Here is a 115,257-nt window from a genome sequence, read left to right as displayed (position 1 = left end):
AAGTACTTGTTATGCAGAATGGCCCCCTTCAGAGTGTTTTATTATTATAGATTTTATATAACTGGTACATTGTGTCTGATGTATGAGTGTGCAATGAGCTGTTGTAGCTTATTTGATTCGGATTAATCTACAGTGCAGAATATTCTATGAGATAATCATGTTTTGTGATGAGTGTAAGACCATCGATGTGAAAAGGTAACCAGTGAATAGCCAGTTCAATAAATGATAAATAAATAAATAAACAGTGGAGTAAAAAGTTTGCCCTCAGTAATGTGGCAGAGCAGAAAGTGTAGCAGATCATTAAGTGACTTACTTATGTTCAGTCCTTGAGTAAATGTAGCCTACAGGTTGTCACAAATAAAACGCACTGTGATGCCTGTGCGCCATGTCAGCAGTTACATGCGGGCAAATCGAAATCTCAGCTCAAAAAGTGCATTTGAAAACATTCATAAGAATAAAGCCCTGACAGACTTTTTACCCCCTCCTCTCCCCTCTCTCCTCAAACCTTGCATGAAACCACACAACGAGCTTATCCCCCCCACACACACAAAAAAAGGGAGGCGCGGCCAAAGAGGACAGGAGGAAAAATATGAATTATGACCCGCCCTCCAGACACAGCTCGGGACAGACTGACAGAGGAATCCTGGAGGAGAAAGAAAGGAATAACAGTGAAACCAGGGGGGACAACTGGTGGACACGGACATGCGCTGGAAAAGTGAAGTCAAAGTTGAGTGCTGCATCGTGAGCGAGGACGAGAACGGATCTGTGTTGTCCAACGATGAGGTGAGTCTAACAATTACAAAGGACGGACGCGTGTTTCTTACGCAGCGGCTCGGGGTGAGAGTCAGTGCGCGCAGACCGTGTTGGAGATTAAATATTAGCCGAAATTGCTTCGCCAATTAAATCAAAGTGGGCTCCAGCCTGTCATTAAAGCCCGGTCGACCGCACACTGACAGCTCAGTATTTTCACAATTTGAAGAAATGTCGAAGAAAATTACCCCTCCCTGAATTCTGCAATTAAAACTCAAGTAGTTAATGAGACCTCTTCACCTTTTGGTTGCCCGGTTAGACGTTTGTGGCGAACTTAGTCCCCTTTTTTTTTTTTTTTTTAATTGCTGTTATTAAAAAAATCAATCCCCCCCACCTTGAGGCCTTGCACTGTTTTTTTTTTTTTTTATTGATTGACAGGAGAAATTGGCGTGTTGTGTGGGGTCTGAGCGCGCACGCGTTGCAGCTCGCGGCTTGCTGAATCACAAATGCAGATCTCAAGAACATAATGCACATAGGATAAGTGTGAGCTCAAGTGTTGTCTGTTTTTGTAAGTAATGACTATCCCTTCTCTTTTAAATGTCATTTTGGTAATCGCCGGGCGTTGTCATGGTGAAAAGTGAAAGGCATGATATTTATGGGAAGGAGCAGGGGGGCATTTAAGGCAGCTGCTGCCACAGTCTGACAGACCGACAACTATCTCTTCCCGCCGTAGCTTCTCGTCATGTGTGAGGATTGCAAAGGAGACGAAGAGCTGCTAGGGAAATGCACTGAGGACAGGAGAGACATAATGGTAGGAATGAAGCTAAAACTTTATTTATTCTTTTTTTTTTTTTTTTTAAAGGGGGGATTGAGAGACAGCCACAGGCCGTTTGTGGACGGATAAAGTTTTAAATTTGGAGGTTAAAAAAAAAGGAGGCAGATTTTAAAATCAAACTAAACTTTAAGATATTTTTTGTAACAAGTGAGAATATTCTAACTTTCCAAAATATATTTTCTTTTTGAAAATACTTTTTCAGTTAGAAACAATGGCTGCTCCTACATGTTTTAAGACACACATCTTTTAACAAACTCAGCCGAGCAGGAAAAACTAGAATCTGAACGATGTCTTCTGGTGTTTTATTGTCACGCTGGTGGCACTAACAGGTGGAGTTCAAACACATTATGTAACCCACACTGCACTGTAGCTGCGGGGTGGATGCGTTCCTGTGCGTAATTTTCTAACCGCAGGTCTGATCCCTTCAGGGCGCGCCGGTGGAAGTTTTGGATGAAGACGCGTCGTCGCTGCAGGCGATGGCATCTGCGCCTCTGTTAGGAAGAGCTGTGTGTGCGAGCTGCAACGAGGAAATTGTGGATAAATATTTATTAAAGGTAAAAAAAAACCCGACATCTTTTTTTGTGTGTGCAAGTTTTTTTCTTTTTTCTTCCTTTTTTTTGTTGTTGCGAGATTAAATTTTTGGATGATGGATTATTTTTTCGTTCGGGGTTGTGTGGTTTTTTTTTAAGGCCGGCAGTGATGCGTGGTGTAATGCGTGAGGCCTGCAGTGTACCTTCGAACTGATTGACTTTTACTAATTTATCCTGTCTTTGCTTTAGGTCAACGACTTGTGCTGGCATGTGCGCTGTCTCTCCTGCAGTGTGTGCCAGACTTCACTTGGCAGCCACACGAGCTGTTACATCAAAGAAAAAGAAGTTTTCTGTAAACTGGATTATTTTCGGTATGTGCATCGATTTTTATTCGTGCTGGTCAAACGACAATCGAAGCAACGGAAACGGAATAGTTGAAGGAAATTAAACCAAGATCCGTTTAATAATTATAAATTATATTGCAAACTGAGGCATTATTATGACAGTAATAATAATAACTGTTGTGGGGGCTTGATATTTTCTTCCCTGCTTTGGTTGGAGATGTATTTAATTTATTTTAATTATTTACATTCAGTTAATTTGTTAATAGAGGCATCATTAATCAATCCAAAATAAAGCAGTTTATAAAAAAAATGACCGCACTTTAACTACCCAAAAAGAGAACCCATAGAAAGATAGATAGATAGATAGATAGATAGATAGATAGATAGATAAATAGATATACTTTAATAATAACTATTTAGAATTTAATTCAGAGCCTATCTTATCTTAAAATTCCCCAGAGCTGCAGCAGTGTGTCAGAGTTTCCCTGCAGTGCTCCAGGCTACACTTTTAGCCTAAAAAAAGTTGGCATCATCCTTTAAAATGCCGATAAGTCCCAACTTCTGCGCGCTGCAGCCTTTAAATGCCCTCAGACAGCTGTGTGCGAGTGTCTGATCTGCTCACCATGACCTCCGTCCTGCAGAAGGTACGGCACCTGGTGCGCCTGCTGCGGCCGGAACATCCACTCCACAGACTGGGTCCGCCGGGCGAAGGGCAACGTGTACCACTTGGCCTGCTTCGCCTGCTTCTCCTGCAAGAGGCAGCTGTCCACCGGGGAGGAGTTCGCTCTGGTGGAGGAGAAGGTGCTCTGCAGGGTCCACTATGACTGCATGCTGGACAACCTCAAGCGGGCCGTGGAGAAAGGTGAGCCGGCCGGCCCGGGGTCCGCTGAAGGGACCCGGTTCTTACTCCAAAATACCGGGAGCGTTGTTTTTACTTTAAGCACGTATAGAACACTTCATGGAGAACATAAGCTTCACTTAAAAATCACCAAAAGCTACTAACAGAGGAGCTGTTTGCCCTTTGTTTTGTTTTATTTAAAATATTTAAAATGAAAGTGAACATGTCCCATTTTTTTAATGGCTTAAATATGTTTATTGCATGCTGCTCCATTTATCTAACAGGTTTTAAATACTGTATTTCAAAGTAATACAGATGTGTAACTGTGTGCTAAATATTTAAAGATGTTTCAATATGAGGATCTGCTCTTGGGTTGCAGGGAACAGTGTTAACATGGAGGGGGCTGTGCCCACTGAACAAGAGATTAACCAGCCAAAACCCTCCAAGAGAGCCCGGACCAGCTTCACTGCCGACCAGCTGCAGGTTAACCTCCATCACCACACATTACAGACAGATTAATAATAGATATTCACTCAATTCTTTCATTTTTGGCCTGACAAACAGAGCCTAAATACATGGCCTAATGCTAATGTTGTTAGTAATTAGACATTTGTGTAATGAAATTTTAGAATATGTTTTCTTTAATTACAGACAGAAAAAGGATCCAAACCATGTGACCTACACCTTGTTATTATGTAGGTCATATCAGTCTGATTTCAGTGTCTCCAGTGGGAGTTTCAGCCTTGATACATTAGTTATTGTTGAAAGAAACATGATACAAGCTCAAAATAATAAATAAAATAAGGTGTTGTCTATAGCGAACTAGATAAATGTAGCATATATTATTTTTTATATAATTCTGATATATTTATCACAACTGATGCAGGCAGAATGAAACAAACAAGGATGCCGTTTTTTAAATTATATTTTCATGCTGTTTTTTCTTCTCTTAATAATAACAATAATAATTCTGTGCATTGTTTAGGGTTCTATAATTAAAATCTTGAGCTATCCAGTTAAAGTAATAATAGATGGTTGTCCAAAATTACCCAAAATGTTTATATTACCTGCCCTTAAAGTCATTTTTATAATCACATAATTTATTCTTATTGACAGTATTACTCAAAAAACATGATTTTGTTAACAGCAGTACTTTTGATAACGATAAACCAAAGGCAGCATGCATTTTCTCACACAGCAAAACCTGTCTGTTATTTAACTTGCTTTTCTTTTAACATGCAGGTGATGCAGGCCCAGTTTGCTCAGGACAACAATCCAGATGCTCAAACTCTGCAGAAACTGGCAGAGCAGACGGGCCTCAGTCGGAGAGTCATACAGGTCAGTGAGGGACCGGTGCACGAAGGGAAGATGGATGATAATATATATAATAAAATATATAGTACGATACCTGCATGATACACATCTGCTGCTAACACATGTACCAAAACCTAAAGAAAAACATAAATTCTACCACTACATAATACGTATTTATGTGTACAATTTCAAATAAATTGCAGACTGAATGGTAGAAGAAAGAAAAGAAATGCTACAAACCTGATTAAAGGATTCTCCATCAGCTTTCTTCTTACCATATATATATATATATTACTGGTTCCCAATTACTGATGCATTAATAGGCATTTTAATGGTGAAGCAGGCCGAGGTAAAGTAGTTTTAAATCCTTTATACTCTGCTGCATAGTTACAGCAGTCCATAACAGTGCGTTATAATTTATAAGCTAATCATATGTTTTTAATTGTATGTAAAATATGAATTGACAGGATCCAGTAAGTATCCAGTAACTAGCTGAGAGGTGCATGTAATGGAGTACAAAGTGCAATCAGTGGCAGATCTAGACAAATGTTCATGGGGCGGCAAGAGGGCGACATGGGGACTTTAAGGGTGCCAGAAATATATGCTGATTTAATCACATATATCATTATTTGCTTGAAAAAGCCCCCAAATGAAGATATCTAAACTCAAAAACATTACTGTACATTATTGTGGCACATTAGTAAAGCATTGGATACACAATGTGGTCATAAGAGATCATTCAATTAATCAAAATTAAAAAATTAATCTAAATTAATGTGTTCAGTTCGACTGCATTTGACACCAAACTGAGGTTGGCAAGGCGTTATTTTGGCCACCCCTCTAGATCGGCCCCTGAGTACAGTAACTTCCTAGGAAATGTAGTGGTGTAGAAGTAGTGTAGAATGTAGCATACAAGGAAGTACAAATACCTCAAAAGAATACATAACTAACAAATAATAGTTATGCAAAGTTAATTATTGCTGTGGTTCCACTCACACACAGCTTTAAATTGATGCTCGTGAGACTTTAAACAGTTTCCACTGGCAACAAAGGTTCTTCCAACAGAACCAAAGTTTGATAGTGACACATCAGATTTGTTAGTTGCTACTTGAGCCTAACTACTGTCTCTGGTAAGGATGTATGCCACACTGAAGTTACCCTGTACAAGCTAACCTAACTCCCTATAGTATTCGTCTTTGTCACGTTCGAATGCAGCCCTACAAAAGGTGTTTGTCCTGTTAACTCAGGTCTGGTTCCAGAACTGCAGAGCACGTCATAAGAAGCATGTGAGTCCCAACCACACCTCCAGCACACCCATGACCTCCCTGCAGCCCAGCCGCCTGTCCCAGCCCACCCCGACCCCTGAGGAGCTGCAGTACACAGCCTACGGAGGCCCGGAGGGATCAATGCTCTCTGCACTACACTCTTTCATAGACAGTGAGCACTGGCCTTTTCATGATCATTTTGGACAATGCACATTAATGAACACTACGTATATGTGCCAGATTTAGCCATACAGGCTTATTTTCATCTGCAGTCCCTCGTTCAGTTTGTTTAGAAAGTTTACTGCTTAAAAACTAAAAACTAAAGGTCAAATTGATGTCTTAACACATTATTATTATTATGTCTAATTTTTAACTGTACAAACTCTTCTTACATGTCACATGTGAATTATCTGAAAAACTAATTAACATGTGAAATGTGTTTCCTACAAAAATGATTCACAGACTGGTTTATTTAAATTAATATTTAAAATAAAATATTATTTAATTTTTATTTAAATTTAACTTTATCTTCTCAGTAATGTAATGCATGTTTATTTGGTAATGATTTGATGTTATATTTAAGTAACATTTAGTTAGTAGCAAGAGTTTCTCTTTGATTAATGAAAATGTAATGAATGAATAAATAGTCAGACTTGCCCATGAACTTAAGTGGGAGGATAATTATTTAAAATGATACAATCTTAATAAGGAAACATTCAAATAATCAGGATTTTTATATTGCTGTAAATAATCTGTAACAATCTTTAACACATTAGGACAAAATAAACCTAAATATGATACTAAAGCTTTTAAAAATGTCTTAATTAAAATAAAATGATATATAGATTGTTATATATTTTAATATCATTTATGGAAACTGTAATGACACCATTGCTCTCTGTGTGTGCCCACAGTACACTCTCCTCAATCTATGTTTCAACCGCTGCTGCCAGCCCACGCCATGACCTCGCTGCCTGTGTCGCACGCCTGAGCTGCTCACACACACACGCACACACACACACACACAGCCTCAGATTCCACGAGCGATGGTCCATCATTAGCTGCCACAGTATTCAGATATTCATGGTAAATATCATTTCATTTTAAGTGAACCATAAAACCTTTCCTTTTACAAGTCAATATTCTTTGAAAACACTTAATTCACTGTTGATCATATTATGAATGACTATAATTTACAGTCCTAAATGTACTGTATAATGTGGAAATGGAAAGGTTTCAGTGTTCCTTATAGGATTGTGACATATGACATTATACATTTATATTTGTTTGTGTAGTTGGTGACACAGTTTGACCGTGGTACTATAAGTGGAAGCCACCAGACCCAAAATGTCAACTCATTATGAAGGTGAACTTGAAATTGTTTGTGTTTGAATATTGCAATTTAATTTATTTATTGTATGTGAAGTCTGTTTTGAAAATAAATGTCTACTTTCACAAAACCCCGGGAGATGAATGAATGAAAAGAGATATTTTACACAACCGGTGGCATGGTGCAGTGTTAAGACCTCAGTATGCATATTTAGAATTCAGGTAGAAAGTAAGTACATAAAGATTTTATTGATAAAAATAGAAGTAAAAAAACACATATATATTTGAATGATGAACAAACACACTATACACAATATATTCCCTTATAAAACATGCACTTTTACTGTATAAATAAATACATGACAAGAGGGATTTATATTGTCAGCTTTCTGCACAAATGAGCAACAATAAATAAAACAGTTTGAAGTATCAACAGGTTAAAGCATTTCATCTTCAGCTCAGAGTTTGACTTTTAAGAGTTTGCGGTAAGAAATCTGACGCACAAGTTTTACTTGTGTCTACTTGTTGACTGTGGTTGACCAAAAGAATCTAATTTCCAGACATAGGAGGGAGGGGAAGGCATATAAAAACAGTTTTTACTTCACTTATCAGATCGCAGGTATTCACCCTCATGGGAAAGAAACTGAACCTGAGCTACATGCACATAAAGATACAAAATACAACTATGAGTATAGCAGTTATAAAAAACGAATAACGACATGCTACATGTGTAATATGCCACACTGAGCACTACATGCATCATTTATCTCCTTTCAGATACACAAGCGGCGTTGTTTTGCTTTTATTGAATGCTTACGGTGTACGTGTCCTGGCGTGTTCAGCTCAAACGGGGGCAGAAGGTGTGTAAGTCTGGCAGTGCTGTCACTCTGAGGCACCATGAGGGCAGGTTCTCAGGTTTGACAAACACAGTACAAAGATTCACAAGCATGAGTCACATCTCAAAGATCTAACCGTGAGCATCATTCCAAGTGATGCATGAATACATTTAGGAAAGAGAAGACCTCACCAGACGTTTGAAGACTTTAAAATACAAGGACACACACTGTGTTAACTGCCAACAGCTGCGTCACCTTACAAACAACCTGTTGATACCTAAACTTGGGAATAACTCATTACATTAAATGGACTACACAATCTACACAACTGTTTCAGCAGTAATGTAAAAAATCAGGCAAACTGACCTGAGGTCAGTTGCTTTGTCTGAGATGTGCTTAAACTCAAAGAAGCAACCAATGCATAACATCATCAATCGTTCTCTATAATAAACAATGTTCTATTTGACTAATACCCTAATAATGCAATAATACTATGCAGGACCAGCCCCGCTTTGGATTAACAAGAGGACGCACGTAGTGAGAAAAAGATTTAATACTGTTTCAACCTTTACTAATAAGATACATCGGGGAACATTTTAAGAGCAGCCATTTACCACATTAAAGACATTGTAATGGTTCTAATTACTGGGATCTGTTTCATTGCATTGCCCTGGGAATCACACATACATGTGCCCATATCAGCAGCAGGTTCAAAAGCTAAGAAACAGCACATGTGTATAACAGGTAGAGGGGTCTGTGTCACACTGGTTGCTGCCGAGAGTAAACCTTTGATTTTATGTGACATTCTTCTAAATAACCAAACACAGAGCAGCCTTCTACTTCACCTTTCATTCCTACCACTAACATTTGGAAAAAGACAAGAACTTCCATCACTGGCTCCTCATTATCCCTTTAAAAAGATCAAAATCAGTAAAGCATCTTCAAATGTAGACTATGTAGCTGCAAGAGGCAATTAGACACTTGAAGTGGCAATTCTAAGAAAAAGGCACTTAAAAAGTAAAACACTTTGAACTGCGATGTGATTATATCTTGACAGTTAAATATGAAAACAGTGGACAATAAGTGGCAAATATGTTTCTCAATGTGAGACAATTTGAGGTTAAAGACTGTGATAACACAATACACAGATGAGCCAACGTTTCACCATTTCATGGCAGGACGAGTTCAATCAGCAGTGCATTCACACCTCCACAACAGTACATTGAGACATCTGGTGATGTCTGTCACCACCAAGTGGTGAAAACTGGTAACTACAAGAGATTAAGAGCAAAACAGCTAATGTTTACCACAATCTCAATCAAGAAATACATCACTTGTTCCAGGAGGAACTTAATGGGTAGTATGACTGTGGCTATAAAACATATACAACAAACCATATTTCAGTTATAACTATAAGATAAAAAAATATATTTACAAGAACTGTGTGTGACTAATTTTCTTGTCTTTTTTTAACCTGACTTCTGCAGGTAGCAAATAAATACGAACTATCAAGGCCATAAATTATGAGCCTGTAGGTGAATCTAATAATTAGAGTTACTTATCTTTTGTCTATTATAGTACACTTACTATATTTGGCTTTTGCTTATTGCCACACGGGCTTATACCAGGCTTTAGTAAATTATCTTCAGTCTTTCTCCTTCCCCCACCTTTCGTCTTTTTTCTATGTCGTCGTCTTGACGTTCTTCTTGTTGAGGATTCTCCGTAAGGCTTTTGTCATGTAGAAGGGCCGGTTAGGAGAGCCGTCGTTCATCTCCAGATCCCACACTAGGAGGCAGCAGCAGCAGCAATATGTTAAAAGCTGACATTTATGATCTTGTATTTCTGGTCTCTTTAAAACCAGAGACATGGTACTTTGAAAATGCACTGGACAATACTTAAACCATTTATGTTTATTCAAAAAAATGATTCACATTTTCATTGGATTTCATTGATAAAAAAAATTCCCCTATACAAAAAGAACACTGAATAACCTCCATACAGATGTGTGTATTATACTTAGTATTAAAACAGCTCTACATCTGAACCATCCAATAAAAAATTTACCAAAAATGGCTTTGACATCCTTTTATAAACTGTATCGCAAAAAGGTTCCTGGTGTTAGGTCTAAAACCACAGAATAAGAGGAACAATTTTCATTTTTTTCACAACTAGGCACATAAACTAGTGGCTGCATTCAGAAGTTTCCTGAAAACGGTTAACTTCTGTTCAAATTTTAAACAAAAAACCATAAAATGTCTCTTTAAGTCTTGACCTCCCACAAAGTCTCTGTCTGGTTTACAGTACATCTATGACCATAATGGAAACTTTTAAATGATTGTGACCTTTTTTTAAATGATGTAAAATAAGAGAAACCTGTTTCGCTAAGTGCAGAATTACACACCATTTTTTGGATCTGTGTGTTTGTGTTAGTATAAATATGATGGATCAAAGCAACCTATAAAACCAATGGTAAACATCAACAGCCAGCAAAATAATCATGCTAGACAGTAGAAATAAATCACATGGTTCTTTTCCCATATGTGAAAGTGCATACACTTTTACACTAGAAGACCAAAGTGCGACAGGAGGGTGCCCCATAAGTCCATCACTTTTTCACGGTGATGCCTTATGCCATAGTCCATCAGTGGCATCTGTACATGTTTAAGCTCCTCATGTTTTGTTTGGGTAAAAATGCTCTTATCATATTCAGCCTGTGCGTCTGTCCTGCGAGTTGACACGTACCCTCTCAGTAAGGCAGAGGTCAGCAGAGAATACAGAGAAGAATAAAGAAAAAGAACATAAGCGTGGCAGAAAAAAAGGCAAGTATCTGTTGGCTCAAGAGAGGAAGTAAACAGAGGTCTTTTTCTAGTCCCCCCATGCCTTTTCTGTGAGGAACTGAAGTAAAAGCATGTCCTTTCATGTCCAGGCCATCCCTGAACAGGTTGGGATGCATCCAGTTTTGATGTTTAGCCCTACAGTACTCGCTCTTGAACGTCCAGACCCCCCCACACATACAGTAGATATGGAGAAGTGAGTGAGAGAGTCAACAGTTCAGCAAAAATGGCCGCACATCGCTCAGGAGGCAGCGCATAATTTGGCACCCTCCTCTCCTTTGCGCAGGATCTTGTGCAAGCCAGGAGACATGTAGTAGGGCCTGGAAGAAGAACCGTCATTCCTCTCCAGGTCTTCACCTGAGACCGGGTCCCAAAACAGGAGAAGGAGGAACAGGAATAGCAGACAGCGCACAGAGTGACAGCCAGAAAGACAAAGGAAAGCAAAGACTTAGTAGAGATATATTTTTAAATAGGTCATGCAAGAATTAAGGAGCTGAATGAGCAGGAAACAGTTTCAGTTTACTGTTTAGAGACAGTTTCAAAGAGGGAAGGAGTTAGATTCAACTGCTGACAGGCTATTTGATATTTCATCCATATCAGTATTCAGTACGAGTAGTTATATTTTCACACTGTCATGTAATGAAAGAAACGGCATACTTACAAAAGCACAGGAACAATGTGTCCACGCACATCGAATAGACGTTGAAAAAGCCATCTGCAATCATGTAGGATCCAAATATCACCGTCTGAAAGTATCAACAGGTTGCGGTCAGATTGCTATGTTGTCAACATTTACACTGCAATGTGTCTTTCATGTCTGTTTCATTATGCATCCAATGATCTGTATTTCTAACAAGCACAAAAACATCAAATATAATATGAACCACTGAGTCATAAATTATTCAACAAATCTAATTAGCTTGTGCAAAACTTTAATCTGATTTGAATATCTTGCATCTGGAATAACTGACATGGTGTGAAATGCAGTTTCCACAACTAAGAAAAAAGTTGACACCAGGAAGTGTGTGTTCTGTTCTGGAGGCAGGTGAGGTGTTAGACATGGTGTTATGGAGGATGAGGGAATAAATTAGATACCACTGCTGGGCCTGGCTCATGGTAATGAGCAGAGTCATCGAAAACAGGCTTCACTATAAATCGGTTCTAAATTATTAAATGTCATTAGCAAAATCCTTTGCAAAAATGTGACAAATAAAATGAGCTATTTAACACATTTGTTCTGTGAGGAAAGTGAAGTGAAGTGAATTTTCATTTAATATATTTAATGCTCCAGCTGCCTTTTACATTACAGTTACTTTAACAAAATATGATTACAGGATTGCTCCTCTAAAAGGTTCTTACTGAGCCAGAGGCATAAAACGGAGAAGAAGAAATTCATTGAATGATTTTGCACTGTACCAATGGAAAGGAATTTGAATAAAACTAAGCACCTCGTGTGTGTAGTTTGAATACAAACATATCTCAACTTCCTCAAGAAACTTCATTCAACTGTTACTGCTGGTACAATTACTCATTAAAAAGCCCACATTTTAAATCCTTACCAGAAGGGGGACCCAGTAGTAATTTAGAGATGGCACCTCCTCTTGAATGACAGGTATTTTACGTGTGAAGAAGAAAAATGCAAGAACACCTGGAAAAAAAGATTAAAATAATAATTCAGCAAGATTTAACAACAATAAAATAAAAAGCAGAAGCAATAAGAAGAAAATGTGGGATACATCACTGGAAGCAAATGGTTTGTGTGATAAACAGCAGCACAACACCACACCACAAATAATTTACAGAAGTTATGGGGCTCCACAAAAGCTATAATTGGTTCAAAGGAGAAGAATAAAGGGCTTACAAAATACATACTTGTTTTAGTACATACAGATAGATAGATCTTGTGAAACCTAAGGACAAATAGCACAATATTTTGTACAGGGATTTGTGCGGGTAACTACTACGGTTACTGTGGATTTATGTTTAAATTAAGATCTCACAAACTGAACCGAAGGTAAGGCCTTACAAAATGTAATGTAAGAGATTTTGTTATTCTCAAAGACCGGCAGACAGCCTGAGCAACAGTAAATTTCAACTTGCAATGAGTCAAACGGAGTGAAACAGAGCATGTTCGTTGCAAAAATAACTGGGGGTGAGACGATTTATCACCCTCGTAATATTCAGGAGGATATCTCATCCTGTCTCTACTGCAAGTTTTCATCTATGCCACTGTGTGTGTCACTTTACAGACTTCGGGTGACATGAAACTCACCGACACTTCCTGAAATAAGCAGTTTTCCCAAGAAGAGCAGAAAGTCTGTCACCTTGTCCAGGACAGCCACCCTGCAGAGGGAGCAGAGAAAAGCCAGAGTGGAGGAGAAATGGAGAAGGCAATGTCACACACTGAGATACAGACTCAGGAGAGATCTATGAGTGCACACACCATTGAATACATAATGGTGAGTAGGCTAATAAGGACAAATGTCCAACTGCTTGAAACAGTAATTTATTAATTATTTCACTGGCACAGTATGTGTGTCAGTTATTTCACATCTTTTATTTTTATTAAATGGAGAAATGTAACTATATGGTATAATAAGCAGCCCTGAGAGTGTGTCTAATCTCTACTCTGACCCTTTTTAGATGCATGGATCTGACACACACCTATAAGGAAGTTCTTACCGAATAACATTCCTCATCAAGAGGAAGAAAGCATCCTTGGAGGAGGTGCAGAAGTTCTTCCCATATATTGCTATCTGTTGGGGGAAAAAAAGACAGTGCTTAATAGAGAGTATTTAAGCATGGAGGTACAAGCCAGGGCAACTTCCAGCTGACCTGGCAATAGGTTGGCATAAATCAGTCGAAACCACAGGCAAAGCCCGTGTTTCTTAACTTACCATAATGTATGCATTTCTGTTTATAAACTTGATGAAATGTTCCAGGCACCAGAAGCAGCATTTGAGGCAGCAGAGCAGGAATCGAGCAATTGCCTTTTGGGAACCTGGGAAAACATATTCAATCATCAACATCCCATTTGAAGTTATCCTTAAATTGTGCGACAAAGTGTAGGACAATTGGTGGGTTACAACTTACCTTTCAGTTTGTGATCCAGGTACTCAAGAACAATTCGGATCATCTGCACCACAGCGAGGATCAGAGAACCAAAGGCGAGAGAACCTGTGTGGTAACTGTGACACGAGACACCAAATGGAATAACAGACATTTAAACATTTGATTCAATAGATGCTTGTATTGGGAAATATCTCACTTTGATTCTGTTATTTATGAGACAAGCAGGTCCCAAATTTGACTTTTATTCATACCTGAGTTTTTAAGTGTCAAGTAAATATTCGTACACTGGACAGCTCAGTACAGCTCCCTACCGTATGGCTCTGCTAAAAGATGAGTAGAGCGGGCAGGCAGGGATGTCATTTGGCTTCTTCAGGGCCCAGTAATAGGACGCGAACGCTCCAGCCAGCGTGCACTGGCCCAGCGCAATGGTAAAGTTGACCAGCCAGAGGAACACGAACAGGTTAAACAGATGGAGGACTAAGATATAGCGGTGGTAGACGCTCTCCCCACCGTAGAAGGCAAACATGCATTGTGATCCGGGGCACACTTTGGTAAAATTGGTCTGACTGAAGGTCTGAAAGAAAGGAAACAGATTAGATCTTAATGTGTGGACTGATGTGCCATAATGTTTGCTTAAATATTTCTGGTACACATAAATGACATAAGTCAAATAAGAGTTCATAGCTGTCAGTACACTAATGTGAACTCTATCTACATTAGAGCACTAGAGATGGATTCTTATGGTTCTCACACAGAACTCACTGCCAGCTACCAGATTTGCCTTGTAGCCAATAAGAAGAAGCTATTTGCTTTGATTGATTACAGTTGGGAGTATGATGAAAACTGACAAAGATATATTTCACAGAACAAGAAGAGGCAAAGAATTTGTAACACTTTCTAAACTAAACAAAACATAACAAAATAAACTCCAGGCAGATACAGCATTTCTCAGCAAATACACTTCATTGTGAGAGATTCACTGAAAAGAGTGGGGGACTAACCTTTGGATTGCATGTGTGGTTGGCATACATGCATTTATCGTCAGTAGGTGTGACCTTGTAGACTGCATTACCAGATGATGCTAAGAAGCTGAGGACAAACTAGTTAAGGACAGCACAAAGGAAAATGTCTTCCACACAACAATCACTGCAACTGATAAAATATAGTCCAGTTTGTTTTAATACATTGATTAAAATGCTACTTACAGAAAGTCATCTCATTCAACCAGACATTATAATACTACTGTAGATCTGTAGAGCACCAGCTTGTTTCCATTGTATATATGACCTTGTGAATAATAAAAATGAACTTGATGTGGTGTTTACACTTTATCAGTGCACCGGCAGTTAGAAGGATACACTGCAGTGACGGCCCAGTATGCGATGCAGATGGCCAGAAGGAAAAAGGTGATGATAGGGTAGAAGAGAGTGGACATGATGTAGCTGATGGCCCTTAAAACAAGAAAAATCAAGCATCTTTTTTAACTGTGTGTCATATGTATTAAAAGATTCAAACACACCATTTCATTTTCAAGGAGTCAACAGAGCTTTTATCTATACTTACTTGCTTCCCTCCTTCAGTAAGGCAATAGCAATGCGCAGCCTCATCCTCAGAAATATCAGCATAATCACAACGATGGCCTCAATCACAGAAAGCGAGATCACTACAAAACAAATGATATGTTTCAGTTATTAGTCGATGCATATATGTTTCACTATGTCACTTAAGCATTTAAGTTTGAAGTTAAGGTATGGCAGTGGATGACAACATACTGAAGATGAGCCACGTTTGGCTGAGCTCAAGGTAAATGCTGAAGTCTGTGTGGAAACCAATATCAGAGATGGTGACATTAGCACCTGGCTTCCCGCTCAGAGTACTGTACTCCCAGTAGCAGTGCCAGATACCTGACAGACAGAATGAAAGCCAGGAAAGGATGCAACAAGGTAAGACAAATCTAAATCTGCAACAGTTTGCCATGACAACAGAACTGCTAACAGCAAGGTAAGTGAGAAAGTCAAATCTCCAAGAAGTATACAGTAGCCACTGGCAATGTGGGTTACTGTCTATAGCACATACTCACCGTAGCCGACCACAGCGATGACACCGAAGATAATGAGCCACAGGAGCACACCAGCAGTGTAGCGCAGCAGCAAGATAAAGACCAGACTGACCACCATGGTTATTATGAGACCACTGCAACAACACAAACACATACAAACTTGTAATAGAGAAAGAAAGAAATTCACTTAAACTTTAATGATTTAGTGTAATGTTCTGTACTCATCAAATGCTATCAGAATTATCTACGGTTGTAAATTTCTTCAAGCTGGTAAAATGGGAGGAATTATTTGCATGTAAAAGTTACTGTGTGACAGTCTTCATCAGTTTCATCATTAATGTCACTGATGGGTCTGGCAATTTTCTCTATCCACAGACGAGAAAATCGAAATACGAACTTCACCAAAAGCCACAGTCATTCTTACATGAGGATCCAGTCCCAGGAATTTGCATAATCCTCAAAGATCTTCATGCCAACTTCTTTGGCATTCAGCAGATTGGCAATACCTCTGTGACGGAGCGAAGAGATGACATGGGAAAGAGTGGGAAAGAAAAGAGGTGACAAGAAAAGGGATTTAATGAGGACACGGATATGGGGCTGTGGCAGGTTTGGTACTGCTTCTAATAGCTTAATTACTAGGGTTGCTCAAGAACATTTTGACACTTAATCTTTAATGTTGTCACCATGAAACAAAGATGAATGCAGTTTCAAAATGTTTTTGATATTTTCAGCAACAATACCTACTTATCAGGTTAGGAGGGTCTGGAAAAAATATAGTAAGTTTTAAATCAAAGAGCCACAAAACAGCATTAGTGTTACTGAAGCGCTATTGAGCAATAGTTCCATCAATATGGTGGCAAATGGTATAGCAGCGTGTTACTGAATGTAATACAGAGGAACACCTAGTGGAATAGCACATATTAATGGATGTGTTAGGTCAAGAACCAATTTATTTCAGTTCAAGGTAAAGAAGAGTCACCGATGAAAATGGAATAATTGCTTCAAATACTCAACATAATGGACTCAATACAAGTTTTTTGATTTGTTTTACTTTGTCACCTGAACTCATCTTGAAAAAGGTGTTTAAGCCTCAAAATGACGATCAATCTATCTACAGATCTAAACTTAACCTTTCCCTGATACCCTTTCAGACACACTGCTCTATGACTACGATACATCTGTAAAGTACAGACACAGGAGGAAAAGAGGACAAGCTAACATTGCTATGGGACAAACAGAACACTGAAAGCAGTTCTGAAAACAACATTATAATGAAGTGCTCTAATTCAGCTCCCTAAAGGTCACTGAATCCCTGTCCAAAGACAAGAGTTTGGATCATATCCAGCACTGTTGTGCAAGCTTGCATTAATATGTATCTACAGTATATACTGTATCAAGGTAGCAAACCTAACTACCACCAGGGGGCACTACACCACTTTCTATAGTATTCTACACACACCACACAGCCACTCACATAGTAGTAGATGACTTGTTTTGAGGTTTGAGGTTATGCTGCAAACAGTTGTATTAATACGTCCTAACTCCTGTTGCAGGTGGAGGGACGCAGAAACAGATTCTTTACGATGAAGAGCACGAGTGGGATTGTTAGTCTACACAAGCTACTGACTACAAGTGGAGGCAAAGTTAAAAAGCTGAAATAAATCATTTTTTAAGACCTTTCCACTCCTTGCTGCATGGCGGTTACTTGGCTACAAAGAGAAAAGCATTAAAGCACATTATATTTTCTGGGTTGATCACAGCAAACAATCATGTATGTTTCTAACATCAGCTCACAAGTGTAAATACATGATTTCTCTGCTTATCCAAAGTTTGCTATCTCAGCCCATGTTGATAGCGTAGTTTTACGAAGCAGCTGTTGTAAGCTTGTAGGTACCCTTGAAGTTCTACTCATGAACTTGTGGGTAAGTTGCATTTCCATGCAATAAACATGCACAATGACTTTGAATGTGGTTGGACACATTCCTGGGCATCAATAAAATGCCCACTTGTCCTACCCTGAAATATCTGTCCAGAGCTCTCTGGGTGCAGAGTTGGCAGCCCTATTGACAGTATTAACAGTATTAACAGTATTAACAGTTTTAAAACACTTTATTTTACAGGGTGGTTTATTTATGCACATTATTTTACTACAGAAAGAATGCCAATCAATTTAATGACTTATCTACTTACAACTAACAACAAGTATAAAGATTAATGTTGCAGGGAAGTAGATCTTACTTGGCAGCATCTTTGAGGTCGCTGACACTTCTCTGGTTATTGTCACCGTCTTTGAAGATGGTCTGATTGGCTACAGTTAAAATTCCATTTCTTGTAATGAAATCAGGGAAGCACCGCTGAAGGACTGAAACACATTTTTGTCTTTAGAGGCTTGGCAAACAAATAATGACCTATTGTGGGTTACTGTGTTTACAGTTATTCATATTCACTTACAAGGTCTGCTTGGCACAATCATAGACGGGCAGTCTTCATCTCGTATGACTTCTGCAACTGACTGAAAGGGCAATAAAGGAGATGATTCAAATAATTGAAACGAGAGAGTTATCACTAACTATTCATTCAACACAGTATTTGTCATAGTTAGTGATTAAGTGAAAGGCCTTTTTCCATTTAATTAACCAATCTGTTTCTGTCATGTTGGTTTCTGTATTTAAGTAATACCGTGTGTGCCTTGCTGCTGTTTATAATTTGTGTTAGGTAAAACAATTATTTTGATTCAAATGTAACTTTAAGTCAGTTTATTGAACTTGTTGCTTATGAAACAGTAAATTACATTGAAAAAATACCATAAATTCACTATGTATTCTTCTGAACCAAGTAATTATCACCATCACATGTATAACATCAGAATGTTTTACACACATAAAAATAGTTATTTATTATTTTTGGAATACATCAATCTCATAGACAGATCTGTCAGCACTGTTTAATCTTCACTGATTATAGCATTGGTATAATATCATTATTCGTAAACACCAAGAAGGCAGATATGACAGAGCTGGACTAAATCCTGTCTGATGTAACAGTGTCATACTTGATGATGTGGGAAGGGGAATCAATGATTCAGTTCAAACAGTATGACTGAGCTGTTAGGTGCTCCCACACACCACCTCACTCTCTGGTTCTTACACACCATCATGCCAACGTCACCGTAACTGAACTGCTGCCAGACGACGGAAAAGGGCTGTGATGTGCATCAGTGCGCTGCTAGCTCACTTCCGACTGTCTCTCAAAGCACATTCAAATGAGCTCTTTATTAAAGTGACTTGTGGAATCTGAGGATGGGTGTTTAAAAGCTATACAAGGCATGAGTTTTATGAGTTTCTTGTCAAAGATATATCTGATGAAAAAGTGCTTCTACAACAGAGGAGGAAGGTCTAAACTCTCATAATTAAGATATGAGGTTCAATAAATATACTTTCATCTAGTATGTAAAAAGACACAAAGGACCTCTACCCAGTATCTCTCACCTTGCTGCCAATCTCGAAGCCCGGCTTGCAGAATTGCTTGTAATAGTCCCAGTTTTTGGTATTCCATGCATCCAGGAGAGTTGCAAATCTGTCAGGGCACTTGGAGACACAGAGCTGTAGGAGGCAACACGTCCTCTTAATGAGAAAGCCCATCAATCTTGCATAATCAAGCGTGGCGGAAAGGTTGGAGAGGAACATAAAGCAGTGTAAAAATGTGCTGCTAGAAGGGGCAACACTTCTCTTACCTGGGTGGTAGGGCACTGGAGGTTAATTAAAACTGCAGGATTGGCACATTTCAACATGTTGAAGTAGAATAATATGGCTTTGTTTCTGTGGAGACAAACAATGAAGACAACGACATGAGGTCCAATTAGGAGGACTCAAAAGATTGAGAAATCAGTGCATTGCTGTGCAATGTTTTATCAGCAAGCATTTCAGCACAAACACACTCGGAGTGAGGGAGAGAGTGTACCGTGCCTGCCATAATTAATCACAAACCATCTCCTTCTATTGTGGTCAAAGCCTTTTGTGAGTGTAAAGATAACAATGGAAAGCTGACAGACAAATTGGGGAACATAATTATTCTAGTGTACGACAATTTAAGAACAGATATTATTCCACTCACGCATTGGGGGTGTTCTGGTGGCCACAGAACTGGCCGTGGCTGTCGGTTGGATAGACGACCTTCCTGGGGTCGCCATGGATCCAGGCTGAAAAGATAACGCAACATTTTTTGGTTTAAACTGCATAGACTTTAACATGTATAGCCATACTAGAATAAACTCCTGAAACTACTGAGGTTCACAAGGCCATTGGTCAACATTTTACTCTCCTTTTCAGACTCTCTGTGGTCCTAAATGACACCTCGGATAGTTCGTCTAGTTTTCTTATATAACAGAGAAAATGATCAACTACCTACAAGCATTACATTATTATTCCTTTCTAAATCAATAGGATTCTTCAGTTTTATGAGTGCATCAGGCCATGGCCACATGTGTCTCTCTGTGTATTACCAACACAAAAAATTATCAAAACAACAATATAAATTTATTTGGAGGACTGCATGTATGCATATCAATTAAGAAGACACACTCTACACACATAAAACAACAACAAAATCAATCCAGTTTAATTTGTTCTGTTCTGTTTCTCTAGATAGGAGTAGCAGTAACCCTGAAATTCAATTTACTAAGCAATTGCTGTGTTTCATTTATTTGCCCAACCTGAACAACACAGTTTTAAGGCCTTTCACCTTGCCAGTCAATGAAGGATTGTGCAGAATGTGAGACAGCACAATAAAGATAGTCTACAAGTCTTTGACACAACATGGATGATGAAACTGAGAAATTATGCAGAAAGAACACCAAGTTCTTCAGCTGATTGCAGACATGTCAGTGTCTATTTCAAGTCGCATTCATTGTCATGGCTTCTGCCCTTTATAAATTATTGGGAAACAGTAAGTCCTTCCCATGTCCCATGCCCAGATTGAGACGTGACTCCACTGATAACGAGCTGGCAAGGGACGACACTTTGGGGACAGCAACGGGACTTCATTTTCCCCTAATGTGTGATGCATAGCATACATGTGTGAAAGAGGCTGAAAGGAAATGTGCTGGTCAGGTGTGCTGGATAAAACAGGACATGCATTTGTATGGGAAAGGATTAAACAAAAGTTGCAGAGTGTAAAAAGGACTAAAAGCAGGAAGAGAGAAAAGAAGAAAAACTGGAAAGGAAAAAAAGAAGAAGAAAGAGAGAAAAGTGTAAAGAGCAAAACAGAGTGAAAAGGGGAACTGATGGGGGAGATTCACAAGACTGCATGGTCTCAGTCAGTTGCAGACAAAGTGGACTCTCTGTCACACTCGAGTGAACTAAATGGCTTCAAGAAAATTTGAATGAAATGAGGGCCACAGGGAATCACCAGCCATCCAGTCAAAAACTCGACAGGGACATCAAAACAGCTTTAATAACACAATCACCTCAACCAGATAGAGCCATACAAACTGCATGTTGTGGTCAAACTCCCACTTATAAAAAAGAATAGTCCATTCTCTTGGGGGGGGCTGCATTTCTTAACTCCCCCGCACTTTTTAACAATCAGACATTTAGTTGAATAACCCACTGTGTAATTATAAATAAGTCAAACAAAGACCCAAAAAAAACCCAGATGGTTTTCTCCTTAAGTGTCGGCGCATCCTGCAGGGAGCAGTTTGTGGTGGATTCAGATATTGTTAAATTATTGTCACTTTTCACCTTTCTGCTCATTCCACCAGCTCGAGATTTTGCTTTGTACAACCTGGCAGGACAGGATAAGTGAGCAATTCACACTTTCATACCACGGACCAGACCAGAACATATCACCACCGTTGTGCGTGCGGTTGGTCGTCATTATGAAGCTTTGTGTGATGTAATCAGCAGCAATGTGTCGAACTCACCCACGGTACCCAGAGCGATGTAGCCGAGGATGACGATGATGAAGATAACACAGCAAACCACATCAGTGCAGCTCCTGGGAAAAAAGAAAAAATGTGTGAGAACAAATGAGAGGTGTGTGACATGGGAAGCCAGGATTGCAGGAGAAAAATAAAGTTATTTCTTAATGGTTGGTTGTTTAGCAAATTTATGTACTAATGCGACCTGGGGGGGAATTGGGAACTAGCCTCATCTTAAGGTAAAAAAATATGCATCGTGTGTTTAACAATTTCATTGTTGGTAATCATGACATAGCTGCTGTGTGGCAAGTGAGTTTGAGCTCTATATCTAGGTGCAGTGCTTGCTACCAGGCATGACAAGGTGTCATCTGTATACTGTGTTTTCAGAGAAACTATAGTAGAGCTCTACTGACTTTCTAATGAGACCCTGAATCCCCCCCTAGAGGTAACTGTCCCACAGGCACTATTTGAAGATTGCCTCTCTCTCCACAGTAGCCTCAGTCTGCTAGTTTAGAGCAGAGTCTCGCTCTCTCTCAGTCTTCACTGTCTCACTTGTCTGTCTCTCATAACAAGCTTTCTTTCCACTCTGAGAGAAGCTGTCAGTCCAGTCCGTTCACAGCCCTCTTTCAAAACTGTTCAGACTATGAGTACTGAGCCCAGTCTCCACTAAATCCAGGTTAAATCCACTGTGCCAAGTAGTACCATACAAGGATATACAAAGCCTCCCCCTAGCACCATATGCTACACAAATTGACTTGAGACCCTCATTTCATCCAGCTTTCAATCCTTCTCCTTTTTCATCCAGACAAGCAAGGCCAATGTCAAAAGGAGGCCTGAGCTCAGAGATGTGACAATGTTTCCTCTGTGTAGTTCCTTGAAGAGTGGATTGTCCTTATTTTGTATGCAGCATGGTTACGTGGTCCTATACAGGCACCACATATGCACGCTGCTCTTCAGCCTCCAAATACCATTTCATTAAGAACTAGCAGACAGTCAAGAGAGACAAGAGCATTCATGCACACAGAGGATCAGACTAGTGCATTTACATTAAGATACAAACATGACTATTTTAACTGTATCATAGATTCAGAGTCAGCTGTGTAATTTAAACATGGTTTGCAAATTATCCTGGACTGTTTATAAGTGCAGCTGCAATTAACAACTGTTTGTATGGTCCTGTATTACTAACTGCAGTAAACCTTGCAATCTTCGCTAACAGGCTGCTCTGATAGATTGGTTTGCTGAACTCAGCAAATACTCCTAATAATGCTAATACTCCTTGTTTCTCATTTCAGAATAAGATGACCCTATTATCACCACTCTTGAATGTGCTGTAGTTATTTACAGTTTTAATGTAATTCAGACTGTAGATAACTACAGCACATTCAAAATGAGCTATCTCCAGTTATAACCTGGGCTGTGTATTTAGAGCTAACAATAATTGACCCAGAGACCAACTGCTATGTGTCTTGAGGCAAACAAGCCAACATCAGCCAAAACCTCCAACAGATGACATTGGATGACAAAACACTAAAAGAGCAGTTGGTTGCCATACAAAACAAGTCTTAGGGACTTGTGAAACATATTAGGTATAAACCATTTTTTTCAGAAATTATTTTTCAGAGATAATTGAGAAACAAAGGCAGCTGAAGTGGGCACAGCTCTGCCTGGTGAAGACAGCCACAGTTTCATACTGACAGCGAATATGAGGAGCATAAAGACAAGCTGCCACACTACCTGCAAAGCTGTTGCTGATATTGTGCATATTATTAACAAAGGCAGACAAGGGAGTACCATTTCATTTCATTCAAAAAGGAACAAAGGGAAGAGCTGCCTGGGTTGCCATGGTGATGGTTGCATTCCTTGTCTTTGAATCCCTCCCCATCCTTTAGCTGGTAGATAAGTTTTCTATCACTCAGTGTCACACACATCATAGGTGATTAAAGGGGGAGATGTGATGGGTGGGAGTCTAAAGCCGACCTTGCCTCTCCTCCACCACAATGTGACTGTTGCTGTACATCTGTCTTGTTTCCCAACTCCCTTATATAGACACGACTGCAATATTAAGACAAAGTGCAAACACAGCACCACAGTACTAATACAGTACAAAGTCACCTTTGAAGCATAGGTGAGTGTTGAAAGGAAGCTGACAAAGTGAGGAGAGTGAAAACAATTCTGCTTTGTTCTCTTATCTCAGGAAAGCAGGCCACATGGACTGCAAGTCAGGTCCAAAATATATTCAAACGGCAAATCTATTTGGACCCCAACCTGGCCTCACTCCCAAACTTCAGATCTTCTCAGATGTCACTTCTACACAATTTCACAGGGACCAAAGCATGGCCCTGATTGTGTTCTGTACTCAGAGGCAGTGCTTCTTTGAAAGAAAGAAAAAACAGTACTGGAAGCTCTGTCAGTGCAATAAGAAACTTTGGTGTCAGTGTTATATTTACAGGGCTTCAGCAGGAGCCAAGGTGACACAGATGGCACTGGTGCCACAGAATAGCATGGATGCCATTGTGGTGTGAATCTGCCAGCCTGTCCCAGCTTTGTAACAGACATTAAACAGGAAGGTATATTTGGAGGGCCAGATTTGCACACCAAAGGGATATTTCTCACGGTCAAGAGAGCAAAGAGGGGCTACTTTAGGTAAGTTGTCTCAAATGCTGTGATGGCAGAAGGCACCTGATTTGTGCACACTGATAATGAACCACATTCTGAGAGGACACAATTAAAGGCATTATAACATTACGGTTGTGCAGTTGTGGTTCTTCAGTGTGTATTTCTGACACTGATTATATTGTGTATTATAATGTTATATCTGGAGCCAGTTTGAATTAACACTATGCCATATCCACTTCTGTCTGGCCTTTAGAGGACTGCTCAATAATCACAGATATGGTTACTTCTTTTAGGCATTGGGCTTGCATGAAAACAAGACGACCACAGAGTCGGTTCTCTCCCAGTTCTCATTAAGAAAAGCCTCTGAGCCACAGACACATCAAAGTATCCTTGGTGCCTTCACCCAGCTGTAGCAGTGAAATGGGCTGAAGAGGGTGGGATAAAGAGACGCAGGAGGACTGAAACATGCCTTCACAGCAGCTTGCCAAACTGACATTGAACATAAAAGAGATAAGAGCCTGCATTACCTCAGCAAATGGCTAAATCATCAAGAAAAGCCTGTGGTGACACCCTAGAGGGGTTTTGCTTTATTGCAAAATTCTGTTCTTCATTGTGCTGAAGAAATCAGGTAGTCTCACAATGTAGACTTCATTTTAAATCCCATATACACATTTTTCTTAACCAAAGGTTTATAGTTCTGTGTTTCTAAATGTAAAAGATTACATGTTTTAAACCCTATCGTTTTCTTTTTACATGTTTTACATCAGGGTTTTCCAATTTTTTGGTAATGAAACAATTTCATGTAAAGTTGCATACGACATCCTTTTGTGTTCTTTTTTCAATATATTACATAGGAATGATGGCATATTATATGAAACTAATATCAATGTTTGACTAGGTTTAAGGTACTTTTATGTGGTTTAGTTTGGTTTCATAAATCACATGAACATGCTGCTTTTAAACACCATTTTGGAACACACATTTCAGATTAAATCAATGGAGACAACAACTAACGATGACGTGTATATAATTGTTCCTCATGCAGCAGGTAGTGGACTGCAGTCCATCAGGAGAAGTGCTAGTGTGCTCCTGGTTGAAAAACAGGAGACATTTCAATATCTCCCAGCAGTAGCCCAGGTGATGTGTGGACTACATCTGTTTTGGGTGTATCTGGCTGGTTAATAGTGTGTGTCATTGGCCACCAGCTTGACTTATGGCCATTGATCTGCGTGGTGGAGTGGAAAGAGCTGCCAGCACTCGGCCTCAATCTTTATTAACGTAGCAGGACAAATGATCAATCTATCAGCACCCGTACAGGCGTATGTGCCAAAAAGATTACACAATGGGCAAAATCAATGCACATGTTGGAAGATAGTGACTAGCGCTTAAAGGGTCAGTTCACCCAAACAAAATCCTAGCGGTATTTAGTTGAAGTGTACATACAGTTTGAATTTATTTAAGTTTTGAGATATCCATCTCTGAGATTTCTGCCTCCATTCTAATACAAAGCAGGTGAATAGATTTTGGTTTCCTGTTATTGTCTTCAACAATGACAAAATGTTTCAAATTTTGTTACCTTTGTAATGCAGTCACTTTATTGTGCACTGCAAGTAAACACATTTTTGGTTTAGTCTTGTTTTGTTTTCTTCACTGCTAAATCATTTGATGCAAATACTATGAAACAAGAGGTGGTGGTGTTGAGTAAATGTAGTACCTGTTATGAACAGGCCCTCTGAAGCTAGGGTCAAACTTGCGTGGCTCACCTATAAGACAAGCAGAGAATAGGGAAATTAGTTAAGTCATAGAACAATAATAAAATTCACTGACAGAATGCATAAAGAACACACAGCAAAAACCAACTAATATCTAGTTCACCAACAAAATAAGATGAAAGACTGTTTTTATGGTGCTTCTGCTTCCTTGGAGAATGTAATTGAGAGCGAAACGAAACATAGAAAAGATAGAGACAATAACACTGTAACGGTTATGAGCAACATTTCACCAACACTGACACCACATACTATACTAGTAAAGTATCACAAGTTAACCTGCTGTGCTACTGGCCAGGACAAACTAGGCCATTTCACAGTGCAGGTCCCCTACAGTAGCAGCGCTGGGATGAAGAAGGATGATCATACTAAGCTAAAGCAGTAAAAGCCATTACAATGTAGCTAACACAGAATACCATAAATCATTTTAACAACTCTTAAACAAACAGCTTATCTGGGTCACAGTGAGGATTCCCCATTTGACCCAGCGGAGTACATACTGAACCATGGTTGCAAGCACTATCAGTCATCCAAGGGGCTAAAACTGACTGCGTGCGCTTGTAGGTGTGAGGGAGCATATTTGCATTCATCACTGGATGCCTCTTTGGTGCCCAAGTAGTCTCTACCCCAGCTGAAACAAATAGTATGACGTGTTCCTGAGGACCTATTAATCATCACACATGGAGTGTAATATCTCCAACCAGCTGGGGCAGACTTAGGGGCAGCATGAGTGGGCCTATCTCCCATCTGCCCATTCCCCAAACTGGTCCAGCCGAGAGATGTATGAGCCAGCCTTGCTTCTAAAAGTGTGAGGAATTAGTACACTGTACTACGTACATGCAAATCTGGTGGGCCTGTTCTGAATGTACTATAAAAAGACCCGATTTTATAACGCTTTAAAAGTTTTATTTTGATCACAAATCCAATTAAAAGGGCAAAACCAACAGCAAATGGATCCTAATAACAGTGTCGGTGCTTGATTTAGCTTATGCCTCGACCCCACAGAGGACCACAGTCATCCAAAAACGATGAAAAACACATTAAGAGCCATACTTTTGCATCGCGGGATACAATCAGTCATCACAATTAACATGACTAGTTTAGTTTATTCTGGAACATTTCCACAACTGCATTTTGATCTCTGGAGAGTAGCGCTCTCAGTTGTGAAGACATCAGTGAACTTGTTCATTAACGCAGTTCTGTGTGTAGTGGCTGTAAAACAGTGGATACATTTTTTGGAGCGTCACAAATGCTCTAAAATTAATCTTTTAATTATCAGAATTTGATCCATTCAGTCCCATAACATTTAGAAAGTCTAGAAGAGAAAGAGAAAGTCTGCCAGGGCGCATGCTCTCAACTGGCTCGGTAGAGGACTGTAGTGCTCTATGGATCCCAAAACACAGGAACACCTCAGTGAGCAACTTTCATAAGATCCATGGTGTACACTGAATGATACACTCGCTGAAATGTTCAAGTTCATTGATTAGCAATACCTAGGCTATTGTCGAATTGTCTCTCTTCCTCTCACTGTCTCTCACAGACAAAACCAGTACTGACAATAGTCACATGACATAGTTGACCTTCCATTTTATTGGATAAAGTGTACATGATGGTTTGTTAAACATTGCTTTAAGAAAATTAAAAATATATTCTTATGAGATAAACAACAAAATGCAAAATGCTCCAGTTAACTGTAACACCTGTGCTGGCAATGTTATCTGTCATTATTTTACCATTATAATGGCACCATACATTGTGAACTCATTGTGGTGTAGATACCAGTCATACTTCCACTAAATGTCTTGGTTGTCTGCAGTACAAGTTTTTTTTTCCTTTATTTGTCATATGCACAACAAACAGTGAAGCAATCGTTTGCAATGAAAATCTTGTTCTCAGGCTCCCTTCAACAATGCTCATACAATATTTATAAAAAGAAAATCACGCAAATAAATTGAAAAAAAAGAATCTAAGACATACAACTCTCAAGACTGTACTGGCTTTCCTGCATAAAGGTCAGTAAATATCCAAATACAGTAAATGCAAAAATCAAGGCAATACTAACAGTAAGTCTATATTATTTTGCATCCTCAACAAATGTATCACACATATTGAAGTGTAGTGAAAGAACTGTAGCTGAGCATGTTCTAATTGTTGAGCATTGTTTACACATATATGCTAGCTTGGTGATCATAAGTCTGTAGTGCCTGGATTGGACACAACTGCAACAACACACAGATGCAATATGATAAACCCTGTAATACAACACATATATGGGGGAAAAAAAAAAACTCTCCTCTCTAGCTGGAAAAACAACTGATTGAGCACAGCACAGACCCCGTTGCTGAATGAGCAAGTGAGTTGACAATTGTCTGGCCATGGTCGAATTCCTGCTGTAGAAAAGGTTTCTAAAGCTGCATGAAGATAAGGTATTAAAAAGCCAGGATGTTATACACATTTCCATGTGTGAAAGCATATATTCATGCCTGTTACTCCCCAATGGGATCCTGCTACCACAGCAGTGGTGGAAGGATAGAGATGCCAAATCTCTGACCCAACAGCAAAATAAATTAAATAAAAAAGGATAGAGCAACAGTTTCGCTCACCAACAACTCGGATGTCCTCAAGCTGCACAGTCAGCAGCAAAACAATACACTGGACCAGAATATCAGTGAATTGGCATTGCCCTATTTCTGTCTTGGTTCATTTTTACAAAGTGTATATTGGGAGTATATTTAGTTTTATGACTACATGGGATTATGTGCAACTCTCCTTACATTCACTTAGTGTGATTCTGACCATTTCAGTTCTTAGTCATCAAATATCTTTTGGTTCTTGGTACCAGGTCCCTTTTTTATTTTGTCCTTGTTGTTAAAAACCCTATTTTAATGCCATCTGTTTGGCTGTCACTGAAAGTCCCTCACTGGAGTTGTGTTTCAGTTTTAAAAAAAGGAGACGTTCTGGGTTAGGTGTGTGAATTCCTCAGCCAAGGACACAATGTCACCAGACCAGGTGCTCACTGCAGCATTTGCAGAGCACTGGCATTTAATATAAGAGGATGCTACTCTGTTTTTCGAATAAGTGGTCTACGATGCTGAGAACAGAGCCCAAACACGTATTTATGTATCATACAAATAATCCTGTATAATTCTACCACAAGACACCTGAAGTGAGTCAAATGCCAAGAACCAGGGCCGAGCCTCCCAACTTACATTCAGTTGAAAAATGCAAACTGAAAATAACTGAAAATAGCTCCATACTACTCAGACTTTAATTTGGGCCTTTTAAAGGCAGCCACTGTGCCCGATGTACCGACAGAGTGAACTATTCCTCTGTGTTGTGTCTTAAGTTGCCTCCAATTGCTTTTATATCTCAGTGGTTGTTGCTACACCCACATCACCAGCAGGCTGCATCACATTAACTCACATCACAGCTAATTAGAGGTGAAGCTGCTGGGGGTGAGCAAAATACATAGTAGCTACTAGACTGGGCCCAATGCAAGTTGAATTCATAAGGATAAAAAAAAAACCTGGTTTTAAATTTTTGCTGATGACATTTTGGATCTGTTGCCAGATAATTTGGGCCAAATCTGAGGTGATTCCGTATCCAAATATTGATACAGAAGTAACTTTCAAAATTGGAAAGTTCTGAGCACACTGGTAGGTCAGCTGGTAGAGCTGGCGCCTCATGTCCTTGCTGCAGCAGCCATGTGTTCAAATCTGACCTGTGACCCTTTGCTGTGTGCCATCCCCTCTCTCTCTCCCCCTTTCCTGTCAGCCTTCAGCTATCCTATCCATTAAAGTCGATAAAAGCTCCAAAAAATATTTTTGAGTAATGTTTTGAGAAGAACAATGCCCAAATTCTCTGATTTCAGCTTCTCATATGTAAAAATGTTCTGGTTTAGTTAGACTGGTCTAGTCCTCTATAACAGTAAACTGACATGAACGTTGGGTTGTGGACAAAATAGGATTTTTGAGGACATCACCTTAGGCTTTGGAAGAAATAGTGATAATTTTCCATCAGTTTTTGTCATTTTGTGGACCAACAATGAATGACGGATGAATCATAATGAAAATAATTCAGGAAGCATTCATCGGGGTTCAGATTGTCTCCCTTCTCTCAAGTCGAGAGTTTACTTGTATCTGCTGTTGTTGTGTTTTATTTATTTATATGTTTTATTTAGTTATATGTATGCACTGGATAGACCGCTTTTTAGAATGTCGGTGAAGGAAATAATAAAATCTAATTGAAAAAAAACAACAACCTTTCATTGATCTTCCTCAGTTGCGTGAATACTCAAAACACATGCAGGTCTCCAAAGCGCCGGAGCAATTGTGATAAAAACAGGTTAGTCCATATGGTGAGGGCAAGCTGAATCACACTGAGATCAAGGAGAGCCAGTGGTGAGAGGACAGATTGTGGTGCAGTGAGTGTCAGGGCACAGAGCCTTTTTTCAGAGTCATGTCAGTGGTTTCTTGATCAGCCTACTGTTTGGAGTTGTGGAGCCTGCCAGTAAGGGCAGTAAGGACCAGCAGGCAGGCAGGCAGCAAGGTTCACCACAAAAAAAACCATGAAAAATGAGGGCATTCATTATGTTGATCAAAACCCAGGAAACAAAACTGTCAATACAGTATGACAGAGGGAACTCAAAAACAAACAATGATTGTGCAAGCATACTCTCTAATAGCAAAAGCACTTTATAAAATAGTGCACAGCAAACTCAATATAAGGATTAGAAACCCCTTAATTCTAACACAATACCATCCAGGTGACAGAGCGTGTGCTTATTCAGCTAAGCTAAATATAGCTTTAGCGGCTGTTCCTACTCACAGCTTCACTACTTCCACTAGGCTAATGAACTTTCGTCAGATTTCAATAAAGGGTTAAAAGAGAGTGTTGAAAATCATCAGTGATGCCTGGACACCAGCAGACTCTGCATTAGATGACGGCTGTTTAGACTGCACTGCGGTCTGCCAGTGCAGGAGATGAGGCTGGTGGACTGGATGTGTGCTGCTGCTGTAGTCAGGCTGAATGAGGGTCTGTAGTCAACAACATTTGGAAAAAGCCTGGCAGGCATGCTTCACTGGGACAGTCACTCTTAGCTCTTAGCTCCACTAACTGCTAGTCTCCTCTATTGACATAGTGTTGGATAATGCCACTGTATCCTGCTGTGACTGAAAGATTTACGCATAACACAACAATCATGGTGGTAATCAAAGGCTCTGAGGCAATGCGGCTGGACGGGGTGAGGAATTACACATCAGGATCAGACAAAGGCTTTGGCAGTAATCTTCGCTCTCCAATCCCATTTGCACTTGCTGCTATTCTGCCCTAGCAACAAGATCTATGGATGAATTTACAGTGGCGAAGACTTATCACATTATGTCTGTGACATACATTAAAAATCCCTTCTACCAATAGAGGTGTAATAAGTGCTCTAAAAAAATTTAAAGGCACTGTGACAATGCCTCAATTTGAAGTCCGTACCTGTCAGACAGATTCTGAAGTATATGCTGAGATTGACTGCTGAGAATCAACTTCATAGTGCCTGTGCTGGAAGAGAGCCAGATGTAACAACCCGGCCTGGAGTGATAAAGCTTCAGGGGAAAGTCACAGAAGCAGTTCATCGACTTGTATTTTCACAATTTGGGAGGAGACTAAATTGCGTACTTATCTCCTCTGGCTCACTTTATCACAAGGTTATACTGCTCAGGGATTATGTGCATTAACTGAGCCTCTCTCTTTCTCTCTCTCTCTCACACACACACACACACACACTTAATGTGGCAAATATCACTTCAGATACTGTAAGATTTGTTAATGTGAGAGCAAAGATCACCAGCGAATGAAATGGCATCAGCTTACAGCACATATAGAGAATCCAAGCCAAGAAATTAAAGTCCACGAAGCACATAACTGTCAAATATTAAAAGGGGTGGGAATACTAATCATACAGTATAGTGTTGTCATCACACCCTCCAAAGTAAAACTTTCTTCACTTCCTCTATCCAGTTTCCACAGCCCCCCCTTCCTGGTTTCCTCAGCTCGTCTCCATTAACACATCCAGTACACAGACACATCAACACGGGCAGACACAGGCATCAGTGTCCCCAGGCTCCACTGTCCAACACAGGCCTCTTTCATACCGTGGTCAGGCAAACAGCTCGAACACCGCAGGTGCTCTACATGGGTTGGGTCAGAGGGGCCATTCGGAAAGGACTTTTTTTGTTGTTTTCACTCTGCTGATTCATAAACATTTCCAAGACCTGGAGAGAGTGAAGTGCTCTGAGAGATTGCACTTCTGTCAAAGCTATGTTGGGCTTAGATCCAGCTACAAACAAACAAAAAAGAGAAAATAGAAATGTTAAAAATTCAGCATAATGATGTTGCTCAGCAGGGTAGGTGTAGTCTGTAAGTCTGAATGCTGTGCTGTATGTTCATTCATATTTCATGAAAGCGCTAGCTTCTGCCAATCCATAGAGGAAAGCAACATCAGTAACATGGCTTTGGGACTTTGTGTTTTCTTCTAGATTGTATTTAAAAATGAGCCGTGTTCAGGTTTCTCCTGCTGCAACATTAGTGTTGGGCACGTGGCACACGAGTAACAAAGCTGCTTGTGTGGATCACTGCCATAGAGATACTGGGGCCAGTAAAAGCTGTGATAGAATACAAGATTAGGAGGATGTCATGCAGTAATCTGTAGGGCAGAGATTCACTGTCAAAGTTTCACAGTTGAATCCGAAACACGTACAAATTGAAGGGAATGAAGAGGGACATGGGGGGGAAGACATTTACTGGCAATGTTTCAGTTGAGTCAGGCAACACTCTCACATCTCACTAAACCTTGTATGCATGCACACACGAAAAACACAATAACACAAATTCACAATTGGAAACAGCATCATGATCACACAAGTCTCCCACATTCCCCAGAAAAGAGAGAAAAAAGAAAATTTCGAGTCCATCTCTGAAAGAATCAAAGCAGTTAAAAAGCTCCAGATGGCTCCCCTTTTCATAATATTAAAATGTGGAGAGATAATACCCACAAACAATCTTCCTGTATCACCATAACTCTCTTTTTCTCTGCCTTTCTTCTATCGCCCTTCTGTATCCAAAAGCATCTTTCCTGCCTTGCTCTTATTTTCTCTCTCTGGAGAACAGTACAACCTTTAAAGTGCTTGTCTCCTTATTGAGACAAGACAACAACATCCAGATCTCTGGTTTAGGTTTACTTAGCATAGTCCCTTGGGATCCTCTCAACTATTAGCAGATGGTCGAGGACTGAGTGCTTGGCATATCTTGGCATATCTGGTTTGGTAGCCCACTGGGTTAACTTCTATCAGTGTGTGAACAGTGTTTACTGTGAATATTTCTGAGGGAAGCAAGGACACAGTGCTAGCTGCCATCCCCTCAATAGCTGAGAATAGTGGGATCTGGGATGGGATTCGACCCCCAAGAGGGGAGTTAGCATCTGAGAGTGTCAGACGCTGACAGCTAGCCTGCTGCTCCGAGCAGAGAAGTAGCAGTATTGTGGCTGGGGCTTTGTGACCTTGGTTACTTTCTGTGGGAGCCTCCAGGCATGTCAGTGGCAGCCCTGTGTTCCTGTGAAACGAGACTCGCTACTGCTACTGTAGATCAGTGACAGGCTCAGTCGGCTTTGGCCTGGATTTATAAAGATTTAAACGTAAGAGGACAGGCCACATCTTGATATAAAAATATGCAATATTCATACCAAGGTGAAGAAACACACTTATACAAACACCTAAACCTCACAGAATCCTTTAGTCTCATTCAGTATTCAAGACTTATCTTGGAACTCCCACAAATAATTCCACATTTTTCCTATACAAAATCAGAAATTAGAAATTAGTGTTGGTATCCAGAAAAAAACAAGACAGAATAAGGCAAAACTATGTATATTGCCCCTTTATGCATGTAGACCACAACAGAAGATTGTTCCTGTCAGATGTGGTGCTCACATGGTGGAAACAAGATGAGGGATCGCACTTGCAGAGCATACAGGAGGAGGAAGAAGACTCATCCGTAATTACAGTATTTCCATTGATAGCAACCTGCATCATCTGTAGATAAAAATAGCTCATTCCAACAAAAACAGAACGATTCTTATTTTCAGGTGATTATGCACTAATGAAAACATATTATACTCCACTACTGCCAATAGACCCTCCTAAATGTTACATATGGGCTCTTTAAAACGCAAGATTTAAAAAAATTAAACACATCTAGGCTGATTTTGATTTTCAAACAGGCAAGCAGAAACAAGTATGTAGAGTTGTTGTTTCTTTGTATTTATTACTTGGAGGCTACATGCCACTGTTGTTGTTCAAATGTTTTTTAATAAAGGAGTGATTGTTTGTTTACATGAGACTTATTGTTTTTTTTTTTTACCATGGTATCAAATTGGGTATTGGGAATCATGGAAGCTGACTGGTATTGTGTATGGCCTACAACATTTCTGGTATTGTGACATCCCTATAACAATAAAGTTACTCCATTTGTATTTATTATTCAAATAAATATTCGTGCAGCGGCAACTTGGCGGTGGTATATGGCTATTTTATGTTCCAAAAAGCAAATGTTACTTTTTGGTAGTGTTTGGTTTATAGTTTTAACCATAATATACATACATGATGTATAAGCTCCCCCCTTCTTTTTTCATACAAAATGGCCTGGTCTACCAGCACGCGTGCTGCTGATGCATGGCACAGAACGTGCACAATCCAATTGAGCCCATGTATGAATAGAGCAGGTCAGTGTCTGGAGAATTTGCAGTGAGCGAGTGGGTGTGTTGATGATGATGCCCGGAGTGTAGCTGCTATGTAAGCTTTTCTGATTGCCTATATATTGTTTACCACTCTTTTATTTATATTTCAGATACATCCAAATACATGTAGTATTGATATCAAAGCAAAAAGAGTCACGGTGGTACAATGTTGCCCTCAGGCAACACACCCATTTTTGGCCTGTCAAATCTCCACAATGCATCTTTTTTAAATGATACTGTACTTTTAAAAAGAGGGAAGACCATAGGGAACCAATAACAATGCTTTAATTTGTCACATGACTTTCAGGAAGCCATATTGAAACCCTTTTTTGCAGACATTTTCAAAGGAAACAGCTTTGCAATTGCACCATAAAAAGGGTGTGAAAACATCATTTCCAGGAACTTTGCAATTTTTTTGGGCTAATTAAATAATGGAAACTTGATAAAATGCAACTGGTGCCCAGAGGCAACAACGTACCATTATGGACAATTGCATATGTTGCCTTGAGGCAACAGTGAACCATTATGGAATCACCATGGCAGCATGAGATTTTGGTAGTGTGTGTTTAGGTATATATAATGTTCAAAAGCATATATAATGTTCAAAAGCATGTGATCTTTACAATTTAACAAAGATACATTTGATGTTTGTTGCAGTAAAGTTCAGACTATTACTATACTCTGTAGGCCATAGTGAACTTTGCCTTATTTAGCCTTATAACTTCGTCTTCTTTGCTTATAATTTCCACACATTTCCCTCCATTTACAGAATGAATTCAGCCTCATTCTATACCCCTTTAAGGAGGTAGAGGGTAGAAATCACACTTCAGGTTGAGCATAGTGAAGTTGAATAAGAATTAATTAGTGATGAAGAATGCAGTGCCATCATCACCTGTGTGTCAGGACATCACTGACCATTGACCTCTTTGGGTGGAGAAAAATGGCAGGTGCAAATACCCAGGATGTAAGGGTATAATGGAAGAGCAGTGCACAAAATGTGTCACCTAGCTGTTCTTCACTCCTGAAAAAAACTGCTTCATGGAGTTCCATAAGCACTGAGCAGCAACACCACAAATGATGGCAACGCACATCAGGAAAGACACAGGGGACTGAGAGGAAACACGCATTGAAATGAAGGAGTGATGATCAAACACTGGAATCTGACATCAGTTTCTTGTTTTGCAAATGGTTATGATCTTTGTTTTAATAATACGTTCATTTAAAGTTTGAAGAATTACGCTTACGCTTAGAATTACAACTCTTCAAAACATTCATTACAGTGGGTTGTTCCACAATGGTACAATGTTGCCTACAGGCAACATACAGACAAGAAACCCTTTAAAATAGTTCCTTTTATAATATTTTTCAATTTAAAATGGCATGTATTGTAACCTGTTGAAGCTATTGAATCTTTTACACATGTTTATGAAATAAATTATGTTCAAATTTTAAAAAAAAACTCTTTCACTTTAAAAACTTTTCCACTTTAGCACCATTATGGTACAATGTTACCTACAGGCAACAAACCCCAAAAATGTGTTTAAAAAAACATTTTTTATAAAATTTCTTTAGATTATGTTTATTTAGTCTATTTTAAAACATAAAAACACTCCAAACATTTTTTTCCTAACTGGCATCATAATGCGTACCATAGTGAGTGAGGATGAGTCCTCGTTTTACCCAGGCGCCAACCCTCACCTAAACCATAAAGAGATTTTCCAGTAGGTGAGAACGTGTCTGACATGGACAGTCTCCTGTTGTGTGCTACATGTGTAAAAGGGCAACTGTGGACAATGTCCCAACCTGACTCTCCAGATACTGTCCAGATTTAATATAAGAAAACTGCTAATGAAGTGTCTTTCTGCGTGTGTCACAGTACATCACAGATTGTGAATCTTAATTCATGGTTATACAAACTAGATTTCCTAAACCAGGTAAAACTCTCTTTTAGGTAGGAGTACAATTAATTTCTACACCCTAAGGGAAGGCCAATGTCTTGATTTGGCCAATATTAATATCACTTCACTGCCTGTGTTCTCCAACAGGGAATCCTCTTAACCTCTGCCTTTCAGCAGTCTGCACACATCAAACTTGGATCCGCGCCAAAGCCACTAAAACCCTGATATAGACAAACCTGCAAGGTGCAATGCAGACCTCACCTGTGCAAAAAAGCATGTTCACAACATCAAAACACCATGTCTCTTTTGTTCTTAAGATAATAATTCATTTGTTACAAAAGCTAGCTGCACATTAGACCGATCAAAAGCCATTTTAAGTCACACTGTGCACCCGAGACTCAAAACCTACGTGTCTAGCATGAACATAGCTGTGTCTCTCACTCATTTTCCAATGTATCTTTGGGTTGTGTTTTTATAAATCACTGTCAATGTCACTTGGCCTTCTAGTCACAAACAAACACTGACTATATTTGTACTGCAAATTGGAAATTTAAAGTCCCCTTGCTGTCACCTAGGCAGCCACTTCACAGCTAAATGTCCCATTTTCACAGACTCGAACAAATAACCATCCAACGCTTGCCACTGTGCAGAAGTGAATCTCTGAAATTATTTACTGACTCACCCTATCATTAGTGTGAATAATATACTTCAAACTTCCAGGCACCGACACAGCTATCTCTTGAGAAGAGACACATGAAATTAGTAGCAAAAGAACATAACCTTGTTAAAAATAATGAGCTGAAATGCCATAAAGACTAACAAAATATGTAGGAGCACTGCAGAGTGAGCATCAGTCTTCATCTGAGATGAGTATTTGAAGAGGACAGTGACACTTAAAAAGCCCATAATAACACTTAGTCTTAGGTGCAAAATGGGCCATTTGAGCCATAACCCTGTCTGACTGCAATTTTACAGGAAGAGGTTTTGAATGTGTGATTCTAAACTAAGGCTCTCAGCTTTCTGTCAAGACTCTGCATTGACTCAGTATAAAAATGCAGCGTTTAGGGAAGCTGCCCATGCGAGAAATTTGTTAATTAACAGTGTGCCAGACTCAACACTTTCTGTGGTGAATGGAACTCATATCTAAATTGTTACTTACAAACCTGTCAGAATGATTATGAGCAATTTTTCTACTTTCCTGACTGACTGAACATTTCAGCAGTACAGTATAAAACCACTGAACACCTGCTACATAGTGAGAAACATTAATATACTAGCCACAAGGGTACATTTGAATCTGGGATGTAGAGCAAGTGGAGAACTGCTGAACATGAATGATGGGATGGCAGGTTGTTTGACCAGCTGCTAAAACATGGCTCACTGATGCTTTCTTAAGTGTTTTTGCTTCTTTCTTTAATGACAGCGCATACAATTTATGTTTATTAAAACTTTATATTAGGGCTAGGTAATAAATCAATGTTATCGTGCAATGGCATCATGGCAGTCCCTCATCCCGCCTTATCTACCTCTGCTTCAGTTAATGATTTCCAAGTTTCCCAGAAATGTATACTCATAACTTTCCAGAGAGTAGGAGGTTTTCCTGTTGAGAAAAAAAAAAGCGAGAACACTAGCACTTCTTCCACAAAGCATGCCTTCTGGCTAGAAACTGGTGTTTTTTTCTATTTTCTTCCTGTGCGACAATTGAGTGTTACAGCAATGTGACAAGTCTAGAAGAAACCCCTTTTTCTTTCTGCAAAGCTGACATCAGAATCAATATACTCACAGTTCAGATAGATGGACCTAGAAGATCTATCCAACTAGCTAAACTGAAAATAATATGTTGGCCAGAATCATCCATTCTTTTGGAATAAGAGAAATAAAACACTAACGAAAGCCAGAAATGCTGGGTACATTACCAGCAACAGCAAATGTGATTTTATCTGCTCTGCACTCCACATTTAGTCCACAGTTCAACAAACGCAGCGTGTGAAACATTAGTTGCGGGGGAAGAGTATGCTGATGTGAAATTTGTCTTGTCGTTCTCTCCTCAATTGTGAGACCAAAATACTCTTTCGCCAAGCTAGCTGATGGAACCGAAGCACCAGGGAGCCAATAACATAAAGCAGCTGACCTAAACATAGTGAGGCACCATAGCTCCATCCCATGCTCCACTAGCTAGGCCGTTGGACGCTGTTAGGGCAAAATTATGTTCCTTAATTAAACTGTCTCACTATATTTTATGCAATTCTCTGGAGGGAAGCACTTTAGTTGAAGCAAGAGAAGATAATGAAAGTATATGTATACAGAAGCTAATACATATATTAACTTCTGTAATGATGCACATTCACTGTATCTAAATAATGTATATAAAAATAATATTACACAGGCTCTGTAGCTGTTTACCTACAACACTTTACACACAATCTCTAACGTCGGGTTTATAGTACACTGTAAAGTACCAGCTTGAACTTCTGAACAGGGAGTGATAGGATGTGAAGGCCCCAATGGTGAGCTGCATGTCTGCAGAGAGCAGTGAGAATCAACTACAGCTGACAGGCTGCAGACGTGATTGGCAGAGTGCTGTAGTCATGAGGTCTGTGGGACACACAGGGGTCAGCATGTGGGGAAATAACCAGAAAGACACAGTAGCATTTCCCCATCAAAAGCCGTCAGGAGCAGACTTGAAAATGCCTGTGTCACTGTAAAACTGCACAGCCGCTGTATCCAAGGATCAAGCCGCCCTGACTGTCATCTTGGGTGTAATTATTATTTACGACTTGGACAGAGATGGATGACATGATGTATTTGTAAGTGCTGATACTGACAAGAGTGACATGGAAAAGTTAGTAATTATACAAACTTCTGCATTATAGCTGGGGAAGGAAAGATTAGCTCATATATGTAATAACATAACTTTGGATTTTTGTGAATATATGATATTGGGTCACTGTCGATATGCTTGAAGTTACACCCTGACTACAGCCACATAAAAATAACTTTAATACATTCATTTTTTAATGTTGCTAAGAAATGTTTCACGGAAAGGGGACCATTAGTCGCCCTGTCAGTGTGGTGGATCATTTAGTCTGGGTTTAGATAGCAAGTTAGTTTCCCATCCCATGATAGTCTTGTACAGTAGTAGCCTGAGAGTAGCTGTGTACACTGACAGCAAGAATGCCACTGTGAAAGAAGAAGCACTAAATATTTATGTTTTAGTTATTATATATATACTGAAGATTACTAAATACAGTAGAGAACAAAAATATCTTCAGCTGGGGAGGTACTAAGACTGGCATCAGACCTACAAAGCCACCAGTATGGTAAAAAAAGAATCACCAGTATAAACTGCTCATTGTTTCCGAGGAAAGACACCGTGTGGCATCTGGTGGTGACAAAGGATTATATTGCTGTGATAAACACTGTGATTACTAAAACAGGCTACGTTAATGGACAGAGAATCTGCCCACGGATTAAATATATCCATACGCCTGAAGCAGCGAAAATGCCACTTGCACACAATGAATCCTTTGTTAGAAACACTGTTAACAGAGGACATTGCCTTCATTCTTCCTTACTAACTCCACTACCTGGACTGCAGCTGTATAATGGGGTAATTATCCTCCATGTGAACGAGTAAAGTAGAAAATAAGACTGATTGTTGTTACTCTTACTGTAATGTAAGCATTTTTTTTTTTTTTTGCACATATGAACATCAGGAGTTAACTAAGGATATTTTTAATACAGTGTAGAGTGAAAAATATGTCGTTAACACTCTGGGGTATTATGCCCACTCATGTAACCAGTTAGTTAAACAGCCGTTAACACAAAAATAAATCTGTTGCAGTTACTGCAATGTCAACCTTTAAATAACCAGCTGACAATAAACTAGTCCATTAGCAAACACCAAATATTCTCTATTCCAGTTTCTCAATGTTGAGGATTAATGTTAGCTTTCATCTTTTCTTTGTCTTAAACTGTAACTGATGTTAGAGCAAAACAAAGCAATCTGATGGCCTCATCTTGGGCTTTTGGGGGAGAAAAAAATTATTTTGCGGACAGTCTATGGCTGAGTTAGACAGACCAAACGATATATTGGTTAAACTCAGAAGAATAGATGAAGGTGCTGTAATGCAGATAACGTTAACTTATGTGCTGTTGTCATACCGTTACACACTAAGTTAACGTCAGTTAGCTACCGAGAAGACGTTTAACGTTACAACAAAAGACCGACGACAAGTGGAGGAGGAAAGTAATAAGACTTATTGTTAAGCTATAATACGAGTCTCCTCATTGTGAGGACTTTTACACGAGGTAAACAATACAAGGCAACGATTATTAGGTTAGGTTATACCACCGGAGTTAACGCTCGGGATAATTCATGAGGCAGATTTAAGAAACACACACACACAAAAAAAGACGTTAGGCTAACGTTACTTATTCGAACGTCAAAACCGTTATAAAACGTTATTCAACCGTTACTGCGTATTTGATGTCAACCGTTAAATAGCCTTTAAATAGTTAACTGACAATGTAAGCTAGCTAACGTCCCTGTAAATCACAGTAAGGGGTCAAACAGCATTCGGGCTAAAGTAGACACCGTTATACCCCCGCTGTCATAACGTTACACAGTACACAGGGAAAATATCTTGGCGTTTACAACAAAGACGAACCGACTCACCATAGTAAGAGGAGGGGATGTCCGTCTTTCTAGCCATGGCACTTAGTAGGACAGATGCAGCACCGTCGTCTTGGTTTCGGAGACCGCATATGAGAGTCGAGGTGAACCGCAGTTATTTCAGTGCCTTTCAGCGGTCCCGTCGAGAAATAAACACGGGAACCTGGAGAGGTCTCGGGCTCTTGGAGGATGCTTCGGCCACGCAGCTGAGCGTCAGTCGTGTTTACAGCGCGACGTCATTAATTATTCCAGAGCGGCCTTAAAGGGGCCGCAGTGCGCCGCGGAGCCGCTGCTGGCTGCCCCTCTTTCCCTTTGTTAGGATGGGATTTAAAGCGCAAACACACGTCGTTTTGTGCAGTCTGTCAGCTTACATGACGAGGTGTATGATTTTTATTTTATTTTTTTGTAATCGATGTATAGGACAGAGGGGTTCCTTCCTACACTGCCTGTGACTGCAAGACGAGTGGCGATTTGCATTTTTTTTTTTTTGGTAGATTAATAATACAGACAATGTTGCAGGTAGTGTTTTTAGGGGGCATCTCTGTCCACGCTGAGTCGCCCGGTGGAGAAACACTGACCTCAGCTGGGTTTTCTGTGACATTGCAAATTCCTCTCTCTGCCTCCTTTCTCCCATTTGAGTCTGTAGCTGTAATAAAATAGAGAGGATATCAAGTTTTTCAATGAGGTTCAGGTGCAAGTGAAGTCATCATGTGTCATTAATGTTAAACTCACAGGCAATCCATTTGTTAACTCAAGTCTGATAAATCGAGATTATATGACTTGCATTCACACATTTGGGAAAAAAAACACTTCATATGAAGTTTATGTGAAGGTACTGCACACCCACACACGTCTTTCTGCTGATCCTGGCTGATTAGTTTGTGGTTGGGTGGAGCTGTGCTGCAATTACCACATTTCAAGAACTAATAATAAAGTTGTAACTTCACCCAGCCAAACAAGTGCAGCAAAACTAGCAGTATAATAGAGATCAAGCACAGTCTTTACACGCCAGATAGTCCTGAGAAGAGCCGGCAAAAACGAGTCAAAACAGGGTGATCCAGGTGTCTCACACAATTGGGGTAATTTAAACAGAGTATATTACATTTTATAGACTGTATATATATAGTCCCACAAAGTAAATGTTGATAAATGTAATGGAGTAAAAAGTACAACATTTCCTATCTGAAAGTCCCAGAAAACAAAAGAAGCTTTCCATATCTGCACTCACACAGACACACACTGATTATGAGTCCACCATAGTGATTATGACCAGGAAGTGGCAGCAGAGACTGGAAATCAGGTACAGGGTGAGATTTTCAGTAACAAAGTAAAACCAAGAAAGAAATTTGTTTTATCTGTGATGGCTGCAGCCAAAGGGGATTCACCCTGGATGTTACCTGAATAATAATTGCACATTGCCAAACATTATCCCTTTTTAATGACAGAATATCCAAAACATTAATATTTCATGAATTTAATGTAAGATTGGATTAGAAATGAGACAGGTAATTTGTAATACACACTGAAATCTAAAAGGTGATATCTTTCTTAGTGCTCTGTGGATGAAAGTAATTAGAGCTCAGGTTGCCAAAAGCCAGTCATTATGGGATTGACTTCCCCTGGGACGGATCATATGTTGATGTGGCAGGATCACTGCCAGTAGCACAGGAATCAGTATTATTGCCAAGTGCAATACAGTAAATGTAGAATAATTTGTCTTGGTGGCACAGGTTTAGGCCAGTGGATTTTAACATTTTATGGCCTTGAGCTGTTCCTTCAGATCTAGATACCAGAGACCCACTGGTGTGCCTGATACAAAAGGTTAGGAAACAGCAGCACATCATAACAACAAAAAGAGGAAGAGACAAAACCAGCATAGCAGTATATAGTTAAAGGATTGGGTTGTTTTTTGGTAATGTCTTTTAAACAGTTTATTGACGTCTGACACAGTTGGGTTTTGATGCTATAAATAGATGGATGCCACAGCCAGATGGACCCTGGATTTGTATAGCTCAGTTGGAAACATACTGTTTGCTGTTGTGTGCATCCCTGCATTAGAAATGAAAAGAGCTGGTATATTATAGGTATTCATATGTGAGCTTGAGAGAGTTGTGGAACTTGTTATCTACGTACAGATGTTCCCTTTTCAACAATTTTTCATTTTTTAATGAACATGTCCACAGCATTATGTTATCATATGTTGCAAGGTCAAGCAAAGTATTTGTTCATTGTCAGGAGTGGAAAGGTTCTAATCCTGGAGGCACTGAACAAGAACAATGACATTTTATAGGTGAATCGTGTTCCCCTCTTAGAATAACTGTATTTTCCTGAGTTGCCAGCCCATCTGCTTGTCATTCAGTGAAAATGATGGATGCCAACAGCTTGCTAATTACATAATCGAGCGGGTGCACAACAGACACAGTCACATTTTGTGCTGGTTTGGTTTGCAGCCTTTCTCCACTCTTGGAGACAAAAGGTAATTTATTTCTCTGTGGCAGTTGTCCTTTTGGATTGTGAATGAGTTTAATCAGAGGCAGTAGGAGATTCTCTCAACACAATCACCCTTTTTCTTTTTCATTCAGTGGTTACAATTGCTGTGGTTGCAATCAACCCTGTTGACTCCTAAAAAATTTAAATCCCCCAAGTCCCACCATAAAGGAAGTGATTCAGTAACACTGTACAGCAGAAGCATCACTGCATAAACAAGCAACAGAGATACAGAGTGCACCAGGTGATTGTGAGCCTTTTTTTCAATCAACTGGATAAACACAACAACTCTGGGAAACATATATCACACAACAGGAAATTGCATCTGTGATTGGTAGGGATGCCAGTTGATGAGTCAATGATGTGTCTGTAAGCGGAGACAATTTGCAAAGAGAATGAAGGTGTTTTATCTCTTGGACCTGAAAATCCAGGATATAAAGCTTGAAACTGTCTCCCACTGCTCTCTTTTTAACCCTGTGTCACAGCTTAAGTGCACAAGATTTGTCTGAACTGGAGAATACAAATAACATTTCGCCACTGTTTTTTGCAGGTGCATTTGAGATTCATATTGGTATTAAAGTCAGATTGATTGTTTATTAGGCTAATGTTACCCTATGAGTCTAGTTATTGCTCTCTCTTGTTGAAATTTACATTGATTGTTGAAAATAAATTACATTAAAACACAATAGATTCATAGTATAAGAACCATACAATGGTCTAATTGCTCTTTTGGAGGAGTCATCTTTTGGGGGGGGTTCTTTAGTTGAATATGTTAATGAAGTCTGCCCGACTCATTTATCTGACTTAGGTTTGTGCAAGTTTTGTACATGTTAGAACCTATGGCCCTGACCATGGCTCTGAAATAACATAACACTCAGGCACTTTATAAGAAAGGCCAGAGCAGACTCTATCTGCTCCGGAAACTCAGGTCCTTTGGAGTGCAGAGAGTGCTCCTGAGGTCCTTCTTTGATACTGTTGTGGCATCAGCCATTTTCTTTGGAGTGGTCTGCTGGAGCAGCAGCATCTCAGCAGCCGACAGGAAGAGACTCGACAAACTGATTAAGAAGGCCAGCTCTGTCCTGGGTTGCCCCTTCGACTCAGTGCAGGAGGAGATGCAGAGAGGAGGATAATAGCAAAGCTATCATCACTGATGGACAATGTCTCCCACCACATGCAGGACACCATCACCACGCTCAGCAGCTCCTTCAGCGACAGACTCCCCAAATGTGTGAAGGAGAGATATCGTAGGACCTTCCTTCCTGCTGCTGTCAGACTGTTTAACAACCAGCACTGCTCCCAGTAAACCCCCCCCTCCCCCGCTGCTACTATTTTGTCTTATTTGTGTTATCTGTTGTTGTGGATTCTTTTGTACATAGTGTTTTTATTATTTCCCTACTCTTACTGTTTATTTATACTGTTTTTTCTCTCTACCATCTTTGCTGCTGTTACATTGGAATTTCCCCCATTCCCCACAAATAAAGGAATATCAATCTATCTATCTAAATACCAGAAGCCTAACAGTGCTATAAATCCATAGCGCTGTCTGTGGTGCTGAAGTAGCAGACGGATTTGTAATTTAATCTTTTTCTCTGTCTTGTCAGTTTCTTCTTGGATCTATGATATTCTCTACCACTATAAATACTCAGTTCTATACTATATTGTATATACTCTACAGAGTCGTGTCACCTTCATGATCAAAGTGACAAGAAGCAATGTGTTGTCGCAGGAGGGCGAGAGGATAATAGAGACACACTGCTGCCTGTAAAGTTCCAGTAATATTTCTATTATTATTCTGTAGCGTCTGTCCTGCTGAAAATACAACCCCATATCAAGTTAGAGAAGACATGACAACATATTTAGTTTTTAGTATGGGAGTTAGGGCCATACCCCCTCAAATAATATATATTGTACCACTATATCAGCTCTGTAATATTAAGAGCTTTGGGAACATACTCACAATGCCTTGAGTTTTAGTCTGAGTTTAGTTTCTTTACTGACACCCTGAGGCATCTACTCTTCAAGCTGGGGACATTGTAATGGGTGAAAACAAACAGCTTTTGGCACAGCAAACAGGTGCAAACAGAGCAGATTATTTCACACTTGTATTGTATTTGGCTCAGCATAGGCAGACAGCCGTCTGGCGCCTCACTGGATAGGAGGATCGAGTTAATTAAAAAAAGTTGCGTTCCACAGACATTTGCCTTGCCCTTGTGTTTCTGTGTGTGTGTGTGTGTGTGTGTGTGTGTGTGTGTGTGCTCCCTGGAGTTGTGTTTTGAGATGCATTTGGGACCTCAGGGACACTTCTAATCAAAACACACAGGCTGCCAGCCGCTAATCCACTGAATTTACAATGACGAGGTGCATTATGAGGCACTGCTCCTCAGTGATACAGATAATTTGGTGATTACAATTATTCTACCAATGATATGGCCATATGGTGTCAAAGAAAACAGCAAAGAGGCAGAGAAATTGGAAAAGTTATAATGATATAAACATAATCAAAATTTCTACAATGATTCCAACTTGCATAGTTTTATATAAACGTGTATAATGCCAACATTAATCTAAACAGAGAGCCATTAGGTATAGATATAGATACTATTTTCAGCAATTTCTCAGATAAGAGTAGAACTCTGAATCCTTCATGCTGGCTTTAACTGTAACAAGAGCTCAAAGAAATGTTATCTCCATTTTAGCAGCCTCACACCAGTGTCCATTTATATGTAGGGCCGAGTTTAAAACTCTATTGATTGCTGTCAAACCAACAAATGGCCTGGCTCTATAATAGGTTCTATTTCAGAGCTATTATCCTCAGCTTGGATCAGTAGACAATGGTTACAAAGGCTATATTAGAGACAAAAGGTGATCAAATCAAAACATTGCACATAGGACTCCAACATTTTGCAACAAATCTAGCTTTTTTAAAAAGGCAACATGAAGATTCAAACCTTGGTTTAACAATCAAGATTTTTATGTTGTTTTCCCCACTCACTCATAATTATGCTAATAGTGTAATTTGATTCTATATCTCTGTTTCGTGTCCCAATGTGTGTTATACTATGATATTACACTTTTATAACCAAGCGTTGCCTACTCGAGTGTCTAGGAGCTGTGAGTTCAACCAAAGAGTGACATCGCCTTCTCAGATTGTTTCATTTTAAATGCTTTTGGAGTGAAAACTCTCCACTGTTTCACACAAAAATAAATAAATAACCAGATAAATAACCCATCATTTTGTAGAAGAAAATTATTTCTCATCTTCTTTCCTACGTTGTTAATAATCTTGTGACCACTGCAGGTTTACCTTGTGATGCCCCGGGGTGGGAACCACTAACTTTAAGCATGTTTGGCTGAAGATCATCTAATGTCAACAAAAAGATGACAAAAATTGTATCTATTATATTCTCATATGTCTTGCTTTATTTGATGTGGTATCATATGATATTGCATCATATTGCAATATATCAAATCATTGCACTGTGTTGTAATATGCTGCTTTATCTTGTGCCATCTTGCATCACATCGTATTCTACACAAGTTACTGTATTTGGCATTCAGATGGAAAGCTTATTAGTCTAAAAAGGCAGTTGTTGAAACGTGTGTAAATCTGGGCCTAAACCATAAAAGGGAAGACATGCTGTTCTGTAACTTCTAATTAGACTACCCTGATTTTTCTTACAGCCTCTGGTCTGACTGTGATATTCTTTGTTGTTTGTGTGATAAATTACTAATCAATTCCCACAAAGCCAATGGATACATTTCGGTTTGTGAAAGGAGACTTGTTGAGGAATGACTTGAACAACACATTAGAGAATGAAAACAATGATGCCAGCTCAGAGGGTGTCTATAAAAAGACTCATTCCCCATTTCCAAGCTCCTACTGTCTAGATTACAGCCTCCAGCAATCCAGTTTCCCACGAGGAGCTTTAGTTGCTCAGGTTGCTGTGACAAATGCAAATAATAGTTTCCTGTCCTTAAATAGGATGTCCAGAAATCTACTTAGAAGACAAAAAAAGGTGATGCTCTGTACCAAAATAGTTGTCAGTATATTCAGTATTATCACCCTAATCATAATCTTAATCTAATCTTATCTTTCTTGTCTGTTTTCTGAAAACAGACAAGAAAGATAAGATTAGAAAACAGTCAAGGCAACTAAAAAAAACATCTCTCGTATCTGAAGCACATTTTATGAAACACAGAGAACACATTAAGTGCAACTGTAACAGTAAGTCTGCAGCACAAGACTTCGTTTGACCTAAACGGCTGTCACTCACTCAAAACATTTAACTCATGTTGACATTTAAAAAAATATCATCAGTCAGTGAATCACTGCTATCAAAATGAATGAATCTTCATCTCTGCATAACTCAACAGCTCTGAGCCAGTATGACAGTGAGAGTCCACTGAAATTGTGTCTCTACATTTTGTATTTTCTTACTACAATTATCATCAAATATCCTTCATCAAAACTCCATTCACAGATCAAACCCTGTCAATGAGCACATTTGTATATCTAGTCACAATACAGTAAGAACTTTACAGTAACTAATGTATGAAAATATAATTAAAGCCGTGGTAAATCGTCTCTATGAAGAATAGAAATCCTCATATGGGCTGAAAAATTAACAGAAGGGTGGGAGAAAACGGTGGTGACCAGCAAAACACTCACTAGAGTTGTGAAATACAGGGTGAAGGGATGTTTGGAGAGATTTGGGATGTGAAGATTTACACCATGAGCAAATTGATTAACATATCTGAGAATAATACATGTCATTAGAAAAGCAATCTTACACATTTTTGGTCATCAACACCGAATGCATCACAGGGCCATTTGAAAAATAATTGTGATTCTGTATGATAGCAATGAAAATGTCATACTATTGTGGGGAAATGAGCTGTTTCACACTGTTGAGAATAATGACATGTCATTTGATAATTGTGCCAATAAAAAACTCTAAAGGAACATTATGGCAAACTGATATGGACACAGAGATACACAGGCCTATAAAAAAGTGGAGTACTGTCGCTGTAAGCGCACATTTGAGAACCACAGATCCCCGTTAATATTCAATCGGAGTATCACTGCGTGTTATACATTATCATAATGTTATGTGCGTAATTATCGAGTCATGAACCCCCAGTGAACCCTGACACTGAGCTTCGGGAGTAGGAGTTGTTTAGGACCATGAGGAGCGCAGTGTTGAGCGAGGGCGTCCCTGTAGAGGAAAGCATGGGAGAAGAGTAGTGGAGCGTCGTTTTTCTTTGCGCGCTGATCCCAGTGATGCTGCCGCTCAAGTGTTGCATGCTGAAGAGTCCACGACGCTCCGTGAGAGAGAGAGAGAGAGGGAGAGAGAGAGAGAGAGAGAGAGAGAGAGAGAGAGAGAGAGCTCCGGCCCCGATAGGATGAAGGCTCGGTCTGCGGCTGCAAACGTAGGGAAATGAAGATGAAGATAAGAGTGGTAATTATGAATGAAGACCTACAGGAAACATCATTGTAATGCTCATTTGTGTGTGTGTGTGTGTGTGTGTGTGTGTGTGTGTGTGTGTGTGTGTGTGTGTGTGCGTGTGTGTGTGCGTGATTGGGGGCTTTAATGTTTTTTTCTATTCAGAAGTTACACGTTTAACTGTGTCATTGACCTAATTGCACTTTTGTGGTATTCTATTTCCATCTTTTCCAGTAGCTTAATAGGCTTTCTTACTCCCATCATCCCTTTAGGAGCGCACCTGTCTAAAGGTTGTTTTCTCTGCAGGAGGGAAGTCATTATGAAACATGTTTGAATTCAGCAGCCTAATGCTATTTTTTTTTTTTTTTTTTTTTTTGCACCGCTCCTTAAAACATATTGACAGAGCATGTTGTGCGTATTTGAGTGGCACAGCTGACATTTCATCTGCAGCCTTGCGCGAGGAAAGAGCAGCTGTTATTATTGTGCTGCTTCTGCTTTGAAACGCTGACATTTAATTAGCAGCGAATTCTTGACCGAGAATGAAGCTTATTTCCTAAGTCAAGAGCTCCGGCGCCCATGTTGCTTTTTATGGTCTTCTTGAACTTATTTATTTCATGTGTTTCTCTAGTGCCAAGGGGTTAGTGGCATCATCATCGTCACCATGGTTACCAGCTTAATGTTGTTGTACAACAGCAGCTCCGGTGGGAGATCTTCTTCCTCGCCGGCGTCATCATTATCACCCCACCGTTTAGATGGACCTGGTCCCTCCACGAAGAAGCCAGAGAGAGTCCCAACATCAACACTTGAGGGGTACACAGGTGTCATGGATCATAAGGTGAATATGCTCCATCTGTGCACTGGGAGATGATCTGTCTCCTTGTGCAATTTCATAAAGAATGATGATGGTGCAAGATCGCATTGAAAAAATTTAATATTTGTTATTTCATGTCCAAATTATAGTATAAAGCCTAAATTATGTAAAAGCTACTAAGGAGGCCACTGACAAATGCCAATGAACATATGGAATTAGAATGGTTTATTGCACATATCGGATAAAGGTGAACCAAGATCATAAGTTGAAGGAGGGATGTAAAAAACTGTAGGAAAGGGTTGATGGTGAAGGGATGAAGGATTATGGGAAGGAAAGATGAGGGATGAGTGGATGGGGGAGAAATCAGGTTTGTGGACCGATGGATGGATGGATGGATGGATGGAAGAGTTCAGGTGAGATGGTGGGAGGGAACCAAGTGGGTGATGAGATTCTAATCTTTCGTTTAGAGTCACAGTGGTTTCTGTATTTGAACAAGAGATAGAAGGGGAGGAAAAAAGAAAGGGTTGGGGGGGGGACTGAATCAAAGAGGGAGTGCTCGGATGTGCTTAAGTGCTTTTTGTGTGATGAGTGTGAGGTGTGTTATTTGGGCCCGCTATGTAGATGCCAGTTTGTCGTCTTGAAAAAGTAAGAAATCCCCCACTACCACAGAGATGTGGGTTAAACCTCACTTTAGTGGTTGCACTTCCAACAAAAACAATGTGAGTGTTTGGGGTAAGGGATCAGGTTCTTTTTAGTGCATTAGGTGCCTGCATGGAGAGGCGAGTGGGATTTGGTGGAATAGCATTACTGTCAGGTTTTAGAAGAAGCACATGGAGGCCAGCAGAGGAGATCCAAGCAGCAAGGGCAGCGGGACTTTGAAATACCAAACTGAAGAGAAAAAATGGCAAAAAAAAAGGAGCAGCGATGTCATATGAATTTTGTCTGGAATGTGTGTTCTGCGTTGGACAAATTTTGCCTGATACATTGATTGGGTCACTGCATTACACACAGTGTTCATTCTTCATCATTCCACTGAGCCTGTAACACTTTTGTACATATGTAATACAAACTGCACCTAATCTGTATTCTGCTGTCATCCAGGTGAAGCAGAGAGACCGGCATGTAAATGTAGAATTCAGGTACTTGCCTGGTTTGAGGGAGAACTGAAAAATCCCTTTCTGTGTTTGACTTGTGTACTACATTACATTCTTAAAGCATTACCTTTAATTTTTATGTATCGTTTTAGCAATAACAGTAAAGTTCTCTCATTGTGGTAATTGAAATCGTGCAGTAATATTCTGCTAATGAGTAAACGCTTCAGAATAAAACAAGAGTTTATTACAGCTTTATTGTCCCCGCTAAGGCTATAATAATGCCAGTTAATCTTTTAAATACTGAACTCAAAATCTGAGTTTGCTGTGGTAGTACCATCTCTAAATTCTCTCTGTAGTTTACTCGGTTTCTTGATTCATAATTAATGCGTCCAGCATGAAATATTCAACGACAAAAGCACTTAAAACAGGATGGATTTCTTCTCTCAAGACATCACTGCTATAATCTTTTGGTCATATAAACACCACAGTCCTTGTTATTGTAATGCAGAGGCCTATCATTCAGACCCAGCACAGTGTTACAGATAGCTCATTCCAATAGATAGATGATTCAGACAGCGTCATGTCTCCCTTCAGTGAGAAAGATACGCACAGCAGAGTGGAAAGGACATTACGTTGCTCGGGCAGCACTGGGCAGGAGAGGGGGAAAAAAGTGTTGGTTGAGAGTTTGAGAGTGACGTTGGTGTGAAGAGAGGTTTGATCCGGCTGAGGCTTCCTGGACTCTGATAGATTCTAAGTTCAGAGCTCCTCTGAGATGTTGTAACACTCATCATATCCCTTTAAAGTTAATGAAAAAGAAACATTCATCCATAGAGAGATGAGAGGCAGCTGCTTTAGTTTAGAGTTTTTTGTGGTGCAGGCACTTTATTATTCATAGTCTTTCCTGGCCGTCTACCTCCTCCTGGCTGACGGCTGATTCATGACGGAGCCACACTGGGAAATTTTCATACTTCTTAGTGTCACTCTGCCCCCTTCTCTTATGGGGGCTTCCAGCTCTGATGCTGCTGCACCCTCAGACAGGGCCAGGGAATGACTAACCAGAGCAGACCTGCTGTAAGATCTGTGGAGTGGGTGGATCAGTCTGTACTTCAGGGTCATCTGAGGTCTACTGCTGCTGCTGCTGGAGGAAGTCTTGGCTTTGACACAAATGTGTGCACACACACACACACACACACACACACACACACACACACACACACACACACACACACACACACACACACACACACACACACACACACACACACACACACACACATATAGCACTGATGCATGCATGCAGAAAACTCCATGCAAATGCCCAGACGCATTGTTAAAATTTTATGCCCTCATCAGAGCCAGGGAAGCTTGAAAATGTGAGAGCTCTATCTAATGTTCCTTTTTATGGCCCATATTAACTTATGTGCATATCTTGTTTGCATGAGCTGTGATTTCACTGAGGTGGGTGGTGGTCTGTGGCTGCTTCGCTCATTTAAGTCTCTCCTAAGATGGCGCAAAACGCCCAGCACACGGTAATAACAAAGACCGTGCTGCTTCATGTGGCTGAAGGTTAAAGGCCAGACATTTGGCTTTTCCTTTAGTCATTTCAGTATAAAAACTGTAGAAAACACCAGAACATTCTCTCTCTCTGTCTCTGCGCCTGACCATTCTCAAGTGCTGAAACCCACAAATCTATACAGTGTGAGATCAGACTTCACTGCATTTATGTGGGATATCTTGAGAAAATGGGTAGGAGTCACAGTGTTCATTATGTTTCCTTCTGTCTGCCTCCTGCAATGTCTGCAGGTTTTTGTGAGATGTCCTCCTCTAGTGTGTATTTCTTTGACAAACTACCATAATTAGAGCCGCAGAGTTGAATAGACTCTTTCAAATACACACATCCACACACATATTTGAGCTTGAACACCTAAATGGACTACCGCTTCATTCTTCTGCTTCACTCCTCATCTCCTCTCCCTCTGATGTTTTGCCGATTCCAGTTAAAGAGATGTTGACCTTTGAAGAACTGTCAGCAGAATCAATCTACATTGGCCTTTATACGCTCTAATCACAAAGCCTGTGTGAGAGCATGAATGTGGATTGTGTGCCTGTGCCAGTTTATAATGTACCTACTTATTATGGGCAATACCTTTCTGGGCTCTGACAGCCTTTAAGGCTGGGAGAAATAGGTGTCATTGAAAAGTCAGTTATGCATCCTATCTACGCTGACTCATTTCTAACTTACAAATTAGGCTGTCTTGTGAAGTATGTACGTTAACGTACAGCTTACTAAATGGGTGAATTCATAAGTTATGTTAATTTTAATTCCACTCATAGCAAGGGAGCACCCCTGGCAGAACAGATTATATTATCCAGTGTCATCCTCAGAGTGACATTACATAGCCCAATTTGTAGTCATGCTCATACACTTTAAGGCCTCATTTACACCTGGTATTATGCAATCTGGATCATATATATATATATATGGATAATGAAATCCAATCCATTGATACACCTCGTATCAAAATGCCCACATTGTGATCAAATCGGCTAACACGGCTACCTCTTCTGAGATGCAGCTATCCCCTTCTCTCTGTCTGAGGTTGACTGGATGATGAGGAAGAAAACAGCCGCTTTGATTATCTCTCCTTTATTCCCTCAAATTGGGAACAGAGCAAGTTTAGGACTGCGACTTGAATGTGTGCCACCAGGAGGAGCTTAATGAGATGTCAACTGTCAGGAGGATTTTGGTAATTAATTGGTCTCTGAGAAAAGAAAGCTGCATTAAACCCTCACACCACACAACAGGTGCCTCTTAATCCACCTCTGCTCTTAGCTGAGCCATTAGCCTAATTCTATACACTTTAGAAAGTGTACAGTTACCCTTATGATAATGATCAACATCTAAATAATTTGTGCCACTGCAGGCAAATACAGAGTCTTAATGTTTCCTCTCACATGTTCATATCAGAAGATATTTAACATTAAAGGATGACGTTGGAGACATTCTTTATTTTTCACATTGCCAACAAATCCCATATAAAGACAAACACCAACAATAAATAGATCCTCCTAAAAAAGTATTATCTGTGTAGCCTAATTATAGCTTATTCCTCTGTGCCATAGCTCTCCATTGATGTCCAAAAAACATGTTTCTTCATTATGATAAACACCACATAAATACTCAGTAGCACACAAAATCTGTAGCTGGAAATAGTCCCTGGGTTGAATTTGTGTCTTTGTTTCGCTTTTCTTCTTTTTTTCTTCTCATTTTTTTTCTTTGTAAATATGTGGACAAGTGCATTATGCTTATGTTGTTTTATGACAATAAAACCAGACCAAACCATTTTGCATCATCACTGCAGGTGTTACAATGGTAATTTTTACATCTATAAAATGTGAAGCAATGCATTGTGTGATTGTTAGCAGAAAGTAGTGTACATGCCATGGATGCAACTTTTTCTGTTTCAGGTTTTGAGAGTGTCATACTGTGGATAAACTTTCACTCTCAGAATGCTGAACCTCAGCAAATATAGTTTACTATACAGTAAATAGGGGCTGATTTGGATAAAGCCATGTTCTCATGGGATTTGTTGAAACATGTTGAATAACATCAGCCTTATCCTTTGAATTCATGCTTAATTGGGACAATAGGGGCCTTTTTTGTTCCTTTTACGAATGACCTCTAAAGCCTGGTTAAGTCTTTTTTCCTGTAGGTTTGTACTCTCTACCCTTCTTAAAATGAAAGAGGTGCAGGCAGAGGCTGGTGGATTGGAGGCACATTTGAGGCTCTGATACAATATTAGAGGCTGACTGATGGGGTTTGCTCTGAAAGCAATTATGATCCTGGGTTCCCCTGGGAAGTATATAAACAGGATCATACTGATGAGTCTGGAGTCAGTGTGTGGGTGGTAATTGACTGCTTCTTCTTCTTTTTCTTCTACTGTGTTAAACACCACAGCTTTCTCTTTTCTTTTTTTACACTATTGAATTTGCCATGTTATATACAAAAGAAGCATCCCAACATACACAAACAGACATGGAAAAAAAAGTCAATGTAGTACACAACATGTCAAGAAATTACTTAGACACACAAAAGCTAATATGTTGATACAACTCATTCACAAAACCTTAAATATCTACGAATAAGGGACACTATTAGACACTTAAATTGTTCTTATCCCAGTGACCATGGAAGAATAGGACATAAAAGGTGTTCATATTTTCCTAAAATGATCAGATGAAACATGGAATCTTTCAATCACTTGACATGAGAAGGGGGTTTGTGATTTTTAAAATCAAATAGCACAAGACGATGGGTGGAGATGCATGCATGTGGCGATATCTTCAGAACAGAGCTGGCATCACATCAGAGTTCCTTGAATAGCCTTGTGAGGTTGAACCTATTGCCTTTTGTGATCGTGTTTATCCAGGAAAACGGTTATTTGGCATCAATCAAGGTGAACAGCCCTCCGTCCTCATGTTAAAATGTAGTCTGAGTTTCTGTGTGGGAGTCAGCAAGTGTCCAAGTGCTAGTTGGTTCACAAATTAAAGGGCTATTGTTTTAATTCAAGATTTATTTTGGGTACAAATCTACCTGTTATATGCAATACATTACACTCATTCCTTTATTCATTCATTCAATAGTCCGTGTGTTGCATCTTCAGCTGCTTGCCATCTGAAATAGTCCATATCTGATTCTGAAAGCCTCTTTCAATGTGATACGCGGTCTGTAAGTGGCTATTTCCCCAGCATCATCAAGCTGTCAGAAACTCGGGGAACTGACTCTAGGGCTTCAACATCACTGACAAGGACACTTTTATTATTTCACAGGCACTTTAAACTACGCTGTCTATGCAACCTTCAATCGCCTTTTACTAGTGTAACACATTCCCAGACTTTCAAAAACCTTAAAAGTTGCTTGGGAGTAATTGTTTGGGCAGTACGGAAGGGAAAATTCACTCTGTTGTATGCAGAAAGAGTTAAAAGCGCTGTGATTTTTCCCAGCTAAGGCAGGGAGGGTGAGCTTGTGCAGTGAAGCGTGTAATTCACTCCAGCCTACCTGTTATTGAGGGAGGAGGTCTGCGTACAGAGAGTGCAAACATGCTCCAACAGGAAATGGCTTGTTTTGGGCAACGTGATGGGGGAATGGAATTACCTGTTCCTCAATGCATAGAGTCTGTGATCAGTGTGTGTGTGTGTGTGTGTGTGTGTGTGTGTGTGTGTGTGTGTGTGTGTGTGTGTGTGGACAGGATTACTGTTGTTGTTTTTATATGGAGACACTTTTTAGACAGTTGCCAGAGTGTATTACATATCTGCAGCCACATCAAGCTCTGCACAAAGATTTAAGGACACCACTACCACTTATACACACACATACAGATGAAGAACCACAAATACACACACACACACACACACACACACACACACACACACACACACACACACACACACACACACACACACACACACACACACACACACACACACACAGGGCAATCATTTAGTGTGGGGTTACAGAGATAGTGGAAGAGTATTACAAATATAGCAGTGGGAGCAGCACACCCTGTGGCGCTGGTAATATCACCTGTATGCACACACACACACACACAGATGAACACACATTCCCACCTCAGAACCTGATGGAGTGTAAAGCTTGGAGCACAGTTCAGAATGCCAATGAAACCCCTCTATTAAGGTGGGGAATAATTCATGTGAAGAGTCTCTGGGTTTTTGCTGTCAGATCATTCAATCTGAGCTCGCCTTTTTCAACTTTGAAAACCTGGTTAGACACAACAACATGAATACCTGGTCAATGCAAACCAGCACAACAACCCTGCAATACATACTACCAAAGCCGTCGTACATGAATGATCTTCTGAGTGAAGTGGATTTTGTATAAGGCATAATGTTCTGACCGTTACATGCATTCCTTGTTTTGTGGAAGAGAGCATTGCTCTGAGGCTATTTGACTGAATAAATGTACAGGCTCATGTGTATTCATGATTTTCCTAAAAAATCAAAGTGCTGCACAGAATAGCCTTTGCTCTACTGTCATCCTTGTTAATCTGCGGTGCATTTGAATAATAGGATACCTGACAGAAAAGCCCATTACCAGTCTAGCTGCTCGATTCTGTGCCAGTTACACTTTATTCAGATCGTATTCAGTTATCATTGTGTGTGTGCTTGATGGAAAAACTACATTAACCTGTGAATACAAATCTAAAAAGCTTGGCAGTCCAAAGTTTTGGCTGCTTTTTCAGAGTTGCTTTATATTAAGCCTGAGGAAAGTGCCCTTGTCATGGCTCTCTATGTGTGCTGTTGTACAGACTCATTCAGGGTTATTTTATATTTTTTCCTCTTGGCAGACAGATTTTAGGGATCTCTGCAACTAAGACTTGACCTTGAAGGCAACAGGTTGCAGATTCATCCCTTTTGCGACCTTTATACTTTTGGATGGCAATATCAGTCTTTCTGACTTTCATTCCTGCACCATGAGGTTGATTTGGTTTTGAGTGATTGACAACTATTGGATGGATTTCCATGTGAGGTTTGCACAGAAATTCCTGTTCCCTCTAGGGATGAATTATAACTTTTCTGATGCCTTAACTTTACCTTTTTCGTGCAAGTCGTAATGTGTCCAGTACTATGCTAACACACTTAACTAAAATGGGGACCATAGATAATATAATGCCTGCTAAACATCTGTTAGCATTATCATTGTTGTGATTGAGCATGCTAGTATGTAGACCTGATGTTCGCATGTTTATATTACCCTTGAGAATATGTAATATCATAATCTTTTAAAGGTTTTTAGTGGCAGAAAAATAAACTTGTTCTCTAGAGAAATGTAATGGCCTAATAAGACTATACTCTTGATTAAAATTCACAGCCTGTCTTCTGTATTTTCTTAATGAAACTGACCTTTAAAACTTCACCTCCACAGCCTCTGAAGATGCACTGCAGGACTTGCGCCCTGGTGACCAGCTCCGGCCATCTAACCGGGAGCAAGAGAGGTGAAGAAATCGACCGCTCCGAGTGTGTAATCCGTATGAATGATGCTCCCAGCATAGGCTACCAGCAGGATGTTGGCCAGCGCACAAGCCTGCGTGTCGTCGCTCACTCCAGCCTGCAGAGGGTTCTGCGGAGCCGGCAGGAGCTTCTCAACGCGAGCCAAGACACGGTGTTCATCTTCTGGGGACCCAGCAGTTGCATGAGACGGGATGGAAAAGGCCATGTTTACAACAACCTCAGGCTGGTTAAACAGCTTCTGCCGAAACTCAAAATCTACGTCATTTCCCGGATCAAAATGCTGAAGTTTGATGAACTATTTAAAAAGGAAACAGGGATTGATAGGTAAATGTTCACAGAATCAGTCCTTTCTTTGTGAGATTTGTTTTGCCTTTTTGAGATTTGTTTTTACCTTACTAAGACAAACAATGAAAATTTGTGTGTGTGAAAAGCAAAAACAAAAAAATGTCTTCAGCTTATACAATGCTCACTAAGGAATATGTTTGTAGAGTTCTGAACACTAGAGCATTATTAATAGGATTCATATTAAAACTTGTTTCTTATATCTGGAAGGATTTCAAGGGATTTGATTCATCCCAAAGTCCAAAGTTGTCCCACTAATGCCAGGCTTAGGGATGATTATTGCAAAGTAGTGCTACCATTTAGTAAGACATTTAAGGAAATGACTCAACATCAGAAAGAGAAAACACATTTTATTTCATTTTCATCGTTTGAATTCTTCCTGAAGCGTTATGTTTCTCCAGTCATAAGCAGAAAACAATTTGGTGAGCAAGCAAAAATCAGTATCTTGGAGTGGGAACTGACAAATTATTTACTGAGAGTAAGTTACTACTAACTAAACTAGAAACTAGTTAGTTAAATAAATAAGACACACAGGACAAATACAAATGTTGGGCCGTATCTGAACTCCTATTGAAACAGTGATGATGAGGAGTGGCTGGATGTTGAGTCCAAACAGACACTGCCTCATGCTTGACAGCATCAGGATCTGTATGCACAGAAGTACCACAGCTGTCAAGCTATTCTCACTTTGAGGCAGAACTTACAAAACAACAACAGGACATTAATAGTGCATTATAGATGTTATATTCATAATAACACTCTGCAGAAACTGTTCTCCACTTCTCAACTGAGATTTGGCTTGGTTTGTGTGGCACAGAGCAAATTTCATCAAAATAAATATAAAGGAAATTGGCATACCACTTTTCATATGAGGGACAAGTAAGTGTGCTGCATAAAAAATGGTTGACTGAATATGAGATTACAAACTAAGAACCACATAGATAAAGACATCACGTCATACCAGCCATTCATAAACTCATTTGCATGTGAACAGTAAACCAACAGGAAGATAAGAGGACTGGCATTTGAATTGAAAATCCAGTCACTACAGCCTTAGTGTAAGTATAGTCAGTGTCAGAACGAATGTCATGGACATAATGTTTATTGTTGGGTACAAGGCAAGGTCTTTTTACCTTCATCTGTATATATCTCTGGTGATCTCAGGTGAAATATAGAATTATGGGTTCATATCTTTAACATAGTCTCCTCTTGCAAGGAGCCAGGACTCCCATATATTTGCATTACATGAGTGTGGATTTACTAAAAAGGGCGACCTTCCCTTGTCTTTCAGGAAGAGTTCCAACTCCTGGCTGAGTACCGGCTGGTTCACCATGGCCATAGCCCTGGAGCTGTGTGACAGGATCAACGTGTATGGCATGGTGCCACCTGATTTCTGCAGGTAGAAAATGATCATTTTTAATCCAAGAATTTAGGTGCAAAGCATTAATTCAAATTCACGCCTAAGTAGGAAGCTACAAATACCATAATACCAATTCTATGTGCTATTGGTAAACCACACACATAATTTTGTAATTGCTTAACAGGCCAGTCTGTCATTTTGTGCCAAAGGGATATGCTTTCTACTTTAACTTGAACAACATCAGCTTTAAACTTGCATGATTTTTGGCTACTTGGAGATGAGCTGAGAACACGACACTAACATGTTACCATCTTTTAAATTCACATGGAAAATGTGTTAGTTTATTGACTTATTTATACTTATTATAGATGCAGAGGAAAAAAATTACTTCTATATGGAGTCTGGCCACCTGCATGAGTGTCAGATATTCACTTTCCTTTTATAGCAGCAGCTTATAAAGCAGCTTTAACTTTATTATCCCTGAAGGTTTTTTTTGCAGCCAGGTGATAAATAGAACACAAAAAATACTAAAATACATTAAAGAAAGAACACAACACATATAATATATGCAAAAAATTCTAAGTGAAAGCTCAGAGTTCACAAGCTGTGATGTATGTGGTTATAAATGTTTGAGCCTATAAAATCAATATTATTATATTATATTATATCTTATTTTCATTTTCTTCTTATCAATTTATGTTTGACATTAAAATGCAAAAACCCCCCACAAAATTATTAACTTTATCTTTGAAAAAGAAACGAGGAAATATCTGCTTTTATTGTCAGTTTCCTAGCAACACTGTTCACATGACTTTAAACACCTCAAAGCCAGGTAAAAAAAATATTGTCTCACAGGTTTCATTTGAAGGGAACATGAGCTTTAATGAAATGAAAAAAGATGACCTTACCTGATTTATTATTATTATAGATAAACAACCTTCAATATAATTCTCAATTTTATTTGCTAATTTTTAACAAATGGCCAAAAAGCTTTTTTTACTCTTTTATTTCACACATTTAAGAACATGGCACACCAGGAAAATGATAACAAATAATAGAACATTTTGACAGGATAACATTATGCACAAGAACCTTTGAGAAGTCACTCTCTGTAACATTCTGTTCATATGTTAAATTGTTAAATTATACATCCAAGGCAACATTGAAATCCCTTATCCTCAAGCCTTACATTTTCAGTTTGTCACTTACTGTTTGAGCAACTGGGGCAAATAGTGTATGAGCGCGGATGGGATGCTCTCTTCTGTTGCAGCTCCAGATTTAGTGTGTGCTGACAACATGGGTGTGTTTCCACATAAAAATCTTGTCTAGTACATCTTTAATGGCGTCTTCAACTAGTAATGACAATATAACATTTACTCCCTGCAGTGACAGCTTCAAGTATCTTATATTGCCACGCAGTCATGCAAGTGAATGACTGTAATTTCGGAGAAAGAAATGTTCATCTTGACATTTACAGTAAAAATAAGACATTTCACTGAATAGATGCAAAGTGCGGCTGCTTAATATGCAACATTCAGGTTCACTGGAAATACAAGAATAATTCGGCTAGTGTTGTTCTCACCTGAATCTACAAGGGCACAAAGGACAGTTTGACACATTTGGATATTCACAGAGAAATTCAGTCGAGACTCTTGTGTGTCTGAGTCTTCCACCGAGCTTGGTGTGACTGCAGGTCTCAGAGGAATAAGATGCTGTATAATGAACATATCTGTGAAGCCAGATTCTTCTGATCTTCCTGTTTTTCTTTGTTCCGGTCCCCATTTTCTTCCCCACTGTGAATCGCTTCCTCCCCCCTCTCCCCCTACCCTCATCTCATAATTATCCCTGCACTCTATTTCCACATCCCTCCCTCACACTTTGACTTTCATGCCTTTTCATGCTTTACTCCTTTCTTATCTCCTCTCCCCGTCTCCTGTGTAGATCCTCCTCCCATCCCTCTGTGCCGTATCATTACTATGAGCCCTCTGGGCCCGACGAGTGCTCCATGTACCTCTCCCACGAGAGGAGCCGACGAGGAAGCCACCACCGCTTCATCACAGAGAAGACGGTGTTTGCAAACTGGGCTCGAACCCTAAGCATCCACTTTTTCCAGCCAGACTGGAAGCCCGCTGCTGTCATCATCACCAGCACAAACAGCTCATATGCTCCAGTTCTAGCTGGATCCTGAGATTCACTCCAGAGACGATGCCCAGAAGTGTAGAATATGTGTGTGGACAGTTTCCAGCATGCATCCTCTCTGGCTGATATGAATGCAGGAGACAGCAGTAGGACAGAACAAGCAACTGTTGTGGCTGTTTGCCTACTGCCTAAGCAGCTTGGCAGAATGGGATCATTGCATAATAGCAGCACAAAGCCTCGACAATGTTTGGGAAGTGTAACTATAATAGGATGAATTTCATACTGGAATCAAAGCCATGGAGCTTGGCTCAAGTGTGTTTTTTACTTTGTGTAAAGATGCTTTAATAACACTCAATCGGTCAGGGAGGAGACAGGCAATGAGACAACACACCACTGCAATAACTGCAGTATGATTGATTCATCTTCATAAAACTGAATACAGATTCATTGAGGACAATGAGGTCATGACCTTATTGTTTCTGAGAATGTGACATGATCTGTTTCATTGAGAAGTTTATGCTTCACACATAAATTAAACATAGTGCGTTTTCAAAGCTGATTGTGATATTTCTAGAGATTTATGTACCCACTTTCAACAATACAGTATTCACAATACAGAGAAGAAAGTGTGCCAGAGGCAACCAATATGTCAGTAACAGAACAAACCCACATGACATTGCAGTAGGCGATGTATATATCACAAATTTTGGAGTATACTGCAATAAATTCAAGATTTTACAGAAAAGTAAAACATAATGTAGTAATACTGCTTATTGGTATACTTGTATATGTCGTTGGCACCTTACACAGAAAGAGGTTAATGTGCGTGTGAGGAATCCAGGCTTAATCACAAGGTTCCATATGTAATATTCTAAAGCTTTTTATGTATTATTTAATGTATAAATCCATTTTTATTACCAATGTGTGAACAAGTTGTAACGTAACTTAAGAAATTAGACCATCCCCGATGTCCTGGACTAATTTATGCGATTTTATGCGTTACTATGAAGGAAAACGGATTGGATTTTCTGCTAAAATCCAAAGCATGTGACACGCTTCTGAGTGCCTTCTCTCTCTGTTTCCTTACAATGTCAACAGTGTGCAACACTAGCTAACATTAGCTTATAAATGGAGTCTGCTAACACCAAACAAGTTCAAAGTCCAAAGTCAAAGAAAATCCAAGAAGAAATTAGCAAGTGATCACTCAAGTCAAAAACATATTTGGCAAATAGACAAAAAAATTGCTAAAAATGTAAATATGATGCATTTTCAAACCACAACTAGACATTTTGTTCACTGAAATAAGATGTTTGAGACACAAACAGGACAAGCGTAGTCATTTGATCCGATTTCATTGTGCACACTTAGAATTCATTTAAAAATCAGGTGTAAATATAATCTTCCTAAATCATATCTAGAGTCAGTGCAGATTAAAGGGGCATGTTAATAAGATATTATTTTGTTCTCTTGCTCTGCAACAGATGGCCCTTCAGAAAAGCCCATGTGTCTGATACTCTAGGCCATGATTTGTCCTGTTATTAAAGCCAAATGTCAGAACAAGCCCTCAAAGGCACTCCCCCTGACTACAGAGCAACTCAGCCGCTATAATACTGATACAAATGATTACATCAAAGTGTCCTGAGCAGCCTCTTCAATCCTGACCCATAGGCTTCTATCTCAGCCTCTTCAGCATACAGATGGGAGCTGGTTGTTCGCAAGGGATTACACTGTGCTATCCAACTGTATCTCCAGGGTATGGGGAGCAGTAAGACTATTGCAGAATTCAAGATGTGCTGTCCTGCAGAGATGGCTGCAAAAAAAGGAATTGACTGCTGGCTGTTCCTGTGTTCATTCAGATATTACCACGTACACCTGCACTCAGGTGGAATTTTAATGTTGTAATGCTCTCAGGTGCTCTGAGAAAAGCCCATGCAGTGCTTGGGTGTCATGCTAAGTGCACTGGCTGCTCCTGAGATCTGCGCTGTGTGCTCTGCACACCAATTACTGTTGCTTCAGGTAAAAAGGTAGGGTTTTAAAGGCTCCTAAAGACAAGCTGGCTGCAAATGAGTCTGCTGTTGCTTTCTTAAACATGCTCGAGGCAACACCATAATTTTCATTGTCCTAGGAAACCTGAGGAGATAAACAATTATTCTGAGTTGCTTTGGGCAAAATTGAGATCTATATATTTAGGCTCTTGGTATATTTATACATTCAACATTATCAATGTCAGTTGTTATTTTTAGAGTTGGTGAATTTAAATTGACCAAACCCTGATTAAAGGAATAGTTCTACCTTTTGGGATACGCTCAGACGTCAAATATCAAGCTAGAGCTGAGAGCCGGTTAGCTCAGCTTACCAAAAAGACTTGAAACATTGGGGAAATATCAATCCTGGCTCTGTCCAGTCCACCCACTAGCACCTCTTCCTGCTAAGCTAACCGTGCAAATATGAGACTGGCATCAATCTTCTCATCTAACTCTCAGCAACAAACATATTTCTCAAAATGTTGGACTATTCTTTCAAGCTGTTTGTGTCACAAACCTGTGTGTGCTGTTTTTGAAAATATGATAAAAATCCATTTTCAACTGATATGAAATAGTGGTTTCATAATGTTTTTGTATAGCACAAATAAGAACAATGTGCCTTACATTTACATGTTTAGATTATCATAGCATTCAACAGAACATCATAACACTCATATATACTCACATGTAACAGTATATTTGAAATTTCTGAATGAATTTTGCCAGATCCCTTATGTGATTTTCCAGCAGCATTCAAGACAAAACTGCAACTAATGCAACTCTTAGTAAGTCTTGCAGACCATAAAGTTTTAATGCAGGTTTACAACAGTTTCAGGGCTGGTTATTCTCAAACACCACCTTAAACTGTGCAAAATATAACAAATTCTTGTATATTACTTAAAGAATAAACCTTAACGTAATCCCCAAATTCTGGATTTCCATTACTAATATTCCAGTCTTGTGTGTTTATATTATATTAATACTCTAAGCCTGTGTGTTTGTCACACCTCTGTAAATAGAGCAGCAGGATAAACTCACACTTTCATCTCCTAAGCAGAAATCTTGATTGTGACACGTATCAGACATACTGTAACCACAAACCTGCTGTTGATAAGCACAGTGTCACAGAGCTGCCCTGTTCATGAAAGCAGGCTGTGAAGGAACTGTGGAGCTTTATCAGTGAGCCTGCAAAAAAATACCATCTTCCTATGGAGCCAAATTTTTTTAGAGATAAGAGTTTATAACATATCACCAAGTAATCTCAAACGTTTGACAAAGGCAAGTTTTAATACCCAGAATCCAATAAAATAAGTAACTATACTGAACCCTTTTTAATGTAAATACAGGACTGTGTGTTATGAGTCTGCACTGACACCTGGTGGCCTCAAGTGTCTCAGCATTTTCTGTTCAGGCTCCACAACCTACAACTACTGTCCTTTGTAGGTGCCGCAATGTAATAATAATGTGTAATAGTCTACTTACAAATAAAAGTGAAATCATGATGAAAAAGAATTTAAGTTAAATGATTTATGTTTAACCAATCATATTGACATTTTCAAAATCACTACCCACTTTATTACAATGCTACAAGTATTTAACTTAAACATCATTGTGAGATGTCAGTGTCTGGCTAAGGTGATTTTCTATAATTTACAAAACTGACATTTTTTTTTGTAAACCAACTTTATCCCAAATTAAATATCTTAAAATGGCCAGCTAGTCTGTCTATCTACTTTATTACATCCCCACAAAATACCATGACCATTTGCAAATTGTTTTGTTTTCAGTGAAAGTAAGGTTGGAGTGCATCACTGTTGCTTTACTGGTAGCAATAATCACACATCCCATTTGGTCGGTTGCAGAGTATTGGGTGGAATAAAAATGTGGTCACCAAAGTAAGTCTGGTCAGTGTGACCTATGTTGACCTAGGTAATGTTACATTACGCCTGTAAAATTCAGTTTAGTAGTGGTTGTGGAAAGGGAGTCAAAGCACTCACAAAAATCCTGTAAATATATTTGAATATGTGTGTGTAAATCTTTGTCAGATATGAAAGATGCATTTATTAAATCACAGATTAGAGTCTAATCATGTTTTATGTATCTATAAAGCTAAAGGAACTGGAGACCTGTCAGAGACGTTGTTAGTGTTCATCAGTACGTCAAGGTAAGTGACCAAATGTGCCTCCACTCCCTTTAGTCCAGGACAACAGTGTATAAGGTGTTCCCAAGATGCTCCCCACTAATTACAGCTGTATGTCTCATGATGGATCAGCATGTTTGTTTTTCTGCAAGGGTCATTATGTTCTCTGTGATCACTGAACCTGACTGTCACCTTAATGTTCAGGCTCCTTGCAGAAAACAGACTCATTCTGCACGATGCCCTGTTTCCACTTGGTTGTTACATAAGATTTGCAGACCCACTGCAAGCCCTATTAAAGGTACACAAAGCTAAATTACAAGCATATTAACTTTTGCGGGCCAAAATTGTCAGAAAAATACAAGTACAACTTTCTTTGTCAAATTTGAACCAAAAGCTCCCACATGTTGTACTTTTGGGTTAAAGTCTGCCTTTGTTATGAGCTGTTGGAAAATGAAGTGAAACCAAATAAAAATCTAATACAAAACAACACTAATGACATTCCCATCAGCCTCAGCTAGGTCTGCTAATTAGTTCATGTTAGCATGCAAACTAAGACAGTTAACGTGGTAAACATTACACCCGTTAAACATGAGCATGTAAGCATTGACATTGTGGGCATGTTAGCATGCTGGTGTTAGCATTTAGCTCAAACTACAGCGACACAGAGCTGCTGGCATTGCTGTCTTGTTAACGCAGATGTCTTGTCCTTCTGTAATATGACTACTGGTGTAGGATAATAAATAAAAGGATAACTGATGGGATCATCTTGGCTTGATGTTGCCAGTTTAACAGTTGAGAAGCCAGCAGCTTAGCTTTTAGTAGAGCAGAATGAACAAGCCAAGATTACTCACAGGAGATATAAAACAGTACAGTAACATCGGTTGTGAGATCTACACTGATCCCTTCGTTGAACCTCTTATAGATAGTTGCACCACAAATCCATACCTGCCTCAATCACAATATAATTGATGTCACCACAAATCTCGGCTTTGCTGCCCAGCTGCAGCCTTTATCCGAGGTTAATGCCTTCAAAAAGTTCTTAGGTTCAGTCTAACAATCTCTGTGGGGACTGTAAATTGATTACACACAATTACAAAACCTTGCTCTCTAGTTTCAATGATGTTTGTTTTGATTATATGTGAGTCTGTCATCTGGGAGGCCAGGAACCGCTGTTCTCTTATTCTCAGTTGTTATTGATAATAATGTAGTTGCTACCAAATGTCGTGACCTTCTAGGAAGTAATTGTGTTGTGTCTGAACACAAGGGAAAAGTGAGATTTTAGCACGGGTGAGCATTTGTGTTGATGGTAGTGTTTTTTCAACCTGTGTTCAAACTGCTGAAGCATTCTTTTTTCTCTTCACTGACCACTCTCATTCATTGTCCCGTCTTTGCTTGATCAGCTTTGACACATTTTGTAACTCCCTCCCGGGGCACCAACTCTGCTCCATTAACAAATTTCCAAAATGAGGGAAATCATTTGGTCAGGGTGACAGACAGAGAAAAGAAATGATGGGACGGACAAGATGAGTGAGAGCAGAGAGAGAGAGTTCTTTTGTTACCTGTGAATCTTGGCACAGGAGAGTTTTTGTCATTAGATGGAGACATGGAGGAGGAAGCGACAGCGCTGCTGGCAGAAGGCCTGCATTATGGGTTATTTTCCCATCTCGCTATCTACTCCCGGCTCCATCTGAACCCCACTGAGGCAGTCAGTCTATTACAGCAGCCTCATTTGATGTAGCCAACAAAAGAATGTGATTGCACTCCCATGCCTGTGCTTGCCTTGCCTTGTAACCAAGTGCTCCACTGCCAGTCATTACAGCAGATACTGTGTGACACCACACTTACAAGGTGTAATGTCACCTGGGAGAAGATTTTATCACCTTGTCGGATAATTAGTGACCATTTGGCCACACGAGAAAGCTTAGGAGAAGGTTTTATTAACACGGTGAGAGGACAGGATATTCTGTTTTGACAATGAGAACAGACACAGCAGGGACTTTACATCTAGTGAAGCTGCTGGATTGTCTCCTGTCAGGGGATTCTGTAGAATTTATACAGTTTATACTCTATTTCTTGTATTCAGTAGCCATAAACAATGAAATCACTCAAACACATATTCCAACAAGTGTAGAAAGGCAGAGAAAATAATTGTGTTGAAAATACAGACGTAATTGTGCAGCGTCTCCATTGCATGTGTAAACTTTGCAGTATATGGGCAGGTACTGACTTTTTGGTTTTATTGCAGATCTAGTGTTAGTTCAGTTGGTGTATAATTGGATTAATGCATTTCGCACTTTTTGACATAATGAGAATTTGTACTGTTGGACACTGTTGGCCAGTTTGATCGGCCACAGCCCCTAACACCTGCGTCTTTTAACTTCTATAATTTTCTAGTGTTTTTGTTTGTTTTTATGCATTTCAGTGAATATTTAGTGGGTTTTTTATGATGGCAAACCCATTTCCCTTGAATGGCCCCCTGAGGGACAAATAAAGGACTTTGAATTGTTTCTTGAAATGTTCACCTCTTTCTTTGTTTTGACGTTCTGTTGAAGAAATAATGCAGTAATAAAGAAATAACTCAGGGAGGGATCATTCAAAGTAATGGGATATCATTTAGAGAAGGGAAGGCAGTTTTATTTGACCACATGCTCAGAAATGGAGGATTCTTATCTATGCCAATTTGTACTTGTTGAGGTATAATATGCTGTTTTCAAGGATTATGGGATTATGATTACACAACATGTAAAGGCTGAACCCCAGCATTATTACTGCTTCACTAAGCAGAGAACTCTCAGAATCGTACTACAGAAATATTTAGTAACATGACAGAGGAGAAAGAGATTGGTTGGTAAGTTTATGAACAAAGGTGAGCAACATCAATTTTTTACAGATTTCCAATGAAACTCTGCATTATTTCTTTGTACCAGTGGACACAATTTAGGAAATACAGAAATCTGGATATGCACATTTCCACTTCTTCTCACATATTCTTAGCAGCAGTCTGACGGTAGATCGACCCTCATCCTGACTCTCCTTACTCTTCTTACCACTCAGCTGTATCTTGCTGAGAGAAATGGAGAGTGATGAGGACATTTGAAACAACTTCTGTTGAAGAAGGAATTATAGAGGAAATTAAGCTTTGGAGCACGGAAAGTCAGAACTTCAGGCAAGATGAAGCATTACAGTACTTCAGGGTGATGCAATAATTTGGATGTCGAGAAAAGTACTCCAAGCTAAACTTCAATTTCACTTTCATTAAATACCACTCAGTGTCAAAGTTTGAAATACTATGCAGTCTATGTATGAATACCCTGGCTCAATTATGGTTGGAAACACATCAAAAGCACTGAGTTTGAAATAGAAAAGACAGAAGAATGACTTTGACAGCAACAGAATGATATGATTTCTGTGAACAAAATAAGTTTAGAAATCTCATTTCATGGATTAAGCCCAGCATCAGTTCAGATTGGTTTCCTAATGATCACTTTTGAATATATTTTTAGCTGTTGATAAATTTGGTTTACAAGCACCGTTCTGGATGAAGTGATATTTGTTTCTCGCTGATGTGTGACCCAGAGGTTGCCTGACTCACTTGCCTGGCTCTTTGGCTGATATTCAGGAACTGTTTTGTTAAACATTTCCAGTCACGAGGTTGACGTCAGGAGACAATATTAATCAATATGCTGACCCCATAGTTTGTGGCCGTGATAAGCATAGTGGGTTTGCATTCTCTTGGGAACTTAAGGAAATAAATTGTTTATTCTATCTGTTGCTTTCCTCTTCCAACAACTTATTTGTTCCCTGTTTTTAACATTTGTTCCTGTGAGCATGGAGACGTGGGATATGAATGCGACTTGGTTTCCTCACTGAAGTAATGACACAATCATCATTTAAAAGCTCAAACTTCCTCCTTTCTCAGACAAAATATCTCTCAGACAGACTGTCTATGGCAAGTTCTCTCCATAGCCAGCGAAGTGCTATAACCAAGTTCTTAAGTGTGTGTAAACAACTACTGCAAACAGATGGTTATGTTTTGTCAGAAGAGAGAATCTCCAGAATTAAAGTTTGTAGCACAAATGAAAACTCACCAAAAACAATTTAGGGAGAGCTATGGAGTTAGCAATGTGTGCAGCCATTATAAAAATACAAAACACATTCCCACTGTAGATTATAATTCAGCGTGCCTGAATGTGCAATGCATATTAGCACACTGTTTATTCTTCTCCATACTTATTTCATCTTTTTCTTCTTCTGAATGTTTTATCTTGTTTTATGTTGTTGTCTAGTCCCGCAGTGTTGCTAGCACATACACACAAAATACAACAAAATGTTTGTGCCAGTCACAGACATGTAACTGTGGAGGAAAACTGACTTACACCTTCGTCTTTATGAGCTTCCAAGCAGCAGGAGCCCCCAACCCACAGCTGCATTAACTTCCATATTAAGTGGGAGAGGAAATTTCAGGAGTGAAGCAGAAGCAGCCACTTCTTCTTCTTCCAACAGCTAGTGTGGTCACATTTTTTACTTTACAAACACAAATCTCACCAGATGTGGTCAGCAGGCTCTCGTCTTGCTGAAAATATCTCCATTGTGGTGATAGAAGTTACGGTGTGGGCTCTAGAAGCATAATCATGACAGGTGTGCCTCAGCAAAAATCTCTATTAAATGAAGCCTCTGTACCAGGAGACACACTGCAGGTACCATTGCCATGGCAACCCTTCTTTGGAGTTAGGAGCACACAGCTGATTAAGATGACATAATTAAAAGAGTGTGACTTCAAACTACATTCAAATCTTCTAATATTCAAGATAGAGAGACTCTAGAGAGAGATAGAGTAAGTGTATTTTAACAGGAAGCGCAGGATGACCCTTGTTTTTCGAAATAAAGAACCCAATGGCTTGTTAACAGGAGGCAAGGGACGTACCTAATTTTTCTAAATAAAAGTAGAAAGTAGATGTATCTTAACTGGAAAATGAGGATGAGGCTGTAACAATGTAATAATATAATAATTATAAAAATATAATAACTATCTTAACAGGACTCTACATATAGGCTATACTTAGTTTTTCAAAATACATTCCCAAACAGTAGCTGTATCTTCTCTCTTTTCGGATATGCACCAAGCATTCAGGCACACAAATTTCTTCTTTTTCTACTTTTTATTATTATTATTATTATTACTGTTGTTGTTATTATTATTATTAGTAGTAGTTGTAGTAGTTATTATTACTAATGATACATTATTATTATTATTATTATTAGTAGTAGTAGTAGTAGTAGTAATTATTATTACTAATAATACAATATTCTTATTATTATTATTATTAGTAGTATATATAATAGTTTATATAGTATATAATACATTGATAGTATTGTTTAGAGATGATGGATATAAATGTTGAGCTTTCTGGAAGTGTCAATTGTTTGAATGGTTTGAGGGAAGAACAGACATCTAGGCTTCCAATAACACACATATTTGGAGAATTTGCATAATTGTCACTGTTCTGTAGAAACCATATATCTCCAGAATGTCAACAAAACAATCATGTTTTTAGCTTTGTAGCACTGCTGTTTCAATTGATCCAATAGGTTTTTTTATGGTTTATTTGTCTGTTTACAGGTTCGGGAAGTACAGCGTATAAAAGTTGCGTAAAGTCTTTTGTGTCTCAGAGAGAGCTGATTGAATATATTATCTTATAAATTACCTCAAGTGATGTACCATGACTAAAGTTAGAAAATGAAAAACTGGCTGTGGAGAACTTACCAGACCTCTGTAGCCCGCTCCTCATGAGGTTAGCTGCTCACGGCTACATTAGCTGCTACTACCATAACATACCCAAATCTTCAATATCTCTGGTTCTGCTGTGTTAGTTTTGATCCTTGCTCATAAACTGCCCCTCATGAGCCCAACAGTGTTATAGGAATGCAGTGCTAAATCAGTGAAGTACTCTTTTATTATTATTTGAAAAACTGTTAAAAAAGGTTTATTTTGACAGCTGAACTCAACCATTTACTGAGAAGTTTCCTGTGGGAACAAACAAGTATGTCCTCTGCTGGGTAATGACTAATTATTGGCAGAAATTTCTGAATTGCTTTTTTTAATTTCATGTAAAATATATTTGTATCTGCTTCAGAATTACTTGTACTCCTTTCTAATCAGTCTTTAATTGCCACCTCACACAAAAGTCAATAATTTGCTCTCTGCTGGGTCAGACTCTGTAAGGAACTCTGTGCTTAATTTCAAGGTTTTTTTGTTTGGCCCCTGACCCTTTCTCCTTTTTGGAGCACTTTTCTTTCCTTTCATGAGACTTTTACTATACTTAATTTCTGGTCTGTCAGCAATGTTGAGTCCGTGTCATCATCCCCTGGAAAAGTAGACTGCTGATTTCACTGGGGTCAAAAAGTCTTAATAGTTTAAAATCAATTATTATACTCTTTATAGTTCAAATGACGTTTGTTTGGGCATCAGTGGCCAAATGATCCCTTCTATTTGAAGACAGACATGGCTGTAAATCCATCCTGACAAATTAAAAATAAATGAATAACAATACAAAGACAGTTTAATAATAACACTTGGCATATAATTATTGTTTTATATGTTTTATTGTGAAATTTGGTGTATATTTTTTTGGGGGAAAAAATATCTATCTTTTGTTAGGTTTATACAACACAGTACAAACAAGATGACTTCAGTCACCAGCAGGTGATTTTATGGTGTCACAGACACAGCCTCCAGGACACCATGGGAAGTTGTTTCTGTGATGCAGACAAAAGCATCAGGATGATCCAACTACAAGCAGACAAAATAAAATAAAGGTTGGTTTTTTTCTTGCAAGGATACAGAAATATGTAGCCCTCAAGAAAATAGTGACTTTTGGATTAATTTCACATGATCCACAAACACACAGTTTAAAATAGGCATGCGTATTTTGGCAACAGTTTATCAGTGCGCAGTTATTTCCGTTTTAATGTCTAGCCAGTGTCCTCACTAAAACAAAAGAACAGACTGATTTTTGAAGAATGCGACAAATGCGACCAATGTGCACAGTCTCTAAGGTGGGTTTGAGTTTGGAGCTGATACTTCGCAGACTGGAGCTCGTCCGCCTTCACTGGCTTCGCCCACTTGGCACTGGCGGAGCGCAGACGGAACAAGTTGCACACGTCGCTGCCTCGACAGGAATATTGAGGAGAGCAGTTTCGGGACCTTTAATGGCATTTACTGCCGGACAGACAATTTGTCGATTTGTTTTATTGCCTATCGTAAAAGACTTAAAAGAGAGTGAAGAGGTTGTTGACTTATGGCGAACTGTGTGAGTGAAGACCAAACCTGAGGTAAGGAGCTGTGCCAGATTTTAACCAGTCGGGTCCTTTAATAAACGCTACTGGCTTATGTGAATATGGGACATTTTACATATTATGCTATTGGCATTTTTATTTGATGAAAGAAAACTTAATTGTGCTTATTTTTTATTGTTCAAAAATAATTCCTGGAAATTGCTGGTATATTTACCCCTACTTCGCTAAATTTGATTATAAATCTGAGCGTCTGCTCTACATCAGTGAAACAGGTTCAGGTTGAAGCACAAGAGCGAGTAACTCAAGTACTGTGCTTAACTACAAAGTCTATGTACTGCATTTTATGCAGCTTTATACTTTTGCTTTATTACATCTCAGAGGCAAAAAAAGTTGTAATTTGTATTCCACTACATTTGTTTTACAGTTACTTTTCAGATTACAATCGAATTGAATTGAGCTAAACCTTAAACATCTAAAGCTATAAAACTCAACATTCAATGCGAAAGTATAATCCAAAACATCATATATAATAATAAACACTGACAGGGACCATTTCTCTGCGCAGTAAGTACTTTCACTTTATGATACTTTAGCTTACATACTTTTTCTTAATTATTTTCCCAAAGTGGTATTAGTATTTTTACTTAAAGGATCTGAATACTTCTTCTACCACTGCACCAGACTACATTCATAAAGAAATTGTATTCCAAATATGTTGGTACAAATGAATCATGCATCCCATCTTCCATCTCTTCTCTCCTGCAGATTTCATTTCACCATGTCAGGCAATGGGAGCTTAGAGACAGGTTGCAGGTCAGAGATCAGACCAAGCAACAACACCTGCAGCCAAAAAGAACTGTCTGTCACCGCCTCCGCCATCTCCATGAGCGTGGGCATCTTCTCCAACAGCCTTGCCCTCTTCATCCTCATCAAATCCTACAACCGCATCCGGATCAAGTCCAAGGCGTCCTTCCTGCTATTTGCCAGCAGCCTGGTGATCACAGACCTGTTGGGTCACCTCATCAACGGCTCCCTGGTGCTTTTTGTCTACAGCTCCCACAAGAAATGGGAGACGTTTGACCCTCACCGCATCGTGTGCAGCGTCTTCGGGGCGTGCATGGTGTTCTTTGGCCTGAGCCCCTTGTTGCTGGGGAGTGCCATGGCGGTGGAGCGCTGCATTGGAGTCACCAGGCCTATCTTCCACTCCACAGCATTAGCTTCCCACCACATGAAAAGGCTGCTGGGACTCACATGGCTGCTCGCTGCCCTGGTGGCTGTGCTGCCGGTGCTTCTGTGGAGACCCTACAAAGTTCAGAGATCCAGGAGCTGGTGCTTCTTCCATATGGAGGAACCCAAAGACTGGCTGGATGTGCTGTTGCCTCTGCTTTTCTCTATGCTAGGGCTGCTGGCCCTACTGCTCTCCATTGTGTGTAATACGCTGACAAGCTGTGCTCTGCTACAGGCCAGACTGCGACGCAAGCATCACTGTAGAGGCACATCCTACCACATAGAGATGATCTGCCAGCTGCTGGCTATCATGTTGGTATCCTGTGTGTGCTGGGGTCCATTATTGGTAAGAATTTACCTACATTTACCTATTACATTCTCTAATCCAGGCTTATATATTAACTGATCTCAATTTGTTAGTAATTATCCATTATCTTTACATTTATATTCCATCATGCCATCATTTTTGTGATCTTTAAACCACATCTCCAATTTGCCAGTGTGTCTGTCATGGATTTTGAGCATTGCTGAGCACAAAGTGACAGTAAATGGGTTTGGAAATGAGACAAAAACATGGCAGGTTTTATTATCCATGATATGTGATGATTGTTTTTCGCACTGCTGCTTTTCATTTTCAATCAGTGCATCCCACTCATTCTTAGCTGCTGAAGATTTCATCGATTCATTTATGACACCAATCTCAAATAGTTATACTGTATGACCTTTCCTCTAAAGTCCAAAAAAAAACTGCAGTATGTCCAGAGCACACCTACACACACACTAACTCCTGTCTTTCAAAATCTCCACTTCCTGGTTGAACAAGACGTGCATTTTAAGCTCCCACTCCCCGCTCTACAAATGTGCTCTCTATAAAACATTGCTTTCAGAAGTACACTGTGATCTACACCATCAGCTTGATACACTCCACCCTCCTCATCCACTACAGTTCTAGGGTAAAACACTTCTATTTATCTCTTTTTATGGTACTCGCAGTATGACTTCAGAAAGTGTGCTGAAATGTTCTTTCGGTTATTTTGTTTGCTGACCAATTTGCACTAAACATGGCACAGCACATATAAAGGGGCTTCAGAAACTTAGTTAAGTTACTGTTTTTCAAGTAATCTGAATAAACAGCTGCTTTTAGTACAGTTACCAATGACAACAAACCTTGGTGAGTTTGCTGGAAGAACACGATTGAGTAAGATTGAAGTGGAATTTTAATACAAGCAAACACTAGCTATTTTTATCATTGCTGTAATTAATTGTAGTTGTGGTCAGTAACTATTTGTTTATGATTTCACAATCATCATGCAAATGTTTGTGTATTGAATCATTATATATTTGTGGAGAATAATAAGTGATGATGAGAAGACGCCTAGTGATAGACAACATCAGTCTTCAAAGTTGGAAAACCTAATTACTGCTTTACAGACTCATTTGTGTCAACGTTGAATATAAATTATTACTCCAGTAAAACATTTGCATATCTTCCCAAAACATTGTGTGCAATGCAGAGGAATGCTTTTAATCAGTCAATGAAAATATTAAACATTTCTTAAATAAAGACATGAGTTATATTGAATATACAGTTCATAAATTATTGAAGGATTTGCATACAAACTGCAATCACATACTGCCTCAAACCCAATCTTAATTTAAGTTAATTATTGTTCCTTTCCATTATTTTATGACCACCAGATCCATCTCATCATGCTGAGCACCAGAGCCAAACATGAGCCTACGTCTTTCAGTCTCCTGATGGTGGTACGTATGGCCACATGGAACCAGATCCTGGACCCCTGGGTCTACATCCTGCTGCGGAAGGCTGTCCTGAGGAAAATCTTCATGTTGTTCCATAGCTGCTGGGGCCCAAAGTCTCATTACCTACACCGCTGGCAGCGCAGTATGCTCCGCAGCTCCATGGAGACCAGCAACTCAGGTGCTGGCCCGTCTGACTGCCGCTGCCTCGGTAGATTTCCTCTGTCAGACACTACGATCAAATCCATCACCTGAACCCTGGTCACAGTGTTACGATCTGAGAACACCTGTGAGAAAAACGAAGACTATCAAATGTATTGTGCTCATCACAAACATTATAAAAGCTGGTTTTCATGTTCTCTTTGGAGTTGTAAAATGATCACCATGAACTGGAAGTATTGTGGTCTATTGTATAATGTGGGATTAACCTTTTCAGCTCTGTTTAATGCATCAGCTGCTCTGAGCAAAACATATCTGAAATGTTCACAGTGCTCAGGAAATATCCAGCCACAGTTTGGTTGGTTCCGTCATTCCTTTATTGCGCTTTTTTGGAAAAGTTTCCTTCTTTGTGTTTAATGCTGCTGAAATTTCCCGATGGCAGCTCCAGCCTGCGCTTATTGTGTTATTTCTGTTACTGGCAGTAGCCCTAAAACAAGTTCTATACTGTGTTTTTGACCTCACATGTGAATGGTAAGGTGATAGGGATTCTTTATTATGATCAAATCAATCAGCTGATGCAGGCTACATGTGAGATCTCAACATTTTGGATGGTTAATGCAGTTTATATAGGTTGAGCAGAACAGAATGAAACCAGACAGAAGTGGACCTGTCAGTCAGTCAGCGATCTGCTTGTAGGTAATTGTAAATGTGATGTTTTTGTAGTGCTTTTGTAGCATCTCTCTCTTGTGTAATCTTTTCAATTTCTTTGGGCTGAACTGTATTACACCTTTGTGTAATAAAGGTGAAAATGGAAAACACAAATCAAAATGTTACAAATTGAATTGTCTTAAAAATGTTATAATGGGTGACAGTCAGGGAGATGTGTATTAGAGGGCAGTTATTCTAGGTGGAGGTTGTCTGTCTGTCTGTCTGTCTCTTTCTCTATGGAGTCTTAAGCGTGGCACCAGTATAATTATAGATATATTCAGTTTTCAGTTATAATCAATTATAATGATTCAATTCCAATCAATTATATTCATTATTGTTAATTCATTTCACTTTTAAATGATTTTATGTGTTGATTAATTAAATTTGGATTTGGTTATGTGTTGGCACAACTCTTGCTAATCGCAGCTCTTGCTGCTTTTAAATTGCATTTAACTTTTAGGTGGCGCACTGCTCACACATCTGTGAGAGCCACCCTTCAAGGCTTCTGGCTCCCTATGCAACTAGTGCTTTGTTTATAGAGGAATATAATGATGCAGGAGGAATGGTTTGGTTAGTTTATTTCCCCATAATATCTTTATTCTGTATACAAAAGCAAACCATTAGTTTTAAAGTCTACAGGGGCTTCGTGTTTCAAAAAGAGCAGCTTTTGTGTGCATCATCTCCTCTTACTGGGGGGGGGGGTTAGTGTACTTCACAAAGTGTCCTGTAGGGGGCAGCACGACGCCCAAATCCCTCCAGCTGTTCGGAAACGAAGAAGAAGAAAAAACCGTATGGTGTGTGACGTAACCTCTTCCTCATAACCTCCATCTTTCAGTACCGCATGTCTCTGTGGACATTTGAGCAGGTTTGGGAAGATAAGTTTAGATGTGTGTGTAATGTGTGTGTAATGTGTGTGTAATGTGCGGTGTTTGAGGAGCGTGCGGTCGTTGGTGTGTGCGGTCGGAGCGGAGCAGTGACACAGCTGTGTGTTTGGGGCCTGTGTTGTGTTTTCATCTCTGCAGCTGCTAACCAGACACACACACACACACACACAAACACAGACAGACACACAAACACAGACAGACAGACAGTCTGCTGACAAGTTAGAGTTATTATTGTATCAGCTTGGTCTCCTCTCCTCGTAGATAAAAGCAGTTTTTCTCTGTTCCTGTGTTCTTCGTGTTGTTGTTGCAGCTCACAGTCGACAGGGAAAGCAGCAGCATGCTAGCTGTTTAGCTTCTTAAACGTAACATGTATTTATTTTTAACAATATCTAAAAACAAAAAATGTCTCTCCATGTTGTAGGTGAGAACATGAATCAAGAAAAATTAGCAAAACTTCAAGCCCAGGTCCGGATAGGAGGAAAGGTAAGTTGACACCCAGGAAGTGGTCTGTTGTTTTGATTGGGGAGGTGTGACGTTAATCAGCATTTGCTTTGGTATATTGGTGCATAATGATGAACATAGTGTGAGAAAAATATCAATAAATAGAATAAAAGAGACAATATATAAATATTAAAGGACAGCATGTACAGTATGATCGTCATTTAACTGAAGAGCTGTACAATCTGTCCAGGAAATGTGCAGGTTCCCAATATAAAGCATTAAGGGATATTTGCAATGTGCGAGATGTAGTGCAGACGTGCATTAAGACACATATACAAATGGTTTGCTCGGAGCCATAATGTGTGTCTGATATGTTTTATTCTGCCAAAAAAAGTGTGTATAAATATATAATTTCCACATTAAAATCGTTAAAAAGACATCTACTCCTTCTACCTCATAAAAAATATATGATTATGCAAATGTTGTTCCTCCTATTCCTACTAGTCCATTCTCAGTGTCTGTGGACAGGCGGCTTCAAGTTTCTACATCACACTGGTATAAGTTGCATACTGGACCAGGACTGATTTCTAATGTACTAATGTAGGTGAGATCATACACTCAAACCAGAAGGAAATAATGACACTTGTGTGTGTGATTTAATGTTTTAATTATGTCAAATAAACAATTTTATGCCAAAACGTACATACATCTAGCCATAAAGACTGGTGTTACGTTTTGTTTTTGTTACGTTCTATTTACAATGTTTTACTTATTGAAAGTATAAATCAGTATGTTATTGACACATTATAATACGTTCTTAATGCACCAAAATAAATATAGAGTGTCTCAGAATGGGAGTTATATCCCCCTTTTCAGATGATTATGGCTTACTGTCACATTTATTCAAATATTATACTCATTCTTTGAAATTATGGAGCCTGACACAGATAGAGTCATTATTCAGTGACAGTGTAACATAAAATAAAAACATTTAACAAAAAATATTTATTGACAAAAACAGCAGATGCCCACTCACCTTGAAGACGGCAGTAGAGCTCCACCAAGAAATCTGCCGGGCCGATATATCAGCTTATTTTAGCTCATCAAGGATATGTTGCTATGGTACATGTGTCGGCTGAGAGCAAGAAATTGCGAAATACAGATAGTTTAGAAACTGTGACACCATCACATAGTTTGTCCACTGGATGCCCTTGACAAGTTTATTTTTCAACTGCAAAATGTCCCGCTTAGTACATATCTCGGTCACAAAGGTGGAGGAGAAAGAGGGGAATAACATGCAGCAATGGGGTCTGGACTCCGACCCAGGCCGCTGTAGTGAGGTCTCAGCCTTGTTATGCATTCTATCAGGTGAACTGGCGGGGCACCCAAATTTAAGGGATCTTTATTGACTCTCTTTTACTGTATTATGTTCATACATTTATGTGTCGGCCTCAAAAATATGTCCGGCTATTGACTGCAGCACTGAATCTCAGCAGGTTTTGAACAGGATCACGTTTGATTCATATGTGTATTGATTCAAGAGCCTTGTATACTGTAATACACCAAAGGCTATGTTGCTCCTGTAGCCTAATTCACTCTTGTTATTCAAAGCTTCACGTCGCTGTCCTTTAGGAGTCTTATGTCTACTTTGATTTTAGGGATCTGCGCGCAGGAAGAAGAAGGTGGTCCACAGAACTGCAACAGCTGATGACAAAAAGCTTCAGAGTTCACTAAAAAAGTTGGCTGTCAACAATATTGCTGGAATTGAGGAGGTACATTGGTTTGGAACTTCTGCATAAGGGAGCCCTGAATGTTAGCTTATCTTTACATTAATGTGATTGTGTTAATCCGTTCTGATTAGAGCATGAATGCATTCTTTCGCAGCTATATAGACCAGTCTGCTTTGAGGTTTTTCACATTGATATCTTTTTGGATAAGTAAGTCAGAGTGGTCTTCTCCTCTCAGGTGAACATGATCAAAGATGACGGGACTGTGATCCACTTCAACAACCCCAAAGTTCAGGCCTCTCTGTCTGCTAACACCTTCGCCATCACGGGCCACGCTGAGACCAAGCAGCTGACGGAGATGCTCCCCGGAATCCTCAGTCAGCTGGGAGCGGACAGCCTCAGCAGCCTGCGCAAGCTGGCTGAACAGTTCCCTCGGCAAGGTGGGTGCTCCCGGACCTCTTAGACCTCCTTGACATTTCATAATCACTGTAAAAGGGGAGCTCTGTCTTAGACACCATACCTACTACTTAGAAATAATTTTTGCATGCAGCGTTATGGTGTTGTGTATATATCCCTTAAAGTTATGTCATACAGTATCAGCCATGTTACAGAGGCGTAGTGATGCTTCTTGATTCTTTAAGACAATGATTTTCTTTGTAAATGAAAATATTAGGCTGTTGTTATTGTATGTAGTTTTATTGTCAACAAATCCCATAAAATACCAAAACCAAGGTAGTCAGTTTCTCAGGACTTTCTGACTTCCCCGTCCTCTCTGTGGCTTTCTGCCACAAGCCCATTCTTTTCTAGTGAAGACGTGATGTTAATGTTTGAAAACATTTCACAGTTGTATAGTTTCATTTTTTAATAATAACAATAATGTGCTAAAACAACAGGGCTCTGTAGTTTTGTAGCAAACTTAACTCAAACATGTGTAAATAGTGTATTTGTTGGGGACTATTTTCAGTGGTGGATTAATATACATTTGTTCTATTGAGTATTAACAGCAGCAGGACGGTGTTGGTTGGATCAACTCAAAATACAGTACCCATGTTCTAATTAAACATATTACCCAGTGTAAATGTGACGCTCACTGAAGTGTTTTTAATAGTTTTTGGACAGCGTTGGAGCTCAGGCAGAAAATATTAGTTAGGATGAATACATTTTTGTTTTGCTCTTTTCATGGGATTTGTTGACAATAATAACAATATATAAAATAACCACACTTAAACTTATTGTAACAATCATTTAATACCCAAAACTAAAGCTATAATATGTTTTTTTTATTTGTATGTTTCATTTCAGCTCTTGACAGCAAGGCTCCAAAAGCAGAGGACATTGAGGAAGAGGATGATGATGTTCCAGGTATGGACCATCAGATGTTTTTCCACCAATTCTCATAATGCTACCCCAGGATGTGATCATTATTTAAATGCTTATTATATTTTCTAAATAATCCATAAAATTTATTATCTAGTTTAATAAAAAAAAAGATCCACTCTATAAAGGGGTTAGTTTATTTTATCCACTGGTTATTTTTGCATCCACAAAGCTGTTTTCTTCCAATGTAATAACTGACATGTCGTTGTTGTGCAGATCTCGTGGAGAACTTTGATGAAGCGTCAAAGAACGAGGCAAACTGACGCACGAAGCTCGTGTGCACAAGGACTGGACTGCAATGAAGCGAGAAAACCTTCTCCAGTGTTTTTAAAGTCTAGTCATTCAGACATATCAGACACTATCTCTACAAACCAGAGACTTTTATATTTTACGATGGCCCACGGATGTCCGAGTCAGACTGGCTTGTGCACTTACATGTTTAAAAAAAAGAAAGAAACTCCCTTCTGGTAAACAGTTAAATCCCTTCACCACATTGTCAGTCATGGTCAGGATAACAGTGGTCATTAAAGCAAGTCTTAAGACTTTTTGTTTATGAAACAAAATAAAGGTGATCAACATTTTTTACATGGTGCTGTGGTCATTGACAACATTTGGTAAACACTGATTGCCTCTCATACAAACAGAGGATTTCTCTATGCAGTTTTGCATGAAATGGATCTAATAAACCAACAGCGCTGACTTGCTGAAACCTTTAGAGCTTCCTTCAGTTTGACAGGTTGTGCATGCAGGCAGGTCTTTTCATATCTGGCATCATATTTGTGTTGCGTTGGCCTGCACGCTGTCCTGCGGGCTGTGTGTGTAGACGGCAAAACTGGGGAGGGACATTTCTGCACACCTCTTGAGTTTCTTCAAAGAGCTGCAGAGAGACACAGGGGAGGAGGGAGATCATAGAGAAGGGGGGGTTAGAAAGAGGCGAAATCATCCCATCCTCCGCTTGTGAGCAAGGCAGTGCTGCTTGAATCCGCTTTTGCTCGGCGCTCAGATGTAAACAGGATAAAATGCTCAAGTTCTTCTCTGCGCGGGATGACGAGAATGAAAGCCTTTTGGGAGCAATAACTGAGGGTAAGGACTGCGTTTTGGTTGCAGCGAGGTGGGGATGCTTTTACTCCCCCCATTCATTGCCTGTGTGTGATGATGTGTTTGTCACAGGAAAACCGCTGATACAGCATTTGGCTGCGCGCATAGTCCGCATCATCTGAAACGCATGTGTGTGCGTGTGTGTGTGAGAGAGAGTGGCGCACATTCCTGTGTGCAGACCGTCTGCGTACATACACACACACACACACACACACACACACACACATCGCCTCAGTAAATATCAGCCCCAGTGAAGTGTCCTGCTGGATCTGATATAACGGGATGCGGGGTGAGTGTCGCATTGCCGCCGGCCTCGGTTGCTGGCGAGCGGATTAAACATTTGCACGTGTGTTGAATGCGTCACTGTCCCGGGAAGCGATCGCTCCAGTCAACCGGATCGGTGAAGTCCCACCGCCGTTTTTCGGGGAGATCTTCACTCTGCAGCCCGCAGCAGGAGCGAACCGGCCTGATCCCCCTTCGGTTTTATGGTGTCTGTGAAAGGGGCTGCAATGCAGTTTAACCCGAGAAATGAGTTTCTATATCGCCTCGTTTAATACAAAATGGATTAGCTCCCTTCCATCTAATATTCTTTTACATCTTGTGCCAAACAACCACACATCCAACAGTGCAGCAAAATAATAGAGCACATTACTGTGTGATTTCTAGTGCTTGTTTAAGTTATCTTACTCTTATGGTCTTGAGTCATAACTATTCATGAATCACTGGGTGTTACCGCGCAGTGAAAGCTCAATGCCAGCTATGGACACAATAACTCGCGTTACATCACGTGCTGGTAATTTACAGTAATGGTTATTGCATGACTAACACACGAGAAGAGGATGCTGAAGCAGTTACTGGCTGTAATCAGAGAGGGTAATTGCCTTTATGTAGAATATCATGTTGGCATTTCAGAAGCAAATGGCTTATTTGACTATATTTCCAGTGAAACAGTCCCTTGCAGTATTTAACAGGATGTGCACATTCAGGTGATCAGTGGAAAAACCTGGATCAAAACCCAAATGTGCCATTTTATTACCATACGCATTTGTTAATTTGTCTTTGGTTGGCCACCAAAGCCACACAATAAATGAACCAATACAAAGAATAGCAAAGGGTTTAATGTGAACAAAGCATCTCTAAATCCTCATCCTTCAGAGCCAATTAAACACAGAACCACTATTGAACTTTTTGTTCTCTAAGGAACAAGCAGCTGTGTGGTGGTACCACAAACGACTACTATTGGTTTGACATCAATATGTGGTCCACAACAAATGTCTTCCCCCTTTTTTTAACCATTTAGTCTGTTCTGTATTCAGCTCTGACACATCTCTCAAGGGCACCTGAGTGTCAATGCTGCCTTTAGTGTTGATTGAAGGCTCTGAGGTATGCTCGGGGTCATGACATAAATTATGACATGACACTAAATGGCCACTTAGCACATGTGAACACAGCTTTTCCACCTAATTAGTCATGGTTAATGAGCATGCACGCATTGTGTGTGTGTGTGTGTGTGTGTGTGTGTGTGTGTGCTCCCCCTTGAAACAGATGAAGGAGACAATCCGTCTCTGCAGGACACCAAGCACCACTGGCTGAACAGACCCTGCCTCCTGGTGCTCAAAGATGGGGACATGTCAAAACCAGGATTGGGCTGCGGCCAAATACGTCCAGAATCTCCGTCTAAGACCTCTTCAGACGCGTCGGTCAGGAGCAGCTTTGGGCCATGTGAGCAGAAACCATCTGAACAGCTGGCCAAAACGGCTTCACCCTCCCAGCTGGAGGAGGGCAGCTGCACTGTGACCGCCATCTCCACATGGGGTGAGAGTTGTTTCGGGGAGTCTTCCAGTCCCCTGGTGCTGAGCCCTGCTGAGGCTGCGTGGCCAGAGGAAGAAGAGAAGGCGGTGGAGGAGGAGAAAAGGAAGCCCCAGGTTCTACCGTCAAAGGAGGACTCTGTGATCGAGGAGAAGGAGCTGGAGGAGAGCAGACTGGAGCAGCAAGAGCAGTCCTGCAGCTCAGAGGCAACTGCAGCGCCCTCCACTCTCTCACATGGCGAGACACATGGCAGGGAGCTCCAGAGCCAGTTTAAGATGGTTAGAGCTAATGGAGGAGATGAGACAGACAGCTGCAATGCCCAGGCAGCCAGTGGGGAGGGAGCGATGGGGGACTGTGCAGCCTCCCCTATGGATCCTGACAATGAGTCCGAGTTGAGCCCTGTTGGCATCCTGTCCAAGGACCGAGGCACTGTCCTCGGGGAGGTCGCTCCAGTGTGGGTCCCTGATGCTCAGGCACAGGTCTGCATGAAGTGTGGGATCAAGTTTACGTTCACTAAGAGGAGGCACCACTGCCGTGCTTGTGGGAAGGTGAGTAACATTGTTCTATCTCGTGCAGCATTTAAAAAACATTTTAATTATATACTAACTTGATAACGTGTGTCCTATGCGATGTGTGCATGTGTGTGTATGGTCAGGTTTTTTGTGCACTTTGCTCCAATCTGAAGTTCAGACTCACACATCTGGATGGCAAGGAGGGGCGAGTTTGTGTTTCCTGTCATTCAACTCTCATCAAAAGTGAGTATATATGTTTGTTTTATTTATGTTGAAGTTCACAGTTTTGCAATGCACATTTGCACAAGCAATTTTTACATCTTCTCCTCAGGGACACCTCCAAGGGGGAAAAGGAGGGTGTGGTTTGCAGATGAATTCCTCAATAAGCAGTCAGAGTCGGCTCCAACCACACCAGTCAGAGGGCCCACGTTCTCACCGCTGATGAGACGAGCGCTGGGCGGTCCGGGTAAAAGTCCTGTGGGTTCACCACAGATCAGGAGAGCCTTGCGGCCACATGGGACAAATATCAATGTAGGATCACATAAACATAACACAGAACGTTGCTTTGCGTGAGACAGTTTGTACAACAAGAAAAAAAAGGTTGTCTCAATCCTTACCCTCTTCCTCCAGGAGGCCTGTGGTCCTTACGGCTGGGGCACCACAGCTTTAGTGAGCAGCTCTGCCAACCTCATCCCCCTGGATGGGCTGCCACCTATCCTCACCTCCACAGGAGTAAAAGGAGGTAAGACAGGTTCCATCTAATTTGAAGCTGAGTGTCAAAGGATTTAGCAAAATTACTTGGTGGATTCTTGGTAGCACAGATGCTGGTATTTACCCCACCTTCAAATGTGTTGTATCTATTGCTGTTCTCTGGTCTTGCACGGTGCAAAGATATGCGGATAGGATAAGATAGAAGAAGGGATCTTGTTGAGGAGTTGATTATTTAGTGATGACAAAAGAAAGAGTAAACTGAAGTGTCAAATCGAAGTGAAAGCAGCCATTACAGAATAAAGCTGAAAAACCTAAATGAAGCTTGTGGTCACTGAATAAAAGATGAATTAGTGATTCCTGCTGGGTGTGTTTGTCGCATTTGCAGCCTCTAACCACAGCGATTTTGTGTGGGTACCTGATAAAATGGTGCTCTACCGACATCAGGCTGGTGTAAAATAATCCCACAGATTTATATGCTTCTGTCCACTGTGACACTGGTGGGTTCCTTTGTATTCAACATCATCCAAACTGTTGTACTAATAAATAGTAATAATAATAAAATACTCCCTCATTGCCCTTGTACACACCAACTGTACAATCTACAAAATGTGACTGGAAGAGAATCAGTAAGATACAAATACATCCACCCCTCCTTTACTGACCACAACCAAAGTGCCATTGAGCGAGGCGCTTAACCCGGTGTGTCACGAGTCTGTGGTAAAGCCGGGCAGCTCTCAGGTGTGCATGCCCCGTATTTATATTTTGATTCTTCCCACTTAAAATTCATGATTACTCCCTTGTGCTATTAATGTAAATAATAATGTGAACCCCGTCCTGCCTGGTTAAACAAGGGCGTTTCAAAATAATAGCAACAAAAAGCTAACTGTCCTTGCATCTTATTTAGAGCCAGGCTCAGACAATGGTTATTAATCTGCACACAGCTGAGTTCATTTTCAAACACACATTGTGAATGACTAAGTTGTAGAAAATACTACAGTCTAACAGCAGTGTTACTTTTTCCTCAGACTACACTGTGGAGGAGCAGCCCTCTGAGATGTTACTTATTCAGGAGTTGGAGAGTGGCAGGCCCAAGCCCCTGGTGTTTGTCCTCAATGCCAACCTACTTGCTATGGTCAAGCTGGTGAACTGTACGATTCTTTTTTTTTTTCTCATTGTGCTTGAACAAATGCATAGTAAACGACACATTAGCAATATATTGTGCAGTGCCGATCAAGTATAGGACTGCTGTGAGCCTGCAGATGAATTCATGCTGTGGTATAGCTCATACATCCACATTCAATATTTATATTTTTTAATATCAACTGATCAATCTGCTCTGTTAGGGAGACATTTATCATTTATATATTTTTGATTTCATAATGGCTTTATGTTAAGAAAAAATTTCCTTGTTAACCCCTGAGGTTGTGCCTTGATTGTGTGACAGATGTTAACAGGAAGTGCTGGTGCGTGACAACAAAGGGGATGCACGCCATGGGCCAGGTGGAGGTGGTGGTGCTGCTGCAGTGCCTGCCTGAGGAGAAAAGCTTCCCCAAAGACATTTTCAGTCACTTCATCCAGTTGTATAGGGACACGCTTACAGGTCAGAGCCACACACACACACACACACACACACACACACACACAGACACATATTTTGATGCTTACAAGCAAGACATTATTTCACTTTGCCCACTTTTGGACCCGTGTTGAAAAGCTGACTACCGCGTTTGTCATGTCAAGTGTTTTCTGCTATAATTACACATCCTTTTCCTCTGTATTTCTGTAGGAAAGGTTGTGAAACATCTGTCGCTGTCCTTGTTTGGCAGTAGTTTCCTGGGCAGTGAAGAACATGCAGGCTTCCTGTACATTCGCTCCACTCTGCAGTCCCTTCAAGGTCTACCTCTGCCAAACCAGCCCTACCTCTTTGGCCTGCTGGTCCACAGAGCAGAGGTGGCCTGGGCCAAAGCCTTTCCCTTGCGTCTCATGCTACGATTGGGGGCTGAACACAGATGTAAGTGAGGCCCTCGTATGAAAGGCTGCATCTATACTACTACAGGTCGTCCCTTAAGTTACCCCCTTTGTTTCTTGTTGCAGTTTACCCGTGCCCTCTGTACAGCGTGCGCTTGAGGAAGCCCTTGTTTGGGGAAATAGGCCACACCATAATGAGATTGCTAGTAGTGGGTATCACTTTTTGTAACAGCTTCTCTTTGGTGTGATCATAGAACCACATTTCCCATCATTAATAGGAAGTTTGATGTTGTAACTTTAACCAAACTTCCCATAATTTAAGTCGACGTGTTCCTCCAATCCTGTTCCAGGACTTTAGGAATTACCGTTACAGCCTACCAATGGTGCCGGGGCTCACTGTGGATCTAGAGGCTCAGAGGACCTGCATAAAGATACCGACCACTGGGTATAATGAGGTAACACTATACGCCTTTAAATGCCTCACAGAGTTCATGCTAATGTTTATGTATTTTTAATCAGTCGTCATCTTTCCCTCTCTGCCCACTTGTATCACATGATTAGCTAATGAAGGCTTTGAATAAGTCCAATGAGCATGTGCTGGCCATTGGGGCGTGCTTCAATGAGACTGCGGACTCCCACCTCATCTGCGTGCAAGGAGACGATGGCCAGTACCAGACCCAAGCCATCAGCATCCACAATCAGCCACGCAAAGGTGGGCCATAACAGTGAGGGAAATCAAAATAGAGTCTGGACTTGTTGTTAGTTCACCAAGTAGTGGTGGAGGACACGCCTTGTAATAAAAGTTGTTTAAGGAAACTTGTTTAAAATGGTGCACAAGGGAGAAAGAGCCCAGCACAGATCTGTACAAGAGCTAAATTAAGTGCATTAGAATTTTTTTATTAACATGTTCATGTACACAGACCATTTGGTGCAATCTACTAATTCAAAAGGCTTAAAATTATTATGCATTTTAAATGAGTAGATTGTGCATTTGTTGCTGAAGATCCACCAGCAGTAAATGTACATGTGCAGCCAAACATTGTGCAAACCCATGAAATGTTATTCTAAATCCAAATTTTACCAAATTTCCCAATTTGCACAACACTGGTAATCCTAGCGTCCTTGGATTAATTGCAGAGGATGTCTAGGATCTTTATGCCATGCAAATTGGCCAAGTCCGTAATTCGTAAAGGAACAAATGACCTACCATATTTCACCAAACACAGAGGTCATGTGATAATACTCCAGGTCCAACAAGGCTTTTATATTTTACTCTGTAGTACAAGGAATTACGTATAAATGTTATCGAATTGTTTCCATTTGATGTTATTGTGTAACCGTGCAGCCATACGAAATCAAATCTTAGATTGTATTGGAAGAAGAACAAAGAATACAGAGAAAACATTGTTTAACAGTATCTAACTTAACTCAAGTGGCCCACTGGACCAAATAAGTTCACTTTCCCTTATATACCACTAGATGGCACTACAGGATTATAACAAGAGGTGGTTTCTCTCTTTCTGTTATTGCAGTTACTGGATCCTGCTTTTTTATATTCAGTAGTGCACTGAAAGCCTCTGCAGGATACCTTGCCAAGTCCAGCATCGTAGAAGGTAGGATGTCCACTGAGAGGGGAGTCAGGTTCACCTTGACTTTTTCCCTCCCGCTTGCAGGAAGTTCATTATTTACATTGGTTTTAAGTAGTGCATGCCAACATCCCTGCTTCAATACTGTTTTATTCAGAATGTGTTGATCTTTGTATGTGTGTGTCTGTGTACATTTTAACAGACTGTTTGTCTAGGCGTGTGTACATGTTGATGCATGTGTGTGTGTGTGTGTGTGTGTGTGTGTGTGTGTGTGTGGCCGTTGGTGTCTGTGTGTTTCTCCTGTATCGCTGTCCCCTCTCTCCAGATGGGCTAATGGTGCAGATCACCGTGGAAACCATGGCGGAGCTCCGCCGGTCGCTTCGGGAGATGAAAGACTACACTGTCACCTGTGGACGGCTTGACCAATCAGAGAGCCAGGAGCTTGTTTGTGTACAGTGGGTGGAGGAGAAATGCACTGTGAATAAGGGGTGAGTGTGTCCACATGTTTGAAGTTCATGTGGCAGCCTAAGAATGAAGCTTTTGTGCTCAAAGAGAACAATATAACAGTCACGTTCAAAAATAAGTCCTTGAACATTTTATTTTGCTATCGTCAGTAGATAGACAGCTGCAAGATGATCACAACTCCCCCCAACCAAACACTATACCAGCTGCATGTTAGTTTCTGGTCTATGTTGTAAATTACCAGTTTGTTTGTTTGTATCCCTCAGAGTTATAAGTCCCATCGATGGAAAATCCATGGAGTCCATCAGCAGTACGAAGATGTTCCAGAAGTCTGAATACAAAGAAAATGGAAAGATCATCCGCTGGACAGAAGTACATATGATCATCTACTTTAAATATCAACATAGGCCCATCTCAAACTGTCTCCTCCCTTTACATTCATGTGTGTCTTGTGCAGGTTTTCTTCCTGCAGAGGGGGGATCATGCAAAAGCAGGAGCGAGTGACTCCGCTGAACACAACAGGCTAACTGAGCGGATTGCTAGGGCGTTTTGCTTGGCACTGTGCCCGCACCTCAAACTGTTGAAAGAGGACGGGATGGCCAAACTGGGGCTGCGTGTCGCTTTTGAATCTCAAGAGGTCAGAAAGGATGTTTGGTATCAGTGAGCTGAGTGACAACAACATGTTGTTATTAACATATCAGGCTGCAAAAGCCCTTGTGATCAGATTTTATGCTTCTGTTTTCTATAAGAATGCAGCATCAAGAATGCTGACATAAAAACTACATACTTATTTGTATGAATTAAGACAGATGTGTGACTTTTTGACATACTGCCATATAAAATGTATTGAATGGTAAACTCATTTATCGATTATTGATTTAAGTATACTAATTATTAGTGGAGATGCAGTTAATCTGCATGAACCGTGGACTGTAACTAATTAAAATTAAGTTTATAACTAATTAAAGTGGAAAAGAAACTGCATTTATCCATAACATTATGTGAAGGCTATTTATTCCAGTCAGGGATCTTTTCACTGTAAACACATATTGGCTTATAAAGTTTATAACACAAGCTTTAGGGCGTGAAACACTAATTAGTGGTTTGTTTTGTAATTTCAGGTGGGATTTGTGGCTGGGAGCAATGGGCAGCCCCTCCCAGCTCAGTACCTCAATGCCCTGGATAGTGTGCTGATCCCCGTCATACACAGCAGGGGGCGCAAGAGGGGCGACGAGCCTATCGTGATGGAGCTTATCTTTTACATCCTGGAGAACATCACTTAAGAGCGCACACACTCTATACTATTTCATCTTTTTAACCCTGACCACATCTCTGTCTCCGGCACGTCTCAGTAGTGCTGCCATTGGTTTCAGGGCAATAAAAGCATTCAAAGGGCGAACCAGACCACATCCAAGGTCTGCATCCATCTCATCCACTCACGAGTAGAGAGAAGTGGTCTGACTCTTAGTGGTTTTCTGATCTCACCTTGCCCTGCAGCAGACAATCTGGGTACGCATGAAACCTAGGATGGACCATCAGATCAGGGTACTGCACTGTACAGTAGTAGCAACTTCATAGCTTGATATCATTCATGTCACAATGTTCACTACCAATGTCCATATGGAGAATACCTTTAAAGTGGGAGCTGGATTCAGCCTCATGACCTTAAAGCAAAGAGAAAAAGAGAATGACTTGAAGTAGTGTATGTAGTAGATCTGTAGCAATTTGATGCACACCGAATGAATGCCTAAAGAATGTTTTCATACTGGATGTATTTTAATTGACTGCTCATGAAATGTAATGTCAGCTTGGAATTAAACTTGCAACAATGACTGAATTACTGCCTGTTTATCCAGGATCCTCTGCACCCAACACTTTATACTTTACAACCCAGAAGGAAATACTACATTTGTTAAGCAGCTAGTACTATTTTGCAGATACAATTTTACACACAAAATACACTCAGGAGCAACTCTATTAGGCACACCATTAAAATTTAATGCAATCCAATATAAGAGCTGAGCCATAATTCTGCCTTTACAAAGATCATATTCAGTTTTGATTGACACGATCAGAGAGGTATTTATTTAAGTATTATTGAGGTGGTGTTTAACTGGACTGTATTATATCAGGAGGCATCTGTAATGTTTTGCCCACTCCATATACAAACACCTTTCAATATAATGCAGTCAAATACAAAAATCCTTTCCTACACACAAGATAAGTTCCACAAAGGCATTTAAAGGATGGTTAACTTAAAGTTGTGAATGATATGTTGCAATGAAGGAAAAGCCAACCGCTTCTGACCCAGATGAAGCAGCTGATGGTTGAGTTGTGTGTGGGTGTAGATCCGGTCTGCAGGATACTTTCTCTCTGCCTGAATCTTTCTTAACAAAGCAGAATGGGGCTCTTGTTTACTCCTACTTGCTCCACATACTTGGGATGGCCAAGACAAGAAGGCACAAGCAAGCAATGCAAATACTTTCCCTCTTTGTTGCAACACAGCACAATGCCAGTCTTCCCCCGATGACCTGACAACGATAATCTTTCCAGCAAGTGACACATACATTAAGCAGTGAAAATATGGATGCACAAAATGAATAGGATCATCTGAAATGGAATTTATTGGCATTTAAATTTTAAATACACAATGTAACAAAATTTAGAAAGTCTAAAGCATACCAATACAATTAGTTTTTTTTTTTTTTTGGTGTTGAAAAACTATTTACAAAAAGTATTTTCAAGTTTGATAGAAACTGTACAGTCATCTGTCCACAGGAGGGGTCAGGAGAACATGGGTGTCAGATAAGTATCAAAGGCAAGTAGGGTGAAAGCAGGGGTGTGAAACTGAACTAGGAGGTTGCTGCAACATCAGTGAAGATAACATTTAGGTAAAAACATCTTCTCTTCATATATTGTGTTCCATAAATGGTTTACCAACTCAAAAGAAAATAACGAACAAACCAACCAAATGTGGAACCCCAACTGTGGAAATCACTGACCACGTCATTTCCCCATGTTTTGCATATACAACTAAAAACAGGAAAAGAAACACAGCCAAAATGATCTTTGGAATCCGTAGTTGTTTCACCAAATTCACTGGGTCATACTTCTTGGGCTTTTCCTTCCAGAGATCCTAGGCTTTCTTCATCTTGCCCATGTGAGCGCTGCCGTTCTCGTGGCGAGTAGAACCATTGCTGGTGCCGTTGGTGGCTCCGTGGCTCATGCTGTTGCCGTTCTCGTGGTGTTTGCCGTTGGTGTAGACAGCTGTGCCGTTCTGACACTGCTTATTGTCCTGTTTCGGCAACCTCTTACCCTTCACGTAAGCTTGGATCCAGAAGTTAGAGAAGAGCACAAAGAAGAAGGTTCCGTACATCCAGATGAGGTGTAGGATCATGGGGTACTGGTAGTCGCAGCTGTCCATGAAGTAATACTGGGTGGCATGGAGAGATACCAGGACAAACTGGGTCTGTTGGGAAGAAATCAGGAGTCTGTCAGACACTTACTATAAAATAGAAGGGTACTCTGAGAACGCAGACCTCTGTCAAGGTGTTTTGTCTAGTGATGTTTGAGGTGGCTGTTTAGTTATGGCATACAATTCACTCCAGTCACAACAGGTTAGCACATGCAAAACAATTTCAAGATTTCAGGAAAATTGGGCCAGTAGTTTTTCCTGTAATCCTGCTGAGACAAACTGCACTGAAAACATAACCTCCTCGGCAGAGGTATGTATGTATGTATCTTTGTATGTATGTATGTATGTATGTATGTATGTATGTATGTATATAGAGGAGAAAAAAAACAAAAAATGCAGACAGGACCAGAGTAGCTTAAGACACTGAGCAAGGCTAAAAAAGAAATGCATCAAAGCTACATCATACTGTCCTGGTGCTGTAGCCTCAAGTCTACAATTAGTGAAATCCTCAATGACAAAACAAAGAACACAGTAAACTGCAGAGTATGACGTGTATGTACCAGCTGGATGGCAGTCATGTATTTCTTCCACCACAAATACTTCTGGAAGCGTGGTCCAGCAGCAGCAAGGCCGTAGTAGAAATACATGATGACATGGACGGAAGAGTTCACCATGGCATGGAAAGATCCCATTCCACCTGTGGTAATAATCGTAAACATTAGGCTGACTCAGACCAGGGTAACCAAAGAACCTCTGACCTTGCAAGAAAAATCAAGGAGGTAAAGACCCATAGAGGTTTTACGCAGTCTCTTGGTTAATCATTTTCTAATCATGACTAAACAGAATTCAGTACTACTAAGGTTTCTTGAAGGACGCTTTAACAACTCAGAAACCAAATGGAAGACATTGTACATTGATTGTACAGGTCAACAGGTACAAGATTGGTTTGTAGAATGAAGTAAAGCAGCTATACCCAGCACCTGCTATTGTCCCTGCTCCATTAATCATTTTCAATCTCTTTGATTGATTTAGTTAATGTGTACTCACCAGGAGCATAGGAAACTCCCCACCACCAGGTCCAGGGCATGAAGGAGTGGTGGAAGATGTGTAGGAAGGTGATCTGGCCGTGCTTTTTTCTCAAAACAAAGAAGACCTGACAGAAAGAGGGTATTGATTAGATAAAGCCAATCGATAGTGACCAAAATTGAACATCAGGGTCGTCAGGTAAAATGGACTGAACTTACTGTGTCCATGAGCTCAACAATCTTGGAGAACCAGAACAACCAGGCCACTCGTACCATCTGGTGAGGAGAATTAAGACTTGAGCTGATAGAAAACTTAAGTTCATCAACAACTAATTTTACTTTATGTTAAAATCAAGAATTTGAAATAACTGAAGCTAGAGGAGACTTACTCGTAGTGCTTGAGGACTGTCAGACGTATCAACTGCGTCACATCGCCAGGTATACGTTGTGGCCCAACCAGACATCAAGAACTAAATAACAGGGACATGTTATTTACTTGGGGCCTCACTATATTTAAGTTTGTAGTCAAAGTTAATTACAAAATTCATTCATTCATTACAAGCCTTTACATTTTGGAGACTTTAAATAATTGTGTCTTACTTCATAGACAATGAATATCGACAGTGCGACTAGCGTGAAGTTGTACACTATCATGGCTTCTTTTAGCTGGAAGGGTTTGCGATTGGCCATTATTCGAGGTCCCAGGTACAGTACGAATAACAGGTAGCACAGCAAAATTGCAGACATGGAAATGGGACTCTGCATCAGTGGATACTTAATCAGCCGTTGATCTAGAAAGGGGAAAACAACATTAAACAAACAACAAAACATATGGCGTGAACTCTTATTTAGTCAGGTAAATCACCTACCAATTCCCGTCAGGAGGAAGTCATAGATATCCATGGCATGTGAGCCCATCTCCTGAATCGCTCGAAGCATGTTTGCCATCTTGTGTTGTTGTTACCCGATTATCTGCCAAAAACCCAACAAGCTCATTGTTAGTTTTAACTCGTCAGAGACAAACACAGCAGCAATCCTTCCACCAATCCCATGCCAGCTATTCAAAAATATTTTGCACAGTTTAATATTAAAAAAAAAAAAAAAAAAAAGGGATGCACATCTCGTACAGGTCTTCTCAATCTTCAATCCAGATGTAGTCCTTTTAGATGTGTAAAAGATCCCAATGGACCACTCTCCCTCCCCATCTGTCTTTATTAATTTTTAATAGAACCTTTTAAATAGTAGTTTTTAAACAAACTTTTCCTAGGCAGTGAATTTTTCCGACATCAAAAAACAAATTGAAACCGCATTATCCTTCAAGAATGGATTACAAATACTTAACAAAATAAAAATCACGTCTTATTCATTGCTCGGGTCTCCCTGTTGATCACGCGTGACCAACAAATTCCTTCAAGGGGAAGCATGTTGTGGCATTTACTTATTCAGCAGGACTGAAAAGCAATTACAGGGACAGAGCAGCTCAACCCTCACCAAACAAACACTCCCAGCAAAGATCCCAGGATGCTTTGCCCCGGCTCCAACCGCTCATCAGACATGGCCTGATATTAGAGAGGAGGTGCTACAGGGAACTGGGAGGGCATCCCTCATCCCACAGTAAGGCGCCACTCTACTGGCTCTTTGGGTATTGTGTCTTAACTTCTGGCATGACTCCTGCACACAAACTACTCTCCTTAAATGATTCCAGCCGGGAGCGTAAAAAGGGGAAAGTTAAAGATCACTAAAAACACAAATTGCAGAACATGCATATCATAGTTCCTTAAACCAACAGCGACTGTTCCTTCTTATGTGGCAACAACATGTACAGGAGAGTTGCCACAGCAAACTAACAGCTCAACTACAAACATAATAAAAAAGAAAGAAGTATTTCATCAGTGGAAAGTGCCATGCAGCGTGCACACAGGAATGTTGCTATGGCTTTCAGACCTAAGTATTTTTCTGTTGACAAAGGCTCACCATATCAAGTGTAAACTGTGAAGTCTGTTCACAAAGTAGAGGACATGCAGGGTGCGGTCCCTTCTCACCACAGTGGACCCAGAGGGAGCTATTGTTTGATGTACAATCTACAATGCTCTGAGTTTTCACTGCCTCAGGACTAAAGAACAGCCCTCCTTAAGCCAATATAATTAAAAGCGAATAATTTCACGCTGGGGAATGAAGGGCAGGGAGCCGACATCATGCAGGTGCTCCTTAGGAAAACTGCAAGAAGGGACACAGTGTAAAAAGACATTTTAAGTGTAAACTACAGCTGTGCATTTTGCTAACAAGGATCTGAATCCGAGTTTAAGGATGTGAACTTGCTTTCGGTATCGGTTTTTAAAACACTGTCCCTTAACACAGGATGTCAAAGAGAAAATTAAACTTGTAAGGAAATATACAAAATCAGATATGGGACAAAAGGGTATTTCAGTATGTGAAACACGTCATGTAACGTCATTAGAAACTAACTTAACTAAAAAAAACTTGAAATGACACACTGATACCGAGTTGTAGCGTTTTTTGCTTCAAAATATAATAGCTCTTGACCTTCTTATGTTAGTGCATTCATTGGATCAAAGTTAAAACCGAGCACAAGTCTACAGTAAAAAGAGATTTTATCTCACAAACTGGACATTCCTCCTCCTTTCGTAGATACCCCCCGCAGTGTGTTCACCTCAGGGTTTTTCAATTGTTACCCACAAGGCAATGTCAACACCACAGTATCTTTCTGGTCGATCTTCTTGTTAAGCCTCGAGTCCAGCATTCCATAACAGCTTGTACCTACTAACTTCTCTCCAATCAACATGGTGAGCGTTTTTTGTCTTCTTGCAAGGCCTCAGTGTTATCACCAACGGTGCAAATGGTGGTGCGGTGTAACAGATCAGATACATGACATTTTACAAAACTCTTACACATAAAGCTGTGGTTGTTTTTGAACCGGTGATGAGGCATTTGGTCAGGCGCCTCACATTTCAACAAGAGTACCATCATGTCTGTGGTGTAGAGTCTGTCTTGTTCTGAGGAAAAATTCTGAACAGTTAAATTTATCAGATGATAATCTGTGTCTGCTGTCTACCAGGTTAGTGCTAATGTTAAAGGTATTGCAACACAGTGACGTTGAATTGTGTAGTGGCAGTTGACCACATCACATGGCTTAAATTTGAGTTCATCATTTGTTCAATTAATTTAAAGTTAATTTACAAGCCAAAAATTCTGTTTAATCGAATCGTATCATGTAGTCACTGTAACAGTGCACAAGGTAATTATTCAACAAAACCTGCAACAAAATAGGCAGGATTTCTTTGTTTTCATGTTCAAACTACTGTATGAACATGCAACATGTGACTCTCTTGAGAGCGATTTCTTTTTTTTTTTCAAGGAATACTACCCAATAATAAAAGTGATTGTGCTGGTCAGGGGGATAGTCTTGTGACCATGACAGCACTAAGGAGAAAAAGGAAACCATATTCCTGTATCTTAAGCCCCAGATGAAGATAGAAGTTCAAAGAAAATGAAAATGAGGGCCCTTCCATCCCAGCTCAGTGAAACCACGGTACTTGCCATCAAATGGCAAAAGACCATCTTACAACCACAAATGACAGCAGTTACTCCACCTCACTGCTCGCATGGACCATTTTTTTTGCATCTATTTATCAATGAGCTCCAAAATAATGACACCACCTGGCTGCTTCTAATCTCCACCAATTAAAGGCTTGTGTGTATTACCTTGGAATTTGGACCACCAGTTCAAATTGTTGGTCATAGTTGTTCAGCTGTATGAGCAATACTAGTAGACAGGGCACATAATTAGCACCAGACAAATGCTGGTCAAATATGCAAGTAGCTGGTAGAGTTGCTTCACTTACCAGGCCAAAATATAACAACAACAACAACAACAACAACAACAACAACAACAAACAAAACAAGGTAATTGAGTGCCTGGTAAAATTTGTAGATTCACTTGTCATTCACAGTAAAGTCAATTTTACACCCTGCCACTAGTAATTCCACAAGAGGACAAGGAACTTCCTAATAACTGTGTAAGGGGTCCAAAAAATGTCTGCTGTATTATTCCCATAAGGTAAATTATCAGTTAACCTCAAGAGAAATGTTCATGAGTTGTTATGTGGTTGTACAAAAACAACACACAGTTGTCGCTTATAAATGTCCCATCACAACAACCACTCAACCTTGACAAGGAGGTGGCTGGTTTACATCTACCACGGCGATACAGTACAGTGGAAAGGGAGGGGGGGGGGGGGCATTTCCTATGAGAGCCATGTCAATGAATCATAGGGATGGAAAAAGGGAGCTCATGAGGTAGGAGTTAATGATGAACAAACTGGAGCAGAGAGGGGAAAAAAATAAAAAAAATCAGGAGCAGCCAGGAAGCCATTAGTCAAATACACAATAAAGTATCAGTTATAAAAAGGACATTCCAAACAGAACAGCTCAAGATCCTCAACACCAAAAGATCAGAAACCTTTTACTGTGAAAAATAAAAAAAATAATAAAACCGAACCCAAAACCCCAGAGCTGCTCAACATGTGGGAGATTCCACACACACCCCAGTTAGTTCACCTACATAACATGGAGCAACTTACCTTGTTGAGACAAGAATCTTCCAATTAAAGCATCAAAACGTGAATTCCTCTTTCACAGCACGGCAAAGCTTGTAATCTACAAGGGCAGGCGGGCGGGCGGGCGAGCCGGCAGGCAGGCAGGCTGGGACAGCAGCAAAAAGAGAAAAACAGCACAGAGAGAAGAGAGAGAGAGAGAGAGAGAGAGAGAGAGAGAGAGAGAGAGAGATGGGATAAGGGAATGAGAAAGTAAACTGACAAAGTGTGACTGGTACAGCAGTCTTCCAAATCCCCACCCTCCCTGACTCACACAGTGGATGAATAACTAGCTCACAGAAGGAGAGGGAGGGGAAAGAGGCTGAGCTACAGAGACAGAGAGAGAGAGAGAGAGAACAACTGGGGTGAGACTGTGATGGCCCTGATTTAAACCCACACTACAAAACAAAAACTACAACTTGTTACTTTGTGACCGCCGTCCTGACTGAGTCCCCCCCCCCTTTTAATCTCCTGGTCACACCTACTGAAACACACACACATACAGAAACACACACGACTCTGGAGTCGCCCTGTACGTTTTTACTCAGTGGTGGGCTGATAATATTATTCACAAGCAGCGGGCGAGAAATCAGTGGACACTCTGTTATTATGAAGGGGGCCATTGTTACGCCTTTATTGGCTCTCTACCCGACCAACACCCATTAAGCAAAACTAGCGTTCAGCTCTCTCAGTGTTGAGAGACAACCATGTCATGTATACATAGTTTCTTTCAATTGGTGCAGTAGACTCACCTTTGCTTTGGCATATACTCATATACTTTCAAATCTAAGCATATATGTTCAATTTGCTGACAACAAATGATAGCCTACCAGAGAACAAGCAATATATTTGATCTAAGAAGCATCATAAATAGTCATAAACCCTTGATGTTTACTCAGGGTTGGATAGCACAGCTAATGGCATAAAATAACGACTGCTGTAAAAGGGAAGACGTGATTCATGTGGCAATGCCTCAAATTGTTCCGAGTGTGTGTTTTGTAAGGAGGTTTCACTCACTCTGATAGGAAGTCACTTACTCTGATCATACTGCCATGCCCAGTCCTACCAAGGAGCAACAAAACATTATAATAATACTAATAATAGTCATTACGTTTTCTGCGTAAGGATTATCTAAGCCCTGGCAGCATGTCATAGTTTCATTCATTTGTAATTTGTGCTTTTAATGTGGTCTGATAAAAGTACACACAATGGCTTAAACATTCAGCATTTCTGAGATCCAATCACACTTTTGTAATCAATCTACAGCGCAGCGTCCACTCCTGCAGGCTAACAGTCTTAAGTAAAATATCCTTGCAAAGCCTATGCTCAAACTGTGGCTTTAAAGGGCTTTTAAGTAAAATACACACATCAATAATAACTGCTATTGTCTGATGTTTCTTTTTTTGTAAATAATAGTTGAACATTGCTGTTCAAATCAGACATCTGAAAGCATTGTACAGGCGATCTTGTCACTGAAAAGGCCCTCGTCAGCGTTTCACTGTATCTGATTGACTGGGCTGGTTTTACCTGTCACTGTCCCTGCAGGTTGGGTGACAGTGGTGGCAGCACTCCATTTTAGCCCCTCCTCCAAATGCCAAAACACATCTGACGACAAAATAGATCATCGTTCTCTACTATAGTCGCTGACAGAGCAATTTCCAATATGATTGTAATCTTGTCCTGTGAAACCAACACCCCTATCAGCCTCGCAAAAAAAAAAAAAAAAGCAATGTGACAAAAGTGACAAAGACAGGATGCGGAAATGCCAACTATGGTTGTTTACAAAAGGTAGTTATTTGACTCCATGACTGCAAATGTGGCTGACTTCTGAAACCCAGTGTGACTGGAAGAGGATCCGTCAAACCAAAACAAACCATAAGCAATCAAAACTAGATTTGTTATTAATATGTTATTTTCCAAAAGAAAACCCAATACCAAAGTAAAATGTACCCAATAAAAGTATACACTAATAAAATGTATTAAAAATATATTGTTCAGCTTTTTTCCTTTTCCTAGAGCTACAAAATACATTTCAAGTGTAAAAATCTCAAAAGCCAAACACACAGTGTTCACGGCTTGTCATAGTGACAGAAAACAGAAGTCATTCATTCATTCAAGGGGTAGACGAATGATGGACTTAGTAGTCCCCCTTGTGACTGTTGGATGCATTTGCCAAATGATGCTTTGTAAATTAAAATCTTCTAAAACTTTTTTAATCCAAAATACGCTGCTACAAAAGCTGACAGTGGGAAATAAAAAGGTGGGAGTTTATTAAAAGCTTAAAGGAACTTATTAGTAAAAAATCAATGTGGCTTTGTGGAGGACATATTGCAACATTTAGTGTGGTAGTAGTACTGAAAGCACAAACCACAGTAACAAAGTTTTAACATTTTGACAGCTGTGTTTATTAGCTAGTTAAACTTTAAAAAACAAATCTGTATGCATGCTCCAGTAAAATTCCAAACACTAGACATGTGTTGTAGATACACCTTGTTTCCAGGGCACAGTGCCAAACTAAATGTATCTGCCTATTTTAGACCAGAAATAAATTCATTACACTAAGTACCACTGTGACTAAGTGACTACACATCTATAACTTCTTCTTGAACTATTGATTATCTTGGTACCAGTGCAAATCCCACATGGATAACTTGTTGACTAGGACAGTGTAAATGCAGGAACAAGTGCACAGCAGATGCATTATAGCAGTGAGACTATAGTAGTCTCCCAGAATTTCCACCAGCATATCACACTCTGATGTGAAGAGTCTGAGCTTGCGGCCAAGGCTTGTCACAGTACAAATCTCAGGTCAAGCCACGCATGAAGATCGTGTACAAGGATTAGCAAGAAATGTTTCTGTTTTGAAAAGCCAGATTATATAGTTGAGACACTACCTTAAAAGTTAACCTGAAATACCCCATCAAACTCTTCACTGGCATTTGCATTAATAGTTGCTCAGAAAACAACATTCTTGATAGTCTGGATGTGTTTGTGTTGTCTTATAGTCTCTTCCTGCACTGTCAAATTTTAAACAAGTCAGGAGAAAGTCTTGAATGGCGGCAACATTAATCTAAAAACGGAGGGAATGCCAAGTTGAAACAGATTATATCAAAAACAATAACTCACATTCCAATCAAACAAACTTACTCAAGAGAAAACAAAGGCATTAGTCAGCGTGCTCTTCCTGGCCCTCAGGGACAGCATAGTCACCTGGGGACCAGGTCTTCTCGGTCGAGCTATGTCTGACATAACTGTGTCTCAAGATAGCAACTGAGATTAAAATCAGCTGTATTCAAACACAAGCTCATTTAAACTCGTTCTGCTGTTTTGCCAATAAAAAACAAAGACAAACAACAAACACCGGATCATTTAACTTATTCAAGCATGCACTGCTCATGTTTAGGTATGACATATTTGCCAAAATGGGAAAAGCTATACAAGAATTACTTGTGCTACGTTATACTATGCACAGTGAGAAGGGGGAGAAGATAAATATCTTATTTCAAATTAGTGCCAATCTGGCACATAAAATGCAAGCTGGTCTGAACCATGTGTGGTCTTCTGACAGCTGTCATAAATCCTTAATATCACATCTGTATTCATCAGTATTAAATCTAAACGAGATTGAAGCCTTGTTGCAGTCAATTAGACACTTTATATAACATTCAGTATAAATACAGACCTGTTACATGTACACATTTAACTATGTTAAAGTTCACAAAACACTGAATTAAAAAAAAAGAATACTCCATCCCCACCTCTAAAAGACCCTTCAGTAACTTCATTCTACAGCAAACCTTCCTGGTTGGTATGCCTCTCTTTAGGAGAAACTGTCTGGTCTGCAACCGTGTCTTTTGCTGAATCTCAATATTAAAATGAATGAATCAGTCACATTGTAAGATGCACAATTAAAATGGGAAATTACCCAAATCTTTATACAGTATCTGCACATTGACCTCATAGATTTGAATGTGCCCATTGGATGCAAGACTGTGCATGGCGGATTTGTGGTATGATAAAAATTAATACCAGTGACCTAATCATAACAAATTAAAAACACAAACAAACTTTGGAAACACTTAAATCGTATTAACTGTCCCCCCCAACCCCCGCCCCACCCCACCCCATCCCACCCCACCCCCAGCACAGGAATGTTAGACTTGCCTCAGGACTCACAGATTTACACCATCTTCCCTTCATTGTGTTAGGGTGGGTGTGGGGGCGCAGGATCACCTCTACCTGCAACTATCCAGAGAAGGCCTGCCGTTTAACACTAGTCTCATTCTCTCCATGTCCCTCCCTCCCTCCCTCTCTCTCTGCCCCGTCTGCAGGTCTCACCCATCAGCGACTCAGATTTCTGTAACTTTCCACTGATAACAATAGTTGTTTTGCGTCCTTATGAATTAGCTCTAGCAGATGCAGGTCGTGCAGTAAGAATAGGAGAACATTTATTTATATAGTGGCATCCTTCAGTCTGTGTCTACACACTGAGGTATAACATCCCTCCTGAGTTACAGTGTAAGCAAAACAGCTGAAATTGGTTAGGTATGATGTTGCAAATAATTATGCTTAGGAATTTGTTGAAGCCACACATAACAAGTGACATTAATTACACAATGTTAAAGAGTAACAGTACACACAAGACGGACAACCTGTCAAACTAAATGTAGTTAGTAGGTTTGCATTTAGTACAAGAAAATACTATTAGCACTTAAATTGATCACTCACTTTTGCACTGGAGGGTGTGCCCTTGTAAGTGTCTCATGGGAGAGCGTGGTAAAACTCATCAGCAAAACAACTTCAGACCTGATTGATGGGGCAAGTGTAAAATGCACCTGGTAGACTGATATTACGCAAGACCTCAAGCATGACTGGAATGACACACTATGTCTGTTATGAATACCTAAGATGCTAGTATGACAAGAACTTCCACTTAATAGTGTCAAACAAGCAAATGTGTTAACTACGAAAAACTTTCTGATAACGACACACAGATGATAATGACTCCTAAGGTGTTTAAGCATTTTATCATTCATAATAACTCTATAACTAATCTGACATTTGGTCTAATTTGACAAAAACTGATGATGCAGCAGTTCAAAACAACAACTACTCAGGAAATGTACCTTACTGTCTGAAATGTCTTAATGACTATGCAGACATGTAAGCATATATAAAAAAACCCAACATAAAACATATAAACAACCACAAAAAGACTAAACAGACACAAACACAGTCACCTATCCAGGCATGCTGGTCAAAACACACGAGTCATCTCCAAGGCCATCATGACACACTTAAGGACATACGGACAGTGCTTACACTGGCTACATAAACTGACCAATACCCTTACACTGTTTAGACAAGCACAAGTTAACCCTGTTATAGTCATTTAGTAAGACAGTAGTATGCTTTAGTACTGAACTGAAGCACATTTAACTACCACCACCTAAAATTAAACATTTGGTAATATAATTTCAAATAGGGATAAAAAAAAGTGACACACCAAGTTGATAAACTGTTTGTTTTGATATATACTTCTGTCAGGTCTGTGCATAGATTGTTCCAGGGAAAGCTTTATAATAATGCACAATCATAACCCTGAACTACATGTAACTGTTAGAGCCCCTAATAAGCAGCTTCAGAAAGGGCAAACGCACACTGAAGCACATGCTGTAGTGCAAAACACTACTCCTGCATTGGTTCATTTGGTTCAAACTCAAGGATGTTGACATTGTGGCCACACCCCAATCATGTCATCACAGCTTCTTTTTTTAACTAGGGAACTGTGGACCAGTGATCACTGTTAATAGACAACTTAACTCGTCCCTCCCCTAAATCTGTCAACCAAAAAGCTGTAGGTGGGGGGGTTAGGTGGGTTATAAATTTGTAAAGTATGAAAACAATATTCTCAAACTAAAAACAAAAGTGTGGCTGTAACACAAAGCAGTAACCTTGAATGATCCTGAACTGTCATTCACAACATTTCCCCAAATGGCATGCTGACTGTCAGGTATGATGGCTTCTCCACCCACAGGATGAAAGTAGGTTTGAGCAATATGTTAAAAATTTCCAACTAGCCACCAGGGGAGTCCCCCCACCCCACCCACCAGAAATGGGTAGACCAGTTTAACTTAAAGTAATCCAGTTTGTTTTGTTCACCTGTTGCTAATAGTGTGTGTGGCATTTGTTGTCAAATTTCCCATCATGCCCTGGATCTTACAGTCAGTGGAGAGCAACTTTGTCACCTGGCTCTAAAAACTGCACCAAGCTAACATGGGCCCCAACTCAACTGACATCAGATGCAAAGTAAAGAGTAATGGTTTTACTGTTTGCCAGAGGCTGTTATCAGAAGCCGTTACCATGTCCCCCATCCTGAGTTTAAAATAATGTTCAAATACCCCGAGGAACATTGCAGAAAACTTTGAAAGTCAAGACTGTAAACTGTCACCATTATCAATGGCACTATTACACAAGCGATAGGACCTAGGGCTGCCACGGCAACTGCAATAATGAAGTATTGCACTATTTAGAACTGCACAGGATTGCAAGCCACTACCACAACCACACGCAAGGCCCCATCAACGCGCCATGTCCAGTATTTCATGACGAAAAGCATCCCAGACTGGTGAGGCTGAAGCACTGTCTGAAACGCAGTACTGCTCAATATCCCTCAATTCGCCAACTGGTCTGCTAATTATCCCAATTTGCATCGCGCAGCTTGCCAGTGTTTTGGTTTAAGGAGTGACCGTGTTAATTAGCGGATTTCAGATGAATATGTTAACTGGTGACTTTTTTGGCTCGAAGGAGGCAGGAGGAGGGAAGGTGCAGGTGATTAGTACAAGCAGGTACTGAGATTACACACTGTCCCACTGTACCACTTACAAAGTAATTAGCAAAAACAACAAAAATGGTGATAATATTGGGGAAAGTCTTTCACTGTGCCAGCCCCAGTGGGACCATTTCAAGTCTTTGCTCTCTAGTCAAGTCAAGACTGACAAGTCCCAAGTCATAAACATTGTCTTTCAAGTCCTAAACAAGTCACAATGCACTCTTCACCAAATGTTTTTTTTTTTTTTTTTTTGGGGGGAATTGATAGAGACAGCCAAAGGTAGACAGGAAAAAGGGGGGCAGAGAGAGGGGATGACCACAGGGGGCCGCAGGTCAGATTCCAACCCTGGGCCACTGCAGCAAGGACTCAGCCTCGGTACATGGGTCACCAGCTCTAGCAACTGAGCTAACCGGGCGCCCGCTCTTCACCAAATGTGAGGCTATAAACAACAGAATAAACAAAACAATTATCTTTGTTATCATTTTTCCCCCAAGAGGCACTCGGTAACGCTGTTGGTTCAAACAAAGTGGATCTGGGGAATTAAGTGTGGACCTTTTGGGAATTAATAGTGTTAATGTTCAAGTGAAGTTAAATTGATTTGTGGCACACTTTTTAAATAACATACTCTTTAATCTTTTAACTTTGGACTGAAGGTAGGTAGGTGAAGGTGTCAAGTATTTAAAAAGGCTCAAGTGAAGCTCGAGTCAAGCTGCAGGTCTTTTATGATTTAGACAAGTCTAGTCTAAAGTCTGACTCGAGTCAACACCTCTGCTATTGACACAGTGCAGGATCAACAGTTTCCTCTTCCTATCCAAGCACCACACCACAGGTGCGCAGTAACTGTAGTAGTATAACTGCTGCATAAACATATCCAGCCAGCCTGCTAATGTTTTCTTGGGAAAAACCTAGTTTAAAAAGTCTCAATGTCATTTCCACTTGCTGAAACTTATAGTTTTATCATCAGTTCTTCTCTTGCCTTTAGATGGGACTCCTTCAGAAACAGTGTTTACATTGGAGGCTGACAAAGTGATAACAACATGCAACGCTGGAGCATTAACAGTCACAATGCTGCTGTAGGGTTTACATTACTATCACAAATACAACTGGGCGGTTGACCTTGAGGCCCTTTGTCTCAACCCCACAGGCGTTAGTTACGGCTAATGTTTACATGTCTACACAGAGTCAGTGATCCATGATATGAGCCTCAGGAGAAGAGAAGCATCAATGAGGGCCAGCCAGAGGCATTCAAGACACAAGAATTCCACTTACAAGAGCTCAGCCTGCTGCAACATGTTTATTATTTTCACTTTTTTTGTAAAAGATCTCATGTTTTGTTCTCTATGTGCAAAAAGTTACTGATGTATAGCAGTAGGAATTACATTGTGTCCAATCAAAATTGTGCAATACTTTCCTATCTGGATCACCTTTATGTTGCTTACTTATGTAGTAAAACCCTACAACTTCAGCCTCACAATTTTCTTTCCCCATTGTGCATTGCAAACATGAGGTGTGGTAGTGGTTTTTATCTTTAAATCAGGCAAACAAAATTAAATGAGAGTTTGATCTGACTAATGCTGTTGCATCCAGTCGTGACAAAATGATAAGCATTTATCAAAAACCTTATCTTTACAAGATATGTTACAAAGTTAATATTTACTCACGCATTCAGAATCACGTGGTAAAAAGTTCAACTCTTGTGTTTGACTGGAACAAAATCCTGCAGTCTAAAAAGATATGCATGCATGTAATAAGTAGCAGCCTATATGCTGTGGCAGATAAGGTAAAAACCACAAGTGAAAGATCATCTGAGACTTTGCCTCAAAACAATTGTGTGATAATACTGAATCAACATCTGGCCTGGTTGAGTGACCTCATTATCCCCTCCAATAACCTCTGGCCCTATTAGCCCAGATCTCTGCATGATCTAGGGAAGCTCTTGGTGAAAAGTCTCATCATTCTTAGTAATATTTTTAGTAAACATCTTCACTTTATTACCATTTTTTGCTTGACAGATTCTGACACAGACCAACCACATGCATCGTAGCCTAGTAAATACACAAGTTACACAGTTACACAGCCTAAAATCACAATTTGTCTCAGGAGGGGGCTTTACCATCTGCACAGCGTACCACACCCTCTGACCTTAGGCCCCTCATTTGGGGGGGAGGAAAAAACCTTAGGTGTCGCCACAACACCCAGCAAAGTCTGTTTGAGGAACTAGACCCATTTTCCAATTTGCTTTCCCAAGAGCTCTGAACACACTGTGAACCGTTAGGAACAGTTATACTATTTGGCCGACAGGTGAAGTTTTTTTTTTTTTCTTCAACTGGAATGAAACTGCCTCTGCTATAAGACGCACACACTCACTGTGTACTGTGATAGCTTATAGCCAACAAAAAAGGATGACCGTCAACGTTACCATTAGCCTTCAAAGTGCGGAGTAACAACAGCCACTGTGCGGAGGAAGCCCTGCTGTCAATGAGCTCTTTGTCCGCAGCACAGGTGCATATTATGAGAAGCAGGGGGCAGATACAGGACGACACCATCAATAGCTCAAAGAACTGAGCTCATCTGTATGAATACTGAACCGTCAGCCACACGTTTTCAATGGACACACATTTTGGCACAACACCGGGCACGAGGCCTGACTCATTTGCAAAAGAAAAAAAAAAGAAGAATGTATAGCAAAAAGTCTGTGTTTTTAGTCTACCTCTAAGATATTCATGTTTTAAAGACAAACAACAAATTAAAACCACCTGAAAGAAAATAACTTGAATACGACGCAGCGCAATAGACAGCGCGCGTGACCGCGTGACCCCGACACCCCTACCACCCCAAAAAAAAAAAATATATATATAAACACACCTGAAATGAACTTAAAGCTCAACGGAGTCAACATTATGGCTAACTTGTTAGACAGTATGAACACGGGTTCGCATTAGAGCGGATACAAACCTGCAGAGACTGTACAGACGCAGGATGATAATGTCGCCAGGCTCGTGTCAAAGTTAGCTCTGCTTCCTCTTCCTTTCCGCTTAAATGTTCAGTCTGACCCAACCCTAGAGCTGGAAGAAGGTGGAGTCATCTCGGCTGCGGCTTTGAATCGGTCGCCTAATATGGACGTAATCATCTGACTGTATCAAATGCCACACAATCCCAAAATCAGTCAGTGCCTTACTTACTTACTTTCTTGCGGACTCATCTTTGTTATTTGACGACCGATGCAACTGGTTGCAGACCCATAAAAGCATCAGTTAGTTAGTTATCCTCTGATGGGAGTGCATCTATCTAAACTCTGGCATACAATGTTATACTCTCAGGGTTGTCCATTTTATATTATCAGGGTTTATTATTTCACATTTACATTTATGAGACGGATGACACACGAAAGGTCAAGGTCAAAGTCCAAGAATTATTTCCATTTTGAAGTTTGATAAAAAGAGAAGGGAATCCAGAGAATCATATAAGCATCAAAGAAGTACATAAGTACCCAAACCACTTAAAATAATATCCCTATTTATATTAATATTTAAAGTCTTCGCCTTTTACACCATAAGGAAACAAAAAGGGACATCATTTGCACAACCCTGTTATCATTCTCTTCTTTTCGGGCTTCAAATCAATGAATGACAGAATCAGATCCCCACTAAAGATAAAGTCTGCTCGCACGTCTGTCAAACAACAGCAAGCATGTTTTACAAACACTGCATAAACCGTACCTGTGTTATGGTATGTGTCAGTTTATGTAACACGTTTTAAAATGTTAAAAAAGGGATCTGATGCTGGTTATTTAGCTCCACACTCGCAGCCTGTTGAAGTAAGCTGGACTGAGACTCCAATCTTGTGGGTGATGCTGTCCTGGTGACTGTCCTTCACCCATAATGATTACAGAGAGAATGGAGGACTTGTATTGAGCCTGCAGCATAACGTGATACAACGTGATGCTTGTGTGGCCATTAATCATCTACCTGTAAAGTAGTAAACTGTCCAGCTGCTGCTTTTAGAGCTCTCTCTTACATTACCTGAGGGCCACAGGGAATCTTTAACCCCAAAAAGGACAATTCCTCACCATCAGTAATCTGTAACTATAGTTTAAGTACAGATACAACACAGATTTTTAACACAGAAATACACAAAACAATTATCTTCATGGTAATCCAAAAAAAGGTTGAATTGACAGTAAAATGCTGGTGGATGTCTGATGTTCTTATATTGGTAAAACATAAGTTATGTTTACTATAACTTAAACTGAGGACAGATAGTGGCAACCCTTATTTACAGGTCAATAAACAGGTACACCACTTTCTCTAAACCATTAGGTACAACTGTGTCATTCAGCTTTGTAGTATTTGTGCTGCTAAATGAAAGGCTCCAAGCAACAGGCAGCATGGTTTGGGTGAGTAATGACACAGTACTGACTATGATGAGTGACAATCAAAGGTGAAAAAAATTCCTGACTGGTTCCACTTCCTCCCGTGTCACATTTCTGGGTGATGACATTAACACGGCTGCAAAACTAGAGCATAGGGCATACAGCAGACCTAATCTGTCATACGTGTGCATTACCCATTGTTTCCTGTGTATGTCGTCACTGCTGGAAGTTTTTGAAAAATTGAATAGCTTTGTACATAATGTCAGACACTATTTTCATCTTGACCCTTATTTTGGTCTTTTTGGTTCGATCTCATGTAATTGTTTGTATGTAAAATACTTTTTTTGTGGTGGTGGTCTCTACCTTTTAAACTAGACTCCTGCTAATATTACTTTAAAATTCTGTAGTGTAGTCTTCCACTTATCTTTACGGACTTACCACACTTAAATGAATAGTAGGACTGCCTGTTGTGGTCTGAATACAGCCTTGACTTCATCAAGATTTTAAAGCAATAAACATATTCAATCAGCATTTAAACCCAATCTACCACCATAAACGTCCAGAATTTTAGTTATGTCTTCATAATGTTAATGATTGACACTTCATGACATATAAAAGAAAATCACCTGCTGGTCCAAAAGAGGGAACTCCTTTCACCGCTAACCCTGAGTATAGAAAGTGTCCTATAACATCACTCATAATAACAGTCATGGTGACCCCAAGTGGATATGTTGTATTACTGCAACTTAGGACTGCCTTTGTCCATGTGAATTTGTATCTAAAGATCTCCTCCAGACATGTGTTATGATATGTACAAGTCTGCTTGAAACAATAATGCGTGTCTGATATGTTTTTACACCAAAAAGTATAATTTCCACATTAAAATCCTTAAAAGGGCATCTAGTCCTTCTACCTGGTTAACAATTCCAGAAGCTATGAATATACTATTTATTTAAGTCTCTGACAAAAACTCACCTTTTTAAAATTGCTTTTAATGTTTAAATTGTTTTAAGTGTTTTACTATTTGATGTTGTTTTGCTGTTTTTATATTTTTATGTAAAGTGTCTTTGAGTATCTAGAAAAGCGCTTTACAAATAAAATGTATTATTATTATTATTATTCAAATTGTGTTTCCTGCTTCACTGTAAAGTCCATTCTCAGTGTATGTGCACTGGTGGCTTCAGTGTTTTTCACTTGTAAAAGTTGCATGCTGGTCAGGTATGACTTCCAAACTATTTGTGATGTCACAAATCATGCTGGTAGACCCCACCCCTTAAACTCAGATTTTCAGTGAGCACAGAGAAACTTTCCACTTTCAGCAGATGATTCTAGTGTCAAACTCTGCACATCATTCATTAATATATATATATATATATATATGTATATATATATATATATTATAACGAGAACAATTGGAATATTTTAAACTGAATAACTGGCTTTAATTTGTATTAAAAAGTATCTGAAGTGTTATGAATGATAGCTGGGAGCAAAACTTAATCAGTATCCAAAAGTATATCAAAATAATGACTTTGTGATACTAAGTCATTATTTGGATATGTTAATTCAAAATATTGAGAAAGTTTCTCATTATTTTGAGATACTAAGTCAATATTTTGAGAAAGTTTCTCATTATAATGATTTACAGAATCTCTTTCTCCCTTCACAGGCAGAAATGTTCTTTCATATTGTAGAGCACATTGAGCTGGAGCTGGTGTGTCCAATTTCAACTCAATCGGACTGCGAGGGGCGTAGACTTTCCAAAATTGCATTTTTGGGCTTTAACTAAATAACTTAAGTTATATACCTATATCAACATATCCAAATGTCTTCAGTTCATTTTAAAAAAATAAAATCATATCATTAAGATAAATCTGCGTGACCCTATTTCAGCAAGCATAAACATTAGAACCTAAGACTTGATTTCATTCTGTAAATTAGATTTTATCTCATCCTTTGTCCTGCATTTTTATCATTACTGGAGGAAGTATATCACAAAAAGTATAGACAGCTTCTTATTGCAGGTTGGGTGCTATTATATAACAGGGAAACAGACACCCTCGTCAATTTGGTGGCACCCATTCACCGTCAAGACAAAGAGAACAGTCAGGGCAGCTATCATAAGAACACTAAGTCCCCAAGGGCAGCGGGTTCAGTCAAACATGCCTTTTTTGTTCATGATTTGAATGCAGAATTTTTTGTTGGTGTTTTGAAGAGCATTTTTTGGAGAGTGGCACTTTCTCTATTTAAGGAGAAGCTCTGAGTTCAACGACAATATCTTTAAAAGGCCAAGAATTTAAATGATATGTTATTGAGACTTCACATGGACTGCCAAACATCCAGAAATGTTTGTGGGATCATTCTGCTCCCTCTGTCCTATATGTGGCTGAAGAGGACGGGTTGTTTTCTCAGGACCTTTACCAGAGGGCTGGGCTTTGGAGGGACAAAGTGGGCTGACTGCTCTGCCTACAGGATGAGAGGAGAGAAAAAATAATGGAAAAGAGGGAGGGCTGAGTGGGGGTTTGGAAAGGCCTTTTCCAGCCCTTCTACTCTTTCAATTTATAGGTCCTCCATACACACACCCACATACAAGCACAGACACACACACACACATAGACAGCAGAGCCCAGTAGACAAAGTCAGGAAGTGACATCACCCACAGGAAGAGAAGCCAAACAACTTTTTCTCTCTTTACTGTGTTGTCTGTGCTGCTGAGTGAAGTTGGAGCCTCTTGGTCTGTTAGTGGCCGGCAGAGAGGGATAGGATCCAGAGGAGATAGAGGAGGGCAGAGCAACTGTCCTCTACAGGGAGTTTAAAGTCAAAGCGTCTGGCGCTTGAAATCTTCCCTGAACTTCCCACGACTTTCCAACACATTCCAGACCCTCCGCTGCAGGATTTCAGCCAGGTACAGTGCAGACAGCTTTTTTCCCCCATTCTGTAATCTCTTGTTTTGATCTCACTTGGACTCTTCCTTTGTTTCTGGTTACTGCGACTTGCAGTGCTGTCTTTTTTTTCTTTCTCATGTATGTGTCGAGTCTGGAGAGGACTTTTGTAGGTCTGCAGACCCAGAGGCAAATTCCATAACAACCGTGAAAGTATGCCAACAGTGCGTGATCAGACATGCTTCATTCGAAGCTGTTGAGGCATGCAGTGAGACGTAAAGTGATGAAAAAATAAAGCCAGTCCATGCCCAATTTCTGTCCAAGTCATTACTGTCTTCAGTAAATAAGAGTGTCCAGGTTAATGTGTGGCTGAAACTATGTCTCCCTGAACTGAGCATTGAATGAAACGCTATAAGCCTTCCTCTGTAGCTCTTTTGTTATGGACACATTCAGAGCTCATCTCATGACCACGTATTCATGGTTCCCCAGTGGTGAGTTTTGAAATGAGATCAGGCAGACTGTGAGTACTAGTGGAAAGAAAAAGTACCCTTCTCATATATCAAATGCTGTTAAATCACCACTGTTTCCTCAAATTCTAAGCAGTCATGTGAGGAGTCTGTAGAAATGAGGTATTCAGTCAACAAAAGTTCACAACAAACACCCCGTATCAGTGATTGGTCTATAAAGTGTGAACATATGATAAATGCAGAGGCAGAAACTTCTGCTAATTTAAGTCACACAGAAACTACCACAGGAAACGTTGAGACCGGCAGCACAAAATGGGACACAAATGCGGATATAGTATCATGTTGCAACCACGGTCACTTGAATATGACTGTGTCAAATCTGTGGAAGTGACATATGCTATAGTCTTCCAATGTACTGAACAGAAACACACATCTCAGCAGAGTGTAACACACAATCAAGTGTAAACCTTTCAATATGTGATGTACCTAAACTTTATTTCTAAATAACTGCCCACCTTATTTTCCTATTACCTACTCAGTTAATATTCAAATGCTAATTCATTTATGTTTTATTATTATAACCAATCAGTGAGGTCATGCTCCTGATCAGTGTGTATTATCTGCCAGATGGTTAATAGCTATCAGGGGAAAACCATCATCTGCCAATAATGTACTGGTTGTGTTTCATATCCCTAGACTCATTTCCCAGAAGGGGAACTGACAGTCTATGGGTTTCATCAGTTTTCATGTTCAGTATTTTTACACCAAACTTGGTGGTCATAGCATCTACTTTTAAACCCCAATGTTTGGAATGAGAGTCATAATGCTGTATCTGAGCAAAGTGAGCGCTGTACTGTGGACATTCTCTCTCACAACACTCTCTAGAATTGTTCAATGTTTAGTGAGTCGCAGCATGCCATTCATTTTCTCAATTATGCTTGACTCTAGTGGCCTGAATTTTACCACAACCAACTGAAACTGCTGCTATTTATATCAGTGGGTGCTACTGGATGTCTTGTGATAAGGTCATTTGGGTCCCACAGAGCAGTGGAGGCAGTAATGGCACATTCGGGATGAACTCACTGGTTTGTCTATAGTTGGAGGAAACATGTAGAGTTTTCTGTGCAGTGTGTACTTAGGCCTACATGAGTCATTTTAATGATCCAGTTTTTGAAAATGTTTGAGTTGTGAAATTTGATGTCATGCCTCTCTACTTTGGGTTGTTTTTTCTCTTTGTAAATGATCTGACAATGATATGTATGGTTTTGTACTTATAACTTAGATTTTTTTGGGCATATGCAATTTTTGGTCATTCTGGCCTAAAGCAGTGGATTGACAGGAAAGGGATAACCCTAACCCTCTAACTCCTCTTGTTGTTCTGCTTCACAGAAA

The 115,257-nt window shown here is 39.9% G+C and overlaps 8 protein-coding genes across 22 annotated transcripts in view; 6 read left to right on the top strand and 2 right to left on the bottom strand.

The window, feature by feature from the left end:
- The first annotated feature begins 601 nt into the window (after positions 1–601).
- LOC127350431 (LIM/homeobox protein Lhx8) lies at positions 602–7,336 on the top strand. Of its 5 annotated transcripts, XR_007880565.1 has the most exons (10): positions 602–783; positions 1,484–1,561; positions 2,014–2,139; positions 2,365–2,486; positions 3,101–3,321; positions 3,677–3,780; positions 4,540–4,635; positions 5,859–6,048; positions 6,791–6,962; positions 7,172–7,336. XR_007880565.1 is itself a non-coding variant. In XM_051377071.1 (9 exons), exons 1-9 carry the CDS (start codon positions 703–705, stop codon positions 6,865–6,867), a joined length of 1,092 nt encoding a protein of 363 aa, XP_051233031.1. In that variant the 5' UTR covers positions 602–702; the 3' UTR covers positions 6,868–7,336. The 5 variants fall into 5 exon arrangements, 4 of the variants coding, with proteins under 4 accessions (XP_051233031.1, XP_051233030.1, XP_051233032.1 ...); XM_051377071.1 differs by having other exon boundaries at positions 3,104–3,321; positions 6,791–7,336; XM_051377070.1 differs by having other exon boundaries at positions 6,791–7,336.
- Positions 7,337–7,428: 92 nt separating this feature from the next.
- On the bottom strand, positions 7,429–41,895 carry slc44a5b (solute carrier family 44 member 5b). 4 transcript variants are annotated; one of them, XM_051377067.1, is made up of 23 exons: positions 41,670–41,895; positions 26,257–26,305; positions 21,927–22,000; positions 20,120–20,204; positions 19,740–19,824; positions 19,495–19,608; positions 18,458–18,518; positions 18,245–18,368; positions 17,683–17,715; positions 16,431–16,514; positions 16,028–16,140; positions 15,720–15,851; positions 15,511–15,610; positions 15,306–15,398; positions 14,949–15,036; positions 14,259–14,521; positions 13,969–14,063; positions 13,773–13,876; positions 13,558–13,631; positions 13,148–13,218; positions 12,435–12,523; positions 11,537–11,621; positions 7,429–9,826 (listed from the first exon to the last, which is right to left on the bottom strand). In XM_051377067.1, the coding sequence occupies exons 1-23, from the start codon at positions 41,704–41,706 to the stop codon at positions 9,723–9,725; spliced, it is 2,157 nt and encodes a 718-aa protein (XP_051233027.1). In that variant the 5' UTR covers positions 41,707–41,895; the 3' UTR covers positions 7,429–9,722. The 4 variants fall into 4 exon arrangements, with proteins under 4 accessions (XP_051233027.1, XP_051233029.1, XP_051233026.1 ...); XM_051377066.1 differs by lacking the exon at positions 7,429–9,826 and adding an exon at positions 9,937–11,232 and having other exon boundaries at positions 41,670–41,894; XM_051377069.1 differs by lacking the exon at positions 17,683–17,715 and having other exon boundaries at positions 41,670–41,894.
- Positions 41,896–49,427: 7,532 nt separating this feature from the next.
- st6galnac5b (ST6 (alpha-N-acetyl-neuraminyl-2,3-beta-galactosyl-1,3)-N-acetylgalactosaminide alpha-2,6-sialyltransferase 5b) lies at positions 49,428–63,335 on the top strand. Its single transcript, XM_051377653.1, has 5 exons — positions 49,428–49,612; positions 50,226–50,432; positions 58,446–58,855; positions 60,165–60,272; positions 62,175–63,335. The coding sequence occupies exons 1-5, from the start codon at positions 49,592–49,594 to the stop codon at positions 62,419–62,421; spliced, it is 993 nt and encodes a 330-aa protein (XP_051233613.1). The 5' UTR covers positions 49,428–49,591; the 3' UTR covers positions 62,422–63,335.
- Positions 63,336–73,676: 10,341 nt separating this feature from the next.
- ptgfr (prostaglandin F receptor (FP)) lies at positions 73,677–77,782 on the top strand. Of its 3 annotated transcripts, XM_051376745.1 has the most exons (4): positions 73,677–73,868; positions 74,598–75,405; positions 75,947–76,012; positions 76,758–77,782. In XM_051376745.1, exons 2-4 carry the CDS (start codon positions 74,611–74,613, stop codon positions 77,070–77,072), a joined length of 1,176 nt encoding a protein of 391 aa, XP_051232705.1. In that variant the 5' UTR covers positions 73,677–73,868; positions 74,598–74,610; the 3' UTR covers positions 77,073–77,782. The 3 variants fall into 3 exon arrangements, with proteins under 3 accessions (XP_051232705.1, XP_051232704.1, XP_051232706.1); XM_051376744.1 differs by lacking the exon at positions 73,677–73,868 and having other exon boundaries at positions 74,389–75,405; XM_051376746.1 differs by lacking the exons at positions 73,677–73,868; positions 75,947–76,012 and having other exon boundaries at positions 74,389–75,405.
- Positions 77,783–78,438: 656 nt separating this feature from the next.
- btf3l4 (basic transcription factor 3-like 4) lies at positions 78,439–82,694 on the top strand. Of its 2 annotated transcripts, XM_051376122.1 has the most exons (6): positions 78,439–78,549; positions 78,990–79,051; positions 80,668–80,781; positions 80,975–81,176; positions 82,039–82,098; positions 82,330–82,694. In XM_051376122.1, the coding sequence occupies exons 2-6, from the start codon at positions 78,998–79,000 to the stop codon at positions 82,374–82,376; spliced, it is 477 nt and encodes a 158-aa protein (XP_051232082.1). In that variant the 5' UTR covers positions 78,439–78,549; positions 78,990–78,997; the 3' UTR covers positions 82,377–82,694. The 2 variants fall into 2 exon arrangements, with proteins under 2 accessions (XP_051232082.1, XP_051232081.1); XM_051376121.1 differs by lacking the exon at positions 78,439–78,549 and having other exon boundaries at positions 78,971–79,051.
- A 127-nt stretch (positions 82,695–82,821) lies between these two features.
- zfyve9b (zinc finger, FYVE domain containing 9b) lies at positions 82,822–92,096 on the top strand. Of its 3 annotated transcripts, none has more exons than XM_051376116.1 (16): positions 82,822–83,196; positions 84,757–85,568; positions 85,676–85,775; positions 85,864–86,063; positions 86,163–86,274; positions 87,269–87,391; positions 87,688–87,843; positions 88,030–88,254; positions 88,338–88,420; positions 88,562–88,666; positions 88,773–88,923; positions 89,744–89,824; positions 90,123–90,285; positions 90,526–90,631; positions 90,717–90,896; positions 91,381–92,096. In XM_051376116.1, the coding sequence occupies exons 1-16, from the start codon at positions 83,133–83,135 to the stop codon at positions 91,540–91,542; spliced, it is 2,823 nt and encodes a 940-aa protein (XP_051232076.1). In that variant the 5' UTR covers positions 82,822–83,132; the 3' UTR covers positions 91,543–92,096. The 3 variants fall into 3 exon arrangements, with proteins under 3 accessions (XP_051232076.1, XP_051232074.1, XP_051232075.1); XM_051376114.1 differs by having other exon boundaries at positions 90,000–90,285; XM_051376115.1 differs by lacking the exon at positions 82,822–83,196 and adding an exon at positions 83,296–83,500 and having other exon boundaries at positions 90,000–90,285.
- Positions 92,097–92,860: 764 nt separating this feature from the next.
- Positions 92,861–109,212, bottom strand: elovl1b (ELOVL fatty acid elongase 1b). 3 transcript variants are annotated; one of them, XM_051376118.1, is made up of 9 exons: positions 109,100–109,210; positions 99,301–99,421; positions 95,569–95,671; positions 95,300–95,490; positions 95,089–95,169; positions 94,919–94,975; positions 94,722–94,827; positions 94,235–94,371; positions 92,861–93,728 (listed from the first exon to the last, which is right to left on the bottom strand). In XM_051376118.1, the coding sequence occupies exons 3-9, from the start codon at positions 95,645–95,647 to the stop codon at positions 93,396–93,398; spliced, it is 984 nt and encodes a 327-aa protein (XP_051232078.1). In that variant the 5' UTR covers positions 95,648–95,671; positions 99,301–99,421; positions 109,100–109,210; the 3' UTR covers positions 92,861–93,395. The 3 variants fall into 3 exon arrangements, with proteins under 3 accessions (XP_051232078.1, XP_051232079.1, XP_051232080.1); XM_051376119.1 differs by lacking the exon at positions 99,301–99,421 and having other exon boundaries at positions 109,100–109,212; XM_051376120.1 differs by lacking the exons at positions 99,301–99,421; positions 109,100–109,210 and adding an exon at positions 96,674–96,697.
- A 3,893-nt stretch (positions 109,213–113,105) lies between these two features.
- mob3c (MOB kinase activator 3C) overlaps positions 113,106–115,257 on the top strand; it is a 5,293-nt gene continuing 3,141 nt past the window's right edge. Inside the window, exons 1-2 of the mRNA XM_051376803.1 lie at positions 113,106–113,421; positions 115,255–115,257. The exon at positions 115,255–115,257 is cut by the window's right edge and continues 609 nt beyond it. The gene's annotated coding sequence lies outside the window, so the exon portion shown is untranslated. The remainder of the gene's footprint in view (positions 113,422–115,254) is intronic.

Source organism: Dicentrarchus labrax, unplaced genomic scaffold, assembly GCF_905237075.1.
Source record: "Dicentrarchus labrax unplaced genomic scaffold, dlabrax2021, whole genome shotgun sequence".
Lineage (NCBI taxonomy): Eukaryota > Metazoa > Chordata > Actinopteri > Moronidae > Dicentrarchus > Dicentrarchus labrax.
The sequence above is the reverse complement of the archived record's forward strand: the minus strand, read 5'-3'. Positions and strand labels throughout refer to the sequence as shown.

Excerpts from the sequence above, each read along its gene's own strand:
- LOC127350431 (XM_051377070.1), top strand. The coding sequence starts at position 703 with ATGCGCTGGAAAAGTGAAGTCAAAGTTGAGTGCTGCATCGTGAGCGAG. Across the intron at positions 3,322-3,676 it reads CAAGCGGGCCGTGGAGAAAG|GGAACAGTGTTAACATGGAG; the intron begins GTGAGCCGGCCG and ends CTTGGGTTGCAG. Across the intron at positions 4,636-5,858 it reads TCAGTCGGAGAGTCATACAG|GTCTGGTTCCAGAACTGCAG; the intron begins GTCAGTGAGGGA and ends CTGTTAACTCAG.
- btf3l4 (XM_051376121.1), top strand. The coding sequence starts at position 78,971 with ATGTCTCTCCATGTTGTAGGTGAGAACATGAATCAAGAAAAATTAGCA. Across the intron at positions 80,782-80,974 it reads ATATTGCTGGAATTGAGGAG|GTGAACATGATCAAAGATGA; the intron begins GTACATTGGTTT and ends TTCTCCTCTCAG. Across the intron at positions 81,177-82,038 it reads TGAACAGTTCCCTCGGCAAG|CTCTTGACAGCAAGGCTCCA; the intron begins GTGGGTGCTCCC and ends GTTTCATTTCAG.
- elovl1b (XM_051376119.1), bottom strand. The coding sequence starts at position 95,647 with ATGGCAAACATGCTTCGAGCGATTCAGGAGATGGGCTCACATGCCATG. Across the intron at positions 94,828-94,918 it reads TTGTTGAGCTCATGGACACA|GTCTTCTTTGTTTTGAGAAA; the intron begins GTAAGTTCAGTC and ends TCTTTCTGTCAG. Across the intron at positions 94,372-94,721 it reads GGGAGTTTCCTATGCTCCTG|GTGGAATGGGATCTTTCCAT; the intron begins GTGAGTACACAT and ends TTATTACCACAG.
- st6galnac5b (XM_051377653.1), top strand. The coding sequence starts at position 49,592 with ATGAAGATGAAGATAAGAGTG. Across the intron at positions 49,613-50,225 it reads TGAAGATGAAGATAAGAGTG|TGCCAAGGGGTTAGTGGCAT; the intron begins GTAATTATGAAT and ends GTGTTTCTCTAG. Across the intron at positions 60,273-62,174 it reads GTGCCACCTGATTTCTGCAG|ATCCTCCTCCCATCCCTCTG; the intron begins GTAGAAAATGAT and ends TCTCCTGTGTAG.
- zfyve9b (XM_051376114.1), top strand. The coding sequence starts at position 83,133 with ATGCTCAAGTTCTTCTCTGCGCGGGATGACGAGAATGAAAGCCTTTTG. Across the intron at positions 90,286-90,525 it reads AAATGCACTGTGAATAAGGG|AGTTATAAGTCCCATCGATG; the intron begins GTGAGTGTGTCC and ends TGTATCCCTCAG. Across the intron at positions 90,632-90,716 it reads AGATCATCCGCTGGACAGAA|GTTTTCTTCCTGCAGAGGGG; the intron begins GTACATATGATC and ends TGTCTTGTGCAG.
- slc44a5b (XM_051377066.1), bottom strand. The coding sequence starts at position 41,706 with ATGGCTAGAAAGACGGACATCCCCTCCTCTTACTATG. Across the intron at positions 16,515-17,682 it reads ATGCAGCAAGGAGTGGAAAG|AGGTATTGCCAATCTGCTGA; the intron begins GTCTTAAAAAAT and ends GCTCCGTCACAG. Across the intron at positions 13,219-13,557 it reads TTGATGAGGAATGTTATTCG|GGTGGCTGTCCTGGACAAGG; the intron begins GTAAGAACTTCC and ends CTCCCTCTGCAG.
- ptgfr (XM_051376744.1), top strand. The coding sequence starts at position 74,545 with ATGTTGGTACAAATGAATCATGCATCCCATCTTCCATCTCTTCTCTCC. Across the intron at positions 75,406-75,946 it reads TGTGCTGGGGTCCATTATTG|AAGTACACTGTGATCTACAC; the intron begins GTAAGAATTTAC and ends CATTGCTTTCAG. Across the intron at positions 76,013-76,757 it reads TCATCCACTACAGTTCTAGG|ATCCATCTCATCATGCTGAG; the intron begins GTAAAACACTTC and ends TATGACCACCAG.